Source organism: Mesoplodon mirus, assembly GCF_964341445.2.
Source record: "Mesoplodon mirus genome assembly, chromosome: 5".
In the NCBI taxonomy this organism is placed as follows: Eukaryota; Metazoa; Chordata; class Mammalia; order Artiodactyla; family Ziphiidae; genus Mesoplodon; species Mesoplodon mirus.
In genome coordinates, this window is record NC_138980.1 from 72,078,172 (window position 1) to 72,200,067 (window position 121,896).

The following is a 121,896-nucleotide window of genomic DNA, read 5'->3' on the forward strand; positions in this document are numbered from 1 at the left end:
AAACCAACATCTCACAGCCTAGTATTGCCACAAGATTTCATGGCCCACTCTCGTATTTTTATTTATTGTTTTATCACAGGCCAATATGCTAGATGCCTTCAAGCCAAGTGCAGCCAAGTAAAAGCCAAATATCATCAAAATGCACAAAATAGGCAAAAGTCTTACAGTGCATCAATGAAGAAAATGAAAAGAATATGCAGTCATAAGACCACACAGCAGAAACACAAATACAAAAGAACCTGCTTTGTAGTAGTCATTATCATAGATCCATTTTGAGTGACTTATAATGTGAAATTTTTATTTTTATATGTATCTACTTGTAATAGTTCATTAGAAATGTAGTAGTAAATATGTAATGAAGTTTTCACTAAATTGATTTTAATTATATTATTTTGAAGTCATTAATAAATTATGTAGCCCATCAAAATAATAGATCAGAGACATTAAAGGGGTCCAGAATATACCACCATGGCATAAAAATTATTTTGAGTACAGGGCATGAGTTTTGGGAACCACTTACCTGCCCAAAAGCAGAGCTTCCCAAAAGAACTCAAAAGAATTAAGTTGTCATAAATCTCCTCCCCAGAAGCAACCAGAGAAGACTGCCTCATTACCTGAGATGAGAATTCTCCACACCACACCTAAACATACACTGTCACAAAATGACCAAGTCTCCCATCTATTCTACTAAGGACCAATTTATCTTTCCTAAAAAATTGTTTTCCCGTAAGTACCCTTCTCTCTCTCCCCTTCCCCTATTAAGATGGTATATAGTATATATAACTAAGATCCCATAAGCCACGCAGTGTGGCAAAAAAAAAAAAAACTGATAGAGGAAATTGAACCAATGGAATTTGATGTGGAATTGAATATGGGGACTGAATATACAAATTGATGTGGAATTGAAGTGGGGAAGGAACCAAGGATGATTCCCAGGATTCTGACCTGTGCGAGTCAGTAGAGGCAGTGTCATTCACTGGGACAGAAGGAGGAGAAAAGAACTGGGAAAGGCAGGGAATAGCAAAGGAAAGAGGGAATGAAGAATTATTTTCAATATACGTTAGGTGTCACCAAGAGATTCAAGTGGAAATGTCCAATAGAAAGACATCTAACTAGATGGATTTCAGCTTATCATATAACTTTGGAACTCACTGGCATATGTACAATATTTGCTATCATGAAAATTAATAATATCATGCAGGGAGTATGTGCAGAGTAAGAAAAGAGCCAGCCACAGAAACTATGTGAAATAATAAATGTTTACTGTGTTTATTGTTTTTTTGTTTTTTGTTTTTTTTAAGAAAAAAAGAAAAAGAAGGGAACCAGGTCAGAAAGCTCTGAGGAACACCAACATTTTAGGAAAAAGAGAGCAATTAAAAGATAGGAATGAAAAATATTTTTCGTACTTAATAACCAAGAAGTCATTTGTGGCCTTATTAAGGGCAGTTTTGGTGGATGTATAGAAGTAGAAGCCAAATTAGAAACAGTAGAAAAGAAACAAATGAGATTAAAATAGATGCAGGTGACTGCTTCTCAATCACCCAAACAGCAGCTTCAAAAACAAAGAGATACTAGGTTCTACCTTTGTAAATTCCTATTCTCTAGGACTCAGTGGAATCCCAGAATCTACATTAGTAAAATTTTCATGTAGTGGTGATTCTCACATACTTCAAAATGAACTTTGTGAACTTTAGAAACCAGTGACATATAAAAATGATTGACGTTATTATTCATGAAATCTAGAATGTAAAAATTAAAAGATACTTCTGATACACTATCTCAATGAATACAAAATAAAGGTTAACTTTACAAGTTTCTTCAAGAAAGCCTACTGAACGGTCACAAGAACACAATGAATAAACTACCGTTTCACATAAATTTAATAGTAAGGTAAGGGGAAAAAGATCCCACACATCAAAATACATTCTGATCACTTAAAGAGTTGACCAATTGAAACTATACGTGCAACAAATGGATGCTACTGCATGAAAACAGCTTGTGAGTCAGTCACTAGACATACGGGTTTTAAGAAAGCAATCAAAGAGGAAGAGCAAATATTAAGAATCAAAGTGGGAGGGGATGCCAGGGGAAGATGGCGGAAGAGTAAGACACGGAGATCACCTTCCTCCCCACAGATACATCAGAAATTCATCTACACGTGGAACAACTCCTACAGAACACCTACTGAACGCTGACAGAAGACCTCAGACCCCCCAAAAGGTAGATGAAAGGCTGTTGGTGCTGCAGCCAGGAGTCAGTGCTGTGCCTCTGAAGTGGGAGAGCCAACTTCAGGACACAGGTCCACAAGAGACCTCCCAGCTCCACATAGTATCAAGCGGCGAAAATCTCCCAGAGATCTCCATCTCAACACCAGCACCCAGCTTCACTCAACGACCAGCAAGCTACAGTGCTGGTCACCCTATGCCAAGCAACTAGCAAGACAGGAACACAACCCCACCCATTAGCAGAGAGGCTGCCTAAAAACATAATAAGGCCACAGGCACCCCAAAACACACCACCAGACGTGGACCTGTCCACCAGAAAGGTAAGATTGAGCCTCATCCACCAGAAGACAGGCACTAGTCCCCTCCACCAGGAAGCCTACACAACCCACTGAAACAGCCTTAGCCACTGGGGACAGACACCAAAAACAACGGGAACTACGAATCTGCAGCCTGCAAAAAGGAGACCCCAAACACAGTAAGATAAGCAAAATGAGAAGACAGAAAAACACACAGCAGGTGAAGGAGCAAGATAAAAACCAACCAGACCTAACAAATGAAGAGGAAATAGGCAGTCTACCTGAAAAAGAATTCAGAATAATGATAGTAAAGATGATCCAAAATCTTGGAAACAGAATAGACAAAATGCAAGAAACAGTTAACAAGGACCTAGAAGAACTAAAGATGAATCAAGCAACGATTAAAAACACAATAAATGAAATGAAAAATACTCTAGATGGGATCAATAGCAGATTAACTGAGGCAGAAGAACGGATAAGTGACGTGGAAGATAAAATAGTGGAAATAACTGCTGCAGAGCAGAATAAAGAAAAAAGAATGAAAAGAACTGAGGACAGTCTCAGAGACCTCTGAGACAACATTAAACACACCAACATTCGAATTATAGGGGTTCCAGAAGAAGAAGAGAAAAAGAAAGGGACTGAGAAAATATTTGAAGAGATTATAGTTGAAAACTTCCCTAATATGGGAAAGGAAATAGTTAATCAAGTCCAGGAGGCACAGAGAGTCCCATACAGAATAAATCCAAGGAGAAATACGCCAAGACACATATTAATCAATCTGTCAAAAAATTAAACACAAAGAAAACATATTAAAAGCAGCAAGGGAAAAACAACAAATAACACACAAGGGCATCCCCATAAGGTTAACAGCTGATCTCTCAGCAGAAACTCTACAAGCCAGAAGGGAGTGGCAGGACATATTTAAAGTGATGAAGGAGAAAAACCTGCAACCAAGATTACTCTACCCAGAAAGGATCTCATTCAGATTTGATGGAGAAATTAAAACCTTTACAGACAAGCAAAAGCTGAGAGAGTTCAGCACCACCAAACCAGCTTTACAACAAATGCTAAAGGAACTTCTCTAGGCAAGAAACACAACAGAAGGAAAAGACCTACAATAACGAACCCAAAACAATTAAGGAAATGGGAATAGGAACATACATATCAATAATTACCTTAAATGTAAATGGACTAAATGCTCCCACCAAAAGACACAGAGTGGCTGAATGGATACAAAAACAAGACCCATATATATGCTGTCTACAAGAGACTGACCTCAGAGCTAGAGACACATACAGATTGAAAGTAAGGGGATGGAAAAAGATATTCCATGCAAATGGAAATCAAAAGAAAGCTGGAGTAGCAATTCTCATATCAGACAAAATAGACTTTAAAATAAAGACTATTAGAAGAGACAAAGAAGGACACTACATAATGATCAAGGGAGCGATCCAAGAAGAAGATATAACACTTGTAAATATTTATGCACCCAACATAGGAGCACCTCAATACATAAGGGAAATACTAACAGCCATAAAAGGGGAAATCGACAGTAACACACTCATAGTAGGGGACTTCAACACCCCACTTTCACCAATGGACAGATCATCCAAAATGAAAATAAATAAGGAAACACAAGCTTTAAATGATACATTAAACAAGATGGACTTAATTGATATTTATAGGACATTCCATCCAAAAACAACAGAATACACATTTTTCTCAAGTGCTCATGGAACATTCTCCAGGATAGACCATATCTTGGGTCACAAATCAAGCCTTGGTAAATTTAAGAAAATTGAAATTGTATCAAGTATCTTTTCTGACCACAATGCTATGAGACTAGACATCAATTACAGGAAAAGGTCTGTAAAAAAATACAAATACATGGAGGCTAAACAATACACTACTTAATAATGAAGTGATCACGGAAGAAATCGAAGAGGAAATAAAAAAATACCTAGAAACAAATGACAATGGAGACACGATGACCCAAAACCTATGGGACGCAGCAAAAGCAGTTCTAAGGGGGAAGTTTATAGCAATACAATCCCACCTTAAGAAACAGGAAACATCTCGAGTAAACAACCTGACCCTGCACCTAAAGCAATTAGAGAAAGAAGAACAAAAACACCCCAAAGTTAGCAGAAGGAAAGAAATCATAAAGATTAGATCAGAAATAAATGAAAAAGAAATGGAGGAAACGATAGCAAAGATCAATAAAACTAAAAGCTGGTTCTTTGAGAAGATAAACAAAATTGATAAACCATTAGCCAGACTCATCAAGAAAAAAAGGGAGAAGACTCAAATCAATAGAATTAGAAATGAAAAAGGAGAAGTAACAACTGACACTGCAGAAATACAAAAGATCATGAGAGATTACTACGAGCAACACTATGCCAATAAAATGGACAACCTGGAAGAAATGGACAAATTCTTAGAAATGCACAACCTGCCAAGACTGAATCACGAAGAAATAGAAAATATGAGTAGACCAATCACAAGCACTGAAATTGCAACTGTGATTTAAAATCTTCCAACAAACAAAAGCCCAGGACCAGATGGCTTCACAGGCAAATTCTATCAAACATTTAGAGAAGAGCTAACACCTATCCTTCTCAAACTCTTCCAGAATATAGCAGAGGGAGGAACACTCCCAAACTCATTCTACGAGGCCACCATCACCTTGATACCAAAACCAGGCAAGGATGTCACAAAGAAAGAAAACTACAGGCCAATATCACTGATGAACATAGATGCAAAAATCCTCAACAAAATACTAGCAAACAGAATCCAACAGCACATTAAAAGGATCATACACCATGATCAAGTGGGGTTTATTCCAGGAATGCAAGGATTCTTCAATATACGCAAATCAATCAACGTGATACACCATATTAACAAACTGAAGGAGAAAAACCATATGATCATCTCAATAGATGCAGAGAAAGCTTTCGACAAAATTCAACACCCATTTATGATAAAAACCCTGCAGAAAGTAGGCATAGAGGGAACTTTCCTCAACATAATAAAGGCCACATATTACAAATCCACAGCCAGCATCGTCCTCAATGGTGAAAAACTGAAACCATTTCCACTAAGATCAGGAACAAGACAAGGCTGCCCACTCTCACCACTCTTATTCAACATGGTTTTGGAAGTTTTAGCCACAGCAATCAGAGAAGAAAAGGAAATAAAAGGAATCCAAATTGGAAAAGAAGAAGTAAAGCTGTCACTGTTTGCAGATGACATGATGCTATACATAGAGAATCCTAAAGATGCTACCAGAAAACTACTAGAGCTAATCAATGAATTTGGTAAAGTGGCAGGATACAAAATTAATGCACAGAAATCTCTGGCATTCCTGTACACTAATGATGAGAAATCTGAAAGTGAAATCAAGAAAACACTCCCATTTACCATTGCAACAAAAAGAATAAAATATCTAGAAATAAACCTACCTAAGGAGACAAAAGACCTGTATGCAGAAAATTATAAGACACTGATGAAAGAAATTAAAGATGATACAAATAGAGAGATATACCATGTTCCTGGATTGGATGAATCAACATTGTGAAAATGACTCTACTACCCAAAGCAATCTACAGATTTAATGCAATCCCTATCAAACTACCACTGGCATTTTTCACAGAACTAGAACAAAAAATTTCACAATTTGTTTGGAAAAACAAAAGACCCCGAATAGCCAAAGCAATCTTGAGAACGAAAAACGGAGCTGGAGGAATCAGGCTCCCTGACTTCAGACTATACTACAAAGCTACTGTCATCAAGACAGTGTGGTCCTGGCACAAAAACAGAAAGATAGATCAATGGAACAGGATAGAAACCCCAGAGATAAACCCACACACATATGGTCAACTTATCTTTGATAAAGGAGGCAGGAATGTACAGTGGAGAAAGGACAGCCTCTTCAATAAGTGGTGCTGGGACAACTGGACAGGGACATGTAAAAGTATGAGATTAGATCATTCCCTAACACCATACACAAAAATAAGCTCAAAATGGATTAAAGACCTAAATGTAAGGCCAGACACTATAAAACTCTTAGAGGAAAACATAAGCAGAACACTCTATGACGGACTTCCCTGGTGGCGCAGTGGTTGAGAGTCTGCCTGCCAATGCAGGGGACACGGGTTTGAGTCCTGGTCCGGGAAGATCCCACATGCCGCAGAGCAACTGGGCCCGTGAGCCACGGCTACTGAGCCTGCGCGTCTGGAGCCTGTGCTCCGCAACAAGACAGGCCGCGACAGTGAGAGGCCCGCGCACCGCGATGAAGAGTGCCCCCCGCTTGCCACAACTAGAGAAAGCCCTCGCACAGAAACGAAGACCCAACACAGCCATAAATAAATAAATAAATAAAGCAAAACTGTCAAAAAAAAAAAAAAAAGAAAATATAAAAAAAAAAAAAGAACACTCTATGACATAAATCACAGCAAGATCCTTTTGGACCCACCTCCTAGAGAAATGGAAATAAAAACAAAGATAAACAAATGGGACCTAATGAAACTTCAAAGCTTTTGCACAGCAAAGGAAACCATAAACAAGACCAAAAGACAACCCTCAGAATGGGAGAAAATATTTGCAAATGAAGCAACTGACAAACGATTAATCTCCAAAATTTATAAACAGCTCATGCAGCTCAATAGCAAAAAAACAAACAACCCAATCAAAAAATGGGCAGAAGACTTAAATAGACATTTCTCCAAAGAAGATATACAGACTGCCAACAAACACATGAAAGAATGCTCAACATCATTAATCATTAGAGAAATGCAAATCAAAACTACAATGAGATATCATCTCACACCAGTCAGAATGGCCATCATCAAAAAATCTAGAAACAATAAATGCTGGAGAGGGTGTGGAGAAAAGGGAACACTCTTGCACTGCTGGTGGGAAGGTGAATTGGTACAGCCACTATGGAGAACAGTCTGGAGGTTCCTTAAAAAACTACAAATAGAACTACCATATGACCCAGCAATCCCACTACTAGGCATATACCCTGAGAAAACCATAATTCAAAAAGAGACATGTAGCAAAATGTTCATTGCAGCTCTATTCACAATAGCCCGGAGATGGAAACAACCTAAGTGTCCATCATCGGATGAATGGATAAAGAAGATGTGGCACATATATACAATGGAATATTACTCGGCCATAAAAAGAAACGAAACTGAGCTATTTGTAATGAGGTGGATAGACGTAGAGTCTGTCATACAGAGTGAAGTAAGTCAGAAAGAGAAAGACAAATACCGTATGCTAACACATATATATGGAATTTAAGGGAAAAAAATGTCATGAAGAACCTAGGGGTAAAACAGGAATAAAGACACAGACCTACTAGAGAATGGACTTGAGGATATGGGGAGGGGGAAGGGTAAGCTGTGACAAAGCGAGAGAGAGGCATGGACATATATACACTACCAAACATAAGGTAGATAGATAGTGGGAAGCAGCCGCATAGCACTGCGGGAGATCAGCTTGGTGCTTTGTGACCGCCTGGAGGGGTGGGACAGGGAAGGTGGGAGGGAGGGAGATGCAAGAGGGAAGGGATGTGGGAACAGATGTATATGTATGACTGATTCACTTTGTTATAAAGCAGAAACTAATAATAAAAAAAAATTTTTTTTAAGAATCAAAGTGGGGGTATGGGCAATTTCAGGGTCTACAAGACATTTATGAAATGTGATACTGAAACAGCAAAGAAATGGACTCAATATTAACAAAAGTGAAGGCCAGGTCATATATTAATTACAATCCAAAGGAAACTAAGCTAGGTGGCAATTTCAAAAAATATCAGCGAATGTTTACTCTAATTATATGTATCCACCTACATAAAGAAACCAAAGAGAAGGTTCTGATCCTTGATTCAGGCATAACTACCAGGTAAGTTGAATAACAGTGGTTAAATAAGACTGCCTAGTTTAAATCTAGGTTCCACAACATATTAGCTGTGTGACCTTGAACCAGTTGCTTGACCACTCATCTCAGTTTCCTGGTCAGTAAACCTAACAGTTCTCTTATCATAGGGCTGTTGTGAGGATTAAATGAAATGATGCATATAATGCAACATAGCACAGTGACTGGGCATACAGTAAGTAAACAGTAAATGTTAGTGCTTACTGTTACTATTTTATGTCTTTCAGGAGTTCCCAGTCTAACAGCAGAGACTAACCAGAAGCTCAATGCAGTAAGGTCTATTAGAGGTATGCAAAGAGTCTTATGAGAGTCCAAAGTTACTGTGCCCACTAAAAACATTAAAGGGAACTCAGCCACAACAATCAGTATTATAGACCACATGCCAATCTTATTCTCAACATGCTTTGATCACGACTAAAGACTTCCTATATTAAAAATACAACATCATAAATATGGTTTTCCTCATAGTGAAACTAAGAGATTTACATTTCTGTCATGCCTAAAATAGAGATATGAGCACAAGTCTAGCATTCAAACTGATGACCAACCCCCCCATATTCTACTGTGTTTTAGCTGATACTATTGTACAAAAATCCACAGAAAATTTCACCAGAAAAAAAAAAGAAGTTGAAAATGAGCTCAAATCTTATCATGAACAAGTTAATACGTGTTTAGTGAACTAAACCGCAAAATACCCAATTCTAAGATATTCATTCGATAAAACTGGTAATTCTTTTTTTTTTTTTTTTTTTTTTTTTTGCTGTACGCGGGCCTCTCACTGCTGTGGCCTCTCCCGTTGCGGAGCACAGGCTCCGGACACACAGGCTCCGCGGCCATGGCTCGCGGGCCCAGCCGCTCCGCGGCATGTGGGATCTTCCGGGATCGGGGCACGAACCCGTGTCCCCTGCATCGGCAGGCGGACTCTCAACCACTGCGCCACCAGGGAAGCCCAAAACTGGTAATTCTTTAAATGTGCTAGAAACCGTGTGAGTCTGCTGGAGAGAGGATGATGTGCAAAAAGTGATATTCTTGCCCTCATAGGACTTACAGTCTAGAGGGAAAACTAATATTATTTTATAATAGGGTAATCTGGGTGGGAGAGAGGGTGTAGAATATCCTTCTCACTCTTAATCTATAAGGGGAAAAGTTGAATATTACATAATATTACAAAAAATACTATTAATAAAACTATAGTTTCTGGGTTTCCCTGGTGGCGCAGTGGTTGAGAGTCCGCCTGCCGATGCAGGGGACACGGGTTCCTGCCCCGGTCCGGGAGGATCCCACATGCCGCGGAGCGGCTGGGCCCGTGAGCCATGGCCGCTGGGCCTGCACGTCCGGAGCCTGTGCTCCGCAATGGGAGAGGCCACAACAGTGAGAGGCCCGCCTACCACAAAAAACAACAACAACAACAAAAAAAAAAAAACTATAGTTTCTAACTGCCTTGGCAAATTGACTCAAACAGTCAATAAGGAAGCTAATTAGAAGTGGGAGGCATGGGACTTCCCTGGTGGCGCCGTGGTTAAGACTCTGTGCTCCCAATGCACCGGGCCCAGGTTCGATCCCTAGCCAGGGAACGAGACCCCAAGTGCGTGCCGCAACTAGGAGTTTGCATGTCACAACTAAGGAGCCCTCAAGCTGCAACTAAGGAGCTAGACTGCCACAACTAAGACCCTGTGCAAACAAATAAATTAATTAAACAATTGTTTTAAAAAGTGGGAGTAATGATTTGCCTTTAGCCCTTATTACATGGTAATCAGATGAAGATCTGCCAGTTTAAGTAGTCTTGCAATTTCACCATCAATTTCTGCAAAGGAAATAAGTGTACACAAATCTACACAGAGACTTAGAAAAACCTGTCTAGATAACCTTTGGATTGTAGTGCAATGTAACAATCAACCACATAAAGAAATGTCCAGATGTGAGGCATTCTGTAATATAATGACACTATACAATATGAAAGCAAGTTACAGAAAAGTGAAAAAGGTGATTCCTCAGTCACCTTTTAGATTATAATCTAAAAACAAAAGATCCAACTAAACTGTAATATGTAATTTAAGCAAGCTATATCAAACCTGAAACATAAGAGAATTCAATAGAATATTTAAGCAGCAATAAGTGCCTAGAAAGAACCAAAAAAATCAGATTCCAGCACAGAACTTTTTTTTCACCTTCTAGAGAAATATCCTCCCCTCCAATTCTCCACCACATCCCTACTCTCTTTATTATTAGTGGGATGAACAATAAAGGAACCCAATACAGGACATTAGCCATTTTACTGAGAATACCTTTTCAAAAAACTTTAGAAATGGGGCTTATAAAAAGAATGTCAAAATTATATCTTAACAAGGGTATATACCATATGACCCAGCTATTCCACTTCCGGGCATTTATCTGAAGAACACAAAAACACTAATTCAGACAGATATATGTACCCCTGTGTTCCCTGAAGCATTATTTACAACAGCCAAGATATGGAAACAACCTAAGTGTCCATCAATGGATGAATGGATAAAGAAGATGTGATAAATATACACACACACAATGGAATATTACTCATGCATAAAAAGAATGAAATCCTGCCATTTACAAGAACGTGGATGGAACTTGAAGGTACTATGCTAAGTGAAATAAGCAGACAAAGACAAATACCATATAATTTCACTCATATTTGGAATCTAAAAAAACAAATCAAGTGAACAGACAAAATAAAACAAAAACTCATCAATATAGAGATCAGATTAGTGGTTACCAGAGGGGAAGGGGGTTGGGAGGTGGATGAAATGGGTGAAAGGGTCAACTGTGTATGGTGATGGATGGTAACTAGACTTGTGGTGGTGATCACTTTGTAGTGTATACAGATGTCAAATTATAATGTTATACACTTGAAACTTTTTTTTTTTTTTTTTTTTTTTTTGTGGTACGCGGGCCTCTCACTGCTGTGGCCTCTCCCGTTGCAGAGCACAGGCTCCGGACGCGCAGGCTCAGCGGCCATGGCTCACGGGCCTAGCCGCTCCGCGGCATGTGGGATCTTCCTGGACCGGAGCACGAACCCGTGTCCCCTGCATCAGCAGATGGACTCTCAATCACTGCGCCACCAGGGAAGCCCGAAGCTTATTTTTTAAAAAGTGGGGGCTAGGGAATTCCCTGGTGGTCCATTGGTAAAGAATCCACCTTACAATTCAGGGGACTCAGGTTCGATCCCTGGTCAGGGAACTAAGATCCCACATGTTGCGGGGCAACTAAGCCTGCGTGCCACAACTACTGTGCTCACGTGCCTCAACTAGAGCCCGTGTGCCACAAACTACAGAGCCCACGTGCTCTGGAACCCACACGCCACAACTACAGAGCCCACACACCGTGGAGCCTGCGTGCCACAACTAGAGAAGAGAAAATCTGCATGCCACAACTAGAGAGAAGCCCGAGCACCACAACAAAGAGCCTGCACACAGCAAAGAAAGATCCCACGTGGCTCAACAAAGATCCAACACAGCCAAAAACAAATAAAATAAATAAATAATAAATCTTAAAAAAAAAAAAAGTCAGGGGTACATATTTGCAATCCTATGATTTCCTTCCCTATCTGACTCCAGAATTGGCTCTGAACAACCTGTGTACAGGGACTCTTTTCTTACTCTCTTTTACATTCCTAAGGACAGAACTTAAGTGTGCAACAAATGTCTGTTGGACTGGATCAAATCAACATAGTGACAACATCTCCAATACAGTACATACAGTGGCTAAATTGCTTTAACATTTCAAAATTATCACAAACATACTTACATATAAGTTTACATGCATATTTACAAGATTTGCCATTTAAAGCTCATGTAAAATTGCAAGTTATAGATTGTAAGAAAGAGCCACAGTCATATGACATCTTGCTTAAGAGTTTTGACCTTAAAGTGAAATGTCTTTAAATAATTTCATCCTCGGTGAAAATGTAACTAAAGAGCCTAGAATAAAATGTAGTTTACATAATGTTACCGTAAATTTGAAAAAGAACAATTGATTCAACTTAACACCATTTCAGTGCTTACCCCCACTTATTCTTGCTTCTGCCTACATACCTGCCTACTCATAGACATTTTTAAAAGTCTTTAGAGCCTTCTTTGTACAGAAAACAGCAGTCTCTTAAAACAATGTAAATTAGCTAAATTTTAGTCATTGATTATTTTCTCGAACTTTACAGCAATCTTAGATTTCAATGGACAACTTAAGCATTTTAGTATTATTCTACCAGTTTTGTTTCCAAGAACCAAAGATTTATAAGTAAATTGGTAACTTGGCAAACTGTTGGCAGAAAATCTGTCTTTATTATAACGATTATAATAAACTTAGCAAAGCACAACATACGACAATTTAAAGAATCCTAGAAGGGGTATAAAATTAGAAGACACCCTCACACCAAATGACAAATTATACTGCCACATGTACACTCTGGTCAGAGGTTCAGAGACTTGTGTCCAACCACTTTCCAAGTGATGTAAAGACTTCTGGAAATCAAACAGGAGATTCTCCCCTTCTAAAGCTGAAAAACTGAACGAGGGGGCCTAAGTACAATTCGGGGAAGGTTCAGGGAAAGATGAAGCAGGCCCTAAGGAGGTCTCGCCAAAGCACAATCATCCATTCGTCTCCGCAAATTCACACTGAGTATGACCCTCACGTCACTGCAGGCCCGACGGGACCGAAATGAATCAGACCCCAAACTCTGCTCTCTAGAAGACATGGGTGAAGGGGCGAGGAGGGGAAAGGCACATAAACAGACACTATGAGCCTTGTATGCCAGTTCTGAGGTACGGACCGAATCTGTATTCTTCACCCATGTATACCCAGGGCGTTACATACAGCAAGTGCTCAGCGACTGTGTGCTGAACGAAAGAATAAATAAGTAAACATGAAAAACAAAGACGAGCCGCGGTGTCCGTGGCTCAGCCTCCCCCCTCCAGCCGTTCCTGACCCGGGAAGGGAAGTCACCCTCCCCTCAGACGGCGGCAGCAACCAAAGGTCAGCTCGAGCCGGGGCCCGAACTTTGCCGTCCCCAGCGCCCCCGCCGTCCCCACCTCCCACCCCCGGGCGGCACTTACCGTTGGTGTAGGGAGACCCCGAGGCCCGGGCGGCCCCGTTCTGGGCCTGGAGGCCGATGGGGGCGCCGCCAGAGGCCGGTATCCCGGGCTGGGACATGACGACGATGTTTATCGGGGTTGGAAGGTGCTGGTTGGCGTCTGCGGCAGCGCCAAGCCGAGAGTTGAAGGACGACTGCTGGAAGCCGGAGGGAGGGGGCTAACGACTTAGGACTGAAGGCGGGATAGAGAGAGGGCGGCGCAGGAAGCCCTAGGCATGGCGCCGCATTCTCCCTAGCCCGCCGGCGGTGACTGCCTGGTCTGGGGGCTGAGGCTTAGAAGTCGGGCCGGTGGGGCCGAGAACGCCGGGCTGGTAGGCAGCAGCCAAGCGCAGAGAGACGGAGAGAGACGGAGGGAGGCCCCGGCCGGAACTGCCTGTCAGCCCCCGGCCGCGCAGGCGCAATCGGGACACGTGGCACTTCCGGCTCCGGCCTTCCAGCTGCCGCCGGTATAGGTGAGCTCTTCTTTCCCCGCAGGGCTGCCCTGAAGCCACCTGACAGCTCCGGGTGTCCCGGCCCGAAGGACGGAGCTCGGCCTCTCCTGCCACGTCACTCTCACCGTCGGCCGGAAGTGGCGTGTGTCACCGATACGGAAATCCCCGCCGTGATGAACGTCATCTAGCCGGCACGGCCGGGATCTGAGGGCAGTCAGGGTTTCAGTGGAAGCTTTCGTGGGGTGGGAATGACAGCTCCTCTCCTCGAGTTTTTGTTAAGATTACCTGAGAGGACAGACATCATCGTCCTCTGCTGAGACTGTGCCGAGTAGCTGAGCCGATTAATGTTCGTTGCAGTATTTCATTTCACATTTCATCATCATATTCCAGGTGTAAATTGTAAGGGATTTTTTAAAAAGGAGTGGTTAAAAGAGGAGGCCTTTGCTTTTTGACCGGAGGATTCAGAAGTAATTTTAATTTTGAAACTCGCCGATTCATATAGCATAGTCACGCCAAAGTTCGTTAACAACACATTTAAATGGCAGTTTTATTTCCTCTTCTAAGAGTTTGCAGTAAGGTACAACATTCAAACTTCCTTTCTAGTCAAGGAGACTTTTTTTTTCTTGCAAGTAGAAGATTTTTTTTTTTACTTTTGAGGCCAAAGGGAGGTAGAAACTGGAGTGATTGACAACATAATTAATGATCTCAGTAGTCATCTTGGCCACCTTCACTATACTTAGGTTTTCCTGTTCTGAGCTGATGATAAAGCCCTTTTTTAGACTGCAGATTTGTACTGTTCATTAAAATGTCATGCCAACAGTTTCAAAACCGGTGAAGGGTGAAATACATCTTACTTAATTCATTTAATATCAAATGCCTATTATGAAATGTTATATTACATACAAAAAGAGTAAGAACTAACCTGCTGTGTGATGCCTGAAAAACAAACAGTAAGAATTCAAAAAACTAAATGTTAACTTTTATCCTTTTTTTATCATTTGCCTCAGATGTGTAAAAGTGTGTTTGCTGTGTAAGAAATTGAAAAACTCCTTTGTACAATATACAAGACTTCTTTAGGATGAAGATGATACTTTTGGTCAAACTGTTTTCAGCTTAGAGCCCCTATAACCAAATCCCAAATCACGTATCCCAAGAACACTTGAAGAGATACACAAACACAAGCCTCTTAATGGTTTAAAGAGAAAATAGACCTCAGAAACGGAACCTCCCTGAGGTCAGACAGAAAGCCAGCGTCGCTCTTCAAAAGAGCAAATCCTCAGGCCTGGTCTCAAACTTGCTTCAGTTGAATTCTTTTTTTTTTAATTCAACTTTTAAATGATCTTGGTTTGTTGACCTTGGCACAGGAATTTGATTTGGTTAAATCAAGGTTTCTCTGGACTTTGTTCTGTTTAAGCAATATCTGTATTGAGAAAAAAAAATACTGATGAAGAAGAATTAGCCGTTTTAAAAAGTAAATAACCTCTGGTTAAATCAAGTTAAATAAACATAAATAATTTGCTAATAAGTAAACAGTGCTTCTTCTAAAATGTGTTCCACCCCTAAGTATCCCTGTTGCTATTATCACCCCCACTCCAAAAAACAAAAACAAGAAACAAAATTAATGGTTAAGTCTTTCAAGTGTTTTTTACATTTTCAATGTAGTCAGCTTTAAAATATTGAGGGAAAACGCATAATTTGTCATCTGCACACCCTTAAGAATAGTTGGAAGATAAGTGTAAATAACCGAGATGAGACAACATATTTAAACAGTTAAGTGCTTTTCCTATTAAATATTATCCACACATTACCAAATCCTTCTCTGGCTTCTTTAAGTTGGCCACATAAATTTTATGGAAAAATTATTAGTGCTATTACCAGTTGTTAAGGGTATCGATATTTCTTTGGTCAATTATTTATATCGACCCTACACTACCATACACTTTTCTAAGCTAATGTCAGTAACATATTCTACTTTCTTATCCTTGGTTTTCAGAACAACAGGACCCTTCTACTGCATATGCCCCTTCATATTTTTAGCTATGTATCACATTTTCTGCACATTATTTTCAGAGCCTTCAACCCTATTTAAGAAAATTATATACAACAAAATAAGTGACACAAAAGTGTTTGAGTAAGGAGACAACACTGTACAAAGAATATTTCATTAAATTTGATTACTTATTTAGACCCAAAAGAGGGAGATGCATTCCTAATAAAATTTGCTGATTTGCAGAAGTGGACTTAGGCTCACACCAGCCTAAGTCCACTTTGCCTGCCTGCTCATGACTATTGAATTGTCAGCTGATAAGCAGGGTCAATCCTGTTTACTTTTCAGGATAAGGGAAATTATTTTAGGTCTTCTAGTTTTGTTTTTTTTTTTCTATTTCTATTTCAAACAAACAAAGAACTAGTTTCAATTACAAACAGAGGTTTGTTCTGAAACTCTCTTGTGGCTCCAATTTAGGAACAGTTCCTCTGGCCTCATTTGCCTCTCACAGGACATCTGTCTGTATCTGAAGTCAGTAGCTCTGAAGGTACATTACAAGTACAGTCATCCCACACCAAGCCAGTAAATACCATTGCTTTCTTTGAAAACTTTTCATCTTTATATAGTTCTCACTGCCCACTCTGGTTAGTTATCAGCATCTTGCACCTGAGCTATTGGGATGGTCTTACTGGTTTCAATCTCTCCCATCCGTCCTTCTTGCTGAATTGAGCTCCTAAGTACTGACTCCATTTTTATTTTCCTATACCCCTAAACCTGTAATTGCTCCCTTTGCCTGCTCCATCAAGTTAAAGTTTCTCTGCATGGCTTTTCTCATCTCATTCTGAGTAAAATCCAAAGTCCTACTCATAGCCTACAAGGCCTCAGATGACTTGACATTGCTACTTCTCTCTCCTCATCATCTTCTACACTCCCTCTCACTCAGCACTTGCTATCTCTCTAGCTACCCAAGCACAAGTCTGCCTTAATACTTATGTCCATTACCCGGGATGCTCTGCCTCAAGACACCCATCTAGCTCAATTTCTCACCCCTTCTTTAGTCAAATGATACCCTATGGCGAGGCCCTTACTGAGCACCCTATACAACATACCCTCCATACTCACTTTCTATCCCTCTTACCCTGCTTTTTTTTCTTTATAGCACTTCTCAACATTGTTATATACTTGTGTTTATGTTTATCTTTCTTCAGTGGAATAAAATTGTATATATATCGTGACGATTCTAAGGTAACCTTTTTATTTATATGTTTATTTTATTTAGTTAGTTATGTTTGGCTGCATTAGGTCTTTGTTGCTCTGCGTGGGCTTTCTCTAGTTGCGGCGAGCGGGGGCTACTCTTCATCGCAGTGCGCGGGCTTCTCATTGCGGTGGCTTCTCTTGTTGCAGAGCACGGGCTCTAGGCACGCAGGCTTTAGTAGTTGTGGCTCACGGGCTCTCGAGTGCAGGCTCAGTAGTAGTGGCGCACGGGCTTAGTTGCTCCACAGGATGTGGGATCTTCCCGGACCAGGGCTCAAACCCGTGTCCACTCCATTGGCAGGTAGATTCTTAACCACTGCGCCACCAGGGAAGCCCAAGGTAATCGTTTTTTTTGTTTGTTTGTTTGTTTTTTTTTTTGCGGTATGCGGGCCTCTCACTGTTGTGGCCTCCCCTGTTGCGGAGCACAGGCTCCGGATGCGCAGGCCCAGCGGCCATGGCTCACGGGCCCAGCCGCTCCGCGGCATATGGGATCCTCCCAGACCGGGGCACGAACCCGTATCCCCTGCATCGGCAGGCGGACTCTCAACCACTGCGCCACCAGGGAGGCCCAAGGTAATCGTTTTGATTTCATGTCTGTCTCCTTATTTAGACTGTAAGAAAGTAGAGCCCAGGGCCAGTGTCCTATTTACCTCTGTATTCTCGGCACTTGGCTTGGGGCCTCACACCTGACAGGTATTCAATAAACATTTTTGAATGGATACGTTTAAAGCATCATCTCTTCCGGTCTTCTATTCTGAATATTTTGGGCCTCACTAATTCACCTCTGTAAGTTCATATTGCAACTGTAGCCCAAACCACACCACCAGCACTTGTTTCTAAACTCTGTTGCTCTCTAATTCTTTTACTCTTAACTGGCACGCTGCATTGTGTCCCATCTGATACTGACCTGCAGTGTAGCTGAAATAGTGTCAGCCTCTGGTCAGGCCCTATCTCCCCTGAGTAGCCCTGGAGGTACAATATCAAATGCCAAGTCTTTTTCCTTTTCTAACTCTAAAGATATCACTCTGTCCCTGCCCCATGTACACACACCCTGGCACCACGGTATCAGAGATCTGAGATATAAATTCCCCTTTAAACATATCTTTTCATCGTACTTTCTACTCATCAGCTCTTTCATTGATTTATTCATTCATTCAACAAATATTGATTAAATGCCTTCCATATGTCAGGCACCAGGCAAAAACAGAACAGGATAGATAGGATCTCTTCCTTCTGTGGAGTTTACAGTGGAGGAAATGCCATAAAAATGTAAATAAATATATCTTTATAAACTTCGAATTTGATAAGTGCTGTTGAGATATTGGTAGTGAGATAGAGAATAGGAAGCAGGGATCTGATTTGGATAGGAGGGTTAGGACATGAGGTAACATTTAAGCTGTGATCTAAAGGACAAGGAAGCTAGCCATACAAAGGGAGAAGGTGGGGAGAAGAAGGACACTGGGCAAAGGGAACAGCACTTACAAAAGCCCAGAGGCAGGAATGAGCTTGCTGTGGTGAACAAGGCAGAATGGCACAAGGTGAAATTCGAGAAATACAGGAGGCAGAGCAGCAAGAGCCTTATAAGGCATTGTAAAGAGTTTACAGACTTTGGGAAGCAATTGAAGAATTGTAAACAGCAGAGTAATTTGATCTAATTCATGCTTTAAGATGAATCCATTAAAAAAAATCAGTGCAACAGCTGTGAGGGTAATTGACTGGTGGGGAAAGAAGAGTTGTTGCAGTAACCCAGGCCACAGATGATGGTGGCCTGCAGTAAGATGGTCCTAGTGTAGAGAGAAGTAGACTCATTAATCCAAGTTAAAACTTTGAACTTTGGTATTTCCTTTACTTTTGCTACCAACATGTAATCAATCATGTCTGACTCCCTATTTCTTTGCTCCCACTGACCCAGCACCACCCCACATTACCTCTCACCTCTGTGATTGCAGCTGTCTTATTATTGATCTCAGCTTTCAGTCCTGACCTGTTCCAATACAACCCATGCACTGCTGCCAGAGCAAACTTTCAAAAATACGACTGACCACGTTCCTGTTCTGCTCAGAATCTCCGAAAGGCTCTACAGTTTGGGAGTCAAGGTCCCTGGTAGTCCAGTCGAAAGCTATTTAGTCAAACCATAATACTTGCCTGATGCTTTTCCCATCTCTTATTCCTTTCAGAATGTTATTCTCTCATTATGATATATTGTCCCTGCTGGATATTAATCCCCATTTTACATATACAGGAACTGAAACTTCAAGTGGCTAATAATGTTAGAACCATAGTCTATAGCTAGGGGTTGTACTCTTAACTATTATACTCTATTAAAAATGCAGCCATTGGGCTTTCCTGGTGGCACAGTGGTTAAGAATCTGCCTGCCGGTGCAGGGGACGTGGGTTTGAGCCCTGGTCTGGGAAGATCCCACGTGCTGCGGAGCAACTGGGCCTGTAGCAACTGGACCCATGTGCCACAACTACTGAGCCTGCGTTCTGGAGCCTGCGAGCCACAACTACCGAAGCCCGGGCACCTAGAGCCCCTGCTCCGCAACAAGAGAAGCTACTTCAATGAGAAGCCCATGCACCACAATGAAGAGTAGCCCCCGCTCGCCTCAACTAAAGAAAGCCCATGCGCAGCAATGAAGACCCAACGCAGCCAAAATTAAATAAATAAAAATGCAGCCATTAAAATTCATGATTTAGAAGAATACTTAATTACATGGGAATGTTTTTAATTATAAATGTTTTACAAAACTGTTCATAGTATGATTATAATCTTATAAAACTGGTTATATCTGTGAGGTGTGACAGAGGGTGATTTTTGTTTCCATTATGTTTTTCTGGATTTTCCAAACTTTTTAACCATGACTAAGTATTACTTTTATAACAATAACAATCTTCAAAAGATTGGGGGTAAATATCTTATGTATCCTTTAGACTCTCCTCAAACACTGATATCTCCTGCCTCTCCACTTCCTCACCCCTACCATAAGTTTGTACTTTGCTATCCTTTCTCTCCTCCTACCTTTTTTAATAGTTAGTTGTGAACAAACACATCTCCCCACCAAACCGAAAGGCCCTGGAGGAAAGAGACTGTCTTGCTTATTGTCATTCCCCCATTCCTAGTTGATTTACAATCTGTTGCTGAAGTTAGCAGGAATCATAATTTAGATTTCTATCTAAAGGCTCACTAAAATGCCAGGGATATCAGGAAAGAAAGGCAATCCAGGAAAAGAGCTGTGGAGTAATCTTGAGGAGCCTGGTGAAGGGCCTCAGGCTACTTAAAAGTATTTATTAAACCAAACTGAATTTAAGACTAGGTGAGTGGAAAGGAGAATAGAGGTGAACCCAGACTGGAACAGCAGGCTCCTCCAGCTCAGACCAATGGACTCCAGGGAAATTCTTTAACCCCTTGAGGACAAAAATGTAGCTAGGAGTCCTTCATATTATGAATGAATCACTTGCTCATATGTATTAAGTACCTATTGTATGCCAAGCACTGAAAACGGGTTCAAGAGGGGAAAGGCAGATATGGTTCTTGACCTAAGGAAGTTTCTAGAATGCCTGTTGGGGGAGGCTATAGATAAATAATCATACATATTTCATTGTAAAATTATAAGCAAGATAACTTCAATGATAAGGTAAATTGTACAGTTGCTGGGGAAACCTGAAATAGAGGGCTTAACCAAGTCTGAGAGGGAGGCTTTGATGAGAGAGCTATCTGTGCTGAGACCTGAAGAGTGTGTAGGAGTTAGCTGGGTGGAGAGGAGAGATCTGGGGAAGCAGTTCTGGCAGAAAGAATGACAAGTGCAAAGGGAGGACCAATGGAGTAAGGCATTTCCTGAGGCTGGAACAGAAGAGGGGGAGATCCAGCTGAGCCAGTTACAGGCTTTGTTGGGAATCTATCGAATAACTCTGCTTCAGTCCCCAAACACCTCCTTGTTCTGTCCGCATCACCTAGAATCCTAGGCTTAAGAGCAATCTTGGAAGCGCTATCATCACACTTTCATTCAAGGCACCCAAGTATTCCCATTTGAATACATTTAAGAAAAATAACATCCATGAGCAAAGAACGGCCGGGGTCAAGACAGTCTTGTTTAAAGCTCATAGTTACATAGTTACATTTTGTAAATTACTTATTGAACTCAAGAAACAGGTGTACTTTGAAAATGTATTTTTTCAGAAAAGCATGTCACGTATAATCTCCCCAAGCTAGGAAGCGTTGTTACCTTCTCTGCCTAGGCCTGCAGCCCGTGCAGCCCCTTCAGGCGTGTATGGGGAGCAGGCCCCAGTTCTGGGAGCATTCAGCGGTGGGACTGCTCGCGGAACCGCCAGGAGGCGGAACTAGAGGCGTGCGGCGCTGCTGTCCTGCGAACCTTCGGGAGAGAAGCACCCACCGGCCCGGAAGGAGCTAGCGCGAACTAGGGCCGCGGCAGCCATCGCGCTTTGCAGTTCGGTGTCGGAGTGAGTAGGGTCGACGCTAAGCAAGGAATTGTGTTCTCTCCGATCGCAGGTAAGTGGCGGCCTCTCCTCCCCGGAGAACCGGCGGGCGGCAGCTGTGGGCCCCGGGGAAGGAGCGCCTTTCGGGCCTGGGCCCACCCAATGTCCCTGAATGTAGCCGGGCGAGGAAGGGGCTCCTGTTTTCTGCCCTGGAATCTGGAGGCGGGAAAGAGGACGGGCTCCTTTCGTGCTTCGCGGGGCCTCTCAGACGGTCATCCGGATAGGACACCGCTGCTGTCAAACGGTGGGTTATTTCAGGAATGAACGAGATGACTCTCAACTGCAGGCAAGCCCTTCCTTCCCCTCGGCCTCAGTTTCCTCACCGAGTAAGGTGAAGGCGGCGGGATCATTGACAGCTCAAGAGTCTGTGACGCGGCGTGTTGTTCTCAGCTCTCACACTTAGTGTGGGGACAAATCGAACTTCCTTTCCCACTAGTGGTTAACGTCTTCCCATAGTCCAAGTCCCATTTGAGTGGGAAAAAGATACACTGTTGGGGGAAAACTGCAATGATTTAGGGATTATTTCAAGAGTTTCCAACAAGATAGAAATTGATTTTGACAACAGCGAAAACTGACATTGTTGACCAAAAAAACCAAAGTTGTCAGGAATTTAAGGTGTTAGGTACATGGGGCAAAATAAGGTGAAGAAATCCTTTTAATTTGAAAAACTAAACCTAATATTAGTTGCACGTTTTTATTGATATATCAAGATCTATACTACCACTGTGTCTCACACTGAAGAATGTCCCGGGTTCAGTGTTAAGTGTTAGAATACGAATTAGAGTAAGTCTAAATGAAGCAAATGAAAGAAGGAAAGGAACATTTGTTTTCTACTATGTGTAAGGCACTAGCTATGCACACAGTAATCCAATGAGGAAGTAATAGTATAATCTCTATTTTACACATGAGGAATACAGGAAGGTTTACATTTTATCAATAATTAGTGGTACTGATATTTCAAAGCAATGTGTATATCAAACGTTGTTTTAGTGGGCTTGCGTTCGTCACCAAAATATTTTGAACTTTAAAAACTTTAGGATAGTTCATTGGTGTTTTCTGAGTTTGCAGAAGAGGAAGGTGTTGCCTTCATTTTAGAAATACTAAAGAAGCATTGTCATTAATTATGCAGATTAACAGTTTGAGTAGGGTACATTTTAACCTTCCTCTGCCTTGCACTTCAAGCAAGAATTGAGACCAAAGAGTAGGCTATCAGAAAGGAAAATCACTGCCACATCATTTGAAGCTTATAAATCAGAATTCTGTAGTAATGATTCATTACTTCTCCACCCTCTTCTTTAAGTACACTTGGCTGAAACTCATTTAAATTATTTTTCTGCAAAACATTACTAAGCAAATAATTTTCAAATCATGGTATTGAAAAGTTTCTCTTCCTTGTATATAGCTTTTAGAACAATTTGAGTTAAAAGTATTTTAATGATTGAATTTGTCATTGCTTATGTCAGTTTTTTTTTTCTTAATTCATTATAGGCAAGTTCAGTACTTAGGTGCGCAACATTTTTAATATAGAGGTTTTTTTCCTTTCCTCTTAAAAAATCCTATTTATGGGCCTCCCTGGTGGCGCAGTGGTTGAGAGTCCGCCTGCCGATGCAGGGGATACGGGTTCGTGCCCCGGTCCGGGAGGATTCCATATGCCGCGGAGCGGCTGGGCCCGTGAGCCATGGCCGCTGAGCCTGCGCATCCGGAGCCTGTGCTCCGCAACGGGAGAGGCCACAACAGTGAGAGGCCCGCATACCGCAAAAAAAAAAAAAAAAAAAAAATCCTATTTATATTTGTCATAGATTTAACCTTATTTCAATCGAGCATCACGTTCCCTTAAAGGAAAATTGATTATGTACTTTCTGTTCATTACACGAACTAAAAGGTTTAGTTTTTAGTTCCATTATTATAATTGCTATACATTCAATCCTAAAATGTTTTCTAGAGTTTTTTTATTTGCATCACCGTTTCAATAAAGGTTGTAAAAAGAAAATTTAACAATTTTAGGGGTGAGTATTTATAAAGTAACATTGTCTTAAAACATTCAACATTGTCAGTGTCCATACTTTTAGCAGAGTTGGCCCTCCATATCCACGGGTTCCACTCTAAGGATTCAACCACGGATGGAAAATATTTGGGGGAAAAAATTCCAGAAAGTTTGAAAAAGCAAAACTTGAATTTGCCAAGTGCTGGCGACTATTTACATGGCATTTACATTGTATTTACAACTATTTGCTTATTATTTACATTGTATTAGATATTATATGTAATTGAGAGATCATTTAAAGTATACTAGAGGATGTACACGTATTATATGTAAATACTATGACATTTTATATAAGGGACTTGAGGATGGGGTGTAGGGGCCTGGAACCAATCCTCTAGGACACCAAGGGACGACTGAAAGGCATAGGGCCTTGCTGAAATTCTACAAAACATGGTCAAGCAGAGTTTGGCCTTTGTGTTTCTAGTACTGTTTGAATCTGAGAAAGAGGTATGTATAGTTCCTAAATTAGTTTACAGATAGTATACTGATCTTACGGAATTTGTACATATTTTAATCATAAGCCTGACAAAATTGTGTAGAAAATTGTGATTAATCTCTCCTAGTGAAATTTCCTTACCTGGATTTGAAGGAAACTCTTCTAATGTCTTTTCTGGTGACAGTGATGGTGCTATTAATATTTAAAGTAAAATCAGAACATTATGAAAAAAAACTTTTTCATATTAATAGTTGTTAATATTGAAGTTAACTTGAAAATTGGCATTTGTGCTTTGAATTTTAATTAACTTAGTTTGAAGAATTAATACCACCTTATATGGGGTAGTATTCAAAGTGTTTTCATGTACATTATCATAGTTAATCATTCTTAACATTCTGTGAGGCAGGTGGTATTTCCCTTATATGGAGAAGCAAACTGGCACTCAGAAAGATTGGCTTTCCCAGAATGAAATTATGGTATTTCGAAAGATGCACATTCAGGACTTACCTGGTGGTCCAGTGGTTAAGACTCCTAGCTTCCACTTCAGGGGTCACAGGTTCCATCCCTGGTGGGGGAAGTTCCCCTTGCCGCATGGCGTGGCCAAAAAAAAAAAAAAAAGATGCACATTCAGTTTAGGTTTTTAAAATTCTAGGACAGGCACTCCATCCATTTTATCACAGCTCTACCATGCTTTGCTTCCCTAAGTTATTAATGTATTGATTCCAGAATTCTATTCTGAATAGGATTTACCTCCTTAGAATATTTTTTATTTTCTACCAGCACTACTTTTTGGAGTATTTATATCTTGTCATCTTATGTGTATTTTTTTCCCTTATGTATATTTTTTAAAAGTTCATAACTAGGGCTTCCCTGGTGGTGCAGTGGTTGAGAGTCCGCCTGCCGATGCAGGGGGACACGGGTTCATGTCCCGGTCCAGGAAGATCCCACATGCCGCAGAGCAGCTAGGCCCGTGAGCCATGGCCGCTGAGCCTGCGCGTCCGGAGCCTGTGCTCCGCAACGGGAGAGGCCACAACAGTGAGAGGCCCGCGTGCCGCAAAAAAAAAAAAAAAAAAAAAAAAAAAAAGTTCATACCTAAATAATTTTGCTAAATTACTTATATTAGTTATAAATATTAAAAGTCCATGTAAATTTTCAACATATAATTTTCTTTATTTTTTAATAATAACTTTATTGAGAGTACATACCCATAAAGGGTACTTGTACATACACTTCTTACCTTTATAAGTGTACAATTCAGTGTTTTTTTAGTTTATCATGTTGTGCAACCATAACCAGTAACTCCAGAACATTTTCATCAACCCCAAAAGAAACCCAGTACTTATTAGCAGCCACTCCCCATTTCACCTTACCCCCAATCTGACAACCACTAATTACTCTAAAAACTTGCCTATTCTGGACATTTCATATAAATGGAATTGTCCTAATGAGTTTAATGGGGCAAGGCTTTCAGAAGTTATTTGTAATCTGAGAATTTCTGTTCCATTACACCCTTTGCACTGATTTTCATGTTACTTGAGTAGATCACTTTTCTAATCTGCTTAGCGACTTTTCCTGTTTGGTGTTCATGCAATAAATAAATCTGCTGACGTGTATATGTTTCCGTGTTCTTGACCTTTGCTTTTCACATGTCTTAATAGTGTATTCGTGGTGTTGTGTAACCTGTTCTCAGGGCTCAGGTATCTGTTTGTAGCTAAGTAACTTTTATTCTTAGTTGGCATTTTTACCTCTACTTTATTTTATTTTTTTAACATCTTTATTGGAGTATAATTGCTTTGCAATGGTGTGTTAGTCTCTGCTGTATAACAAAGTGAATCAGCTATACATATACATATATCCCCATATCCCCTCCCTCTTGCATCTCCCTCCCACCCTCCCTATCCCACCCCTCTAGGTGGACACAAAGCACCAAGCTGATCTCCCTGTGCTATGCAGCTGCTTCCCACTAGCTACGGGTTTTCCATTTGGTAGTGTATATATGTCTATACCACTCTCTCACTTTGTCCCAGCTTACCCTGCCCCCCGCACCGTCCTCAAGTCCATTCTCTATGTTGGCATCTTTATTCCTGTCCTGCCCCTAGCTTCATCAGAACTTTAAAAAAATTTTTTTTTAGATTCCATGTATATATGTTAGCGTACAGTATTTGTTTTTCTCTTTTTGACTTACTTCACTCCCTCTACTTTAAAATGAGTAATGACTCCTAGCTTAAGGAGTTTCTGTTTAAGGATCTCAGAAACCGTGACTATATAGAAATGTAAATATCTCATTAATTTCTAAAGAAGAGTTTCCCCATATATGTTATTAAATTCGTTATCTTGGGACAAATTATACAAAAGCAAATTGGTACCATCCTTATGCAAAAAATCCATTTACCTGCATATGGCTTACCCACTCTACCCTCCCTGAGTCCTCGTGGCTCTCATCTACCAACAGTCATCTTCAGTAAGGATTTTGCCACTTGAGTCACAGTCTTGCTTTCTAAAACGCTGCCCTCCAGTCTTCTAGATGATTCCACTGCTTGTCAGTGTGGAATAGCCCAGCTTCCCGAATCCTTCACCTCTAATTCTCTTCAGCTGCCCATGCCAGAGCCAGGCCTTGGAGCTGGCCACCACCCAGACCCAATCCTTTCTTGAATTCTGAACCCATTTTCCTCCACTGTGCAGGCATAATTTCTGACCCACCTTTCACTTCTCGCACCCTTTTACTACATCTACACCTGCTGTTTAGCTAAAGACTCTTCCTCTATTCTTCCATTTCTATTCTGCGAGGAGCCTGCCTTTGATCCCCACCCCATTCCATGCGCTATCTGCGTTTATACCTTATCCACTCAGCCTGAACTTCTGACCAGATTACTTCAGTCCCTGTTGCTAGTACTGTCAAATTCCTGCTCCCCTGTCTTTTTTTCTTTTGCTGTTCTGGAAGTCCCTAAACCCCATTCGCTCCTTGTTCTCCAAAGCTAAGCATTGCTTGGTGTGGGGGGGTGAGGGATAGAAATCAGTACAGATTGGTACTGCTGTGAATGTTTTTCAACCCTAGCAACTGGCTCTTTTTACATTTATTTTTTTAATTTATTTTTAATTTATTTATTTTTGGCTGCATTGGGTCTTCATTGCTGCGCGCGGGCTTTCTCTAGTTGTGGTGAGCGAGGGCTACTCTTCATTGTGGTGTGCAGGCTTCTCCTTGCTGTGGCTTCTCTTGTTGCGGAGCACGGGTTCTAGGCACGCGGGCTTCAGTAGTTGTGGCATGTGGGCTCAGTAGTTGTGGCTCATGGGCTTTAGAGCGCAGGCTCAGTAGCTGTGGCTCACGGGCTTAGTTGCTTCGCAGCATGTGGGATCTTCCCAGACCAGGGTTCAAACCCGCATCTCCTGCATTGGCAGGCAGATTCTTAACCACTGCGCCACCAGGGAAGTCCCTGGCTCTTTTTAGCAATCTTTTAACTTGATCTTTCCCCCACAGTAGCTATTCTTTTTTTTTTTTTAATTTATTTTTGGCTGTGTTGGGTTTTCGTTGCTGTGCAGGCTTTCTCAAGTTGCGGCAAGCGGGGGCTACTCTTTGTTGCGGTGTGCAGGCTTCTCATTGCAGTGGCTTCTCTTGTTGCGGAGCACGGGATCCAGGCGCGCGGGCTTCAGTAGTTGTGGCTCGCGGGCTCAGTAGTTACACCCCTTCTTCATCTTCCCTGGCCTTCCTTCCTTCTCATCTTAGAGAAGGAGTGTGCTCTCTGCCCAGGCTCCTCTTGAGACTTTGACCCTTTTGGTTAATTCCTTCTCTTTCTCATCTTTAACCTCTTCCTTGCCGCTAGCTCCTTCCTTTCAATTTATCAACATTCTCAAGCCTCACCCTTCCTTAAGAAGAAAATCTCATTTCCCTCATCCCATTTCAAACTTTTTGAAAGAAGAATTTCCTAGGGCTTCCCTGGTGGCGCAGTGGTTGAGGGTCCGCCTGCCGATGCAGAGAACACGGGTTCGTGCCCCGGTCTGGGAAGATCCCACATGCCGCGGAGCGGCTGGGCCCGTGAGCCATGGCCACTGAGCCTGCACGTCCGGAGCCTGTGCTCCGCAACGGGAGAGGCCACAACAAAAGGCCCGCGTACCACAAAAAAAAAAAAAAGAAAAGAAAAAAAAAGAATGAAAGAATTCCCTCACTGCCTTCACCCGTTAACCTCCTGTCCCATTCTCTTCTCAATAATGACAGAAGCCAGGTTTTAAATATTGATACTTACTTTGTGCATTGTATCTCATTTGCTCTTAAAACACCCTGAGAGATTTTAACTTGTTCAAGGTCACACAGCTCTGCTGTGCTTTAAGTACCGGCCATAGGCTCTCCTGTACTACCACTCCACTGCAGGCTACTCATGCTGTCAACTGTTGTCTCCTTGTCACCAAAGCTAGCTGTGACATCTCTGCATTTAATGTGGCTAACTTCTTTCCTTGCCTCTCTCTTCTAGTTCTTTTACCCTTCCTGGGTTCTTTTGGTTCTTCCATCTATATCTGTCCCTCAAGTGAGAATTAATTTCTTTCATAGCATTTGGCTGGTGCTGGAGGCAAGGAGACTTTAGGCAGAGATAGTGGGAGAACATTCTGATGCTGGGAAGGATAATGAGCAGAGGTTTTAAGGTAGTAAAGTCCAGGTCACCAGTGGTGAATGGCAAGCAGTTTACTTTGGTCTGGGGAAAGCTACAAGTAGGGAAGTAATAGGTATTAAACTTGGAAAGGTAGCTAAGAGTGGAATGTGGAATACTGGCCTAGGAGTTTGATTGTATCATTTCTCAGCTCACAAACCTCCAGTGACTCTGCATCCACAAGCATAGAGTGGCCATATAATTTAACCTAAATCAGGACCCTTTTGAGAGTGAGAGGAAGCTCTGTTAATAATTACACTGAAATAACTTTGCTGAGACTATCCCCAGCAAACTGGGGGTTATAGTCACCCTGTCTATGCAACAAGTCCAAGATGACATTTTGGGGAAGCTACTCTGGAGGGCATGTACAGATGAGTAGAAACACATTTTGATGGTAAGGTGGTAGTTTTGGAAAGTGACAATAAGGCTCTTGATGAGGTGGCTCCTGTGAGAATCAAAGAAAGCTTGAGACTTCAGTGCAGAAATTGATAGAACTAAGGAATGACTGGGTGTGGGATGTGTGGGAGAGGAAGGAATTACATGTCAGAGTCATGAGCTGGCGTTATTAAAAAATGGTATGTAATGACTTAAATAAATTTAAACCTTTAAAACTATTGTTATAAAGCTTTAGAGAGCCAATGCAATGTAAGGGAAAGGGGATGGACGGGGAAGTTCAACTCATGTTTGAAACTTAGTTGTGCCTATCATTAATAGTTGAGTTTTACTTACTGTAAAGTCAGCTTCTTCTGTAAAATGAGAACAATAATATATGTACTCTGAAAGATTGTTGGGGTATTTAGTGGTGATATCTGTAAAGTGTCTAGTACTGTGGGCCACGTAGTAGAAGAAATAATAATAACAGCAGCTAAAATTAAATGCTTCCTCCATGCGAAATACTAAATGCTTTGCGTCTAGTAATTAATCTTCACAATAATCATCTCAGGTAATATTGTTATCCCCATTTTACAGATGAGGAAAGTGAAGTAACTTACCTAAAGTAGATAGTAAAGTCCTAGCACCAGAGCTCCTGCTCTTAACCTCTAGACCATAATGCTCGTAGTGGTTCAATAAATGGTAGCTGATATTTTTTGTTTGTTTGTTTTGCTTTGTTTTATTAAATTGAAAGGCGGATTCAGCATCGTTTCTTATGTTCATATATTAAAAGTAGCAGGCATGAAGACCTAATGTCTAAATTTAGTCTCAGATTTGTTTATCAATCTGGCTTCTGCATCACTAATTAGCACCCGTTGATTTTTTACTCTAAGTTTGTGGTCCCCTAACCCCAGTCATATTACCTAACAATTCCCGACTTTTTGCTGTACCCATTCAGGCTAAACACCATCTAAGAAACCTTTCCTTAGCTGTACCCTGGTATCACCATAGAACTATGGAAATAGGACTTCAGATGTAGAGACAAGCAGGACTGGTTTTCTCTTTTTTCATACAAAATATAAAGTGCATTTGTGAGCATACCATACCTCTTTCTGTTGGTATGCACATAAATACCTCATATCTCTGTTATTTATTTTTATTATTTTGTTTTTATGCTCTTATGATCATTACTCCCCTAGTAGCTTAGGACTTACAGTATGGGCATTTTTTTTCCCTTGTGTTTGAATGAGTCTTGAAACTCTATAGGGTGAGTTGTTACCATTTTAGAAAATATCCTATTCAGTTTTAACATTTTTCAGTTTCATTGCATTTGTGTAGCTAATTTATCACTCTATAATCTTTTTGAGAGAAAGAGCCACGTTTGTCATCAATATTTGTATTCCCCATGATGTCTAGCTCTGGACTTTGGGTGTAATATGAACTAGGTAAATATATATTAAATTAAATATCTCAACACACCACTGCTTTATTTGATTCTCTACAGTGAAAATTATTATGATTCCCTTTGAAAAGCATATACCTCAGAATCTTCAGAAGAGACAAGCCACCTGTATATATTTTCTCTGACTTTTAGTTTCAATTTCTATATGACCTAAAATGATAATAGAAGGAGGTGTAATTTTCAACTTGAGTAAAATGAAAACTTCTAAGATAATAGATTCTTATATATTTATTTTGCTGTTGTAGTTCTCATTCTTGTGATACTGACAAATGAAACTATTCATAGTTTGCCAGTCACTCTGTCTTAATCAGGAATCAACTGATTGCAAGAACAAAATTCTGCTTACGCTAATTCAAGTAAGAAGTTAATAGAAGAGGGGAGAATCTATTGCCAGGATCCAGGGGATTTCCTAGTAAACACTGCTAGGCCTTGTACAGACTGGAGGTAGGCTGTCTCTTTTCTCCGTTTCTGACTCTTAAGGTGATGTGCTCTCAACATCTTACCCTCTAGGAATATTGAGTTTGGTGGGCCCATCTGTGTCCAGCTTGGCAGCCCACCGGAGGGAGAGGCAGTTATAGAAAGCAGTGTTGTGTGTCATACTTAGTCTGAAGAATATCAAAGATAGCACAACCCTTCAAACTTTTTGGACTTGGCCCAAGTTTTGGGCCTGGGTTTTTTGTTCAGCTCTAGAAAATGAACTTTGTTGATCTGAAAGCATATTTTTGTGTAAGTGATTTTTTTTCTAAAGAGGCTTTTTTTCTCTTATTTTCCATATTAGCTATATTAGTTTATCAAGTACATGTCAAGTAAATGCTGAATTGAACTATGCTCTGTATTTTCTACTGTGATTTAATCTTTTTTTTTTTTTTTTTACATTTAGTAACATGATTAAAATTTGAAAATGCAGAAAGATAACAAACCCAGAAATTTACTATCTGGTACCAACTGCTACAAAAGAACAAAAGAAAAAGAAAAAGGGTTTTTACTCCACATAGGTAAAATCAGACTCGGAAACTTATTTCATGATCAATTTCCTTTCTTCTCCTCTTTTCTCCCTTCTCTCCCGTCCCCCACTCCAAGGTTTTGGTAAATATTTCATATGCCATAGATATTATATTTAATTTACTATTGAACATAGATTATTTCTAAAAATTTTCTTATGGAACACTTTGATGAACATCTTTATACATAAGCTTTTCCATATTTAGGACAATTTCTAAAAGTAGAATTCTTGGGTCAAATGGTATCAACAGATACATTATTGTCAAATTGGTTTTGAAAAAGATTTGTACCAGTTTATACTGCCACTGATAATGCTTCCTTTACCACATTTTTTCTAGTCTTGACTGTTATAATTTTTTCATGTTTGCTACTTTGAGGGGCAAAGAATGGTCTCTACCTGGTATTTTAATGACATTTTGTTTTTTATTTATCAGTATAGATCAGGTTAGACTGGCATGGAAAAGAGTGTTTAATTCTTTGCAGTAAGGTTGTAGGATTATTTACTCACAGTTGATGTTTAATGTTGCTGGTGTTTAATGTTAACTACTAAATTCAAAACACTTTTTTTTCCAGACCCTGTAAGATTTGGCTATGTCCTTCATATTTGACTGGATTTACAGTGGTTTCAGCAGTGTGCTACAGTTTTTAGGTAATGTTGGCCCTTTGTTCTCTTTTGTTATCCCATTTAATCCTACTTATATAAAAGTGTCTTTTATTTGTACAGAGCCTCTTTGTATGTAAGCCAGTAGTTACAAATGTGGGCTCTGGAATCATACAGACATGTTCAATTACTCATTATACCTGTTCCAAAGTAATCTTAGACAAACTGTTTTCTCCACTTTAGCCTTAATTTCCTTATCTGTAAAATAATAATAATTCCTATCTTTTAAGGTTGTTGATAAGCATATTATTAACAGGAATAGCTACCATTTATTAGCCAGTTTGCACAAGAGCTTTACATGCTTTACCTCATGTAATCCTCACAGGAATCCAATGCATTGTTTCTTTTTTTATTATTATTATAAAAGTGCATGTTCCATAAAGTACCTCATATATTATAAATGGCATTTTATATCCTACTAAATAAGTCTTGATTACCCAGCAATTCTGACTAGTGATTTTCCTCTCTTTATAGATTTTAAAGATAGGAAAAATCTTTGCTTCCCATTCTTTTATTGACACCCTTGACTTGTCACATTTTTCAGTGAAACAGGCTTTTTTTTTTTTCCCTGAACCAGGCTTTTGATTAACTTTTATGTGGGATATATACAATTTTATTATTGTAATAATTAATGAAAATATTTCTAGTCTCCTATTTTCAAATTTTGTCCTAAGTTTAGTCTCCTTATAACCATCATCTTGTAAACTGGCAGAAAGAGAAGCGTTTCATGTAATTACAGAGTGGTCAACACAGTTCTAAACTGGCCACAACCATACTTATGGAATGATACCTCCTATATAAATATTTCTTTCTCCACAAACATAATCTTGACTGAGGAAATAAATTTTGATTGGGAAATATAAATTTTGTTTGACTACTATATATTAAAAGGATAAAAATGTAAGATCAAATTTTGTCAGTGTATTTTTATTTCTTAGTTGAACGTTAATTGCAAATTTTTAAAAACCCAGAGTGTTTTTTTTTCTTTTTAAAAATATAAATCCTCACATTATTTTATACTGTTGCTCTACTACAGGTCAAATGTCAGATCTCTCTATACTACCTCCAAGAGAATTCTTAAATCTTTTTATCAGACTGAAATATTTTGTCACATATTTGCAAGAAGTGGGTCAGAAATAGAGGCTTTTAAACTTTATTTTGCTGGGGCTTTGGGTTATAACATGTTGGAATCTATATCTCAGTTTATAGAACAATGAATCTATGCTGAATTATGTTGAAAAGGCAAAATAGATTGCATCACAATCAGGAACAAGAAGGTTAATAGTGCTAACTTTAGGAAGCAGTATAGAGAAATGAAAATGAACGAAAGCTTTGGGGTCAAACATAGGTTCAGATCTCAGATCTGACTTCGGCATTTGAGCAAGTTAACTCTGAGTCTTCATTTCCCCTCTGTAAAAAAGAGAATAATACTGCTACTTCACAGAGTTGAGGATTAAGTGAAATAATGTATGCAGGTGCTTAACAGTGCCTACCACAAAATAAGAATTTAGTCCAACTCAGTTTAAAGACTAAATGCTGTAGTTGTTCCCCTTTAGTATATTATCCTGTACACTTTTACTATTTAAAAGTTAGGGTGGTAGGGACTTCCCTGGTGGCACAGTGGATAGGAATCTTCCTGCCCATACAGCAGACACGGGTTTGATCCCTAGTCCGGGAGGATCTCACGTGCCGTGGAGCAACTAAACCCATGCGCCACAACTACTGAGCCCACGTGCCACAACTACTGAGCCTGTGCTCTAGATCCCGTGCTCCACAACACGAGAAGCCACCGCAATGAGAAGCCCACGCGCTGCAACGAAGAGTAGCTCCTGCTCACCACAACTAGAGAAAGCCCGTGCACAGCAACAAAGACCCAACGCAGCCAAGAATAAATAAAATTAAATATTAAAAAAAAAAAGGGTGGTAAGATTGAGTGCATTGGTTAGAAACAGTCTATGTAGAAACCTTTTAAGAAATAGAAATGTTTAAGGAGATTATTAGTCAGATTTATATTTAAAGAAGAGATGTAGTATCCCAGCTCAGGTAAATATGGAAAACAATCTTTGTAGAAACCTTTTAAGAAATAGAAATGTTTAAGGAGATTATTAGTCAGATTTATAATTAAAGGAGAGATGTAGTATCCCAGCTCAAGTAAATATGGAAAACAGTCTTTAGGACTGGAATTGTTGGTCAATATGTGATCAAAAGATTAGGACTTAAATAATTTACTTCTTAAACTTAAATGTGGGTAAAGAACTAGATGTTATTTTGGCATGAACTTATTAGAAAATGGATGGCCTGAATCTGTAATTGCCTAATGTCTTAAAAATTTCATTTATTGATTAAGTATTTTTTGAGCTGCTGCTGCATTCCCTGTCCTCATGTAATTCCATGGGTATTAGACAATTAAAGACACGAAAAATAAAGTTCAATACCACTACACACCTAGTAGAATGCCCCAAATCCAGATGCTGACAACACCAAATACTGGTGAGGATGTGAAACAACAGAAACTCATTCATTGCTGGTGGGAATGAAAAATGGTTCAGCCACTTCGGAAGACAGTTTGTTGGTTTCTTATAAAAGTAAACATACTCTTACCATTCAATCCAGCAATTGTGCTCCTTGGTATTTAGCAAAAGGAGTTGAAAACTTACATCCACCTGAAAACCTACGTCCACCTGAAAACCTGCACACAGGTGTTTGTGGCAGCTTTAGTCATAACTGCCAAAACTTGGAAGCAACCAAGATGTCCTCAGTGGGTGAATGGATAAACTATGGTATAGCCAGACAGTGGAATATTATTCAGCACTAAAAAGAAATGGACTATCAAGCCATGAAAATACATGGAAGAAACTAAAATGCATATTACTGAGTGAAAGAAACCAATCTGAAAAGGCTACATACTGAGTGATTCCAACTACATGACATTCTAGAAGAGGCAAAAATATGGAGACAATAAAAAGATCAGTGGTTGCTGGGCCTTGGGTGGGATGGGATGTATAGGCAGAGCACAGAGGACTTTTTAGGGCAGTGAAAATACTCTGTATACTGTTGAATATGTGTCATTGAACTTTTGTCCTCTTGGGGGAGGATATGTATGTGTGGGGAGAGAGGTATAGGGAAATCTCTGTACGTTCCTTTCAGTTTTGTTGTAAACCTAAAAGTGCTCTAAGAAAAGTCTTTAAAATACACACACACACACACACACACACACACACACACACACACACACATATATATGTAGCTCAATATAGAATTTTGCAGTAAATGCCAGTCTACTGTAAATTGGTCAATGCTGTATTTATCTGTTTATCACTTTATCTATCAATGCTTGATTGATATATTTAAAATTATGTGCTTGGATATTTTTGTTGTTGCTTAGTGTTATGCAATCATGTCAATAGTTTAACCTTATTCTCAGGGAAATTTGACAGTGAACTAAACTTTTTTTTTTTGTGGTACGCGGGCCTCTCACAGTTGTGGCCTCTCCTGTTGCGGAGCACAGGCTCCGGACGCGCAGGCTCAGTGGCCATGGCTCACGGGCCCAGCCGCTCCGCGGCATGAGGGATCTTCCCGGACCGGGGCACGAACCCGTGTCCCCTGCATTGGCAGGCGGACTCTCAACCACTGCGTCACCAGGGAAGCCCGAACTAAACTTTTTTACTGAAAAAAAAACTCACTGTAATTTTTATTGTCAAAAATAGTTAATTTATTTTTATCTGTGGAAAAATACTCTTTAATTATTCTTTTGGTCTAGCTTCATAAATACATAATGTCAAGTATTTTATGAGTGTTTCTCTAGTAGAGGACACAGATATTTGTCAAAGGATAGACTAAAATAAAATAAAAGAGGATTTAAGATAAATTGTCAAGGGAATTGGCATTTTGGCATTGCGAGATAAGTTTAGGTCACACGTACATTTATTGATTGGGGCAAAGTTTAGTTTTATAATGATTTGACTTCCCAAATCATAATAGATTTAAAATAGCTCTTCAAAACTAAAAATAGGTTAGATATCCAAGCTTTTTTCAGGCCAATTTATAAAATATTAAAAGTTCAGGGCTTCCCTGGTGGCGCAGTGGTTGAGAGTCCGCCTGCCGATGCAGGGGACACCGGTTCGTGCCCCGGTCCGGGAGGATCCCACATGCCGCGGAGCGGCTGGGCCCGTGAGCCATGGCCGCTGAGCCTGCGCGTCCGGAGCCTGTGCTCCGCAACGGGAGAGGCCTCAACAGTGAGAGGCCCGCATACCGCAAAAAAAAAAAAAAAAAAAAAAAAAAAAGTTCAAAAGGTTAATAAGTGTTTCTTTATCAAAAATCTGGTGTATTTAGGAAAAGTATCTAAATAACTAAATTGTGAATATTATATTATACTTTTATTTAAAGTCATTTTATTTGTGTAGTCTATGTCAGATATCACTTTGACTAATCATAGCTCTTATTCTGCAGGATTATATAAGAAAACTGGTAAATTGGTATTTCTTGGATTGGATAATGCGGGAAAAACAACATTGCTACACATGCTGAAAGATGATAGACTTGGACAACATGTCCCAACGTTACATCCCAGTAAGTATATTCTCCCATACAATATATTACTTGATCAAGTGATACCAATTCATAGGCCCTAATCAAAAGGTTTTGTTTGGTTTTTTGGTGGATAAATTATGATCAGGTCACTTCACCTGTTCTTAAAATAGTATAATAAATAATAAGTGACCCAACTCTAGGGAGTATATTTAGATCTTGAAATAATACTCATATCTTCTTATCAGTTAGTATACCATCGTCCAGCTAGAGGAATTAAAAAGTTATTGCCTCAGGGATTATGATATGATATTCAACAACATATTGCTTAGGTTATAAATAGTCACCATTAGCTTGTTACATAACCTAAATTTCTTTCAAATTTTAGAACTGCACTATTTTAATCATTATTCAATGGACAGATTATAGTCTTATACTTTGCTGGAAGCTCTCAACTTATTAACCAGTTATTTTTCTAGTCCTAACAATCTGAACTATTTCTTATATAAAGACCATAGAATTATTCCAAAAACCAGGGGATGCATTGATACACTTATAGAAAGGTTTTTGGTTTTTGGTGTTCTTTTTGGCCACACCCCACGGCTTGCAGGATCTTAGTTCCCCAACCAGGGATTGAACCTGGGCCCACAGCAGTGAAAGCACCAAGTTGTAACCACTGGACCGCCAGGGAATTCCCTAGAAAGTTTTAAAATAATTAAAAAATAATTTACTGTGCTTCCTTTTAGAAAGACTACCTGAAAGACATTAATAATGATTCTATAAATCACTTAATACATATCATCCTATATATAAGATTATGTAATAGGTACTGTTTGAGAAAGTAAAGTTAATGATAAAGTGATAAAATTATTAGAAACAGAAGTCTAATCTTAAAATACCTGTGAACTTACTTTTACTGTTGAAAAGATGATGAATCAAGTACACAGAGAGTTTAAAGACAAGTTAATCCATAGATTAATTATGAAATAATGAGTGTTGGCCTTAATAATGAGTATAAAATTGAGAACTGGACTAAAAAGTAGATAATATGATAGTTAATTTAGTTCAGTAAATATACAAAGAACAAGGAAGGAAGACAGAGCAAAACAAATTACCATTTTATCTCTAAAGCTGTTAGTGAGTGAAGTTGGAAAAGGAAGATTTTGTAAAATTGATACTTTTTTTTTTATATTAGGAGAGGAAAGTGGGGCTTGACAAATAAGATTCTGATACAAGAACAATACTGTTAAAGAAAAATGATCATGGTGAAATTGAGTATACAAAATTATCTGCAAAAGCAACAGAAATGGAAGAGATTACACAGTGGTCTTATATTAGGTGTAAGTCATTTTAAAAATTTTATGATGTTGCCCTTTTTAATTTATTCAACAAATATTTTTTGAGCATCTGCTCTATGTCAGACATTGTTCTAAGTACTAGGAGTAAAAGCAGTGGCACAAAACAGATGCTATATCAACCTTCCTGTGGCTCACATTCATTTCAACTAATATTTTTCAATTAATCAAAAAACATATGTGTACTCACTTCGGCAGCACATATACTAAAATTGGAATGATGGAATGATACAGAGAAGATTAGCATGGCCCCTGCACAAGAATGACACACAAATTCGTGAAGCATTCCATATTTTTAAGAATGAAATTAAAAATACTCTCTAACATCATATACAAAAATAAACTCAAAATGGGTTAAAGACCTAAATGTAAGGCTGGATACTATAAAACTCTTAGAGGAAAACATAGGCAGAACACTCTCTGACATAAATCTCAGCAATATCTTATTATTTTTATTTTTTTTTTATTTTTGGCTGTGTTGGGTCTTTGTTGCTACGCGCAGGCTTTCTCTAATTGTGGCAAGCGGGGGCTACTCTTCATTTGCAAGAGCACGGGCTCTAGGGTGTGCAGGCTTCAGTAGTTGTGGCTTGCAGGCTCAGTAGCTGTGGCTTGCGGGCTCTAGGCGCAGGCTCAGTAGTTGTGGTGCACGGGCTTAGTTGCTCTGCAGCATGTGGGAAATTCCCGGACCAGGGCTCAAACCCGTGTCCCCTGCATTGGCAGGCAGATTCTTAACCACTGCACCACCAGGGAAGTCCCACAATATCTTTTTTGATTCACCTCCTAGAGTAATGAAAATAAAAACAAAAATAAACAAATGGGACCTAATTAAGTGTAAAAGCTTTTGCACAGCAAAGGAAATCATAAACAAAACAAAAAGACAACCCACAGAATGGGAGAAAGTATTTGCAAATGAAGAGACCAACAAGGGATTAATCTCCAGAATATACAAACAGCTCATGCCACTCAATATCATAAAAACAAATAACCCAATCAAAAAATGGGCAGAAGATCTAAATAGACATTTCTCCAAAGAAGACAGACAAATGGTCAGAAAGCCCAAGAAAAGATGTTCAACATTACTAATTATTAGAGAAATGCAAGTCAAAACTACAATGAGGTATCATCTCACACTGGTCAGTATAGCCATCATCAAATATCTACAGACAGTAAGAGCTGGAGAGGGTCTGAAGAAAAGGGAACCCTCTTGCACTGTTGGTGGGAATGTAAATTGGTATGGCCACTATGGAGGACAGTATGGAGGTTCCTTAAAAAACTAAATATAGAACTACTGTATGATCCAGCAATCCCACTCCTGGGCGTATATCCAGAGAAAACCATAATCCAAAAAGATACATGAACCTGAATGTTCATTGCAGCACTATTTACAATAGCCAAGACATGGAAGCAATTTAAATGTCCATCGACAGAGGAACGGATAAAGAAGATGTGGTACATATATACAGTGGAATATTAGCCATAAAAAAGAACAAAGTAATGCCATTTGCAGCAGCATGGATGGACCTAGAGATTATCCTACTAAGTGAAGTAAAGTCAGGCAAAGACAAATATCATATGATATCACTTATATGTGGAATCTATCTAATTTAAAAATGATACAAATGAACTTATTTACAAAACAGAAACAGACTCAGATCTTGAAATCAAACTTATGGTTACCAAAGGGGAAATGTAGGTGGAAGTGATAAATTAGGAGATTGGGATTAACATATACACACTACTATATATAAAATAGATAACTATGGACTTCCCTGGTGGTGCAGGGGTTAAGAATCCCCCTGCCAGCTCAATATTAAAAAAACAAACAACCCAATCAAAAAATGGGCAGAAGACCTAAATAGACATCTCTCCAAAGAAGACATACAGATGGCCAAGAAGCACATGAAAAGCTGCTCAACATCACTAATTATTAGAGAAATGAAAATCAAAACTACAGTGAGGTATCATCTCACACCAGTTAGAACGGGCATCACCAGAAAATCTACAAACAACAAATGCTGGAGAGGGTGTGGAGAAAAGGGAACCTTCTTGCACTGTTGGTGGGAACGTAAATTGATACAGCCACTATGGAGAACAGTATGGAGGTTCCTTAAAAAACTAAAAATAGAATTAGCATATGACACAGCAATCCCACTACTGGGCAAATACCCAGAGAAAACCATAATTCAAAAAGACACATGCACCCCAGTGTTCATTGCAGCACTATTTACAATAGCCAGGTCATGGAAACAACCTAAATGCCCATCGACAGACGAATGGATAAAGAAGATGTGGTACATAAATACAATGGAATATTACTCAGCCATAAAAAGGAACGAAACTGGGTCATTTGTAGAGGCGTGGATGGATCTAGAGACCGTCATACAGAGTGAAGTAAGTCAGAAAGAGAAAAACAAATATCGTACATTAACGCATATATGTGGAACCTAGAAGAATGGTACAGATGAACCAGTTTGCAGGGCAGAAATAAAGACACAAATGTAGAGGACAAACATATGGATACCAAGGGGGGAAAGTGGCGGCCGGGGGGCGGGGAGGTGTGATGAATTGGGAGATTGGGATTGACATGTATACACCGATGTGTATAAAATGGATAACAAATAAGAACCTGCTGATAAAAAAATAAAGAAAATTAAATTAAAAAAAACAAAACAAAAAGAATCCGCCTGCCAATGCAGGGGACACAGGTTTGAGCTCTGGTCCGGGAAGATCCCACATGCCGGGTAGCAACTAAGCCCGTGAGCCACAACTACTGAGCCTGCGCTCTAGAGCCCGTGAGCCACAACTACTGAGCCAGCGTGCCACAATTACTGAAGCCCACGTGCCTAGAGCCTGTGCTCTGCAACAAGAGAAGCACATGCACCGCAACAAAGAGTAGTCCCCAATCACCGCAACTAAAGAAAGCCCACGTGCAGCAATGAAGACCCAATGCAGCCAAAAATAAAAATAAATTTTTAAAAAAGAAATTTAAAAAAATAGATAACTAACAAGGACCTACTGTATAGCACAGGGAACTCTACTCAATATCCTGTAATAACCTAGATGGGAAAAGAATTTGGGGACTTCCCTGGTGGTCCAGTAGCTAAGATGCCTTGCTCCCAATGCAGGAGGCCCGGGTTCAATCCCTGCTCAGGGAACTAGATCCCATATGTATGCCACAACTAAGAGTTCAAATGCCGCAATGAAAGATTCCACATACCGGAACTAAAGATCCCGCACATGGCAAGGAAGATCCCACGTGCCTCAACTAAGATCTGGCTCAGCCAAAATAAATAAATAAATAGGAACTTCCCTGGTGGTCCAGTAGGTAAGATTCCATGTTCCCAGTGCAGGGGGCCTGGGTTCGATCCCTGGTCAGGGAACTAGATCTCACTTGCCACAACTAAGAAGTCTGCATACCGCAACAAAAGATCCTGCATGCCGCAACTAAAGATCCCTCATACCGTAACAAAGATCCCATGTGCTGCAACTAAGACCTGGCACAGCCAAAATAAATTAATAAATAATAAATAAATATTTTAAATAAATAAATCTTTTAAAAATCTTTAAAAAAAAGAATCTGAAAAAGAATGGGTATATATGTATAACTGATTCACTTTGCTGTACACCTGAAACTAACACAACACTGCAAATCAACTATACTCCAATAAAAATTTTAAAAGAAAACACATATGTGAAAAAGGTAACATATATCTACCCTATGATCTGGCAGTTCCATTGCTAGGTATTTATCTAGGAGAAATGAAAAACATGTGTTCACCAAAATTCTCATACAAGAATGTTTATTATACCAGTTTTATTTATCCGTAATAGCCCCAAACTGGAAACAGCTCAGATGTCCTTCAAAAAAAGAATGGATAAACAATGGAATTCTACTCAATAAGAAAGAGGAATAAACTGCTGATACATACGATGCATATTATATTGCATGGAAGAGGCTGGTCACAAAATTTATATACGATATGATACCATTTATATAAAATTCTAAAACAGGCAAAACAAACCTGTGGTGATAGAATTCAGATCAGTGCTTGCTTCTGGGGGTGGAGGTGTAGACTGACTAGGAAGGGGCAAGAGGGAACTTGCTGGGATGTTAACAGTGTTCTGTATCTTAATTAATCAAATTGGGACTTCTTTTAGAAAGCACGGAGTGTACTGGGGATTGTAACCATAGAGGTAGTTTGCCAACCACATCCAAGCATTATCTTTTCCTTATGGAAAGGATCATGCTTTGAACACAAATTGTATTACTTATTCATTCAGTTGGCAGTCTTCATACAGAATTTTTTAGCAAGATAAACTACTCTGGGGTCTCATAGTTATATTGAATAGTTAACAATTATACTGAACCTTTCATTGTAATTGTAGGGGGTCTTCTGCTTTTGGCCATGAGGGAATAACAGAGTCTGGAATTACCATCCCACTGTAAATGACTAGAAAACTGGACAAAAATATATACTACAACTGTTTTCAGATATTGGGCAATAGCTAGCACAGGGTTATGATTCCTGAGAGAAGAAAAACAAATGCTTCTCTATTCAAGTTTTATCACAGGAGGTAATTTTCAGATCATGGTGTAGGGAGAGGAAACCCAAACAACCCAGTAGTCTTACTGAGTTGAGGAGACAGAGACCAGAATCTGGGGAGGCTGAGGTGACTAGAATTTGCTGGGCAGATTACCACAGAGGAAGGAGCTCTGCAGAGAAGGAATTCCAGAAATTAAAAATATATATATATATATTTATTTAGGCTGCGCTGGGTCTTAGTTGTGGCATGCGAACTCTTAGTTGTGGCATGCGAACTCTTAGTTGTGGCATGCATTCGGGATCTAGTTCCCTGACCAGGGATCAAACCTGGGCCCCCTGCAGTAGAAGCATGGAGTCTTAACCACTGGACCACCAGGGAAATCCCAGAACTCCAGATATTTTCATGGCTGAATACCAATCTGTGCATACATAGGGTGAAACTACACATGTCCAGTCAAAGAATAATTTCTGGAAGAACAGTTATAGTGGAGTTGTTAGCCAAATAATTCCCAGAGCTCACATGGGACCGGGAATCCAAGTTCGCGCTAGCCAAAAAGGAGAGACCTTGTTGAATACTCCAAAGGATCATATCTTAGTAATGGGGCTAAAGTAGCTCCAGAGTAAAGGCTACTTTAGATCTGCCCTAACAAAACTTAAAAACTGATCTGCAAGCAATTTAACTGCCTGCCAGAACAAAGTCCAACTTTCTTTTCTTTTTTTTTTTTTGGCCGTATCCCGTGGCTTGCAGGATCTTAGTTCCTAACCAGGGTCCCTGCAGTGAGAGTGCTGAGTCCTAACCACTGGACTGCCAGGGAATTCCCAAAGTCCAACTTTCTTGAAAAGGATACAACAAAATCCAACATCCAGGGACCTCCCTGGTGGCACAGTGGTTAAGAATCCACCTGCCAATGCAGGAGACACAGGTTCGATCCCTGGTCCAGGAAGATTCAACATGCCACGGAGCAACTAAGCCCGTGAGTGCGCCACAACTACTGAGCCTGTGCTCTAGAGCCCGCAAGCCACAACTACTGAAGCCCGTGTGCCTAGAGCCCGTGCTCCACGCCTAGAGCCCGTGCTCCGTGACAAGAGAAGCCACCGCCATGAGAAGCCCGCGCACTGCAAGGAAGAGTAGCCCCTGCTCGTCACAACTAGAGAAAGCCTGCGCACAGCAGGGAGGAACCAGTGCAGCCAAAAATAAATAAATTAATTAATTTTTTAAAAATCCAACATTCAATAAAAAATTATTAGACATGCAAAGAAGCAGGAAAGTATGATCCATAACCAGGAGACAAATTAATCAGTAAAAACAGATTGTAACAGAGATGATGGCAGAAGTAAAAAAGATGATGGAATTAGCAAATAAGGACATTGAAATATAGCTGTTATGAATATGGTTAAGGATCTAAGGGAAACATGAACATAATGAGGAGAGAAATGGAAGATATAAGACAGAACCAAATGGAACTTATAGAAAAGAAAAACAAAATATCTGAAATGAAATTTTCACTAGGTAGGATTAATAGCAATTTTTTTTGTGGAGTGGAGGGTGTCCCACACTGCACAGCATGTGGAATCTTAGTTCCCCGACCAGGGGTTGAACCCGCACCCCCTGCAGTGGGACACAAGTCTTAACCACTGGACCACCAGGGAAGTCCCAAGGATTAATAGCAAATTAGTGCCAATACTGAAGAAGGAAAGACCAGTGAACTTAAGTCAATGCAATAGAAACTAAAAGAAACAGAGAAAAATGACTGAAAAAAAAAATCAACAGAGCCTCAGTGACTTGTGGGACAATATTAAGTAGTCTAGCAAACCTATCATTGAAGTCCCAGAAGGGGAAGGAAGGGAGCAGAAAAAATATTTGAAGAAATAATAGCCAAATTTTTTATTATAATTGTCATTAAAGACTGTCACCTGCGAAATATGACAGCCATGAGAGAATACTGTTATTTCACCTTTATCGTTTAAGATGAATTACAGGAAAAATTATTAGGTTGGAGCAGCCACTTGAATTCACAGTAAATAATTGTCAATTTCAGCAGGATAGAGAAGGAAAAATAAGTAAGTGTTGGATTTGTGGTGGGTAGTGAATACTAGAAATGAATATTATCATTTACGTGCATTATATTGGCAATATGAAATGGAATATAGTAGTTACAACAGAGAATTGCTTTTTGATTTGACCTTATTTGCAATTAAAGTAAGTCAAACTTTAAGTGGCAATATATACCAGGAATGGATTTCTAATTTTCATGTTGTTAAAATATTTTGTATTATTATTTAGCATCAGAAGAACTAACCATTGCTGGCATGACATTTACAACTTTTGATCTGGGTGGACATGTTCAAGGTGAGATCCTATTGCTTTATTTAATAAAAATGTGACCATTATGTTCCAGTGCATGAAATCTCATTCTATTCAAAGAAAGCCAGAGTAGACTTAAAATTTAGGAGTTATTACCCCTAGATAAATGCTTTAAATGCAAAGGATGATTTTCATTGTACTCCAATTTAAGTCTGAATTGCTTTTGGTGGTAAAGCATATGAGTAAAATTTAGCCTCCATTCTTTCTCTGCTCCAGTCCACCTTTCACTTACTGTCGTAATCATGTTATGAATATGTTATTGCTCTGTATGAAAAACTTTCAGTGGCTAACTCATTACCTATAAAATAAAGGCCAGGGCTTCCCTGGTGGTGCAGTGGTTGAGAGTCTGCCTGCCGATGCAGGGGACACGGGTTCATGCCCCGGTCCGGGAAGATCCCACATGCTGCGGAGCAGCTAGACCTGTGAGCCATGGCCACCGAGCCTGCGCGTCCGGAGCCTGTGCTCCGCAACGAGAGAGGCCACAACAGTGAGAGACCCGCGTACCGCAAAAAAAAATAAAAATAAAAAAAAATAAAGGCCAAACTCACTGACCTGGCAGTCAGGATCTCTATGATCTGATCGCTTTACTTTTTGAGTCTTTATTTCCCACTATACCCTTTCCCATTCTCTTTACTCCAACCAAACCAAACCATCTTGGTGTTCTCCCACCTCTGTGCTTATGCCATCCCCACCTGCACGTAGGTAACCCACCTTCAGGGCCCCGTGTAAATCCTGCTGCCTCCCCTGAGAAGCCACTCCCAGCTGGGAGTGCTCTCAACTATACTTACGTAGCAATTAGTGCGTTTGTATACATATCTGCAAGTTTGGAATGACTGTCTTATTTCCTCTACTAAACTTTCTGGGACTGAAATCCTAGTTATTTTTTAATATCCCCAAAAGGACTTAGTAGTATCCACCACATGGTAATTCATAAATAATGAATATTACAAAGCCTGTAGCTAGTGAAAGCACATTTGAGACATATATCAATTGTTTAAAATATACATAAACTAATTCCTGGAATATAATGATTAGATTTAGAACCTAATGGAGTTTGGGACTTCATTTCTATATTATTTTAAGGTACATTATAAAACTGAAGTCAGAAAAAAAAGTTACCTTCCCCTAGGGTGCCCCCCAAACTGTTTTCCCCTCTAAAAGAGAATGTCATGGCAAAAATTACCCTAATGGTTTCATAAACTTTAATTTCTGTTATGAGTAGAACAGTTTGCTTTATTATTTTAACTTAACAAGTCTGTACCCAATACTAATTTCCTTCTGTCACTGACTCCAGATTTATCACTGGCAAAAAACTGATAAACTAGGAATGTCAAAAAAATGATACTGCATATAAGAAATAGTAGTGGTCCCTCCAATGAACTTAATGTGCATCCTTGTCCATTAGTAGCAAATATTAATTCTTCTTCTAACATAGGAAAATTGGGGCAGAGTGAAGTATTTGACTTGACCACAATCAAGGAAAACCTGTTATTTCTTCTTTGGTCACCTGGAAGGATTTTGGCAATATTGGGTGAAAGATTAACTTGAGTATATAGTGAAGTAGCAGCAGCTAAGGGATAATTACACTTGATATCTTGTTGGACTCTTCCCTCAAACTATCTGCTAGGTTTGACCAGCAAATAAAATCTAACTCCTGATTGTTTTTATTAGCTCGAAGAGTATGGAAAAACTACCTTCCTGCTATCAATGGCATTGTATTTCTGGTGGATTGTGCAGACCATGAAAGGCTGTTAGAATCAAAAGAAGAACTTGATGTAAGTTAAATAACTAAAACTAAACATAGTTGAATCACTCTGGTAAGCCTGAGGAAATAGGTTGGATATGTAGGTATGAGTGTGGCTTTTTTGCAGCCTCTGATGTAACTCCTGACAATTTGTGGAGTTCTGAGATTATACTACTTAGAATGTAGAGGGAGTAGCTTGGAGTAATTGTAGCTATTGAGGAGGTACTAATGCAGAGTTGCTTCCTGAAGGCTTGGGCTCACTCTGTACAGAGTGTGCCCTTGTAGTATATTTCATGTCTGCTACATTCCTGTAGTGGCTTGGTCTGAAGCCCCTGGTCCTCCTAGGATGCTGGTTTCTTCAGGAGTTAGCCAGAACCTGGAAATGGCATAACGTGCTATCTTTGTCACTGCTCCCAGGAGTGATCAGGGCCATGTGTAGCCACCTCCTCTCCCGCCTCCCAGGTCACACGCTTCATAAAGGGGCTCAGAAGCAGTAGGCAAGGTCAGTGCTAGATCTGGGTCCACAGAGAAAGCAGGTCCATGATTTGATGGAAGGTTGACCTGACCATGCCTCTGCCTAGAGCAAGCAAACAAGTACTTATTCATGTGGAAAAGTCCAGATAGGTTCTCTGGTCTTGGAACAGGGTCAGGGAATTCCTGAGTTCCTACTTTGTGCCCGGCACTATGCATATTACCTCATTTAATTCTCAAGTTAACTCCATAAGGTAGGTGGTACTATTGCAAATTCTCTTTGAACTTCAATGAGCCTTATTGGTGTAAGATCTCACAACTCAAAAGCAGCAGAACTAGAAATGAAACCAGGTCTGCATGCTTCAAAGTGTTGGGTCTATTCACAGAGTGAGCACTTACAGAAGGAGACTTAGGGAGGCAGAAGAATTGAGCTTTGGGTTTGTTGAGCTCACTTGAAAATGTAGGGAGAGTTTGCCAAAGAAAGTTAGCCAAACTGATGGGTATGATAGAGAATGAGTCCTTGATGCCCATTTGGTAGCTTGTCACAATGAACCCTTTAGATGGTTTCATATCAACATCTTGTCGTTCATTTTGTTTTGTTTTTTCAGTCACTAATGACAGATGAAACTGTTGCTAATGTGCCTATACTGATTCTTGGAAATAAGATTGACAGACCTGAAGCCATCAGTGAAGAGAGGTTGCGAGAGATGTTTGGTTTATATGGTCAGACAACAGGAAAGGTAAAAAACAAAAAAAAAGAAAAAATTTTGACAAGTGTGAATATTTCATTCAGTAGTACGAATATCTTTTTATTTTATTTATTTTTAATCTTCTGAAATAGTGTGTTCCCACACTACCCCTAACAGTAATCATGCTTATCGGTTTAATCGGTACAGTCTGGCTTCTTTATTTATTTATTTTTTAATTGGGGTATAGTTGACATACATTATACCAGTTTCAGGTGTATAACCAGATGTCTTTAAATTATTATTGTCCTACCTCATAAGCCCATTTTCATTTTTTTTCTTAAAAACTGTCATTTATACATTTGTGTCTTTTTTTAATGTCCTCGTTTATTTTCTTTCTACCACTGAATGAAATGAAACCTTTTCTTGGTGATATCAAAAATGTCAAAGCCTATACTTATGAGAAACTAAATGAAAGCTTTCAAAGTTTTGTCATAATTTTTCAGAATTAGCCACTAAATAATATACTTGAATGTTTAAGCATACCAGTAGTGTATTTAGGCCCTCAGTTCAGTGTTTAAGTCCTGAGTTCACCACAGGTAAAAATAAAATGTAAACTTGGCCATAGCAGTGTTGGGGTTTTCTGAACATATGATTTATAGTAAGCTTTAAGACACATTATTTTTGCATTCATTTTTACTGGTATTTGTTTTGGGGAAGGACCTTAGTATTGAAAAATCCCAGAGTAGAGAAATATTGCAGCCTATGGAAGGAGACTCTTATGTTAGATATGGTAGACTTTGGTCTATTTTCTGTTTCTTCTTTTTAATAACTCAACTCCACATTAATTTTTTTTTTTTTTTGCCACGCTACATTGCATGTGGGATCCTAGTTCCCCAACCAGGGGTCGAACTGGCGCCCCCCACATTGGGAGCTCAGAGTCTTACCCACTGGACTGCCAGGGAAGTCCCTGCTCCACATTAATTTTAAGAAATGCCTTGTTGGGCTTCCCTGGTGGCGCAGTGGTTGAGAGTCCGCCTGCCGATGCAGGGGACACGGGTTCGTGCCCCGGTTTGGGAAGATCCCACATGCCGCGGAGCGGCTGGGTCCATGCGCCATGGCCGCTGAGCCTGCGCATCCGGAGCCTGTGCTCCGCAACGGGAGAGGCCACAGCAGTGAGAAGCCCGCGTACCACAAAAAAAAAAAAAAAAAAAAAGAAATGCCTTGTTTAGTCATAAACCTACTCAGAGAATGTTTGTTTTTAATATAAGTGAAGCCAGTTGTCCCAGGTAACTTGAATTTTTTCTAAGTCACAGATTATTTTCATTCTTGTGTGCCTCACAAGCTCACCTCTGTCCCACTGAGCAGACATCCTGTCCTCCAGTAGAGTGAGAGGAGACGTCCTGTGTGTTTAGGGGAGGGTACTTGGATGCCAAACAGCCGTGGCTTTATCACAGTCACCCTTTGTTCTAAGATGTACGAGCTGCAGTTCTGGGGAGTGGAGCTTTTATTTCATTAAGGGGTCATTCAACATAATGTCTATCTTCTCTTCTAGGGCAGTGTATCTCTGAAAGAACTGAATGCCCGGCCCTTAGAAGTTTTTATGTGTAGTGTGCTCAAAAGACAAGGCTATGGAGAAGGCTTCCGCTGGATGGCTCAGTACATTGATTAACACCAGCCCGCATCGGTTCAAGGTCTCACCATTCAGGCCTACTCAGAGATTTGATCACTCAACATGCATAACTTGAATTCAATAGACTTTTGTTGGTTAGAAAACAGATGTTTTTTAGATTATTAATATTTTATCAACCTAATTTGAGTGAGAATTGAAGACTGATTCAAGTAAGCTGAATATCACAATGTAGCTTTCTAATTCCATAAAAATAATTAGATTTTACAGTTTATAATCTGACATTACCCCCAGCACCATTTTTAAAGAGCAACTTTCCAGACTACCTTTGAAGCACTTTTTAACAATATGAAACTACAAATGTAAACCATATTTAAAAGTTCATCATGTTAAACTTTTTATGTACTTTTTTGGAACTAGTTTTTAAATTTTAGATTATGTGTCCACCTATCTTAAGTGAACAGTTAACAATTAGCTTATTGATGACTGCATGATGCCTTACAGTTTTCATTATTTTTTCTTATGCAAACGTCATGCAATAAAGCAAACCCTAATGTCTGGCATCCTTATTGGGCAAATGTTTCATTTTAATGTGTCTTATCTGGCTAGTATGCTCTGAAATTTTGTATGTTTACTATTATCTATATGAGGGGGTTACTGGGAAAGGAGACTGCTTCAGAATATTTAGAATAATGCTTAAGTTCCTAGAGGCTTTTGCATTTTCCAGGAGACAAGTTGTGTTTGGTTGTACCTTATACCACATTTATCTCTGAATCGTGTATTTTTATCTGTAACACTACCATTACCAATGCTGATGGGATCCATGTCCTAGTCCCTTCGGATCGGCCTTCTGCAGAAAAGCACATCTTCTGGTACAACCCAAGGTTAATTTTTGGTTTGATAGGCCCATTCCAGTTGTCTGATTCTGAAGTGCTCCGTCTTACTGGTTTGGTATTCTGTGCCTCTTCACTGAAAGTAGTGACAGGCACCAGTCTCCCCACATTTAGAGGTACTCCCCAGTCTCTTTATACTTAATGGTACTCTCCAGGGCAAACGACAAGTAGGATCTTGTGCACAGTTTCATCGTGGAGGGGAGCATCTGAGGAAAAAGAGCCTATTCTCCTTCATTTGTCACTGAGATATTTGGGGATTTTGCTCCTGTCCTACACTCTTTTGCATTTTTGGCATATTTTATTTCTTGCTGGAAAGAAAATGAATCCATGTATTTAATTTTCTTTTTTTTTTTAATTCTCAGCTGGCTCTCACTTTATAGCACAAAAGGCTTTTGTTTTTAGATACAATTCTTGCCATGTGATAGTGTCTGCAAGCCTCATTGATAGGCTTTCTAATAAGATTTTAGTTAGCTTTTTGAAGTATTTTAATTTCCTAAGAAATTGAGTTCTTTTTTTCCATATGTCGGAGATTCCCATAATTAGCTGAAAGACAAGTGCCAAATATTTATTTTTAACGACTGTCAAGCTTAAGGTTTCCTCTCTTGGTCATAAACCAAGGTTTTATAGTATATTTAACCAATTCCGTTGAGAGTAGATTGCCCCAATTCCATCAAGAGTAATTTTAATATCAGAATTAGTGTTTTCTCTAGCTATTGTCCAAATCAGAGTTACTATAGTCCTTTCTGTCATCAGTAATGTAATATATGAAGCAAATAAGGATTGAAGGATATGCCTGGAAGGAATTACCAGTTAGCTAAACCAACAAGGTCATTTCACCATGACATTTGGTTTTAGGAATTCACCTATTCTATTTCACTTTCAGCTTCCTTCTAAATGAAAACAAAAAGCTTTCTCCCTGCCCAGAAACATCAGTAGCACCATGGGAAAAGTAGCAAATGACATTTCAGCCTCTTGGTTTATTCTGCCAGATATGTTTAAAGTACTCATTTTTAACGTCTTGACTAGACAGAACTAAGCCTTATTAAAAGTAATTGCCTCTTGTTGATGGTATCTTTTCAATATTTACAGGGACATGCCTTTCTTCAAGTATTTCCTAGTATCTATTGTGATAATTGAGAAGTTAATTGTGTTATAAATTGGTATAAAGGAAAAAGCTTACTGGTTTCTCTAGAGGGGATTTGCTTTCTGGTACAAAATATATTGTTCCAGAACTCTCATTCTAGGTCTGTCACTGGAATCAAAGGAACAAAGTCACTTTGTGGACCACACTAAACTGTGGATACTTCCCAATGATGTAAGAGTCTTATGGCCTGAACCTCTGGAAATGAAGCTGCACTTTCCTGCCAGCTCCAGGGAGATGGGCCTCAGAGTTCCCCAGCCATTGGGCTTACCATCTAGTTCTGAGAGCTCCTCAGAGCATATACACTGAGTCACTGCTTCCTTCAGGAGAAGCAAGTTAAGAGAATGCCAAGAAGCAGTAAAAGTACATGGGGAAAACATATACTCTGTATGTGCCTGTGCAAGTGTGCACATTTGCGGAGTAGTTTTTGGGTAAATGGTAGTATTGGGGACATAGGTTAATTTTGTTCCTACCACTGTAAAGTGTGAAAATGTAACTAACACTATTGTATACAAGTTAAGATTGGATTCCATATAAATCAGGAAGTGTTCAGAAGATGTTTTAAAATCTTAAGTCCAAAACTAAAAATAGATGGTCTCAGCTGGCTTTTGTATTTTTAAAGAAGAGCTTCTCAACCTCACACCTGTTTCAATGACTGCTGTTAATTATACTTTTGTGTAACTGTTCAAATTGATGGATTCCAGTTTATCTTGGTGAATTTTTAGATTGAAGATTATAGCATTTTTAAAAATTGGGGCACAGATATTTCCTAAAGCATATGAAAAAATATTCTTCACCATTGGCTTAGTTGACCCAGTATCTTTTGAGTGCCAAAGAAGTATGAATTCAGATATTGCCTGCATAGATCTAAATTTTAGTTTTGTGTGCCTGTGTACATATACAAATTTACTGTGGTTTACAATGTATACACAGAACATTTCTTTTCTTTAGTTTTCAACTGGCTCACACTTCTGTGTAGCGCTTTCCAGCACGTAAGCTACTTGTAAATCATTAAAATAGAGTAATATTTGATAATAGTGTTTCTTGCCTTCTGCAAAATGATTTAATTAACCCAGCATTTTCACAAGTTCCATCATTAAAAACAGAATACCTCTAGTTGACATGATTTGAGAGTTTCAGGAAACAGGTTTACATTTTCTGAAACTGTACTTGGTATGTGACTCAACGTAGCATTTCAGTCTTAGTCACTTACAGGACTGAAGTTTGCAAGACTTCTCTTGCCAAGTAAATTTTGACCAGAGTACACTGAAAATAGCTAATATAAAAGGAAGTCTCTCAGAAAATCTTGTGTTGATTTTATTTAGAGTATATGGTTTGGATTTTTTTTTCTGGCCGTGCCATGCAGCATGCGGGATCTTAGTTCCCTGACCAGGGATTGCCGTGTTCCCTGCATTGGAATCGTGGAGACTGCCAGGGAAGTCCCTGTTTGAATCATTTTAAATGTACGTAAAAGTTGGTGAAGCTTCAAAAAGTCTCCAAGAGAGCATGAAAAAAATAGAGATTAGCAAATATAAACTTCTGGATGTGAAATTAATAGGGAATTAAAGGTTTTCTATAAACATTAAAAAAAAAATTTTGTAATAAATAGTTAAGAGTTCAGAAAACAGTATATCTTCAATTAAGGACTAAATTCTCAAAGCTCCATATTTATGTTTCTGGTCATTTCCATCACTGTCCTTTTGAAATGCAAATTAGTGCTTTTTAACCAAAAAAAAGGAAAAAGAAAAGAAAGAGAACAAGCTCTTAAACATAGGACTGTGCCTCTGTGTAAAGTGATTGGAATTTTGTTAAAACCATGTTTCTACTCTTGAACCCTGGAACCATTACCCCTCACATACCCCAGCCCACACCTGGATAAAAAGATCACTGAGTATAAAGGGAATCTACAGAGTCTGTTGAAGATGCAATTTTGAACTAATTTTTGTCCTCATAATTTGGAACATTAAGTAGCTAATATATTTAATACCTCTGGTTGATTGTTCCAGGCTTTGATCACACTTTTAAACAGAATCCAAAGTAATCACAGGAAATTAAGCAAATTTATCCAAAGTAAACTTTGTTTCAGGAGTGCCCCCATCCCAAATAGATTTTAGGACAGAAATGGGAAAGGCTTTTGAGTGATTTCATGCAGAATTATTTTCTGTGGAAAGGCCACACTGGAGTGGATGAATTCTTCTTCAGCGTGTATTTTAAATGAAGCGGGGGAATTAGATTTAATTTGTTTTAAATATTTGAGGGTAAAGAGAGGTGACAGTTATACAGTTTTGACATACAAGTTATCCTTGAAATTGTTTTCATTATCAAGTATGAAGATTCACATCAGAATGGCCAACTTCACATGAGTTTCTGGATTCCCTGGTGCTGCTCCTAACCTGAACTTATAATCAGTTGCCATACTGAGGCAAGAGCACTCAGGGTGAATGTAGTCACATAACTTTAAAAGTGATCAAAGTGTTTTCCGTGGTGAGGCCTTCAGTATTTGACTGAATGCAGAGTATGTTGAAGTGGTAAGTCGGTGATAAGTTTTTCATCACTAACCTTGTTTGCACTTTTGTACATCACTGCTTGCACTAGCATCTTAGTGTGAATTTTCACAATTGTTTTACAGCGTATACAGATTGTTAAGCATTAATTTATATAAAGATGTTTGTTTCCCTTTATATATTTTACAAGGAACAGCTATAATAGTTGATTAAATGTCCTTGAATTGTTTGTGTGTTACTTTGATTATGTTCGATTGTCTTTTCACCCCCTATGAATTTGAGTGTCAGGAATAGAAAAATAAAATGATTACCTGGTCTTTGAAACGCTCTGGTGTCAAGTCCCATTTTTACCATCCAATTGTAATTTTCATTGTGCTTATTAGAAATTTCTTGGACTTCGAAATTATTAAGATTATAGAACGTACCCTTTGTGCAAGGATTCCAAGGAACCTTTGCTTAAATTAAGTACCGAGGCCTAATTTGCCTTGTAAGACTGAAAACAACTCATGGGCACATTGTAGTAGGACTTACACAATGCCAAGTCAGTTGAAATGTGAAAAATAAGGCAGCTGGTTGGTTTTATCTACATCAAGGTTCTCTAGCTTTAGTATGCATCAGAATCTCCTTTGTGTGTGTGTGGTGGTGGTGGTGGGGAGCTGGCTTTAAAACACACAAGAAAAAAAATCCCACCAAAAATTGTTATTCAGTAAATCCAGGGTGGGGTGGAGGGCAGAAATCCAAATCTTCAACAAGGTTCTCAGGTTTTTCTGGTGCCAAAGTGTGTGGATTTTCATTTAGGAAAAACAGTAATATAACACTAAGTACTAGTAACACTAAATGGTCATTGGCCAATCAGTGAAGAAAAAAATTTCTTATTTTTTTTCCCCTGAGAATTCATTTATTAGTAAATCCTATGTCTGTGTAACCTGTAGTTGGTGGTTCTCAACCTTGGCTGCAATTCAGAATCACCCAAAGGCCAGGCCGCCCTCAGGAAGCAGACTTTTTTCAACTCCTCAGGTGATTCGAATGAAAAATTTTATCATTTTGTTAAGGGTTATCAAGCTACTTTTGAGACTTAAATCCAAATATAAAACCTTTCTACAGCCATCCCCTTAACCTTCCCACTAACAGTGTGCAGGACATCAAGCTTTGTGCTAACTCTTAACATAAACTATCATGATTCTATTACAGTTGGGTCCATCAAATGGAGATTTAGTATGGACTCAAGTTATTTGCTGAACTGAAACTAATAGGTAGTGAATGCACTGAAGGGATAAATGCTAAGAAAATAAAGTCCAGTTTATTTAGCTCATTTTCTTGAATTTAGCTATATAATATCCCACTAGACTATCTGATATTTGTACTAAAGCTACAAGTAATGCAATGTCATAGCCCCCAAAAGAGTGTGAAAAGCACCTTTTGGGGAATAGAGGAACTAGGAAACTGTAAAAGAAGCCCTTTGGGTGGTGGCCACCATCCTCCTAATTGAAAGGTGAGAACAACAGCTTAGAAACCTGATGACTAACAAAGGTCCTAAAACAGGCCCTGTTTCTGCTGCGTCCCTTATAAAGGGCTCAACTGGGGATTCAGTTAATTGACAAAGGTCAGAGCCTGTGTTTACAAAGCCTCTCAACTCAATTTATTTAAAATCAGACACCAAGACAATAATTTTCTGGCTATTATTTAGTAAACAAAGGAAGCCTTGCTTTGGAATGTGGATTTTGATTGGGAGCATTATGGTGAACCATTTAATATGTTTATTAAAGTCACTATGACTTCAGTGATGGCACTATGCCACTACAAACAAGCTGGTAATGTTGCAAAAAGAAAACTGACGAGCTTTCTTACCTGATTGTATTGAAAGGGCCTGGGTTAATGGGTAACAGTCCTCCAGTCAAAATCTTCACAGGTGTCATGTTTCGTGGCTGGTAAAAGTAAACAAAGGGAAGAAATAATTGGAGGTGAGGTACAGGTGGACAAAAACACTTGGGGGTCAAAAATGGAGATTTTTGTTTACTACATTCTTGAGCTAAAAGGAACTGAATGTGAACCTCATCAGTGGAATTGTAGTCTCATTTCATCCGGGATTAGCAAAATCTCAGAAACTAGAGATTATAAACATTACCAAGTTACAGTACCATTTTTAGGGTTTTCTCCTAGCCCTTGGGTTTGGGTTGAGCTCTCTAGATCCACCTCTTGGTTGGGAAGCCACGCCAGATTGATTGCAGTCTAGAGAAAAGCATGTTGACTTTCCTCCATCCTAGGGACTTCACTTTCGAGAACTGAATGGCCAAGAGCCCCTCTTTGGGTAAGGGGCAGAACAGGAGAGTTCCAGCCCTGTTCTGGGCCTGTTCTGGGCCCCAGAGCTTATTTACAACTAGGGGCTCTATTGCATGGGGACACAGCTCTGACAGCTCCTGAAGGAAGCCACGCAACGCTGCTTTCTTTCCCAACTGCAGCAGATGGCAGTGGCACAAAGATATTTAGAGAACAGTCAGAGTCTTTTTCCACCTCAGCTTCTATTTGGGGCCAGGTTCAGAATCCACAGGCCTCTGGCAGTCGGGTGGCAGGGGGACCCCTCTTGGATTCTCTGGGGCCTCAATCTGCCTTCCGTCTTTGGAGAAGCAGTGCCTGACCCTTCTGATTACCTGGTATGTGGGCAGCCTTTGCCCACCACTCCACGCGCAGGGCTGGGCTGGGCAAAGTAGGAGGCGGGGTCCCTACTCACCAGGTTCTCTCTTTTTTTCTCTCTCTCATATACAAAACCTTACGTGTGGAAAACCGTTATCACCAGGGACTTTGCAAGTATTGTGCTGGTATTGGATTCAGGTTGGGACATTTGGCCTTACTTTCTGTCTGCCCTTCCACCAGTCAGTCAGCAGGAATTTCCTCAACACCTGCCTGCTGGGGACTGGCATGGAATGATGAAAAACGGGCAGAGATCTGCCCAAGGCACCATGGAAGGCAAAAGGGAAAGGCCCCCAAACACCATCGAGGTTTCTAGAAAAGGGACACCAGAGCTGAATCTTGAAGCTGTATAAACTGGCTAGTGGAAAAGGGGTGAGAGAGGATAGTGCGAGCAGACAGAACGGCGATGACAGAGGCACAGCAGAAAAGGGCACGCTGTGATGTGGGGCCGGTAGAGCCCAGAGCCTGAAGAGGTGCTGTGTGGAGAGCATCTTAGACGGAAATGTCAGTGGAGGGAAAGACGAGAACATGAGGCCTGAACTCAGAAGGAGGCAGAAGAGTGGGGCTGATCTTTCCCATCTTTCAACCTGCTTCTCACCTGTCATGATAAGTAGGCTACTTCTTTTTTTTTTTTTTTTTTTTAGTTTCTGCTTTATAACAAAATAGGCTACTTCTAACACTGATTCCAAAACCAACATTTTAGGACGTATGACCATGTTTTCCAACCCAAGGCAGGAGCCGGGGATCCACCAGGAGAACCTGCTCATGGGGCCATCAGATCAGGATACACTATTTGAAGCTGAGAACATCTGGACAGACATGTATCCCCAAAATGCCACGCTGAGCATGTGCACCAGAATGTGTGGCGCTGACAACGGGGAAGACACATGTTTGAGGTCAAAATAAGACACAAGCTGGAGCTGTTGACACAGTTACACAACCTACAAGACATCGGGCTGAGGGAGTGGGGCTCCCTGAGGGTAGTGCTGGGAGTGGGGGGCTGAGACCACATCTGTCCCTCTCTGACCCCCCTCTCCATGCACCTCTTACCTGGGACTGGCTTTGCCTGCACAGTGTGGGGATCTGGTGGTTCCATCCATCGAGCAGGAGAAGCGCAATAGAAGTAGATGAGGGGAGTACCCTGCCTTCTAATCCCCTAGAAAAGTCCTGAACTTGAAAAGTCAGGTGGGCAGGGTGTCCTAACTCATCACACAGCCCAAGGGCTGCCCAGCGAACACTAGACTGGACTTGACCTCTGTGGCTCCCGGGCTCAGAACCGCCTGTGAATAGAAACATCGTTTCAGAGTGACAATTACAGTTGAATTTAAGGAAGACATTTTAAAATTTAATACATATGGCTTAGCAGTGGGTTGCTTGTAAAGTGACAGGCTCTGGGCTTCCCTGGTGGCGCAGTGGTTGAGAGTTCGCCTGCCGATGCAGGGGACACGGGTTCGTGCCCCAGTTTGGGAAGATCCCACATGCCGCAGAGTGGCTGGGCCCGTGAGCCATGGCCGCTGGGCCTGCGCGTCCGGAGCCTGTGCTCCGCAACAGGAGAGGCCACAGCAGTGAGTGGCCCACGTACCGCAAAAAAAATAAATAAATTAAAAAATAAAGTGACAGGCTCTCTGTCACTAGAATTCAGAAGCTGTCCTAGAGAAGGTGGTGGACAAGACGTGCTTTCATGCCCCCCACCCCCCAAACACTGAGGTCCTATCACCCAGATGTGGCTCCTCAGATGAGGGCCGAGTAGGACCCAGGACTGACGGTGCAGGTTGGTACTGGTCCCATACACTTTCTTGACCAGAAGGATGTGCTCCTGGAGGGCAGAGGGGTCCCTAAGATTTAAGCATCCCCTCTAGTTCCTGACGTCCCTACAGGGCACACTGCTCCCTTTGCCGTGAACCCATTTAGGAGTCTTACGTTGGACGAGGCAGCTATCAGGCCCGTCCATGGCAGCTCCTTCCCAAGCCTCCTAGGCTTCCTTCTGTAAGCTGATGAGCATGAATATTACAGCTGGCGTGTGGGAAACAAAGTTTTGTATACCAAGCACCTGTCGCCAGAACCAGGCAATCATCCAGAGTCCCAAGACAGCAGTTCAGAATATCCACAGGTGATGGTTTATTTTGCTGAGTCACTTTTCTTGCTTGGCTTCTCCTGCAAACCCTGGTGCTCTTCCGAGTTTCGTGTTGCTCCCAACATTCGGTCCCTAGCAGTGGAACCTTCCTTCTTTGCAAAAGAGGGTGAGGGGCTTCCCTGATGGCGCAGTGGTTGAGAGTCCGCCTGCCAATGCAGGGGACACGGGTTCGTGCCCTGGTCCGGGAAGATCCCACATGCCGCGGAGCGGCTGGGCCCGTGAGCCATGGCCGCTGAGCCTGCGCGTCTGGAGCCTGTGCTCCGCAAAGGGAGAGGCCACAACAGTGAGAGGCCTGCGTACCGCAAAAAAACAAACAAACAAAAAAAGAGGGTGAGGGTGCAGGACAGGAGGAATTCGGCTCCCTCGGGCCTCCTGGGTTACAAGGCTTCAGGATGGCCACCGAGGAACCGGGAATGCTGGGAAGGTGGGTGTTTCTCAGGCATAGGCAGCTGACTGGCACAGGCATCACGTGAGTGGCTTCCCTGATGAACACCAGGTGCTTACAACCCGCCCTTAGTCGGCCCCTCCCGGGCCGCACGTGGCCAGTCCCTGCCCTGCCCCCAGACCACAGGTGTTCTGCTTGGGCGTAGGAAGGCCCGTGAGAACCTGTAAACAGCGGGGCTTCACCTCTAAGATTGCGGGAGTCAGTAAACAAATCCCTCTGGCCTCCTGGCCTCTGGTCAGTCTGCCAGCGTTAGAGCACCCGCTGCCTAAACCGCTGTTCCCCCTCCCCTCACCCAGTCAGTGGTTCCTCATTCTGTTCCCTTCACATCCATGCCCACTTTGTGACTCTCAGCCACCCTGCATGGTGGGCCCAGTAGGAACTCTCATCCTCATTTGACAGATGAGGAAAATGAGGCCCAGAAAGGACCAAAACACAGTCCCTAATTCTCCATTACCACAAGGCCCACAGGAATCCGTTTCTAGTCACTTTCTCCTTTGTGGTGTGCTCATGGATGAATTCTCTGGACCTGAACGGCCACAGTTAGCTAATGTTAACTGAGGATGGAGGGAGCATAAGGGGGAATTGCCCACTGAACCCAAACCCCTAGCCCTGGACAAGCCCACCCTACAACTGCTGTCACCCAAATCACAGAGCCCCCCCAGCCCTGCCAGCGAGGACTCGGGCCCCATCCCCAACCCGGAGGACGGGCACCTCAGCTTCCTTCCAGCGCCTGCAGGACCTGCTCAGTGCTTACCCGTCACCGTCCCAACCGGACCTTGTGTCTCACCTCATGATCACACCCATGGCTAATGCTATGCTCCTACTGACCCCTCACCTGGTGACAGATGAATCAGCGGCCATGATGGCATTCTGATTGTGTGAAAGCCTGCAGCATCTTCCTGCTCTTGCTCTGTCCAAGTTCAGTCTGGAGGCTCACGTAGCCCCCTCTGCCAGCCAGCCCCACCTCACCCAGCTGGCCTTAAGGTAAAATGAAGGGCCCCAGCAGACTCTCGCCTGATCCTCACTGACCACATCCTCTGACCATGGACCCTCCCCCCAGGACCTAGAGAAAGCAGTATCCCCAACTTCTTCTCCCATTTTACAGATGGGAAAACTGAGGTACGGCAAGTCAATGGCAGAGAGCAGACTAGAACCCTGGTTTCCTCAGCCTGGGTCAGACATATTTTCCTACAGTGCTGTGCAAAAAACTGTGAGGGTTGGGTTAAAATAAAAAGAAGACTTGAGTTTGAGTAGGGGGGCCCAGGGGAGTCATGGGTGCTCTAGGAAAGGCAGAGAGGCCCCATGTGAACTCTTTTTTATTTTTTAATTTTTAAAATTAAAAATTTTTTAATTAACAAAATTTTTTTGGCCGCACTGCGCAGCTTGCGAGATCATAGTTCCCCAACCCAGGCTTGTAGTCGGGCCCCCGGCAGTGACAGCACAAAGACCTAACCACTGGACCGCCAGGGAATCCCCTCTTTTTTTTTAATGTTTTAGAATGGCTTCTTTTTCCTTAACATTGTGTTTGTTGTTGCAGCAAAGCAGTCATACATTCTTAAATGTAGCAGGGTTACTTTTTTTTTTCCTATATAGTATTCATTCTAAAAAAAAAAATTGTGGCAAAAAAAACACATATCATCAGACATCAGGGCTGGGCAGCAGATGGCGTCCCAGATCCTACCCTGCAGGAGTTTCACAAGAACAAGGCAAGTTCAGGGTGGGCACGAGAGTCCCTCCCCGCTGCCGCGCAGTCTGTGTGTCATTGCACATGGCTTTGGGACTATCGGATTAAAGTTTGTCTCCCACACTGGCCTGGCCTCTGCAGAGGGGCATGTGGTCATCCCAGAGTCCTCAGGGCCCAGCAGCTGACGCCCCGTGAGTGCTGAATCAATGTGTGCATGAACGAGGCGGCGGGAGTGGACACCTGGCCTCCCCTCGGATTCCTGGGCCATTGGCTCATCAGTAATTATTTTCTATCGATTACAGCTTCAGGTGATCATATTTGGATATAATGCATTAAATAAAATGTTATGAAAATTCATTTTACCTGTTTCTTTTTACTTGTTAAAAATGTGGCTACTAGAATTACCTATGTGGCTCACACTTTATTTCTACTGCACATTGCTGCTTTGGACCCACAGGTACCTTGACCTCTCCTGCCCCACAGCTTTGCAGCTGCAGGCCTGGCCACGGAGCCCCTGCATCGCTCTTCTGGAGCACTGTGGCCAAGTGTGTCTGGATTGGGGAGGAGGGAGAGGCTGGGGTGCCGAGCCCAGGGCAGCTGGCCCAGAGAGCTGACAGCCCCAAACCACAGCTAGGGGTGCTGGCCGAGCAGGAGCCCCTCAATCCTGGGGCTGACCCACCAGCGCCTCCTGCTGACTGCGGTGGAGGATGCTGAGTAAGCCCTTTTCACTCTCAGCTGGGTGCCCTGAAAGAACCCACACAGCTCTGTCAGACAGGGTTCCCAGGTCCCAGCAGCAGGGATGTGGCCCCTCAGTGAGGGACACCTCCCTCCATAGGCATTCAAAGCACATACACTCGCCCCAGGTTTCTTTCCATCACTTTTCTGCAACGGGCGGAATCACAGAACTTTGGACCTGGAGGTGCCCTCGGGGACTTACCTTCTATTGCATCAGTGAGGAAATGGGGCAGTTCTCTGTGGTTAACAACTAAGTCAGCGGCCCCAGAAGCTAGATTCCTTGAGTCTCAGTTCAGGCCCCTTTCCACACAGCCTCCCCTTGGGCTCTCAGAGGAGGTTCAAAACCCCTCTGCACGTAGCTTAATCCATCTTTGCGCTTGCCGAGCCCTCTACCCGGAGCGCTTGTTGTCCCTTCCTCCCAGCCAGCTCCCCTTGGGCGAGCAACTAGTTAGTCTTCAAGTCTACGACACCTGGAAGCCTGGAAGCTCCGGGAGGGCAGGGTCCTGGTGCCATCCACAGTGTACGACCCAGCACACTGGCAGAATGAGATGTATGCTCAGTAGACTAATTGTCAAGTGAATGAATGAATGCATGCATGAACGAATGGTGTTGCTTCCTCAGAGTAACCTGAATGCACCCCTGCCCAATCAGCCCAGGCCTCCATTGTACCTCCCAGTTCCCTCATTGTGTCCCTGCTGGTCTGTGAGCTCCCCCAGGGCACAGATAGATGGTGGCTGCATTCCCCATACTTTACAGAGCCTGGTCCGGAGTAAGTACTCAGAAAATAATGAGTGAAAAACAAGTCTGGGCAAAAGCCTTTCCTGATCTAGGGACAGAGGCCTGAGTTTCCTCCCAAACCTTCCCACTGCCCCAGGTAGGTGGCTCAAGGGGTTCCGACTTTAACACTGAACTTCACCTCTTACCAGGGGTGTGGCTTCGCGAAGCTCCATCATCCACTCTGAACTCCAGGGGATGAAAGCAGTGAGAAGAAAATGAAATATGCCCAGCCCCAGTGCATACTGAGCACTTGCTACGTCCCTTCGGACAGCCAGGGAACACTCGCTGTTTCACTGAACCTCTACCCCCCGCCCCTGGTGCAACAGAGCCTCACACCAGCCAGCACAGAAAACATCGCTTTATTAACTGCGTTTGCCAACACACGAGGAGTGCAGAGGGGTCCTGAAGACACGGGCCCTAGTGGGGGCTGGGCTCTGGAAGACCCCCATGAGCGAGCAGGACAGGATGGGACTGGGAGCTATGCGGCAGCGGCAACACAGAATCATGCAGGGCACGCGGGCACCGGCCACCCCCAGGCGGCCATACATTCTATTGCTCGTGAAGGGTAGCGAACATGGACAATGTACAAAAAGGAGAAATAGGTTTTTGCGTTAATGAAAAATACATTTTTTCTCTACAAAGGAATCTTTTCTAATACAAGAAAATAAATATTGCAACATAAGCCAAAAATAATTTAAAATTGCTCTTTTCAATATATTTTCAATATTTCTCTTGTATATTAACAAATGGCACATCACTTTCATTGAAACAAAGACAGAAGGTGTCTCCTCCTGTGACATTCATATCATCCCCCCACCCCGAGCCAATGTGGAGCACAGAGTATTGTGCGTCTGAGGGACAAAGTAGCAGGAAGTGCCTTAAAGAACAACCAAAGGTCCCAGACTCCAGCCTGGCTCTTTGGCCAATGTGGCCAGCTGGGCCAGGGGCATGGGAAGTGGCCTCCCCAAGGGCCTCGCTACAGGTACCCAGGCCATTCTACAGAGCTTCAGGTATGGGCAGAGGTTGGCCACATCTGGCAGTAAGCAAGGAAATGCCAAACCCAGCTGCTGCCAATGTCTGTTAGAATCGAGCAGGTGATTCTCTAGGAACTGTCCCCCAAGTCCCATCGTGTGCCCATACACGACGCACACAGGTTAACGCCTGCGCTCGGACACACACAAGGTGTGCTCTGGAACAGGCTCACACATCCACAGTCCAACACCCATGTTTGGAAACCTGGGTGGCCTTTCCAAGGAACCTGAGACCTTCATACTGCAAATGCTCACACACTGTCACCGAGTCAGAGCTCATTTAATAAAATAAACCCTTCTACCTTTCTTCTCCTTATTTGTTCTAAAATACATTTATGATCCATAAAAATACTTTCCTCGCACATTATCCTTTCTCACTGTGATGAGGGGGAAGGAGGTGGGCAGTGGGGACTGGGAGGGAGGTGATGACAGCCCGGATGAGTTCCAGAGCAGCTTCTCCCTCCCTGAGGAGGGCCAGTGAGTGTGGGCGGATACGGTCAAGCGAAAGATCTGCCTCAGCCTCTGGTCTGGAAAAGGCCTCCTGCCTTCTTCCCAGCTTCCCATCTTAAACTCCGAGGCGGCAAAGCCATCGGCAGGCTGGAAAAAGAGCGAACGGGCTGTGGCTAATAGCAGAAAGGCCAGCAGTGGGAACCGGTATCCTTGTCCTATTTGCAGCCCGGTGGACATCCTAGGGGTGGACGGCTGCCTGGCAAGGACAGCTCTAGGGCGTGGCCTGGGAGACCCCGGCCAGCCAGCCGTACAGACACTTGGACTCCGTGCAGGATGTGGGCCCCAGGGATAGTTCAATCCAAAGCAAGAGCCAATCGGGAAAAGGGTCGGAATCCAGAGGCCGACTTGAGTAGAGGCCCTCTGAAGAGTGCTGGCTGCCTGGCATGGCCCACCCAGTCCAGACCCTGGCCAGACCCACTACCTTCCCACCCTGGTTCTCTCCCTAACCTCACCCCCAGGGAGCCCAGACTCTGCCTCAGGATGGATGAAGGGTAAACAGGCAAGTACTGAGTCTACTGGACCCGAGCCATTCCTGGCACCCCCCATCCCCCGGCAGAGTTTGGTTGTTCTTTAAAGCTCGTCCCTTTTGCTTCCTGTGAGGTCAGACTGAGCAATTCAGCACAGACAAGGTTGTGGCCCGAGGTGACCCGAAGCACGGGGAAGGAAGGTCTATTCAAAGGCAGTAAACAGAGAATGGGGTTGGGACGCTGATGCTGACACTGCACTGGCCACTACTACCAAGGCGGGCGGGCAGGCAGACTAAACTCTACATGGTAGCTCATGCCAACCCAACGCCCAGAGTCCTCGAAGCCCACTCCGAGTCTGCTCCGGCTGGACAAATCTGTCTGACCCTTTAAACTTAGTCGTTGTCTTTGTTTCCTGTTTTGATAAAATTCACATGAAACTGAGTGTCGATGATCATGCCACTGTCGTACCTTGAAAATTTGGAGTCGGGGATGGGTGCTCAAATTGCTTCCCCATCCTGCCGATTTGCGCTTTGTGTGTCACGAGGGGCAACCCCATGGCAACACTTTTGCCACGCTGGTTTCGCCATCAGTCTCCTCCCACAGTGAGTCTCAGAGTTCAGGAGAGCTCACAGTGGGCCAAGCCTGGGGATCTGAAATCCAACAGCAGCAGCAGAACAGCATCCTCGTCCAAGAGCTTGCGCCCGCCTCTTGGACGTGTGCAATGAACATGTTTCTATACTTGGTTGCTAAAGAGCTCCATTTAAAAAATAGTCCAAGTGACAAGTTGTCAGGTCCAGGCTGTGCTGTATTATGGTCAAAATATTCTTTGGCATCCACAGAATGATTCGACTGATTCACTGGACTTTTGCAAGGTTCTTGTTGGAGAAGTTCTGGCTTTACCAGTGGCAGAAGTGATCCAGGAGTAATTCATAAAAGAAAGAAAAACACGTTTTCACTGAATTCCTTTTTTTGTTTGTTCCCTGAGCTGTCACCCTGGGGCCACTCCACTGAAACTCTTCAGAGCTACTACCTGGGACCTAGAGGGTGGGGTGGGAAAGGCAGGATGGTGATGGTGGGGAGGGAGGGAATGTCTGGGAAAGGGGGTTAAGGCTCGGAGGGAGAGAGGAACCAGGGAGATCCAGCAAGACTTAAAACAGCCCCAGCAGGCCGTCACTGATGTGTCCTGGGCCCCGGGATCCCACTGCTTGTTGGAAAGAGGAGTTTCCAAAAGGAAACCGAGGAAGAAGCTCATCTCTTAGCAGGACTGGGAAACTTGAAAAGGCAAGTGGTCTGGTCTGGTCAGCTATCTGGGAGTGATCAGACCTCGGCCGAGACTGGCCCCGAAGGAAGGAAGGAAGGTGGAGTCCCAGAGCGATTCTCTGCAGTGGGCGAGTCTGAGCCCCACGCCCCCCATCTGGGCACTGGCCCTCCCTCGCAGCCCTCCGCCGGCACTGGCGGCTGGCTGGCTGGGAGTCCCCTGAGAAAACGGCACAGCTCAGGAAGGATTCTGGGAAGCCCTTCCCAGAGCCGCCGGGCTGGGCGCTGGCAGGGGCAGAGCAGCAAGGGAGTGGAGGGTCACGGGGTGGGCGGGCAGGCCTCAGATGATGTGGGTTGATCGGGAACGGCTGTGGTTCCCTTGGAACCAGCAGGCCCTCTTCGCCCCCTCAGTGCTTTCTCGTATAAGCTCGTTGTGCTTGTGACAGTGAGTAGACTCTGGCTGGGTATCACTTATTATGCTTCCTTGGGGATCAGTGGAGTGCAGCAGGACCCCCCAGATGGACCCCAGTGGGATTTGGGGGCAAGGCGGGACAGGCCCTGGGCTGGCCCATCTGCCATAATAATGCCCAAATGACACTCTGTGTCACCCAGTGGCAGCGGGCTGGAGTCCTGAGCTCTTCTTCACCTTGCCTACGTGTAGCCAGGAGCCCAGCAATACCGCATGGGCCGGGCGGGGATGCTGCCGCGGCAGGGATGGTGCCCAGGACCTGGTGTGGTCCTTGTGGCCAGAGCCATGTAAGGAATCCTAATGTCCTAGGCCAGCACAGAGGAAAGACAATAGTGTGGAATTCGAAACTCTCTTTATATTAAAAATAAAACCACAACAGAGTGGCAGCCTCGAGGGTCTGAGACACTCAGCAGAGATTGGAAATGGCAGTTGTGACTGGGCTGAGGCCTCGTGGGCGGACCAGAGCAGGGCCCAGGACAGGGGTAGGGGGTGACTTAGGAGGCCAGTACCCCCATGCGGACCACCTCCTCAGCCCCTGCTTCCCGGGGACCCCGCTGCACCCCGCTGTCCTCGGCCTCCACATCTGAGTCGCTCATCTCCCCGTCAGAGAAGTAGCCATCAGTCTCGGTGTCAAAGTGTAGGCTGACCTTTGGCCTCTCGGCCACAGCAGAAGGCGGTCCTGTCCCGGCATCAGGCCTGGCACTTGGCGATCTCCGGGTTCCCCTGCTCTCGCGGGGCGGCCGGAGCCGGCCTGAGGGCTTGGGACTCGCCGTAGGGCCAGGCACTTGGACATTCGAGTCGGCAGCCGCTGGGGCTGCCTCGTCCGGGGTCTCGGGGGCCAGCGGTGGGGGGCTCTCGGGAGCTGCTGGGATGGGACAGTCCTCGGCTGTGGGACTGGATGGCAGGTGAGAAGGCGTTCGCCGTGGTGGCTTCCTGGCAGGTGGCCCCTGACCCCCCTTGCCGCTGCCAGCATCCTGGCCCCAGGGCTTCTTGGGGGTTTTGTCTGGAGTCGTCCGTGAACCGGGCCCATCCTGCGGCGGTTTCTTCTTGGCAGGCAGGCGGGTGCGGCCACGGGTCTTCCTGGCAGGGTCGCCAGGTCGCAGTGAGGGGTCCCGCATGAAGCTCAGCAGCGTCTCCTCGTCCTGCAGCAGCTCCTCCGACAGCAGCCCCGGAGCAGGGTCCTCACGATGCCCATTGTTTAACGACCACTCGCTCATGGCCATGTTCTCTGCCGTGATCTGCACCGACTGCGCCAGCCAGCTGTTGAAGAAGGTGCCGTCGATGGGGAACGAAGTGGACAGGCCTGGCCGAAGGGAGAAAGAAGGCAGGTGAGATGCCAGCAGGTGTGTGTCCCACTCTCCTTCAGGAAGCCCTCTCTGACCCTCCCCTGCACACCACCGTGCCTTCCTCCCTCTTTCCCTCTGTGCTAGACCGTTGAGTTATCTTGTTTCGTCCATCCATCCTGCCAACACCGCCAAAAAGCAGGCTCCGCACCAAATACCCCTCTCCCCAGAAGGACGCCCTGCTCCTGGGACAGGCTTCACAGTTTGAGAAGCAGAGCGTAAAGTGAAAATGTGGGCTCCCTGTTCAAAAATTATCAAGAATTTCAAAGCGGCAACAGCAGAGCATGAAACCAAGCGAGGGCCCTTCGAGATTGCACAAGGTGGACGCCCAGGCCTGCCCATCACCCTGTATCCTGGGGGCATAAGGGATGGAGGAATGGAGGAAAGCGCCCTCAGGCCACCAGGGGGCACTAGATTTTCATGTTGTCACTTCTCAGAGCTTCCAAAGCGGGTAACTTGGATATGGGCGTCGGGCGTGAACCAGACAGCAAGGTATATCTGGGTAGAAGGTCCCTTTTGGATGTCAGGGCCAGCTCCAGCTATGGGCCCTCCCTCCTTTACTGAGGTCTTGGGAGGCAGCAGCTGGTGAGACTGGGCTTCCCATTAGATACCAAGTTGTTTCCTTCCTGAGACTGAGGAAAATAAAAGATGACCTGGGGCTTCTACACTAGAGGTGAGGTTGGCAAGGGGACACCACCCCTGCCCTGAGAAGTGCTCTAGAGGAAGCATGTGACATCCTAGGAGACAAAGCCCAAGGCTGAGGGTCCCTCTAGGACTGCTGTGCTTAACGGGGCCGCAGTAAATAGGTCTGTGACCATGAGATGGGCTGGGCCAGGGCCACTCCTCTGGGTCTCTCTGGGGGGCTCTCGGAAGATTTGCTGGGGCTGAAGGGAGGCCCACTTGAGGACATTCTGGCAGAGGGGGACAGGGACAGAGAATTATGGCAGGCCCTCACCTCCCAGCATGATGCTGGGTTCCTGGAAGGGCCAGGATGGCCTAGCAGTCCCTGAGCTCTTGGGCCCAGTCTCCAGTCTACAAAAGAGGAACTCTCAGGATGCCAGATCCCAGTCTCCTTTATGGCTGGAAGGAGTGCGTGGGCAAGCAAGGGCCTGGCTACCCCTCTCGGGCGTCCCACTCTGCAGCAGGGATGCTGGTGGTCCCCATGGCCTTTCGAGGGGAGCTGCAAGTGGAGTGATGGTATGAGCCTGGCTGTGTGCGCCAGGCCACTCACCAAGCTGCCCCAGGACTGAGTCGGACCCTGCCTTCACTTTCTCTTTCTTCTCGGGGCTGCCCTTCGGACCCTCGCGGCCTTTCCTTTTCGAGTCGCTCTTCTTGCCCTTTGCTCTCCTCCCAGACCGCTCTGCGTCAGGGAAAGAGAGAGCAGGAGGGAGATGGTTACCCCAAGCAGCCCGGCCGGAACTAAGACCACTGTGTGGCACCCAAGGAGTCCTCCCCATCAGCCAGTGCCTTGCCTTCTGGGTCACCTCCTCCTGCCTCTGTGGTCCAGGCTCTGAGCCATGTGGGACCTGGGATAACTGGGGCTCCAGTGAGTCGGGGAATAGCTAGTGTGGGAGACAGGGGTAACTGCCCTTGAGGGGCTTGGTGAGGGGCACAGGGCCACGAGGAGGGTGGAAGACTGCTTTGTAGGACCTGGACTGCAGTTTGATCTATATGGCCTAAAGATCTCAGGACAGAGTCCTGGTGGGTGGGAAGGCTGGAGGTGAGTGGACAGGGCAGGGCCTTAAATGCCAGGCCGAGGAGCCAGACCTGAAGGCGGACAGGACACTCTGAGGAGTCAAGAGCCTTGGGTTCCACTCCTGACACAGCGGTCAGCGCCCTTGAGCAAGTCCCCTGCCTTGCTCTCCTGGTCTGCTTTGATGGGAGACTCAGGGTACACACCTGGCCCTCATATCATTTTAGTCCATGACCACATGGGTCTGGGGAGCCGTAGAACACAATGGAGCAGGGGAGGGACATGTTGTGGTGGGGAGCTGCCAGGAATCTTCTCCCAGCTTCTCAGCCAGAGGCTGGAGGGCTTCCTGAGTAAGCGTTTAAGAGAAGGTTGAGGAGTGTGGCCCCAACTCCGGGAATCTCCCCAGTCTGCTGTTAATTCCCTGTGTAACCTCAGGCCAGGCCTCAGTCTTCTCATCTATCACATGGGACCAGTGCCTAGATACTTCAGAGAGAGGCTTCTCAAGTCTCCCACTGCCCTCACCATGGTCTGAGCTCCTTCCAAGGGCACAAGACCTTGCACATCTGACCCTGGCAACCCCTCGGCCTCACTTCAGACATTTTCCTTCTGCCCTAGTTGCAGATATGCCAGTTTCCTTCTAGTTTCTCTAACAAGACAGCTCTGGCTTCCAGGTCTCCAAATATGCAATTTCCCTGCCCTGTCCTTCACCTGGTTCAGCTCACAGCATAAATACACCACCCCTGGGAAACCTTCTCTAGCCCTCTGGCCAGACAGGCCTCAGCAATATAGCCTGTAGCCCATGTCTCACCCCACGGGTCAAGCGTCACAACACTGAGGGCATCAGCTTCAAGCAGAGGCAAACTGGTCTTCTCTCCAAATGCCCTGCCCTGACCAAAAGGTGGCCTGTGGCTGCCACTCAGGTCTAGGAGCTGCGAATATCTCCAGACTCAATGCGGGGATGCCGACCCTCCAAGCTCCTGACCATGGTTCTGGAATCCTGTGTCTGTGAGCACTGCACACCTTACCACTCTCTGCTGCCTTCCTGCAGTTGAATGTGTGGCCATAGTGAGTCCTAAGAAGGCTGAGATGTTCCGGCAACACCACCACCGTGAAGCCATCCCTGATACCTCTGTCCCTGCACTGGCACCAACGGCAGCCCCTTGGACGCCACTTTCCTTTGTCTTTCCAGATGGTGAGCTCCACGAGGACAGGGAGCCTGTCCATTCAGTCCATGGCAGGGTGCTCGCAGTGCCCAGCACAGAGCCCGGCATCCTATCTACACTCAATCAGTGCTCGCCGAAGGAACCGACAGATGAGAGGGAGCCTGGAAAGGTTGGGCAACCAGGAAGCTGCCATAGTCCTTGAGGTACACGGTCAGCCCTGACCTCTACATGGCTGTGACCCACCGTGACCCAGCACCTGTCCTGGGCAGTGCTGGCTTCTGGGGCCAGAGTAGGTGGTGATTCCAAAGCGCAGTTGAGGCAGCCAGCTCTTGGGCAGGGGTGGGGCAGTAGCAGGTTCTCAGTCACTGGCTCTGGTGGTGGCCGGGCAGCTCTCCTCCTTCTACTCCAGGCCCAGCCTGACCCACAGGCTGACCTGGCAGTGGCAGCCCCTGGCTTAAACATCTCTCCATCCAGCTATTTCTGCTGCATACAATTCAACATTAGAGTACCATTTTCTGGGCTAAGCATTGCCTTCCTTAACATGTAAACAGTCCAGGAAGGGCCCTGTTGTCCAGCAATATCCACAACTAATAAGTAAGACCACTGTCAGAGCTTCTTTGACCTTTGATTTCCAGATCTGTTAAATGCATGTGATGGCAAAAGCGTAAGACAGAGGGAAAAAACTGTTGGCCCAGGGCCTGAATCCTATCAGACAGGGTCCGGGAAAACAAATACACAGGTCCTCTTTCACCTCTGGGGCAGCTGCCTTCTTCAGAATCGAAACGCAGGCACACAGGGGTTCAGGGAAGCTCGCCAGCTTGGGCCCTTCCTGCCCCAGCACCAGCACAGAGCCGCTGGGACTTCTGGTTTGTACCTGTTCATGTGCAATTTCCTCCTGAACCACTATGGCTCAGCACTGCCTGAGCGCCCTGTGAACCAGAAAGCTCCCCGAGGGCAGGCCCGATGTCCACATTGCATCTTTGGCTCCTTGCCTGCCAACACACATCTAGGACCCCGGCAGGCTCCCGCCTGGGCCTACTAACTGGATACAGAGGGTAGGGGTGGGGGCCAGTGGCCCCTGACCCTGTACACATGCCGCACCCGGCCCCGAAGACGCACATCCTCCCTGGGACCCAGCCCTTTGAGGGCGTGCACAGGAGGGGTGGCAGTGGTGGGCAGGGGGGACGCCTACCTCGACACAGATCCTGTTCAATAAGTTTCATCTGCAGGTGGAATATCTGCTCCTGGAGTTTGCAGATGGCGTGTTTCGTTCTCTCGCGCCTTGTCACCATGTAGCACAGATTTCTAACCTGAGGAAACACAAGAGAGGTTTTCCACCTTACTCACAAGCAACCACCAGACCTCCCAGCTCTGAGGGGCCACCACTGCCTAACCTGCCCAGGACATCTGGGAATCAATACCCAGGCCCTGAATGCATCCTCAGCCCTGAGCTGCAATACTCTGATCCAAAACATGGGGCCAAGGCTGTGTTTTGGATCAGAGCCAGCAGGGAGAGCATCTGTGGAGCTCAGGCTGGCGACTCTGCCTTCCTCTTCTTGGCCTAAACTTCCGGGCTGAGTCATGCCAGTGCCCAAGGCCCTTCCAACGTGGCTGCCCTGCCCTGTATACACAGTGCCCCAAGGCTTGTGGGGGCCTCGAGAGGTCACCAAGTTCACCCCTTGGCTCCTGTCCAAGGCTTCTTACCATTGAAAAAACTTCAGCCACAAGCACCCGGGCAAAAACCACCGCCTATCCTGAGACACGAATGACCGGCACATGAGTAGAGAGAGCTCCAGCAGAATAGCTCTGAGCGGACAGGCTGTCCCTGATGCACTGGGGTCCAGCCTGCAGCTGACCCGTGTCCACTTGCTGCACTGGCCCTGAGCCAGGCCCACAGCTGCTCTGGTCAAGGGCCCAAGTGCGCTCGGCCATATTCGCTCGGCTAGAGACAGAACTCCTCAGGGGGAAGGGCAGGGCCTCTCTGACTCCCTTAGGCCAGCTAGGAAGAGCCCCTTAGGGCCTGGGGGAACAGCTTGCTTAGCCCATGGGACAGGGCCCACCCTGTAGCTGGTCTGGAAGCACCTGAAGGATGGGCCACGTTGCTCCCTGGCCACCTGGTACCTCCCTCTGCCCAGCGTGCCGTCTCTCACCGGCTGCTCTCAGGGTTCATCACACCTCTGGGACCAAGACCAGGCCTCCTGCCCATCAGGACACTGCCTTGCTCTGGCACTGTCTTCAGCTTGGGTCACAGTCTCCAGCAGCTACAGGGACAGCTGGCCAGAAAGTGCGGAACTGGAATCCTGGGTCCCGCCAGATTCTACCTCCAGCTGGGTTCCGTCTTCAAGGCTGAGTTCAGTCTTCATATCCTTAAACTGCCTGGGCATGACTTGAGAGTTCCAGAGCCCCTGCCTGTTGTCGTGACCATCACTTCTACTGCCCTGGGGTAGCCGTTATCAGATCTCTGCTGGCGTGGGCCTCCTCCTCTCCTTCCTGAGCCTAGTCGTGAAGGAGACCCCGGAACACCTGAACCAGGCTAGCGGGCCTCTGGAGAACAGGTTCTGCACGGACTCTCAGCAGCACTCCGCACTCCAGCCTAGACTGTGAACACCAGGCTCTCCTGTGGCCAGCACCTCCACAAGGGGCAGTCACCTGGCCCAGCCTGCCCTTGCTCCAGCTCACTGGCACTGTCTGACTTCCTCGCAGATCCTGGACTCCTCCCACACATCCCTAAGCACAGGCTTGTGTTGGGCCCTGGGCTCAGCTATGAGCAGTGCCACCAGGGCCCCTTTCTTCTGACAGCTTGCTGCCCAGCAGAGCAGAGAGATGCTGACCAAGTACTGATCCAGGCAGCCCTGACCCAGACTTGGGGGTGGTGAGAAGGTTCCCTGGAGAAAGGGGCAGATAGGCCAGGTGGGAGGTGATCACAGAGGGGCACAGGCTGAAGACAAGAACCCAGAGTAAGGCCAGGTAGGGGAGAGGAGAGCAAGGCCTTGTGGCTAGAGTGTCAGGCTCTGAGGCCTGACTGAGCCAGGTCAGGGGGAACTGTGGAGGCGCTTGGGTGGTGGTGGGGACCAGGGAGCAGGGATGTGTAAGTGCCGAGACCCAGGAGTCGTCCTTACGGACCCAGCCCCTCCTCATCTGCTCCACAGCTGATCCATCAGTACGTCCCATCAGTCCTTCCTGGTGAACTTTTTTCTTTTTGGCCACCCTGCACAGCCTGTGGGATCTTAGTTCCCCAACCAGGGATCGAAGCCGGGCCCATGGCAGTGAAAGTGCGGAGTCCTAACCACTGGACTGGAATACCACAGGGAATTCCCGTTCCTGGTGAACTTGACTCCCTCCCATCCCAACAGCTCCCTCCACCTCCTGGACACCCCCTGCATCATCTTCACCTGGACGGCCAGCTGTTTTCACCTCTCTGCTATCCTGGAGCAATATTCTTGAAATACAAATGTAAATCTTAAAATGTAAATCCTCCTCCCCTTGAAACGTCCAATAGATTCTGCACTGGGTTGAATAGGGCCCTTTCCCAAAATTTATGTCCACCTGGAACCTTGGATGTAATTAGTTAAGATTACACTGGATATGAGTGAGCCCTAAATGCAATGACTAATGTCCTTATAAAAGGCCATGTGAAGACATATTGAGGGAATGCCATGTGATGACAGAGACTGGAGTCATGGGTCTACAAGTCACAGAACAGCAAGGGTTGCCAGAAACCACCAGAAGCTAGGAGAGAGGTATGGAGGATTTCAGCCTCAGAGCCTCTAGGAGGAATCAACCCTGCCAACACCTTGATCTAGAATTTCTGGCCCCTAGAACTGTGAGAAAACAAATTTATGTTGTTTAAAGCCATGGAGTTTGTAGTACTTTGTTGCAGTAGCCCTAGGAAACAGATATAGTTTTCTTCCTGTCACACTTAAAAAAACCAGAGCCACAGCTCAGAGCCTTGCCCAATTTGACCTCCCACTGTCATCTCACAGTCTATGTCCCACAGTTCTCCAAGCTCCAGCTGCACTGCCCTCCAGTCCCCTTCTTTCTGTGTCCAGCCCACTTCTGCCTTGGGGCCTTGATATACATTCAACTCTTGGCCCCAAATGCTCTTCAGCCCTCTCTTCCCAAGGCTAGACCTCATCCTTCAGGTCTTGGCTCAATTATCACCTCCAGAGGGCATTCCTGTCCACCACATCTAAGCAGCCCAACCTTAGTCTCCTCATATCCTGGTTTCTTTCCTCCTGGCAGTCATGTGGCCAAGTACGCATGGGGACAGTAGGGATGAAGAGAGGTGGATGGATTCGTGGCTACTTTGGAGGCCTAAGAACAAACCATTCAATATTTCCAGCCTAAAAACAGATCAGCCAAGGTCTACTTCCTATTAAAATACAGATGTGGGGCTTCCCTGGTGGCGCAGTGGTTGAGAGCCCGCCTGCCGATGCAGGGGATACAGGTTCGTGCCCCGGTCCGGGAAGATCCCACATGCCGCGGAGCGGCTGGGCCCGTGAGCCATGGCCGCTGAGCCTGCGCCTCCGGAGCCTGTGCTCTGCAATGGGAGAGGCCACAGCAATGAGAGGCCCGCGTACCGCAAAAAAAAAACAAACAAAAAAACAAAAAAAAAACAGATGTAGTTTTTCTTTCTTTCTTTCCTTTTTTTTAAAAAATCTTTTCGAAACACTAGAGCAAGGTTTCTCAAGGCAGGCTCAAATGAATTACTGGCCAAGATTACCCCCAAATCCCTGGGGTGGCTGGTTAAAAATACAGATTCCCAGGCTTGGGGGAATATCAAACTCTCTGGAGGCGGGGGCCCTCAAATATACATTTTACATAGCACCATGGAACCTGAGAACTACTGTCCTAGGCCAAGGGCCTCCAAAGTGAGCTGCATGGGCTATTGATTTTGACAGCTCATCACAGTATAGGAAGAAAATATTAGAACTTCTAGTGTTTGGGGGTTTTTTTTGGTCCTATTAGAAATTCTGATTAGGTTTGCTTTTATAATATACCATGGAAGATATAAATGAGATACTAAAAATACAATATATTGGAGGTAAATGCTCAATTTTCTTTCCATGATAAGAGTACATACATTACACAATCACTAATGTCTGGAGATCCCTGCTACGGAAGATTCTGTGAGAATCCCAATGGTGCCAACATTCTTTGGTTGGTACTTTGGTCACATTGTGACCCTTTATTCCCACTTCACCCTGGAATCATCAATTACTTCTGTAATTTCTCCCAAGATTCTTGGTAATATAGCTACATGTTACTGAATGTTGTAAAATTCCTCTTCCATGATGGCTTTTGGGCAAAACTATAGATACCACCTTAGAAGCCCACCCAGGCTATCGGACTCCTTACATTGTTTTTTTCTTATTATAAAGACAAAATGTTCTCTTTAAATAAAAAAAAAAAAAAAAAAAATCAAAGGGTACAAAAAAGAATCAAGTGGAAAAGTCCCCCTAAACTAGAGCAGGGATCAGTAATAAAAGCAGGTTCTACTTTTTGAAAAAATTGTTTTGATAACAGCAAGTTTTGCAAAGAGAACCTGGATGTGGGCTGAGGAGAGGAGAGGGGCAGGGAGGACTCCCAGCCAGTTATCTTGAGCTAGAATGGACCAGTGTAGGGGGCATTCATGGAGCCTGGGGAGGTTGTGGTGGGGACAGGGCATACTGGGCATGAGATGCTGCAGCTGGGGAGGGAGGTGTGGGCTGGAGCCAGCCTCCTGATGGGGAGTAAAGCTGTGGAGCAGACGCGCAACGAGAGGTCAGACCTAGTGTGGTGCATGATCACTGGGACCAAGGAGGACTCAGAGAGGGAGCAGAACTGGGGTGTTGGGGGGAATCTGGTCAGAGCATCCACAGGAAAAGTGTTTCAAGACCAAGGGCATGCTTGACTGTGGCAACCACTGCTGAGAAGGCTGGGGGATGAGGATGGAGAAACGGGAGATGGAGGCTGTAGGAGGCCCTGGTGGAAGGTCCTGGAATATGGTGGTGGCAGGAGCCTAGGCAGAGTGAGAAGCAAGGAAGTAAGAACAGTGAGGGATGACTGAAAAGGAGAGAGAGTAACGAGGGTGAGAAACCCATGACTTGGGGGACACGGGGAGGGAGGACTTGCTTTTGAAGATGGGAGAAGGTAAAATGAATTCGGACACTGGAGGAATCCTGGAGATGGAGAGGCGGTGAAGATAAGATAGATACTCCTGTGCTGCGGGGTGTGGGCTGCAAAGAGATCCCTGGGGGGCGGGGAGGGGAGGACATGGGAGAAAAGGGCAGAGAACGGGTACAGAGGGTACCACCGGGCAAGGAGTTGGAGGGTTCTGGTCTGAGGAACAGGAGGTGAGGTCTGCTAAGAGACGGGGGAGCCCTGAGGGAGGGGGGCAGGGGTGGAGACAGGTGGTAATGGGGGAGCCCAGAATGCTGCTGGCTAGTGTTCCACCAAGGCTGGCTGGCAGGTACCCTGGGGGGCTCACCTTCTCACTGCTATAGGATCGCTCCTGGTGGGCTGAGTGCCTCCTACTGGGTGAGGCTCTGCCCGGGGTGTGGTCTTTGCACAGGTGCAAGGGACTGGCAGTGAGTTAATGCCACATGGGGTGGAAGTGAAGAAAGCAGGGGGCAGTGAAGGAGGAACTGAGCAGGGAGAATGGGAGGCTGTGGTGAAGAAGGGGGATTGGGGATTCGGGGCTACTGACCCGAAACAGTTGGAGGGGGTGACAGGGTTTGATTGGGTGGAGGGGCTAATGGGTTGGAAAAAACCCTAGAGTTGGGAGCCATGGGGTTGACGAGCTGGAGGCTGGAGGGCACGGCTGCCCGGGACAAGACAGGCTTTGGTGGGAGGTCAAGGAGACACAGCCCAGCAGTGAGGACAGAGTAACGGGGTGTGACAAGTGCCGAGGAAGCAGGTGGCGAGTGTGGGGAGGGCAGGACCTTCCTCTCCTGGAGAGAGCTACGGGGAGTTCCTACATGTCCATCCCCTGGGGCCTGTGTGTCTGAGAGCTGCCCCTGCCCTCTCGGCTCCTCTCAGGCCAGGTAAAACCTTCAATAAACTCCTGGTAACCAGATCCAGAGCCACAGGCAGTGAGGCCCCACGTAGCCCAAACTACCAGCACGGTTGCTAGGGGACACCAACCGGTGTTTGTTGGGCTGATCGCTGATCATCAGAGCTGCAATTTTTTTGTCAGCTGTGAATAACTCTGGGAGGCTGCAGTGGCCATGCCTTCCTGTGCCGCCTGCCACAGCTGAGGCCTAAGGCTGAAATTTTAGGAGAGCACATCTTCTAGGCTGACCGTAAAATGGGATTTCATGCTGGTGGTAGCATGACCCCTGCTTCTCTCAGCAAAACTCCTGCCTTGGGAGGCACATCAATCAGGGAGGATGCATGATTCCTGGGCCTTAGCACTGGGCCTGCCCTTTCTGTCCTCCCTGGAGCCCGCCATCTGAGCAGCCCACCCTTCTAAGAGACAGAACAGCAACAATAACCACCACTAACAATGGACGGTAGTGTGCTAAGCTCTATCCCCCATCTTTCCTGGGATCTAAGGTCAGCTAGATCCTTATTCCCATTTTACAGGCAAGGAAACTGAAACTCAGGGAAGTAGAAACTATGACTCAGAAGGCACAAAGCTGGAAGTGCTGGAACTGAATGTAGACCCAGGCTACACACAGCCTCAGTCTCAACCCCTGCCTTGAATCCTCGATGGATCCAGCCCAAGCTGGCGTGGTGCCCAGAGACAGGCTGGATACTCTTGACTGTTGGCACAGGGTCATGGTCAGAGACTGGGCCTGCTGGCCAGGCCACTAACAGTCATGGGTCTTTGCAGGAAGCCTCCCCCATGGCACAGTTCTCGGCCCTGTTCACTCACTCGAGTCACCAACGCATGGCCGTGAAAAGATCTGAGGCTGGACTGGAGGGGGTCAACTGGCGCATGGCTGTATGACTTCCTCTCCTCAGCCTGCCAGGGCTGTGCACTCCCTGGCCTTGCACTCAGCTGGTGCCCTTCAGCCCAGCCTGGAGGCTGCTGGAGAAGCAGCATTTTGACAGGGCCCTCCTGAGCCCTAAGAAGCTGCACAGACTCCAAGGCTGGCCCTGCCTCCTCTTGCTGGGGAAGAGTGGACCAACTCACACCTGACTTTGGAGGGCTTTGTGCCTCAACCAAAGGGGTCTGTGAGGCACAGACCCAGGAGCCCCAGAGCTACCTCAGTATCCTAGCCCATGACAACCTCAGCCCCTGGCTTCACCTGTACCAGTTGACAATGGAGTCGAGAGGTCGGGGGACTGATAAGGGGGTACTTTTGCCCAGGAAATGTACAGAACAGAGAGTAAGCCAACAACTCTCTGACAAACTCCTCCCCTATTCAGGCCCCAATTCAACTCGACTCTAGAAAACTCACATTCCTCCAAGGCTTTCTTCACCTCTCTGAGCCCACCTTCCCCATCTGTTCCTTAAGGAGGGCACTATCAACCTCTCATCTCTTTTTCCAGGATGATGGTTCAATAGGTGAGCCCGTCCCCTGACCTCTCCACGCAGCCTAGCCAGGGCCAGACACGTGGGCTGAGCAGCACAGACCAGGGAGGTCAGATGTGATGAGTCGTTTGGAAACAGGAGGGCTAAAAGCAGGGTGTCTGTACTCAAGATCCTGGGGGTGGAGACTCGAGGGTGGCCTGAGGACAAGTGTGGAAGCAGCTTTGGTCTCAGAAGGATTTGTACCTGATGGCCCTGGTAGACAGTAGGCTGGGCTACCCAGGAAGCGGTGACTGCAGCATAGGTGGCCCTGCTCTCTGTCCTGGCTGGAGCCGTGGACATTTGGTGATCCCCCTGCCCCCTACCTTCTGACTTGGTGGCAGGCTGGCTGCCAGGCAGTAAGCTCCCTCCCAGGCCAACAGGGTCATTTCCACGTGACCAGGCCTCAGGGCAGATGCGTGGGGTGCAGGAGGGTGGAGAAGCCGGGTCCAGTTTCAGAGCCTCCACCTCCATGCCCCCCTGCCCCGCCCCGCCCAGCCCACAGCACAACATCTGCTGAACTGCTCTAACCATATTCTACAGACTCGCCAACTGAGACACGCCTAAGCAAAGCAGCTTGCCTTAAGTCACACAAAGCCCCCTTGATGCTTCCACCCCGGCTGTTTCCCAGCATGGCCTGGGCAGCGGGCGGGCATGTGAGTCTGTGTCCCCCTGACGTGACCCCTCATACTCCGAATCCTAGAACTGAATGTCCCCCAGAGGAGAGGCCAGAACAGCACCTGGGGTTCAGAGGACTGGATCAAGGACTTGGGACACCCTGCTTCATCCTTGGGGTGCCCCCAACTTGGGGGGTGGTACTTTATCAGCTGGAGGAGTCAGGGGAGGGGTACCAAAAAAGCCAAGTTCGAGGGCACACTCCACGGAAGGCAGGACTCTTTTCCCTTCTTTCTGGGAGGAACAGCAGGCGTTAGAGGCTTTGGGGGGCCTCCATGCTCTAGGAAAGCAACTCTCACTGGTCCCCAACCTCCACGGCCCAGCCCAAAACCGAGGTGTCTGCACATCTTCCTCATCTCACTCAGCTCCCAAAGCGATGCGCCTGGACCAAGGCAAGATCACCTGCCTCCCAGGGCACAGCTGAGGGCTTTTGGCCAACCCACTCACTCCATCTGGGCCCTGTGATTCCACCTCCAGGGTGAGCGTTTGGAATCTGCAGCCACAGCAGGAGAGTCCCCACTTAAAACACTTCGGCAGCTTCCAGACACACTTTGGTCCACCCACCCAGCCCCATCCTTCCACTCCACACAGGCCGCAGCTGGTCTCCAGCCCGTGCCTCTGCTCACACTGTTCCCTCTATCCAGCACCCCCAGGCGCTGCACTCTCACCTGTCTTCCCTGCTTTGGCCCAGAACGTGCTTATGACACTGATTCAACTCACTTGTGATTCCCAGCTCCTCCCCTGCCTCCGACTCTAAGCAAAGTGCATGTGTTGGGACCAGGCAGGGCCCACAGAGACCACCAGGAGTCAGAAGCTTGGGTCCTTGCCCCAGCCCTGGTGTTTCCCAGCCTCACAGTCCTGGCAGGGGCCCCACACTTCACCAGGCCTGCAAAAGGGCTGGGACGAGAGGGACTCAGAGACCCCAGAGCTGGATCCTCCCCTGTTCTACAAACTCTCAGTTACCCCAACCCTGTCTGAGACGCCGAGGCCCTCGGCGCCTTGGCCAGAGCTCACAATGTGAATCCTGGTGAACCATGGCTGCTCCAGGGCAGCAAGGGAGGGGTGGAAAGGCCTCCTGGGTTGCCCACCGGGCAGGCGGGTTGGGGGGCGGCAGGGGGACTCACTCTCTCCAGGTCCTGCCGCAGGTGCGTGAAGAGCTTCAGGCGGCGATAGAGGACGTCCTGCTCCTGCTGGGCCAGATTGTCCACCTCATCGGTCTTGGGCGTCAGCAGTGGCTGGTTGGCGTTGGCTTTCCTCTTCAGCTTCCAGTACTGGAAGATGAAGTCGACCAGCGCCTCAGCCAGGTCCAGGCGCTCAGCCACCTCGGCTGGCTCCACCAGCTCATAGAAGTCTTCCTCCAGCTGCTGCAGCCGTTGCTTACGTAGGGTCACCTTCTCCAGGTCCTCACTGGCTGGGCTGGGCTCCACGGGTTCGGATGTGGATTCACCCCGTGGGCCCCCATCACTGTGCTCCTGGCAGAACGACTTGAACTTGACCTCGTCGTTGTCTGCTAATATAGTCCTCATTTCCAGGCTGTGGTCAAAGGCGCATGTGACGTGGAATGCCGTGACGCAGGAAGGCATGGAACACTGGAGGGAGAGGAAGGGCAGCGTGAGGTATGAAGGGAGCCCTGGTGGGAGGGAAGAAGAATGTGGGGCATCCCCTAGGGTTACACTGAGAATGCAGAATGCTGGTGAGACCCTAAACAAAATGGCACGGGCTGCCAACATCCTGCAGGTTGTGGAGGGAGTCACGGAAGATGGGAAGGGGAGTTCTGGGGGAGCGGGACAGCATCATATACCCTGGCGAAGTCAACAGTCAGATGACTGACAACCCCTCTGGGGACAAGCTGCACTTCTGTGTGGACAATGACTTTGGATCTGAGGCATCAAAAGAAAGAGGCTGTGGATGGGTCCCTGCCTCTACTCCTGCAGTGTTATCTAAGATGGGGAGTTGTGCCCCTCCCTTGTCCTCTGGGAACAGGGGCTGGAGTTGGGTCCCTTCCTTCTTCTCCTGTCCAGGCAGTTAGGGCCAACTCAGGGCCTGAGTTACCTGGGATGATGGCTGTGGGCAGCTGACAACTGTTTCAGCAATAACCCATCGAAATATTAGTGGCCGTTTACGCTGCACTCACAAACCGTTCTGAAAGTCTTATAAATGGGTGGAGGTACATCTAGTGTTTACAAGGACAACTGTTCCTGAAGAGACAAGGGAGAGAAAGGATGACCCTCCCACTTCCCAACCTATAGGCCAGGAGCATCAATATCACATGGGAGCTCGCTAGAAATATGCAAATTCTCAGCCCCACCTACAGATCTACAGAATCAGGACCTCTGGGGGGTAGGCCAAGCAATCTGTGTTTCAACAAGTCCTCTGGGTAATACTGATACGCCCTAGAATTTGGGAACCGTTACTGTCAACAAACTAACACAGCCCTGCCCTGTGTAGGGAGAGCCTGTTAGCTTAGTTGGAGGAAAAGTTTGATTCTTACCCCTCTCACATGTCAAGTTTGACATCAGAAGAGAGGTCAATGTATTTACTAAGCCCACAGACCCTTGCTCTTGGGGAAAGCCCCCTCAGTACTGTAACAGGGTGGTGAGCCTGGCTCCCCAGGCCTGTGCCCCATGCCTAGTGGAACTAGGGATGGAGGAGTGCCCGGCAGGTGGGGTGCTGGCTCTGGTCCCTGTCCCAGGCACATCAGTGCTTCTGTCTGTAGCACCATGGGGCAGGTGGAGGGTGCTGGCAGTGGCCTGTTTTACAGGGTGTCCCAGACACAACCCTCTCTGTAGCTGGCTCCTACATGGGCTCCCGGGCAGCAGCGGGGTGAAGGGGCTGTGTACCTGGATGCAGGTGCCCGTGCACTCCTTGCAGAGGCTGCAGGACAGAGCCCAGCGGCTGGCTGGGATATGCGAGATCTTGGTGATGGGCTCCATCTTCTCGGGGCACCCGATGCTGACCTGGGGCAGGACACAGGGAGCTGCATCAGGCCTCTCATCCCCAGCCTGCCTCCAGGGGTCACCTAAATGGGGGGGGCCTGTCTGCTGAAACCAGGCGGTGGGCAGACACTGCAGTGGGAGATTCCCAAGTCCTTCCTGACTTCCCAAGTTGACCATGTTGTGAGTGTTAGTGTGTGCTCCATAGCGGCTAGGCTTAAACTGTGACTGGGAGAGTGTGCTTCCGTGTGTGTAACTGACTGAGTGTATGTGTGCCTGTGACTATGTGAGTCTCAAGACAGAGATGCTTCCATGTGCAGATGAGTACATGCAAGGTCCCCCTCTCTTCTGTACCTCAGGCCTTTGTTAATAGCATCTTCAGAGTTCTTATTAGAACTTGAATTTATTTTACTTATTTTTCTGGGTGGTGACTATAGGTCCCCATGGTAGGATCTCTTCTTGGGGACCTCCAGGGCTTTCCTGGCCAAGGGGGATGTGCCTTTGTTTAGCCCCTCCTATGGGAACAGGGCTATAACCATGCCCATCTCCTGGGCACAGCCCACTCCTCAGCCCCAGAGGCAGGGTACATTTGCCTTCCTACTGCTCATGCCTGAGGAGGGAAAAAGGGCCCCTGTCCAGAGATCCTGAACCAAAGAGCCCCCATGGTAGGTCCTTGTTGATCCTCTGTGTCCCTGCTGTGCCCAGACCAGGTATACTCAGAGGTAGTCCCAGACTTCAAGATGCTGATGTGGCAGCAAGTGACTATTGCTGACATAACCACTATGATCACAGAAACCTGTGATGTGGGTCCCAGCGAGGACTTTCAGACTGCGAGCCCAGGAAGGGGAGGGGCCACCTGCTGACAGGGCCACCTGGCTTGCTTCCGGGCACAGGCAGCATTGGAGTGGGGCCTCATTCTGGGTCAGGGCACACAGCAGGGAGAGGGCTGAAACGCCAGCGAATGTCAGCATTTCACATTTCAAATAAGACAGGAGCCCAGGGCCTCTGCTAATTCACTGTGGGCTCAGCCCATCGTCCATGGTCCCCCCCTAGACTCAGACCTGGGTGCATCCCCCCATTCTAGCCACAGCCCTACTCTCCAATTTTAATCAGGCTCCCCACCTGATTTCTTTTTAGGTCACGTGGCTTATTTTCATTTAAAAAAAAGCACTTGACTGGTTGGGACTACCGCCTGGATTTGGGTAGACCCACAACCTGCATTCCCCTGGAGTCGGCTGCCTGACTTCTGTCCAGCTTTCACACCTCCACCTGGATCCCCCAGTGGCTCATAATCCCATTTTCGCATGGAAACAGACACCCAAATTCTGCCTAGGTCCATGGGTAAAGTTCCCTGTGGGCTGCTGCCTGAGCTCTTCCCAGGCTCAACACCTGAGATCTGCCATTTAATGTGGCCCATCACCTTCTTCTCCTAGTGCTCTGCCGTCCGGGTTCTGAGTTCTGTTCAGACCCACTTCCCCACGGCTGTGCCCCAGGGCCGCCCCAGCCCCACATCTGCCCACCTCAGGAATCCACAGAGCGCAGCTGACGTGCACCCACTTGGTCCCACTTCTAGTGGGCTTCAAGGCTCCTCCTCGCTTGGGGCAGAGCAGGCACTTCGGCTGGACACCCAGGGCACACGTCCGGCACAACCAGCTGCCTGTGGGCACCTTGAGGATCCCGTAGCATGCCTGGGGAAAGAGCAGGGTGGTCACAGGTCAGAGGCATTGGCCAACCTGCATCTGGTCAGCATTCGGCTACAAACAGTCCAAGCCCCAGCCCAAGCCAGGAGCTACAGAGTGACACTGCTACTCATCTCGGCCAAAGAGATCTCCTAAGGGACTATAATGCAAGGGCTCCAGGGATTGTCTTTGCGTGGGTTGTGCATTGAAATTTCACCATCTCACAGTCCTCTGTGAAAGGGCTCAGCTCTGCCCTCTGCTGGGAGGACAGTCACTTCAGCAGAGGTTCCTAATCAGTGATGGATTTCAGGGGCATCCATGAACTCCCTTAAATTGAATACAAATTTGGGTATGTAAGCTGCCTGAGGACAAGGCCCAGAGATTTCATCTTTTTTCACAGGGATCTGTGATTGGGCACCCTTCTGGTAATGCCTAGGGCTTATGGACCTAAGAGCTGCTGGGTATAAGGGACATAGATGAATGAGGAGGGTGGCGCACTGCCTACCAACCTGCCAGCCAGGTGAAGCCCTTTTAAGCTCCCTGGGTGCTATTCCAGCAGAAGTGGGTAAGGGAGGGCCTCAAAGTTAGGGCCAGAGTGGGCCCACTGGGTTCCAGTCAGGTCTTCCACATCTTCTACAAACAAGGCCCAGAGATTCCCCAGACCTATAGCCTTGGGGCCCAAGATCAAGAGGGGAGCCTAGTCAGGCGGCACCTGGTTTTTAATACCAATACTGTTAACAAACACGAACAACTCCTACTATACCATTCTAACCAAATGACTCATAGTAAGGAACTTAATCCTCACAACAACTTACTTTTATTTATACTTGAGGAAACAGAGGCTCAGAGAGATTAAGAAACTAACCCAAAATCAAATAGCTTGCAAAGGGCAGAGCCATGGTTTGAAACCAGGTGGCCTGGCTCCAGGCTCTGCTCTGGATCACTACACTGTGCTGCCTCATTGTAAGTGCAGGATGGTGAGGATGGGGTAGGGTGCTCAGTGGGGAGAATCTGAGGGAGGCCGGCAGGACAGGACAGAAAGACCATCCAATGGGCGTTACTCCAATCTGGCTGAGGGGGCTGAGCCGAGGGGCCCTGGGTATCCCTGGCACCACGGGCGCTCGCGCCATTCCCTTCCACCCCCTTGCCCTCCTTCCTAGGGGCCCGTGCCCACAGTGCTGCTGCACCCCTACAGCCAGGGTGACCGGGTCAGGCAGAGGCCTGCCCGCACAGCATGGTGACGGCAATGGGGACTGCCTACCTGGTGCACGCAGACGTTGCATTTGTCGCAGAAGACCATCTCGTTGCCATCTTCACCCTCGGGAGAGCGGCACACGTCACAGACGACGTCCTCATCATACTCGATGCCCAGCCCCTCCTGCGTCTCGATGGCCCGCGCCATGTTCTGGTGGCACAGAGTCTCCAGCTCCTCCAGTACGCGCTCGAGCGTCAGTTCATCCAGCTCTGGCCTCTCTGTGAGGACAGCAGGGCAGGGTGTCAGGAGCCTGGCCTCTTGGGGCAGATGTACAGGAGGGTTTCCACCCATTCACCGGTTGCACTATCTTGGGACCCCAGCTCCACGGTCCAAAAACTGACTGCGCTGGACCACGCAACCTCAAAGGCCCCTGGGGCCTGGTGTGGTGTTGTGACCTCAGACCCTGCTTGTGACCACACACGTGCTTGTGTACACACAGATACCATGGAAGTGTCTCTGGGATGCAGCCGGCTCCGTGGGGAACCCACTGCTCGAGCTATGTGTATGGGGGGACCTGGGAAGGTGGCTGAATATGGCAGAGCTGGCCCTTCTTGGGACATGGTGGGCTCCAGCCAGAAGGCCCATACCAACTGACCCTGGCCCCATTTGTAATCCTAGACTCCTAGCGCTCACTCAATCTTCATGCAACAGTCACACTTACTACAATATTCCCCCAAACTGTGTAAATGACATGCTATTATTGCCTCCATCTGAGAGCTACAGAAATTGAAGCACAGTAATCAGTAATGCAGCAGGGACTTTCCCCCCAGACCTATGTAGTGCCAAAGCCCAGTGATGGCCACTGCCCTTCTGAGGGTGAGGATGCTGGGGTTCAGAAGAAAACCCTCCTTGGCCTGCCCCCACCCCATTCTCAGCTGGCGGGTCACCTACCCATCTCCCTGAGCTCCGAGTTGATGAGTTCCAGCCAGTAGGCGTCAATCTCGTCCAGGTCATAGCGGCTGCCCCCTGGCCAATCAGGCTGGGAGCCCTCACCAAGTTCGGAGCCGCTAGGGGACACCTGGGTAGGGGGGCCTTCCAATGGTGGAAGAATCCTAGGAAATCAAGAGAAGGTGTGAGGGGAGGGTGCCCTCAGCCTGCTACTCTTGCTGGGTCTGGGGGCCTTTAGTAAGTTGGCCAGACTGGCTGAGGAGCTAGTGGGCAAGTGAGGTGTGAGACTTTGATGCCGAGCAGGGCCCACCTCCTTCCATTCCCTCCTCCCACCTGCCCACCCTGCAGAGGCTGTAGGAGGCATTCCAAGTGCTGTCCTGGGCAATGTCCAGTGCCAGCCACTTTGGGACAAGGGGGATAGAGCCAGCTGGCCTCCAGGTCCTTCAGCATACCCCTCAAAGCTGGGGAGAGGCCAGGGATTGTTCCCAGGCCCTCACAAGCTCTGGCCCCTCCTCCACCAATAACCTCAGGGGCACTGAGGCCAGGGCTCCTCTGGGGTGAAGAGGATGTACCTGCTACAGTCTCAGGGTCACACTCCAGGTCAGCCCACCCTCAGGCCATGGCTCTGCCTCTGAGGTAGCTTGGAAGTGCCCTGACTGCAGGGTGAGGTCTCCAAGCCCAGCTCCACCACTTAACGTGTGACTCTGGGTAAGCCACTTAACTTCTCTGTGCCCCAGAAAATGGGCTAATGATAACAGCGCCTACCTTCTACAGTTGGCATGAGGATTAAATGGATGAATACATGTAGAGCTCTTAGAACTGTGCCTGGCATGTAGTAAGCGCTATATGTGTGTGAGCATGTATTTTAAGATATACACTTTGCTTCTTCTGAAATGGAATATGAGGGTGTTTTGCCTTGGGAGAGCACAGCTTCCTCTCTTGGATCAGCTGTGTGCTGCCCCTCGGTTCCTGATGCCAGTTCAGAATGCCAGCTCTTCCCACCCCCTACCAGTTGCCATGGTTATTGCTGCGGAGCCTGGCCTCCATCTGGCCAGCCCTGCCAGGGCTGAGAGGCCCCTTACTTGCCCGAGAGGCCTCCTGGGGTCGAAGGCAGGGCTGCCAGGGGCTGTGACTCAGCGCCGACTGGGGAGGAGAAGGCAGGGCTCTGGATGCACAGACGTGGCTCAGCTGTGGGGAGGGCTCCTGGGCGCCAGGAAATGCCCCGGTGTCAGCAAGGGGGGCAGGAAGGATGAAGGAGACAGGGAGGCAGAATGGCCTCCAGGCAGGAGGGAGGCCCAGAGGAGATTGAGGGGGACAAAGAGAAAGGGAAAGGGCCTGGCACCACCTTTTCCCACACAAGATGCCCAGATTAAGGAAGGTCTTAGGCAAAGATAATGACGGGATGCCCACCGCCCCCCAGATCATTTCAAATAGAAGGAATATTAGTACTCTTGGTCCTACAAAATTCTGCCTTTTCTCATGAGGCTCTTATTTAAATTAACATATTCTTTGAAAAAACACCGTAATTTTGCCATGACCCTGCTTTGTTTGTGCCCCCAGCATATGCTTAGCTGGGGTTTTGGATAACTCTTGCCCGAATGCCCACCACCTACTGGCATAACTACCCACACTTGTGTGCTCAGTCAGCTGCCACCTGGCCAGACCTCTTGGGGCCAAGATCACATTCCTTTCTCTGGGAAGCTGAGGTTAAAGGGCTCACAACAAAAAAGGCATTTCCTGTACTTCCTGGGGCTCTCATCTTCATCTGTTTGGCCTCTTCTGGCTCTGACTGTGGAGGAAACACTCCTATCAAGGGTGGACAGACCTTACCCTAGGCCAAGGCCTCAGTCTCAGCTGCAGCCAGTAAGACTGAGGTCAGCTGGGAGGAGGTGGATGGCTGGGCTGGGATCTGGAAAAGGGGAGGGCTCTCTACTCCAGGAGACCAGACAGACACCAGAGGATGGTTTTGCCCTGAGCTGAGTCTTTTGGCCACACCGAGGGAGCAGTGTAGGCCCTCCCTCAATTCATGATCTGAGAGTGAGAGGTTCTCATTATCCAGAGAAGTTTCAGACCATGAGGTGCGCAGACCTGCTCAAGGGCCAGGGAGGCCTGGGCAAGGAGAGAGGGATGGAGGGAGCCAGGGTAGCAGCAGGGGAGGGCAGAGTCAGCAAGCCAGGGTGATCAGGGCATAAGACTCTCTTTGGGCCACACAGGGGCAACCCAGGGCTTATTCCCGTGGCCTGTGTTTTCCCGGCCCAGCCCACAAAGCCCTGGCGGCGGTCAGGCAGGGAATTCCCCAGAATTTCCTGACTTCCTCATCTATAGAATGGGGACAGCAATATGCCCTTTAGAGGGCCAATATGATAATTAAATGAGAAGATGAGTGTAACAGGCTCAGCATAGCAAGTTCTCAGGAACAGAGTTCCTATAACAATTCTGAGCATGATGGCTGCCATGCTGGCTTCCAGATGAGGGCTGTGCAGTGGAAGGCACCCCAGAAGATGCAGGGACCAGGCTGGAGGGAGACAGGGAAAGATGGGGCATAGAGATATCTCCACGAGAGCATCCCTCCCCCTCCAGTCTATCCTCTCCAAAGAGTATGGATAGTCCAGGAGTGCCTGGCTCCTGTCAGCCTAGAGCAGCCATGTGTATGTGGGGAATGTACCTAGTAGAGCCAGAGCTGTCTGAACACATGCTCTCGTCTTGATGTCAACAGGTAAAACACCAACTGAAGCCAAGCTACTGGTGTGGAGGCATCTGCAAGTAATTACCCAGGCTGGCAGATGTTTCTGGAACCACCTGACATTGACATCAAGGACAGAGGATAGACTGCTGGGCTGAGCCTAATCAGGACTCACTCCTCTCTGCCCAGCTGGTGGCCCACCCCTCTGCCTCATTATCCTGGGCCCTTGGCATGTGAATTCTCATTTAATCCTCACCACCACAGTAACAGGCATGTACTGTTTTTAGACCCATTTTACAGAGAAGGAAACAGGTTCAAAGAGGTCAGTAACAGTCCTTCAGTCTGCAGAGGTGAGGGTGCGAAACTGGCTAGGAGGCTGACCCACGTTTTTGGCCCTGGGCAGAGGATGTGGAGAATAAATTCTTTCTCTAAATCCCACATACACTCCCGTCCAGAGAGGCCTGGAGCTTCCCTGATTCTCAGAGGGCTGAAGACAAGAGCTGGTAGGCATTCAGCTCTTGGGAGCCCAGGAGGCTGAGCACTGCCCAACACCCAATCCTCACTGAGCACCGAGTGAGGCTTAGAGTCTGCTTCGCCTCTGTAATCCCATGCCCAGCATAGGCCTGGCATCAGGCAGGCATTGGGTGTCTGTGAGCCAGTCATAGGTGTGGCTGCCAGGAAGCAACAGTGCCAATGTCAAGGGAGGTGACAGCTGAGATCTTTGCCCCAGGCCTGGTCAAAATGGGCCTAAGTGAGAGCCACAGGGCTGCCAAGGCTGGGAATGAACTGCCAATAACACAAGCTGCCCAGCCCAGGCAAGCTGGTGGGCAGAGGAGGCCAGGACAGTAGGCCCCTGTGTCTCAAGACATGACTTGGAGGGTTTCCCAGGGTGCAGAAAGAAGCACTTGGCTGAACTCTGTCACTGGATGCAAGGCTTACAGCCACAAGGCCACCTCCTGACAAGAGCACCAGGAGTCTCTCTGACCTACAAGAGCAGAAGGCACCAAAGCCCAAAGAGGACTCATCCCTGACCCAACCCTGGCCCAGCCCTGGCAGGAGGGCCTCCTCAGAGTCTGGTCATAGCAACTGCTTCGTGAACATCTGATGTGTGTGCCAGGCACTGGATTCCCTCCTGCTAAGAACTCCTTAAAAAGGTTGAAGAAGTCAAGAGCATGGCTTATCCCTATCTTAAGGAGTAGTTAAAAGCCTGGAGATTTCCCTGAGAAGATCCTCTGGTGGGACCCAGTTTGGATCGACATCAAGCTAATCCATGGCCAGTTTTCACTGAGTGCTCATGTGTGCCAGGTCCTGTGTCCAGGACCTTCCATGCATCGTTTCTCTACATCATCTCGACCACTGCATGGGGCAGGTGCTATTGTTATCACTCCCATTTTACGCGTAAGGAAACTGACACCCAGGGAGATGACATTTCTGGCCCAAGGTCGCACTGAATATGACTGGCAATTTGAACCCAGGCTGTCTGGCTCCAGAGCTGAGCCCAAGCTCAAACTCTTGGCCTGCAGTATTTCTGGAACACTGCAATGTTTTTTAGGGCAAAAGAACCTAAGAATAGAGACACACTAGAAAGGAATCCCTTGACTGGTCCTAGCCTCCCCTTCATCCCCTGCCTATGGCCCCCCTGGCCTGGGCTTCCCGGCTCACCTCACCACGGGCTCTGGAATGGCCTCTGCCCCGGCAGGCACCTGCACACCTTTCTCCCATTCCTGTCGCCATGGGTCTGCCAGGATATAGTAGTCATCCGGGCTGAGCTGGTATGAGTCTGGAATCTTCATGGCTGTGATCAAGTCTGTCCGGAAAACCTGTGGGAGCAAAGGTGGAGAGAGAATGGCTTCAGATTGCCTCAGTGTGATCTGCTTCACAGGCCAGGGCAGGAAAAGGCAAATGCAGAAAGCCCACTCACTCAAAAATAAGTACAAGAATGTACAAAAGCATGTACAAAATGTACATAAGGACAAAAGCAATAAGTACAAGAATGCATCTTCTCTGAACCCAGCACAGTGCTCTGCACACAGAAGATCTTCAATAAATGTGTTGGACTGAATTTATGTGCTCTGACCTGCTCCAGGACAGAATTTGAGTGCTGGACAGTAGTGGACCTCAGAGAGAAGAGGGAAGACTTGCTGAGGAAAGCAAAAACAGTGAGGAAAAATCAGACGGCAGAAAGGCTTCTGTGAATGCAATACTGCCGTGAAGTGACTGTTCAGAAATTTCTGCTGAAGATTCAAAGTTATGTTTGCTGCTGCTACCACAGTCACAAGCGTCAAAGAGTCCAGGCAGGGCTTCCCTGGTGGCGCAGTGGTTGAGAGTCTGCCTGCCGATGCAGGGGACACGGGTTCGTGCCCCGGTCCAGGAAGATCCCACATGCCGCGGAGCGGCTGGGCCCGTGGGCCATGGCCGCTGAGCCTGCGCGTCTGGAGCCTGTGCTCCGCAACGGGAGAGGCCACAGCAGTGAGAGGCCCACGTACCGCAAAAAAAAAAAAAAAAAAAAAAAGAGTCCAGGCAACTACGTGCCAGGGCCTCATGCAGATAGCTGAGGGAGAGCCCAGGGTTTGGGGCAGCCCAGAGAACAGCCTCTCATGGGTCAGCGTCTCCATGGTCTCTCAAGAACAAGGATATCGCGATGGCCTCTATGGGGAAAAAACCTAAAGGAGAGTGGATATATGTCTATGTATAACTGGTTCACTTTGCTGAATGCCTGAAACTGACATAACATTGTAAGTCGGCTCTACTTCAATAAAAATTAAAAAACAAAACAAAACAAACAAAAATAAGTATACCATGAGCCCTGCTTGGTGGGAGCTCTGAAGTACCATTCTCTGTTTGTGATGGGGTAGGAGGAGTGTGTTGAATTCCTTCTCAATCAAGCCCATCCAAATTCCCTCAGGGCTAGGCCGTGAGTGGACGCACCCTCATGCTTTGGTTTTCTTTTGAGCACCTGCTCACTCGGGGGGAAACAGCTCTTCCCACATTCTGTCTGTTGCCCCCACCCCAGAGCAACCTCCAAGGCAAGCCTCAGTGGCAGTGGCAGTGCCTCACCTGCCCTGGCTGCTCGGCCTCACTGGGTCCTCCACAGAGGGCTGCTGTAGGACCTGGTGGCAGCACCGGACACTGTGTGACTTGCTTTGGTACCAACTTTCCCAGTGATCATCACATGAGAATCACAAGTTAAAGGAGAGTTCACATTGTGGAGAGAAGAGAAACCACTTCAAGGAGTCCTCCAGGCCTCAGACCCAGCTCCAAGCCCACTCCCCTCCCCGGAAGAATCAGCATCCACTGGCCTTCCAGAGGCTCGTGACAAGCCATTCAGTGGTAATCTCTGCCTGCAGGAGGCCCCACCCGCTGGCTGTGTGTCTCACTTGAATCTAGGGCTGTAACCACAAGGAAACAACTGAAATGGGGGCACCAAGGGGGCTCAAGGCAGCATCTTGCACAAAACTAATTAATGTCTGCATCTAGCTAGAGAGGGCTCTGGCTTGCAAAAGGTCAAGTTTCTTGAAGACTCTATTTGCCAATATAATTTAATTGTTAAGACTAACACCCTAACATTTAATTAGGGTGCCAGTGTGAAAAAATTAAAATGAGATTACGATTAAATGCTAATTAAACAGAAGATGAAATGTGCAAAGATTTCACAGCCCTGATAATTTGCATATCTTATTAGCAAGTAGCAGGACGGCTGATAGAAGAACACAAACTCAGGTACTGGGTGCTTCTGTGGTATCCTTCGGCACCTCCCTTTGCTGGCTGGGGCTGGGTTATTTCCCTCTGGGGCCCAGTATAGGACCTGGTGGGGGTAAACTGAACCCACAGTGGACTGGTGACTGTCTCAAAGTTCTCCCAACCCTGGCAAGCCACGTGGTACGACATCTAATGCCCTGTTGCTCTGATGCCAAAAGGAACCGCCCAACAGTGAAAGCCTGTCATCTTGCACCGGAAATCAACCATTCAAGAGCCAAGTGTCACTGTGTGCCCCTCCAAAAAGGCACAGGTGAGTTTGAAAGCTCTTGCTGTTCCCTGATCCTGGGCTGTAGTTTAAATGTCACCTCTGAGGGATCACCCTGATCACCCTGACTCAGGGCCGCCAACCACCCGACAGAGCCACTTTCCAGCCCATCATTCTACCTCATGTCTCAGTACTTATACTCCTGAAAATTAACTGGTGTATGCATGTTGCTTGCTTCTTGTCATCTCTCTTGCCACACCTGTCCTATTCTCTGCAACATTCTCAATGCCTGGCAGAGTGACTGGCACATAGTAGGTGCTCAATAAATAGTGACTGAGTGATGATTAAATGAATGAATGAATAAAAGGGCCCTTCAGGGCCCCCAGCTGGCTCCTTGGCAATGCTTTTTGAACCCCCATGAACAGGTGATACACATCATGGATATATCCAGAGCTGAAATAACCCAAGCATGTGGACTGAATGGAGCAAGAGGCAGCCCTAGTCTGTAAGGCACAGACAGAGTGCCAAGCCACACCAGCGGGGGGAGAGGTGGCCCTGACCTAGGAACAGGCTTGGCATTGAGAACTCAAGAGCTGGAAGGGATCCCGTGCTCAATTCAGTCAGGGAGATTCAGGAGAGAGAGAGAGAGAGAGAGAGAGAGAGAGAGAGAGAGAGAGAGAGAGAGAGAGAGAGAAAAAGAGTCCAGTCCCAAGAGAGTTGCAAGTTTCATCTGCGGTCACTCAGGCAGCAGGGGGCAGACTGGACACCAGTGGCCCTTTTGGGCAGAGGACTGATGGAAGCACAGGAAGGGCAGCACTACCTTAATGGTACCAGTCAACACTTAAAGAGCACTGTGTGCCCAGCACCAGTCTAATGGCTGTTCTTGAATTATTAGTCCCTATACCGACTCTGTGAGGTGGGTGCTACCATCATCCCTATTTTCCAGTTGAGAAACCCGGGACTCAGGTTAGTTTAATAACCTACACAAGGTCCTTCATGTTGGAAGTGGCAAAGGAACCCCGATAGACAACACCAGAGCCATTCAGCACCCCTGCACAGCCCCAGCCCCTCTTGGCCACCTGCTCATTGCCAATGCCCTTGAGTTAACCCTAAGCCAAATCAAGTGGTTTCCCCAAGGGCTGGAATATGCAAATCAGACAGTGACCTTCGCAAGTTCCAAGTTCTCCAGTAGCTTTCTACTGTCTTCCCACTGCCCTCAGGCTGAGCTGAAGAGTCTACCGGGCCCCACGGCCACAAGGATGCACAGGTAGTCTCCCTCCCAAGTACTCGTCACCCTTGGCACATGAGAGGACCCTGCTGGGACACTCTTCTCCCTGCCAAAGTGGGAGCAGCCTGTTTCACGCTTAGGGTATTAGTCCAGCCCACATCTGCTCTGGGAAGCCTTCCCTGATGCCAGGCTGAGTTCTGGGCTCCTCTGAACTTCCACAGCCCCTGTACTGGAATCTCCTCGTCTCTTGCTGCAACAGTGCACGCAGGGCCTGACACATGCTAGGTGCTAACTAAGGGTAAACTACTCAAGAGCCTCCCATGGATCTGCTACCACCTTTCTGGGTAGCCGCCCAAGGCTACAGCTCAGTACTCTGTACCTTCCAAAGGAACCCCTGTACATTCATATGAAACCTGTCCACAAATACGGCAACCCAATATCTTTCTGTTTTGAACTGCCAAAGGTTAGGCTTAAAAAAAGGCTAGATTATTCTCCTAAAATGCCTCTGAATTATTTATGAAAACTAAATAAGGTATAAAATGGACACTGACGAACTGGAGGCCTTGCCATGGCAAGGAAGTTGGAAGCTGGAAAACAAGCAATTTTCTAAGAATGTGAATGTTTACTATTTTTCTCTTTTGGCAGAAATTGACAAATTGTCTTTAAAGGTCTGCTGCCTAGCAACCAAGTTCTGCTGAGCTGCTTGGGAGATGTTAATTGTAGCTTCTTCAAACAGTATGAAGAATGTTTAAAGGTCTAAAACTCTAATCTAGTAACCAATGTGAGTGCCAGAGGTGCCAACGCAGCTCTGAAGGGAGCTGAAGACCCTGCTCTGCCCAGATGCAGGGAAACTGCACGTGGCTTGCCCTCTAGTTCCTTTTCCCAAGACTGAAGACCACAAGCATTGAAAAGTCTATCGAGCTTTCTGTACCTATTTCCCCAGAAGAACCAAAAACGGGCTATGCCAGAAAGCATGTCATGTCTGGAGTCTGACATGATGTCCAAAAGCAAATAAAAACAATGACAACAGGCAACTTTCACTCTGCTATGCTAAGAGTTTCTGTATATGATCACAAGATTTATGAATGTTATTTGAACATTTCATCCTGGGACCTTAGTTTCTGCTTCCTTTTCTCAAGGGTGAAGTATTATATCATAGTGTATTTCAGACCAAGAGGCACAAGGGGAAGTTCAGTCACTTAAGGAAAAGCTCCAACACCTATCATATTACAGAATATGATTATTTCTGTAATTATTTGTTTAATGTCCATCTCCTCTAATAGTCAAGCTGAGAGAGGCAGAGACTGCATGTGTCGTGCTTATCATTGTGCCTGTTTGTGGCACAGTGCCTGGCACATAGCAGGTACTCAAGAAATGCTTGTGGAACAAGTGAGTGAGTAAATGAATGAACGCCAGGATTGGTCTGAAGTATGACTAAACTCTGAAACTTCCTGTCCTGTCCTCCTAACAGGGAGAGTACAGACAGAGGGCTGGCCCAAAGCATTCTTCCAGGTGGAACTCAGGAACTGGTCTTGGTCACTGTTCCAAAGCCAATGAAAATGGTTTTGGCCAGGACTGCCTCTCCTTGACTCTGTCCACATCAAAAGTCCCAATGCAAAGCTAGGAGTGCCCCCTCTCTCTAATCTCCCAAAGGATGTTTGACAGTCTGTTCTGAAAGAGCCAAGTAAAATTACTACCGGTACCTCATTTGAAATCACAGTTTTTTTCTGAGCACCTCATCTCATTAGAAAGAACAGCTAATAGTGAAAAGTGATGGCCCTGTTATAGTATGCCAGGTGCTGTGTTAAACGCTATATATATACAATCTCACCCAATTCACATTACTCCCACTTTACAGATGTGGAGACCAAGACTCAGAGAGGTTAAACCACTTGCCTAAGGTCTGCACTGTCCTTTAACCAAAGTAATGCTGCCTGCAAACCAGTCAGCTATTTCTTCTTTTAAAAAAATCTCTTTCTTGGGCTGGAAACTGATAAAGAGTATCTCAGCCAAGAGCATACGTAGATACTTAAAATTAGGCCTAAAACACCAGAGAAGGGCTCTGGAAATAGCCTCCCAGTCCCATTCAAGCTACCACTAGGCTAATTTGGTCAGACATTTACACACACACACACACACACACATACACACACTCAACATCTCTTTCTCTTTCACAAGGATAACAGCACTTCCTGCTCATAAAGAGAATTTATTACACACATTTCTTTTGCAAGACAAGTCCCAGAGGCCAGGAGGCCTTTCCAGTTGGCGGGAGCAGCAATGTTTCCAACTATACGAGAAGTGGATTCTGCCTCCCACCCCAGAGGAAGGCAGTGGGAGGCTCAGAGAGCAGGCGCTTAGCCCAGCGGAAGGGTTCCCCTCACTGTCTGCCTGCTTCCCAGGGTAGCAGAGGAACTGTTGGCTAGAAACACTGCTCAAAACCACAGGGGCAAGCAAAAAACTTTTTTTTTTTGGAGCCTCCTGTTTTACTTCTCAAGTTTGGGAGCATTTTGCTACAACATACGCCATCATTGTTTTAATATAAAATATGTTATTTCAAACATTTGGGTAATACCTCTGGCTCCTCCAAGAATGCATCTTAATTTATCCTGTGGCTTTGCACCCCAGCACAATCTGGTCACCCTTGCCTTCACCCAGGGAGGAAGGGGTCCATTTTCAAAAGCAATGGGTCAAGCAGATATACTGCATTCTCACCCTCCACTCGCTGCCTTTCCTAGGGAAGGCCATCCTTATAGAGGAACTTTCACAGACCCTGGGTCAGGAAGACAATCCACTGGTGGCAGAGGCTGTTTGTTCACAGGGTCACCTCCTTTTCCTGGGCCCTGTCTCAGGGGTGAAAGGCTGAGCACTGGTGAAGGGCCGCTGTGGACCTGCAGAGAAGCCCCATTTTCTCATCTAGGGGTATATACAGTTTGTCACCAGGGCCTAAAAAGGAGGCCAGCTCCTGCCCACCCTGTTCTAGGACTACCCAGGCTTCCATCGCAGGAAGGCCAGCTTCACTTCCACTCACGTGTGGGATCTCCCCCACCCTCAGGCTCCACAGGCCTCAGGACAGGACAGTCATGTCTACAGAACAGTAACTGCAGGGCAGGGCTCTATAGATGATGACCCTGAGGCTCAGAGAGAAGCTATTACTTGCCCAAGGTCACAGAGCTCCTTAGTGGCAAAGCGGCTGCGCCTCTCATAACGGACACTTTCCTGTATAGCACCTGCATCCTGCTGACAGTCAGAGGACAAGCTCCCCAGGGATAGGGCCTGCATTTTCTGTGCCCCTAGCACTAGGCTGGGCCTAGTAGGTGCTCTCAAGTGTCTGCTGAGTTTAATCACTATCACTAGTTCTAGGGTCCTAAAGACCTATGTCCCTGCCCACTGGCTGACTTCTGGGGACTCTGACTTCCTGAAAACACAGCTTTCAGCTTTCTACCTCAAGACAGCCTGCCTAGGGGAAACCCTCACTTCTCGGACTGCCCCTCCATCTGCCTCTTGGCCCCAGGCCTGAGGAAGATACAGCTTCACACAGCAGCCTCCAAACCACAGGATGGCCTCCGGGTCTCTTCTCAAACTGCCCTTCCCACCTATGCCAGGTGGAGGGCTTGGCAGAAACCTGTCGGTCCCCTGGCTGCTTTGGGAGAAGGGGTGAGCTGCGGGGTGCTCCCACCCCCACTCCCAGCCTTTGTTTAGGTCACGGACCCAGGCTGGAAGGCCTTCCCTTCCTCCCTCAACTTCCAGGGAGGACCAAGCCAGAAACTACTGTCTTAGCAGATCAGAGGAAAAGGTCTATGGCAGTAGTTCTTTTTTTTTTTTAACATCTTTATTGGAGTATAATTGCTTTACAATGGTGTGTCAGTTTCTGCTGTATAACAAAGTGAATCAGCTATACATATACATATATCCCCACATCCCCTCCCTCTTGAGCCTCCCTCCCACCCTCCTTATCCCACCCCTCTAGGTGGTCACAAAGCACCGAGCTGATCTCCCTGTGTTATGCGGCTGCTTCCTACTAGCCATCCATTTTACATTTGGTAGTGTATATATGTCACTGCTACTCTCTCACTTCGTCCCAGCTTCCCCTTGCCCTGCTGTGTCCTCAAGTCCGTTCTCTACGTCTGCATCTTTATTCCTACCCTATGGCAGTAGTTCTTAAGCCTGGCTTCCAGCAGGAGGGCTTTTAAAAAGTACAGGTACCTGGGGCCCTACTCCAGAACTTTTAAGTCAGAATTCTTGGGAATGATAAGGGATGGGGGTCTGATATTGGTATTTAAAAAAATAATCTCTGGTCTGTGATCTCTATAAGGCTCTCACAGATATGACCCACTAAGTTATGTTCATGCTATTTGGTGAGACAGGCCAGGCCAGAAACCCAAGGCCTCAGCACAGTTTATGTACTAATATCACCTCCCCAACCAGGCTAATCCCTTCCTCTCCTTCAGGACTAGCCTGGCCGACTTAAGACCCAAGGGACAGATCTCAGCTTTGTTGGGATCCTGCTGGCAGGCAGAGCAGAGGAAGGCAGCAGCCTGTGTTCTTGGGGTCAGCCCCACCTTTCCCCTCCACTGCCAAAAGGGATCCTGGGGCCAACTTCAGACTTAGTATACTTCCACCAAAAATCCTAACCCAGCCTCTCAGGAATCCCAGGGCTTGTTCTTTCAGCCCCCAGTACTGAGGCCTGCAGTCCCCTTTCACTCAGGATGAGGGAGGCCACCCACTGGTTAAGGGCCAGAAGGGAAGCTGGGCCTCAAGGCTTTGGCCCTGTCCAGGGTCCTGACTCCTGGTCAGATCACTTTGTTCCAGCCTGGGGGCACCTCCCTCTGGTGTATAGCGCGCTCCTTGATCTGCACCCTCACGGTGCACAGGTCATTCCAGGGGCAGCCCTGCCAGTGTCGCCTAAACCCAACCCCAGCTCCTTCCATAGCTGGTGGCTTCTCTATGTGCCAGCCCTGCTGCTATGCTAAATACTCCTAATCCTCAAATCTCCACCCATCACTGTCCACCTTCACAGATGCGGAGATGAAGTAAGCCATGGGTCCCGTGGCTCTGCAGCCACCAGGAAGGGACTCCTGCACCACACACATCAACTTGCAAGCATTGAGGCTGGGAACTTGGGCCAGACTGGGAGCAGACCGTGTGAGCAGCCTGAAAACGACCCCACCGGCTTCTTACTCTGGGGACTGAGCAGAAGGGACTCCAGATGCCCTTTCACCAGGTGTCCATAGCCCTCGGCCCCCAGCTCCAGCAGATTATAAAGGCCTTTCTCTCCAGCCCATGCACAGAAAGAGAAGGGACAGCCCAGTGAAGAGATTTACTGCAAACGTTATCTGCCGCCAAATCCTCGCTTTCATCTCCGCCTTCTCATGAGCCAAATAATTTGGAAGCTTTCATTGATAGTTTCCTCTCTGCCCCACGATAACTTGGAATTTATGCCGGCTATGGCTCAGCCTCCTCACTTAGGGGACGAGGGAAACCTCGCAGGCTGCTCTCCAGCCTGCTGTGGGAGGAAAATCCTGTCCTTGGCGACAGTTCAAGGCGGGGAAGACTTCCTCAGCTCTCCTGGAGCCTAAGACTTGAGGGTGGGTGTCTCCAGTCAGGCTTCAGAGCCCCCTGCAGAGGCTCCTGGGTTTGAACCCAGGGCTGTGCATGGCCAGTCCCCAGCAGGGCTGGGGATCAACACCCTTGCAATGGTTTGACTCTATTTTTAGGTGGGGAAAGGTTCAAAGGCCCTGCGCTGGAAAACCCAAGAGGCAGGGGAATTCTCAGCCCCATGCAAATCACCCTTTCCCCTCAGCCTCTGCTTGACACCTGTTTCCCCCCAGCCTGCCTGCCTATCCCCGGTGTAGATGGCAGCATTGCCCCAGGGATCTCCGCCTTGAGAGGAGGCCCTTCCTCCCACTGGGGCTTGAAGTGGGAGTCAGGGGAAGGGATTAAGCCAGCCCCAGGGCCTCCCCAGAATTTCCCCTCTTTTCTCCAATCTGAATAGCCCCTGAAAGCAGGGGGCAGGTGGGATTCTGAGAGGCAGGTTCCTCAGCTCCAAAACAGGCAGAACAATTCCTGCCTTCCAGGGCGAGGAAAGCACAAAAGATGGCTATTGTTTTGCTAATCTAACCCTAGTAGTAATTGAGAGCCCCTGCAGCTCTCAAGATGGGGGTGGGGGTAGAGGGGTGGAGGGGTGGTCCCAGGGACCCCCAGGGCCCTAGCACATTCTGCATCCTACTTCCCAGTGCACATGAGCACATGCCTTCCACCCACTGAGCAGGGCTAGACCAGGAGGTGCCAAGAGCCTCAAGAACAGCATGCTCCCATGCCCACCTCACCCCCTGCTTTCATTCCAGTCCTGACTGCATTCCTGGAGATACCTCCTTCCATCTCCACCGCTCCCCTATAGGGCCAAGGGAGGACACTAGGTTGGGGGATGGGAATGGGAGGTTTCAGGTCTCAAAGGTGTCCCCACCCCCAACCCCACAAAAGGAGAGTTCCAGGGTAGGCCAGCTCCCGGAGGAGGCGGGAGAGTCCTTTTTCAAATGCAAGGTTCTTCGGAAGACCCCCTCTAGGGACTGGCTCATGATAGCAGCTCCAGGATGGCCCCTGCAGTGAGGGAGGGGAGGGGAGGTTGCCAGGCTCAGAACAAAGACATCCTCCCTCAGCCCGGGCCAAGTGCTCTGCCCCAGAGCTCGAAGCCTTCCCGCCCTTGGCGTGATTGGCCCCAAGAACCTCACATCTTGGCTGTATAACATTAGGATCCTCAATTTCCTTATTATAACAGGAGGGTTAAAAAAGGAGTGTCTAGCCCAGTGCCTGGCTACTCTGTGGGCTGCAGAACAATCTCTCTCTTAAGGGTCAGATTCAAAAGCAACCCCCTTCTTGGGTACTCAATGCTTTGGCAGCCTCATTTGGGCCAAGGGTCTCTTCTGTGCCCAGTGCAATGCATTAAAGACCTAAGAGGGAGCGATGAGGCTCTAGGATGCAATTTTTCAGGGGCTGCAGAGGCAGGATCGCATGTCCATTTGTCTACCCACCCCCAAAGCTCTTCTCCACAGCTCCAGAGGCCATAAGTACCTCTACCTGTCCCAAGAAACAGGGTCAAAGTAAGGAAGGCTTAAAGGGCAGATGCGTGTGAAATGGGCATAGTAAGGAGTGGATGACCTAACTGGATGACTGAGGACTCCACCCTTCATCCCTACATCAGCAAATCTTGTCACTCTAGGCTCAACCCCCAGAATGTCCCAGGTCCTGTTTCTTACTCTACTGCCATCACTCAGCTCTAAGCCACCATCATTTCTCTCCTGGACAACTGCCAAAGAATCCTCCCCGCTCCCACCCTTGCCCCACATATTCCCTCCTCCTCACAGCAGCCAGTGGGACCTTTCATTAAAACAGCAGACTATATTATTACCCTGCTTATGATCCTTGAAAGGCTTCTCCTCTCACTCAGATCAATAGGAACATCTTTACAACAACCTACAAGGTTATGAGAACTGGCTCCCCCACCCCTTCCTCCCATCCACTCTACTCAGCCATACTGGTCTTGTTCTGCAATGACTGCACCCTCTGCCAGGAATCCTCCCCCCCGCCATATACCTGCACTTCCCCCATACATCCCTCCCTCTCCTTCCCACCTCTGTTTCATCCTTCTCCAGGATACTTGTCACTACCCACCTCTGAGGGTTTCTTTTCGTTCTGCCGGGGCCAGCCTGATTTGGTGCTGCTGGGCAGTTTGGAGCATCTTGATGCAGATGTAGCGTGACCTGCAGAGAAAGAACAGCCCATGAGGGGCCCCTGGAAGGCCAGGAACACCATCCACCCATGTCCAAGGAAAGGAAGCCTGTCAGGAAAGCTCTGGCTTGAATGTTCAGGAGGCGGAGACCTCTGTAAGCACCTGGTGGACTGCCCCTGCTCTGGGCCTTTCCAGCGATGAATGGGGACATGATGCCTCCTCTACCCACCAACCAGAAGAGGCCTGGGAGGTGAAAGGCAGTTGGACAAGGACTCAGTATTAGCTTCCTGTGTGTGATCCATGACACGTCCCTTGCCCTCTCTGGCCCTCTGCTTCCTCCTTGGTGAAGGAGGGCTATAATAAGCCTTCTGTGGCCACTCTCCACCCCCACTGCTGATCAGACACTCTGGGATGATGCCCAGTGGGTATGCAGAAGTGAGACAAGGTAGTGGGAAGACTGCTGCTCTAAAGCAGACCCACAGACTAACCTTGAGCCCTGGCTCAGCCACTTACTAGCTCCTCACCCTGGACGAATGACTTAGTCTCTCTGAGCCTCAACTTGCTTTTCTATAAAATGGGGGCAGAGAATAACTATCTTCAAAGAGTTGTTGTGAGAATTAAATGATATCATGCCTGTAAAGTCTTAGCGCAGTCCCTAGCACACAGCGCTGCCTTGATAAAGATTACCTATTATCAGTAGGGTCTAGAGGCCCTCGCTGGACTACACTCAGGTTGGCCCCCACTCCTATGGGTCAAAGGAGCAGCAGCTACGGATGGGTAGTGGTGGGGACTGGTGAAAAGGGAGGATGCTTCAGCCTGGCCCAACTCCAATGCAGAAACAGGGCTCAGCTGCCCACATGCTCTCCCTTGCGGGTGCCTGGCCCTCAAGGGTTCCTTTGCCTGAAATAAAGTTAGAAGCAGAGGATGCAGTTCTTCCTGGCTCTACTGAAACAGGCCACAGGCAGCGTGACTGCGGCCACAAAGGGCCAGACGCTGTGATCTACTGCTGCAGGGAGGAACAGCGGGCCAGGTCAGACACCAGAGCCAAGCTGAGCAAACAGACCCCAAAAGACAATGAGTGAAACCTGGAGGGAGAGAAGGGGCTGGGACCCGATTTCTCATTCTAGTGCATGTGTCCTCAGGCTCCGGGGGATTAGAGAACTCCGGGAGCTCTAAGGGGCCTTAGGAGATCTCCCCAATCCCAGATGCTCACCACATACGTGAACAAACTAAGGTCTACAGCTGCAGGGCTCCAGGCCCGGCCTCCCTGGCAGTGCAGGCTCTTCCTCAGCCTGGGATTTCACCAGAGGGCACCGCTAAGTGGGATGTTCCTGGCAGAGAGTCTCTCCTACACAGGGCAGAATGGAACTCTTTACTCCGACTGGCTCATGCAGGCCCAGGTTCCTAGGGCATCTAAGAAGAGCTGCCTTCTAGTACCAGAAAAAAGCCCTCACCTGACACAAACCTCTCTTTTCGCCTCCGTATTTCAGAAGAGGCTCCCTAAGCCCCACTTTCTCTGTAACAGTGCCCCCCGCCCCATATCCAGGGCTGGCACACCCAGCCCCCGCACAAGTCTACCCTGAGGTTCTGTTGCCAAGATCCCATGAAGGTCAGACTCCTTCATTAATTTTTTTCAGCAAACATTTACTGATCACCTATTATGTGCCCGATCTAGCTGGATACAGCAGTCAGCAACACATGACCCCTCTTATCAAGGAGCTTACCTTAAAAAGGAAATGATACTTGGTTAGGAAATGATACTTATCAGGTCACTATAATGAAGAGTGACAGGTTTTTTATCTGTTGTGTGGACACTTCTACAGGGCCCTGACTCAACGGCAGGGCCAGAGGGAGAGGGGTGTGTTCCTAGCAGCCAAGAACAGCATAGGCAAAGGCCCAGAGGGGAGTTGATCTGTTCCAACCAGAGCAAAACACATGGGGCTGAGAGCTAGAGGGTAAAGGGGAGTCGAGTAAAGAGGACAGCAAGGCCCTGGAGGCCACAGTCGTGTGGGGATTTTCTCAGGAGCAGAGGGACCTGGCCTGGTTTATGCTTTCATCAACATTGAGACCATGGGGCAGTGTCCCCCCGGTCTGGGCCTGTGGGCCTGATGATCGTGCAAACACTTTCCCTGTAGGAGCCCCAGATGGAAGGCCTTACTGTCGGTGGTGTCAGAGTTGTCGCTGCTGATGGAGTACTTTCGCCTCTTCTCTTCCATCTGCAACGAAAGGCAGGCCCCATTATACTCACAGGCGGCTTGGGAAATCCTCAATCTCTCAGAAAATGGCCCAATAACCTACCTCCCCACACGCACCCCACTGCAGAGAAAGAGTGAGAACAAGGTGGTGCCCTAGCCTTCTCCTCACCAGCCTCACCCTCTCCCCGCCCACCTACATGGGCCCTGGGGCTGGGAGAGGGGGCGGCATCTCCCACCTCCTGAGCCCAGAGCCTCAGACGACGGAGAGTCTGGTCAAAGATGAGGGAGGGCAAGGGGGGTCAGCAGCCCCAGAATGAACAGAGACCAGGACCTGCCCAGTGCCAGCTTCCACTCAAGGAAACTCAGGCCCACCGAAGAATCCACTCTCACCTGCAAGTTACAGGTGGTACCCTGCTGGGTGCTGAGGAGGGAGGGCACAGGAAATAAGACTGACTCTTCCAGGAGGACCAGGTTATCGGAGTTGAGGGACAAGCCAGTCCAGACAGCACTGAGGGCACATACTGAGAGCGGCAGCCAGAGGGGTGTGGAAATGGGGTGGGGGCAGGGAGGCTGCAAGCTGGGACCCTGAGCCACACCAGGCCCAGGGTGAATGGGCTGGGCTGGGCTGCCCTCCCTCCCCTCAATGTCCTTCTCCAGATAAAAGTAAAAACCAACTTTCTCTCCACTACAGTATTTAACTTCGAGGTAGGAGGGGCAGCTCTCCCATCCTGAGCTCTTTCCCCTACCCATGCTATCTCAGTTCCTAACAACCTGGGGAGTTGTGAGCTATTAGCTTCTTTTACGGAGGAGGCTCAGTGCCTTGTCCTGCTAGTGACTGGCTGAACTGGGATTTGAATCCACGTGGTCTGATCTCTGAGCCCACACTGAGCTGCCTTTGTGCCCTTGTCAGCTCCTGCCTCTTGGAAGTGCTTTCCCACCCACTATTTCCTCTAATCCTGCAGAGTCCTGGGTGGCAGAGCCTGCCCTTGTCCCCTCTTGGAGGGGAGCACACTGAGTGGCTTATTAACCTGCCCCGGGTCTCACAGCTAGTCAGTGGCCGAGTCCTAACGTGAGAAGAGACCTGGGGCTGAGGGCCCACAGTGCTTTCCACCGTGCTCCTGTCAGTCTAGACCCTGGGCTGCCTCACTGTCCACAGCAAAGGACAAGGAGCCAGTGTCAGTAGGGAAAAAGCCCCGCTGCCCGTCCCAGCTGCAGGCCAGCCAGGCTCCCCACCCCAACTCGGAATCCCATTTGCCACCTGCTGTCATCCCAAGTCTGCTCATGCCCAAGCCTGGGGGTCACCTTATTTGACTGTGGCCCTGCAGAGACCAGGGAGCATTGGCTTTCTAAGGTGGGGTGTGACTACCCAGAACTCTGAGCTACTCAGAAGTACCCTCCTGCCTCATACTTGACCTTAGCCAGGAGCTTCTCTCCACCCCCGTGTCCCCAGTAGCAGGATCAGGATGACAGGAAGGTTCACTGGGGCTGCTTGCTGCCCAGCTCCAAAGGTGCAGGCAAAGTGCTCTCTAGAGGGTGTGGGGGTACGGAGGGATGCCTGGTGGTGGCATGGATGCCAAGGAGGCAGGAACAAGAGCTAAAACTGCTAAGCACCCATTGCTTGGGGAGGGGGTGCGTCCTGGTACACTGGGACCTCACTGAGGCCTCAGAACAGCCCTTTGGTGCTGGTGGGCCTGATGGCTGCTTCCCTTTTGCAGCTGAGGAAAATGAAGCTCAGAGGTTAAGTGACTTGCCCAAGATCACAGTGCTCATAAGAGGTCTGACTCAGAAGACCATGTTCTTGACCTTTAGGCTACCCTGCCTCCGTGCAGCAGAGTGCAAGCAGCCCAGTGGCTCAGGTCATACACGGAATGGGGCAATAATGCTCCACCACCCACAGCTGCCTATCCTTGCTATCCTCCGGGGTCTGAGTGTGATGAGGTGACTTTAACAGAACTCTTGACTCTAGCCTACATCTTGCCAACCCAGCCCTGTCACAGGTGGAACAGGAGTAGGGGGAGAGGTGCTCTAAGTGCACCCACCTGTTTTCTCCTGCAATCCTCTACATGAATTGCATTTCTCTTCATTTCCAGAAAAGGGGCACTTGTAAGCCAGGCTCTCTCATAGCATATAAAGTAGGAGCACTGGATTCAGGGAGGCCAAGTTCAAATCCTACCTGCACCCCTCAGTAGACCAGGGACCTTGGAAAAGACACACCTCCCAAAGGACACAAACTGGATCTGGAATTTTACATAAATCTCCTGAACTTAAAATGTTGGCAACTGATTCAGATTTTTAAAACACTTTGAGAGGGCCAAACTAAACACATCTGTGGGCCAGAATCAGCTGGTGAGTAAATGAGAGCAGTATAAAGCCCTTAGCACAGTGGCTGGCACTCCGTATGAGTGCTGGTTCTTAATTCCACAGCGGACTCGGGCCAGGTGGACAGTCCTCCTAACCAGCACCCGCCTGAAGGCCTCCTCAGCGAGGCAGTGAGCCTGTACAGTAAGCAAGGTCCCCTACAACAGGACCTCTTGACTGCCAATGACCTTCTCACTGCCTAGGACCAGAGTGCCCCGTTGGCGTGCAGACCTGCACCCCACCCTCAGCCAGCCGCCCGTCCAACCTGCCCTCCGTGAAACACCCCAGAGTCCTCCTTAGCAGTGTGTTATTAAGGGAGCAGATTCTGCGGTGGCTTAACTGGAATAATAACTAGGCTTCAGAGGGAAACCACTGCTTTGCTTCTTCCCTTTGAGCCAAGTCTGTTCCAAAGGCCTCCCTGCCTCAGGTGAGCCTCTACTGTCAGTGGCTAATGAAGCCCCAAATGAGGCCTGGGCTCCCCTGCGGCATGGCATTTTGCCCCATGAAGGCCCTCTCCAACCCAGCAAAGGAGACAGGGAGTACTCTTTTACCAAAGCTGAAATCCAAGGCTATACATGCAGGTGGGGGATGGGAGTGCCAAGACATGGTCTTGGCCTCTGGTTTTCCTTTTCCACTGCCTTCCCCAACCTCTCCCAAAGCAAGGTCTGCTCTGGGAAAATACCTCAGGGTCACAAGGCACTTGCTTTTAGGGACAGAAAGTGCTCCTGAAACCTTACCTACAAAGAAGACTCTGGGAAAGAAAGTGTCCCCTTCTCCTGCCATTGCCACCAGCCCACTTGCACTCCCACACCGTCCCCAGCACGGAGACACACACGGCTGTCCTTCAGGTCCCCTCTTTGAGTCTCCTCAATGAGCAGCAGCCCACAGCCTCCTCCGCCCCACCGCCAACCCTTGCAAGTCCAGTGGGCACTCCCTCCAGGACACAGAGAGAATCCACCCACCTTTCCCCTCTCTCTACTGCTACCATACTGGTCCAAGCCAGTCTCATCTCTTGCAGGACTCCTCATTCATCTTCCAGCTTCCGCTATGGCTCCCTCATAATCCAAGATCCACACAGCAGCCAGAATAATCTTCAAAAAGCATAAATCAGATCATGTCATGCCCTATTTAAAATCTTTCAAAGGTTTCCTGCTGCTCAAAGGGCAAAACTCAAGCTTCGGACCATAAGACCCTACGTGATCTTACCCCTGCCTACCACAAACTGACCACCGCCCCCATCCCCACCACTTCCCAGCCAAACTGGCCTCCTTTCATTTCCCGAAACAAACCAAACAGTCCATGATTCAAGACCTGTGCACAGGTGTGCTCTCCGCCTGGAATGGTCTACGCAGCCTAGGCACATCTGACTTTTCATCCTTCAAGTTTCTGATTAAACATCACAGAGGTCTATGCCAGCTGCCTTATCTACAGAAAGCCAACCACCCAATCAGTCAGCTTCCTCAGAGCACCCATCACAATTCGTATCTGTTGAGCTACTTGTTGAATGTCCTTCTCCTTGGGAATATACATTCCACGAGAGTAAAAGGCGCAACTGTTTGGATCCCTGCTGGTGCCCCAGCACATAACAGGGGCTTGGTACACATGGAGTGACGAGTGTGTTCTTGTCTCCTCCCTCTAGAAGTGTGGGACCACACAGCCCAGCTGGCCTGCTCGCAGCTTGCGGGAGCAAACACCCCAGCCCAAGATTTCGTCCCGTTTGCATAGCCCGCCTTCCCTGTCTTAACCTCACACATTTTCCAGGAGGCTTTATTTGGTTGGGCTCCTGGCTAATGATCAATGTCAACTCAGTAATAGGGCAGCAATTTGGTGGCAGATGTTTTCTTGGCAACACTAGCCATTGGTCTTAGTGGGGGCCTCGGGTCTGGACTTGAAACACCAATGCCCAATGCCAGCCCCCTTTTAAAGACCTCTCCACAAATAAACTCAAATAAACACCCTGGGCCTCCATTAACGCCCTTCCAGCTGACCCTGGAAACAGTGGGCCTTTCAGGCCTGCTACTGCAGCAGCTCCCTAGGCAGTTAAAACACCCCAACCTGGCCTCTGGCCTCTCCTCTCTGGGGGCCACCAGGTCTACCCAGCCTGCCACCACACACAGCAGGATTTCGTCTTCCTCCTTAAAAAAAGAGGGGGTGGGGAGGCTTTCAAGCAGGCAATTTACCATTCCAGACACAATCTTTCAAAGAGAAACAAAAACTCTCCCTGTCTGAGGCAGACCACTAAGGCGTGTATGTAATAAGATGCTAATACAATTTAATCATATTTCGGCTGGAAAACCTGTCCTCAGAGCCTGCTTGTGTCGGGAAGGCCAGACATTCAGAAAACAAGAGCTGCACACTCTTAAACCATTTTAAATGGGGGTCAGAGTCCCACTCTTTCCTATCTCTCATTAACTTTGATGCCTTCTCAGGGACAGTAACTGCCATGACAAAAGTGATTTTATATACACAGATGCTCAAACTTACTTCTCCAATCATGGGGGAGCCTAACCCTCCTCCAACACCCATCATTGCCCACCTGCAATTCCAAGTGTCCCAGGGGGCACCCATCTCCCCTAGAACTCACTGTCCACACCCACCCTCCAGACCCAGTTCTGGGGACATACCAAGGGGATCCTGGGAGACAGAAAGGGGTTTGTCTACTTTGTCCTTCAGCACCTTCGCACACTACCCTCCACCTCAGAGAGGGCAAAGCTCAGTCCACTCGCTCCCATGGATGGCTGCCCATTGGCAACTGCAGGGTCCTTCTGATCCCTTCTTCAGAGAAGGGAGCTGGCTCTCTGGCCTAGCCTAAAGGGGAGAGATCAAAGGTCAGCTGCATTTGGGTCCTATCCAGGTCATTAATAGTAAGAATGGCTAATACTAATCAAGTGCTTACCACGTCTGGCTTTGTGCATAGTCTTCTTTATGCAATATATCGCTTAATCCACACACCCACCATGAGGTAGGTACTGTTATTAACCCCAATTGCAGATGAAGAAACTGAGGCACAGAGCAATTGCCACAGCTGGTGACTGCAAAGCTAGCATTCAAACCTAGACTGTCTGGCTCCAAATAGTGCACCTTGCCCCCCTCCCCCCCTAGGAGGTACAGTGTACAATGCACAGACCTACAACTCCCAGGTATGGCTAGGGTATTCCAGATTCCTATGGGTTTTCTGAGAATCTTCCTGGGTTTCTCATCTTTGAGACACATAGTGAGGGTCCTACGTGGAGGACAGGGCAAGCAAGGGGTACCCCCCCTCCTCATAACTCTGACTTGGCCTCCCCTTGGAGAACCTAAAGGGAAAACTGTGAGGCCCACAAAGAGCCTGCTGGATGAGCTGTTAAGAATTTGGACTGGAAGCCTCTGACTTGGGTCTTGGGAATAAGACAAGTACCTCCCTGTTACCTGGAACACTGATTAACCAGAATAACTTGCCCCCAGCCTCAAGGATGTGGAAGTCAGTGTCAAAAGCCTAACCTCATGATTCTGGAAGGACTTGGGGGCTGGGGACCAGCAGTCCCACCTCACCTGTCAATGAAAGCTAAGTGGAGATTTCTGACAGCCTCTTGGATCAGTGTTATTGGCTGTTTAGCCAGGCAATTTAGGGAAAGGAAAAGCCAGTTGGATGGGAAATGTTCTGGACACATTTGCTGCATCCCGAGCCCAAACAACTCTATCCTTAAACACTTCAACTCCAAAAGTGCTGGGGAGACCCTTGGCTAAACAATTTCAAAACCAACATTCACTGCAAGTCTTGCTGCCTGGGGCGAGGACTTCCCTCGGTGAGGCATTTGCTGTGGAACCAAATGCTTTTCCACTCTAAACAACAGCCAACAGCACTTGGGACAACTGAGAGGCCTCCAGATCAAACAAACATCCCTTTTTTCCCCTACCATGCAAACTTTCTCAATAAATTATTCGCCCACTTCGGATCAAAGCCTGTTTTTGCAGCCTGTGACCTAAAAAGCAAATAGCATCTCTTAAACATAAAAGCCCTCCTCCCTGCCTGGGTCGGCTTTATTACTCATTCCTTCCTCTTACAGTTACTCTGTTGTTATTTTCCTTCTCTTCTTGTTAGATCACTTTGCGAGTCCCAACCCGCCTAAGGAAGATGGGATGGGAGGGATGGTGCCTTCACTTGGGGCCCTAAGGTGGGAGAAGAAGTCAGGGTAGGGGAGAAGCCAGCACCCTGGGAACCCAGGAGACAGGGCCAGGCCTGGTTGGCAGCTCCCTGCCCAGCTCTTCTGCCAAATGTCCTACTGGGAATTTTACCAGTGAAGGGAGGGAGTTAATGCCACCCTGGCAGGAGGGGCCAGGCAGCCCTACCACCACCCAGGCCCAGGACTCGGTTTGCAAACATAAACGTTAAAGGGACATCCTCACAGCTTGTCTGGACTCAAAGCTCAGGGCTCCTCCCCCTTGCAACAAAGGCAAGGTGGCAGGTCAGTCGTGCCCACTCATCTCCTCAGTTCGCAGTGCAAACACGACGCCTCCTGATGACACCCTGCAAACTCAGACCCTATATGAAACTTTGTGTCTTGGAATCCCACAATAGATGGGGGCGGCGGGGGCGTGGGGTAAAGGAGTGGGAGAGAATGTTAAGCGCGGGGCAAGGTTTGGGAGTCTGCAGAGACCAGAGGCGCCGGATGCTTCCTGCCCTTGGCACCAAGAAAAGGGAAACACAGCCCTTCCCGTTCCCAGTAGCCCAGGGCAGGAGATCTGCGTTCAAGGTGCTAAGGAAAAATGTCCCGGCCGGCAGCAGAGGTTAAGAGGATTGGGAGGGGGTGGCGCGCGTCTCCAGCCTGCCCCTAAAGGCAGTCCGGGGGACAGCAGGCTGGAGGCGCGCCGGCGTGATTCTGACCGCGGGAGCCGGGAGGAGGAGCCGGAGGTGGCTGCGGGGGGCTCCGGCCCGGTCGAAGGAAGGGCAAGAAGCGGTTCGGGCCGGGGGTGGCGCCGGGAGGTGGCCTTGGCCCTCGGGGCTGGAGGAGGGGCTTAGGCGTAGCGGGTGAGGGCAGCCGAGCCCCTTGGGGGGTGGCAGCTGTGTGTGTGGGGATGGTGTGTGTGTAGGAAGGGTGGGTGTCCTGGGCCTCTAGAAGCTATAGCGAAGGCTTCCTGCTTGTCTCGCAGACATTCCCCTTTTCTGACATTAAAGCTACGAGTCATCAAGCTGACCCCCTCTCATCCCTTGGCCTGAAGAAGAGGGTGTCTCAGGGCCCAGGGATAAGCGGGAATGGACCGGAGGGAACCACAAGTCTGCACCCAGGCGGGGAGGAGGCGGGCAGGAGCGGCTCCGCAGGCGCAGGCGAGTGGGTGGGAAGGAGGGAGGGAGAGAGGGGAGAGGGAGGAAGGAGGTGAGGCCGGGAAGATGCCTCTGCCGGGGGCGGGGCGGGGCCGGGGATCCGGGAGAGGGACTGCAGCGGTGCTTGGTGGGGGCGGGGGCTGCAATGTCACTCATTTGGGAGTCAGGTGTGTAAGTCCCAGGCTCGGGCCGCCGCTTGCCTACATCTTCCCGGTACTACCCAGGGCTCAGGGGTGGAGGCGGACGGCAGGGGACTGCAGAACCGTCCCCAGAGCGGGACGCGAACCGGCAGACTTGGGAGAAGGTAAACAAGGGCCACGCCCCCTGCCGTCGCCCCGCGGGCGCGCACCCGCCGCTCCGGCCGCCGCCGGTACATTTCCACTCCCAGCGCTTCTCCCCCGCTGGACTCCCGCGCAGCCCTGGAGGGGGGGCTGCCCCCGACCCCCAGCCCGCGCCCCCCGCGCTGGGACTGCGCACCCTCCATACTCACCTGGAAAGGGTATCCCCCGCCCCTCCAAAAAACTGTGCTTAATTTGTGCAGAGCCTCCGCGTCCGGGAGCTGAGCATGCTGCCCCCGCGTGCAGAGCCCGCGTGCACCCAGCCCGGAGAGGGGGCGACAGGGCGGAGGCGGTGGCCCCCGGAAGGTGTCTGGGACCGGACCGGCTGCACGTGAGCCCAGCGCAGGGTCATGTGCACCGGCTCAGCCCGGTTCGGCGCCCGGACGTGCTGCGTATCAACAAAATAAACTCGGGGAGACAGGAGGGCAGATAGCCCCGGGTCCTCCGAACCCACGTCCCCCGCCGCGCGACCTCCTCTCCGCACAGGTCTCCAGCCGCAGCCCCTCCGCCCTGCCAGAGCCCGCGGGGCAAGTTGCAGCCCCGGCGCGCCCCCGCCCGCCCGCGCCCCCTCCCCGGCCCGGGGGCGCTTTGCCGCAGTCATTAATAAAGAAGGTCGCCAAGCTCACCCTTCCAAAAGTTGTTGTTGCATGCGCCCCTCTCAGCCTCCCCGCAATGTACTCTTTAAAACACGACTGACCAACATGCGCAATCTCTCTCCCCTGTGCTGTGCATCGGCACCCCCCCCCCCCCCGCCGCGCGCTGGCTTCCTAGAACAAGCAGCCAGCAGGAGAGAGAGGGAGCGAGCGAGCAAGAGAGAGAGAGAGCGCGAGGGAGCGAAGAGCGCTGGAGATATGTTGCAAAAACACAAAATAACGCCGTGGAGATGCGCAGGGCCAGTCGCCGGGGGCTGGATCTTACCTTGCTCCGCGGTGCCCTTCCGAGGGCCGCTACCCCCGGCTACGCGCCGCGGCTGGGCCGGCGTGGGAAGGATGCTCCTGAAACCCGGAGCTCCTGGGGCCGGCGCGGGCGGGCGGGGGGCGCGCATCCATCCGGGGTCGTGGCGAGGGAGGCGGCCGGGCCCGTGGGGTCCCCGGCACCGCACCCTGACGGGGACTGTCAGCCCGCCAGACCTAAGCCCTTGCCGCTAGGAGTGGGTGCAAAGTAACTCCATGGACGCTTCTAACCACCCCCCCCAAATAGCCTCCAACTGCGATGGCCGCGGTCGGCACCATTCACCAACCCCCCTGTGTATGTTTCTGTTTCTTTTTAAACCAAGACTTCCTTGTGATCTCTTTAGAAAAAAAAAAAAATGTGTTGGGGTGGGGGTGGGGTGGGGGCGGGCGGGAGGAGCGAGGGAGGGGGAGTAGCCACTTTTTTCTTATTCACTCGGATTTCCACTCCTGACACCCCCCCCGCCCCTCCACCCCCCCTCGCCCAGTTGTTTGGCTTCAGCTGCGGGTTCAGGTAGCGTTGCAGGCCTCCGGGGGGAGGGTACCCTGCTGGACCGCCCTCTTGCCTGCACCTCGGGCCTGGACTCCCCACGGGCTCTGGGGCGCCCCCAGCCCGCCCTGTCCCCAGGGCCGGGCCCAAGCGGCGGCTGCGCCCGTGCAAGTCCCATCAGGTCTGCTCACACTTCACACACTCACACACATACCCCGCCCCTCCACTCTCTCACTCACACTTTCTGCTCACACCCCGCCCCCTTCGCGCCCCAGACCCGGGCGGCGCCCCCCGCAACCTTAAAAAAAAAAAAAAAAAAGCAAGCTTATACTTAAAAAAATCTTTTGGCGCCATATTAATGACGTACTTAAAATTTGCCATTTCTCCCTGCGTCAAAAAGACGTTTCTTTGCAAATAACAGCCTGAAGGCGACACTCGCGGAGGGAACGAGGTTTGCACTGGGCACCCCGCCTCCCGGGGTTCCAGCGCTGGAAGACCCTCGCTCTAGGCCCCGATCCTGAATCGCTGGTTTTAAAATGCGAAACGAATAAATCGCGTGGCGTTTCGCAGCGCCAGAAGTGAGCAGAAAGTGCTGGCAGGAGCGGAGGGGAGGGGCGCGCGCGAGTCTGGGGGAGGGGGCGCGGCTCTCCTCCCCCACCCACAGCAGATGGAAACTAACATGCCGGGCGGGGGAAACTTGAAATTGTGGGCGACCTCAAGAAGGAGGGGCGGTCCGTAGAGAGGGTCCCTCTCGGGTTCGTCGCCCCCTTCCCCCGCCCGAGTGCCTCCTGGCGCCCAGCTCTGCCCCGCATTTCCGGGGGGTAGGGAACGCAGTGATGGGTGGGTGGGTGGCTGCACGTCCTGGGCCCGGTAGGAGTTTACCCCGGGGTAGCCACCTCCCCCTTGCTCGTCCTTCCCAGTCCCCCTAAAGGGTTAAAAACCAAGGGGCAACTTCCAAGGATTGGCACTTGGCGAGGAAGCGGGGCGCCCCTCTCCCCACCCTTCGCCTCCTCGCCCCTCCTCCTCCGGCTCCACTTCCCGACTTGACCTTGTGGTGCACAAACAGTGCGCTGGGATCCTCGCAGTTTCTGGAAGAAGAGCTTGCGCTCGCCAGGCAGGCGGGCTGTCGGGCGGCTCTCGGGCGGTGGCGGGGCCTTGGGTCCGTTCCCGGAGCCGCGGGCCACACCCACCCAACCCGCTGCGCCCGCCGCGCTCACCTTCTCTCGAGGAAGGAGCAGGGCTGGCCTTCTGGATGGGGAGAAGTGGGGGGCAAGCTGCAGCCTTCTCAGATGCTCCCAGCTAGGGAGGGGGTGGTCCGGTCTCAGGCGGGGTTTGGGGGGGGAGACCTGGGAGCCTGGCCCAATATCCTCAAAGCATCATTGCCAACTTTTTCTTCCCCCTCCTTTTTGGCTGCCCCTCAAAGATGGTCCAATAATTTCTTCACCTCACCTTTGGCTTTGAAGGCACGTGGGTGAGTTGTGAACTGGGACAGAAACCACCTTCCCTCTCCAAGACTGAAGTTTGTTTATTCTTTCTTTCCCCTCCACCCCTTCTGTGGAAAGATAAATATTCAATTTACATAAGACGACATTTATGTGACAATTAAGAAGATCCCCCGGTGGAATGTTGTGAACACATTTGCTTATAGGAGAAATAAATCTAATAATAAACAAACTCATAATAACAGCACAAATCCTCTGACAGGGCGGATTGTCTACACAACAGAGGGAGATGATGGATGCTGAAATAAGCACTTTTGCAACAGGAAAGGAATACGAGCTCAAAGAGAGTCACTGCAACATTTCCTTGGCCTTCATTCACAAAGTCTGGGGGGGCTTGTCTGGCAAGACTGAGGGGCTAGGTATCACCTCCCAATTAGACCTGTTCTAGCTTTTAGTGGTCAGTTGGTAGGATTTTCCCACCCTCAAGCTCAGTGCCTAGAAACAGATGTTGCAGGTTGTGAGCATGTAACAAAATGGTTAAATACCTGGGCTCTAATCCTGCCTCTGCAGTTCAGAGGTTGCTTCATGTGGGCAAGTGAATTCATCTCTGGGTCTCTTTTTCCTCTTTTGTAGAATGGGGTAGTTGGAGGCTTCCCGAGGCCCTGTGTGTGTGTGTGTGTGTGTGTGTGTGTATACACACACACACACACACACACACACTATATGTGTACAGCAGGGCCTGGCTCAGAGTACGCAGTGCACATTAGCACTTTTTCCTGGTGCCTACATTTTGGAAGGGTGTGAATACACTCCCTGAAAGCTCTTAGCACTGAGAAACTGAGGGACATACACAAGATCTCCCAGTGTGGGCAAAAGGGAAGACCAGGAGAAAAAACTGTAAATGATTGTGGCCTTCATGGTCAAGATCCAGATGGTAGCCACACATATGAGGTGAGAGTGGAGGTCCCAATTTACAGTGGCCCAGTTCAAGGGGACCGCTCTTGTTGGGTCTAGATGCAGAGGGTTTACATGCAGGAGAGGACTGGACAGGCTCCTCCTCTTAGCCATCAGGATCCCATGGCAAGCAGTTATAAAATGACCTAGAGGAAGAAGAGGGAGTGGATGACCATTTTTAGGGCACCTGCTCTGTGCTGTGGACTGTTAGTCATCCCATTTCATCCTCACAAAAACCATGCTACCTATTCAGAAAGGTTTAGCAACTTACCAACAGTCACACAGCTAGCAAGTGGTGGCAGAACTGGCACCTAGTCCAGCAGACCCCATGACCTATGTGTTTTCCATTTTACCACACTGCCAGAAATAAAAAGTATTAGTATTGTTGGTTTGATCGGGGATGGGAGCCTGATCGCTATATTGGCAAGAAAGAATTTTATGAGCAGCACTTTGTTTCTGAGGTACTCCCCTGAGTTTGGGTATGATCCAGTTCACCTAAAGAGTCCTTGGAAGACACTTCTTGTTTAGGATCGGGCGCTCCATCAGAATCCTTGACTTCCCACAGCTCTCTGCTACTGTTTAAGGTTAACCTTGGAAATGTAAATAGAATGATAGCATTAAAGCTAATTATAACTCCTTAATCCTTCTTAAAAGTTTCACAAATCATTCATAAACTTTTTACAGAAAAAAAAAAAGAGAAGAAACATGGTGTCCTTAGAGATGTAATCATTCATTTTTTTCAACAAATATTTATTGAGTGCCTTCTGTATTCCAGGCATCATTCTGGGTGCTAGGAACACAGCACAAACATGACAGACAAAACTGCGTATTCTCATGCAACTCACTTTCTAGTTAAAGGAAATATACAGTTTTTTTTTAAAGTTAAAAAAATATTATATTTGAAGGTAAGTGCTGTGGAGAAAAATTAAGTAGAAAGGGGGATAGGGAATGTGCAATTTAAATAGAGTCCTCAGGGAAGAGCTGGCTGAGAAGGTGGCTCTTGAGTAAAAGGAGGTGAAGGAATGAACTGTGAGAGTTTATGGAGGAAGAGCATTCTAAGCTAGGGATTCTTAACCTGGAGTCATAGACACCTCCCTCCAGAGGTCTGCGTATAGAATTCAGGGGGTCTCAACCTTAGACAGGAAACAAAAACTATATTTTAATTTTCACTAGTTAAAATTTGGCGTGTTCTTTGATTATGAATGCAGACAGCAAATCACAGTGATATTAGCAGCACCTGTGACATTGTTGCCAGCAGAAATCACAAATATTTTCATATCACATTATAGTTGTTGCAAATCTCTTAAAATATCATGACACTCATCACTACTTCAAACTTATGCTGCTAGCTCTTGTAATTTAATGAATTAATAAGAAACATATACATTACTATATTACACATTTTAAAAATATTTTGAGAGTTGTATTTCAGTATAGTTGGTCTTCTTTATAATTTATGAAGCTTACTTTATGGATTTAAAGATATTATACTCAGGAGTCCACAGGCATCACAGGCTGCCAAAGGGGTCCATAGCATGAAATAAAAGTTAAGAACCACTGTCTACACTGTCTAGACCAGTGAGTGCAAAACTGTAAGAACTACACTGTCTACACTGTCTAGACCAGTGAGTGCAAAAACCTTGAGGCAGGAATGTGCTTAATATGTACACGTACAAGGAAGAGATTATATAGGGCATTGTTAAGAATTTGGCTTTTGCTAGGGATAATATGGAGGGTTTTGAGCAGAAGAATGACATGTTCTGACACTGGGTTTTGCAGGTCACTCTGCTGCCAGATGAAGGACAAACTGAAGGGGAAAGGCTGAAGCAGGAAGATCAGTTAGGAGGTCATAACAATAAAACAGGTGGGAGATGATGTTAACTTGGACTAGAGTAGTAGCAGTAGAAGTGGTCAAGTTCTGTATATATTTTGAAGATAGCTCTGACAGCATTTGTTGATGGGGTGTGAGAAGACAAGAAGTCAAAGATGACAATAAGAGTTTTTGCCTTGAACCAATGCAAAGAGGGAGCTGCCATTAACCTAGATGGGGGAAACTGTGGAAGGAGTAGGTTTGGGGGAAGAATAAGGAGCTCAGCATTAGACATGTTAAGCTTGAGATGCATATTAGGTATCTAAATGCAGCCATCCCGTAGGCAGCTAGAAATGGCAGCCTTAGCCCAGGGACGAGGTCTGGGGAAGATACCATTTGAGAGTCTTCAGCAGGTGCATGGTATTTAAAGCTATAGGGCTGTTTGAGATCACCAAGGAAGTGGGTGTAGAAAGAGAAGAGGTCCAAGGATGGCAACCTTGGGCACTGCAAGTTTAAGAGGTCTGGAAGATGAAGAAGAATCAGCAAGATGGTGTTAAAAAAGAAGTATCCAGATGTTTCTCCAAAGAAGAGATACAAATGACCAATAAGCACAAGAAAAGATGCTCAACATCACTAATCATTAAGGAAATGCTACACTGAGGTACCGCCTTACACCCATTAGGATGGCTACTATTAATGAAAAAAAAAAAAAACCCAGAAGATAACAAGTGTTGGCAAGGATGTGGAGAAATTAGAATGACTGTACACTGTTGATGGGAATGTAAAATAGTACAACCACTGTAGAAAATAGTATGGCCATTCCTCAAAAAATTAAAAATAGAATTACCATATGATCCAGCAATTCCATTTCTGGTATGTACTCAAAAGAATTGAAAGCAGGGTCTTGAACAAGTATTTGTACTCTCGTGTTCACAGAGCATTATTCACAATAGGTAAAATGTGGAAAAAACCCAGTGTCCACTGATGGATGAATGGATAAGCAAAATGTGGTATATGTACAGAATGGAATATTTTTCAAATTTAAAAAGGAAGGGGGCTTCCCCAGTGGTGCAGTGGTTGGGAATCTGCCTGCCAATGCAGGGGACACGGGGTCGAGCCCTGGGCCGGGAAGATCCCACGTGCTGTGGAGCAACTAGGCCCGTGCGCCACAGCTGCTGAGCCTGCGCTCTGTAGCCTGCAATCCACAACTACTGAAGCCCGCTCGCCTAGAGCCTGTGCTCCGCAACAAGAGAAGCCACCGCAGTGAGAAACCCGCGCACCGCAATGAAGAGTAGGCCCCTCTCACCGCAACTAGAGAGAGACCGAGCACAGCAACGAGGACCCAACGCAGCCAAAAATAAATAAAAATTAAAAAAAAATAAAATAAGTAAAATAAAAAAGAAGGGAATTCTGCAATAGGCTACAACGTGGGTGGACCTTGAGGTCCTTATGCTGAGTGAAGTAAGCCAGTCACAAAAAGACAAACGCTGTATGATTCCACTTGTACGAGATATCTAGAGTAGTGAAATTCATAGAGACAGAAAGTAGAATGGTGGTTGCCAGGGGCTGGGGAAAGGGGGAAATGGGGAGTTATTGTTTAACGGATATAGAGTTTCAATTTTACAAGATGAAAGAGCCCTGGAGATGGATGGTGGTGATGGTTGCACAATAATGTGAATGTGCTTAATATCACTGAACTGTACACTTAGAAAAGGTTAAGATAGTAAAATTTATGTTATGTATATTTTCCCACACTAAAAAAAAATTGAAAAAAAAAAAGTGAAAAAAGGAGCGACAGCATTCAGAGAGATACAAGGAATATCCTGGAGCCAAGTGAAGAGAGTTTCAGGAGGGAGGAAAGCCCTATGTCCAAAGCTGCAAAGGCGTCAGGTAAGATAAGGACTGACAATTGATCATTAGGTTCAGCCACATGGAGGCCACTGGTGATCTTGACAAGAGCCATGTCAACAGAGTGGCATGAGCACAAGTTTGAATGAGTGAAGACAGTGGGAATATTTATAGTTGTTACAGCTTATTCCAAGATACTACCTGAAAATGAGAGGTAATCTATATATACATAATTGTAGAAATGGATAATTATATATGTGTAGAAATGCAATTGAAACTACTTTTGTTGAGGACATTCCAGTTGCCAGGCATGGTAATGGATGCTACAGATACTGAGAGAAATAAAACACATTCACTGCCTTCCAAGATTTCCTGAGTTCCCAATCTAGCAAACTTTGTGGACACATGAAATACACACAAAGTGATATATGTGGCTAAATACACACAGTCAGCCTGGGCATCAGTTTTTCCAGTATAACAGACAATATGGTTAAAACTGGACTCCAGATTCAGGCAGTTGTGGGTTTGGTCCTGTCTCCACCATTCACCAGCTCTGTGACTTTGCACAAATCAGTTTCCTTAATTTCCTCCTCTGTAAATTAAGGATGCAATAATTTCAAAACTTTAGTGTGCCTGGGATGCTTGTTAGAAATGTAGATTTTGGGTCCTCATCCCTAAAGGGTCTCAATGGGCAGGTCTGGGGCAGGCCCTGAGGATCTGCATTTTTAACAAGCACCTAGTCATGCTTGATGCTGTTGGCCTTGAACCACACTTTTTAAAACACTTAGAACTTACCCACATGGTACCAAGAATTGGCCTGGCATTTCACTAATTGCTCATTTGATAATAGCCATTCTTCCTGGGGTTCTTATTGGAGACAAAAAAAATCTTTCTAATAACCTGCAATTTATGTCCAGAAGCAGAGGTCCAGCATACTGTAAGCACCCTAAATTGAGAAAATAGCATGATTAATTATCAAATTTATCAAATATTTATTGAGTGCCTACTATGTTCTAGACAGTATTCAAGGACTGGAGAGACAGAAAATATCTGACTCAATAATTTGTCTGAGTCATTAAGGTAGGCAGAAGCCCAGATGTAGTTAGCCATGCTCTCTAGCAGCCAACCTCTGTGCCAGGTGAGAAGTCCTATGTTCACTCACTAGCTGCTTAAGGTAGTACTTGTCCAACCATAACATGCACATAAATCACCTGGGATCTTGTTCAAATTCAGATTCTGATTCTTTAGGTCTGGGGTGGGGCCTGCGATTCTGCATCTCTAACAAGTTCCCAGATGATGCTGATGCTGCTGGTCCATGGATCACGCTTGAAGTAGCACAGGTTTAGAGGGTTAGGAAAAGTGGATCACAAAACTTAACCTAACATTAGAGTTCCTGGAGAATTCCTGGGAATCCTGAAGAGAAAAAGTGAAATCTGGGAAGATTGCATAGATATAAGTGAGGTTCACTCACACTTTCTTCTGTCTCCTCTGTTTCTGGAATCTAATCCTTACCCTCCCACATATAGTTAGTGGCATTAGGTGGCCTCCCCTAAGGGAGGGTGAACATTCATTTTGTTGGCCATTCAGTAAATATTTCCTGGCTGCCTATTCTGTGTCAAGCCCTGTGCAAAGCACATAGTTTGGCATTCAAGAGAGGACAAATTCAGCAGCTTCTGCCTCCTAGGCTCTAAACAGGGGCTGCAGTTGGGGTTTGGAACAGAAAGAAAAGCTGCCCAGGGCTGTGCCTGTGGCTGAAGACACTGACCTGGCAAGATCCAGCCTTGGCTTTTTCTGTGGTGCTACAAATGCATGCTGGGGAGAGGAACCCCTCTGGAGCCTTTGCCAGCTGGTTTAGAGATGGTATTGACCAGCCCCAGGAGATGTCTAGATGATGTGCCAGCCAGGCCACCTGTCCGTTCTCAGACTCTCAGCCCCAGCCCAGTGGCCACAGATGGCAGAAGGCAAAGAAGATCCCTGGGGCCTCCAAACACCTCCCCAGAAACTGGCAGCAGGCAGTAACTCCAGCCAAGTCAGGGGCCAGCTTGACCAGAGTCAA

General features: G+C 46.9%; 3 protein-coding genes and 1 long non-coding RNA gene across 17 annotated transcripts in view; 2 read left to right on the forward strand and 2 right to left on the reverse strand.

Annotated features, from left to right (window-relative positions):
• Positions 1–14,227, reverse strand: part of SEC24A (SEC24 homolog A, COPII coat complex component) — a 69,863-nt gene extending 55,636 nt beyond the window's left edge. For 2 of the 4 annotated variants that reach the window (XM_082624017.1, XM_082624015.1), the window contains exon 1: positions 13,549–14,223. In XM_082624017.1, coding sequence (XP_082480143.1) covers positions 13,549–13,645 — 97 coding nt within the window. In that variant the 5' untranslated portion in view covers positions 13,646–14,223. Of the gene's footprint in view, positions 1–13,548 lie in introns of all 4 variants that reach the window. The other 2 variants (XM_082624016.1, XM_082624018.1) reach the window with 2 other exon arrangements.
• A 7,447-nt stretch (positions 14,228–21,674) lies between these two features.
• SAR1B (secretion associated Ras related GTPase 1B) lies at positions 21,675–50,257 on the forward strand. Of its 3 annotated transcripts, XM_082624049.1 has the most exons (9): positions 21,682–21,765; positions 31,015–31,147; positions 31,584–31,698; positions 32,279–32,354; positions 36,816–36,935; positions 45,077–45,142; positions 46,829–46,932; positions 47,981–48,112; positions 49,614–50,257. In XM_082624049.1, the coding sequence occupies exons 4-9, from the start codon at positions 32,297–32,299 to the stop codon at positions 49,728–49,730; spliced, it is 597 nt and encodes a 198-aa protein (XP_082480175.1). In that variant the 5' UTR covers positions 21,682–21,765; positions 31,015–31,147; positions 31,584–31,698; positions 32,279–32,296; the 3' UTR covers positions 49,731–50,257. The 3 variants fall into 3 exon arrangements, with proteins under 3 accessions (XP_082480176.1, XP_082480174.1, XP_082480175.1); XM_082624048.1 differs by lacking the exon at positions 31,015–31,147 and having other exon boundaries at positions 21,676–21,765; XM_082624050.1 differs by lacking the exons at positions 31,015–31,147; positions 31,584–31,698 and having other exon boundaries at positions 21,675–21,765.
• Positions 50,258–66,758: 16,501 nt separating this feature from the next.
• On the reverse strand, positions 66,759–114,919 carry JADE2 (jade family PHD finger 2). Of its 8 annotated transcripts, none has more exons than XM_082623458.1 (14): positions 114,835–114,919; positions 109,331–109,514; positions 107,669–107,797; positions 104,312–104,369; positions 102,096–102,184; positions 90,895–91,052; positions 86,553–86,713; positions 85,668–85,879; positions 84,248–84,415; positions 82,635–82,751; positions 80,919–81,383; positions 71,815–71,932; positions 68,998–69,126; positions 66,759–67,726 (listed from the first exon to the last, which is right to left on the reverse strand). In XM_082623458.1, the coding sequence occupies exons 3-14, from the start codon at positions 107,732–107,734 to the stop codon at positions 66,918–66,920; spliced, it is 2,550 nt and encodes an 849-aa protein (XP_082479584.1). In that variant the 5' UTR covers positions 107,735–107,797; positions 109,331–109,514; positions 114,835–114,919; the 3' UTR covers positions 66,759–66,917. The 8 variants fall into 8 exon arrangements, with proteins under 8 accessions (XP_082479584.1, XP_082479583.1, XP_082479586.1 ...); XM_082623457.1 differs by lacking the exon at positions 114,835–114,919 and adding an exon at positions 113,265–113,601; XM_082623460.1 differs by lacking the exons at positions 107,669–107,797; positions 114,835–114,919 and adding an exon at positions 113,265–113,601.
• LOC309804377 lies at positions 111,530–112,939 on the forward strand. Of its 2 annotated transcripts, XR_014294117.1 has the most exons (4): positions 111,530–111,714; positions 111,837–112,011; positions 112,233–112,312; positions 112,550–112,939. It is a non-coding gene; the product is annotated as an uncharacterized lncRNA (long non-coding RNA). The 2 variants fall into 2 exon arrangements; XR_014294116.1 differs by having other exon boundaries at positions 111,530–112,011.
• Positions 114,920–121,896: the final 6,977 nt, after the last annotated feature.

What these genes read in the sequence shown, in the direction of transcription:
- SAR1B (XM_082624050.1), top strand. Translation starts at nt 32,297, where the DNA reads ATGTCCTTCATATTTGACTGGATTTACAGTGGTTTCAGCAGTGTGCTA. An exon ending in TGTCCCAACGTTACATCCCA is followed by an intron (nt 36,936 to 45,076) that starts GTAAGTATATTC and finishes ATTATTATTTAG; the next exon opens with CATCAGAAGAACTAACCATT. An exon ending in AATCAAAAGAAGAACTTGAT is followed by an intron (nt 46,933 to 47,980) that starts GTAAGTTAAATA and finishes TTGTTTTTTCAG; the next exon opens with TCACTAATGACAGATGAAAC.
- JADE2 (XM_082623458.1), bottom strand. Translation starts at nt 107,734, where the DNA reads ATGAGGAGTCCTGCAAGAGATGAGACTGGCTTGGACCAGTATGGTAGC. An exon ending in GCGCTCTGTGGATTCCTGAG is followed by an intron (nt 82,752 to 84,247) that starts GTGGGCAGATGT and finishes GTCCTGCCCCAG; the next exon opens with GTCAGCATCGGGTGCCCCGA. An exon ending in CTCAGTCCTGGGGCAGCTTG is followed by an intron (nt 67,727 to 68,997) that starts GTGAGTGGCCTG and finishes CCCTTCGGCCAG; the next exon opens with GCCTGTCCACTTCGTTCCCC.